A 144,179-nucleotide genomic window follows, 5' to 3' on the forward strand; every position below is an offset into this window, starting at 1 on the left:
GTGGTGGACTGATAAGTAAAGGGACATGGAAATCAATGTACTGAAAATATACAGCTTCCAGGATATTCTTTAAAACAATTTGCAATGCAAAGTGTTAGCAAATAAATATACATCTGCTTTAGTTTTTTTTTTTGTTTTTTTTTTTAAAGATCCAGGTAAGCATGTGGTCAGAGTCATAGGTTTTCCATGGACGGAGTCAGCATAGCTAAGTGGATGATAACATTTGTTCCTTTGGCAGTCAGGGGGTGTTAACAAAAGGTTAGGAATGTGGCTAGGCTATATAGGACAAGGCAAGACTAAACTGTGGTGGGAGGGGTTACATTGTCCCTCTTCTAAAACACAACCTGAAAAATTGTGGTGATTCTGCCCCTGTGTAAAACTGCCACTAGGCACCAAATGCCAACAGGCTATCTCAATGTTTAGTGAAGAGTTGTTTTGTTGTTGAGCTCAAGCGGTGCTGATCTAGGTGTTTGAAAAAAAAAAAAAAAGCTAGAAGCATCTGCTGAGACAGTGTTAACCATTTATGTCCTTTTATTTATATTTTTCCAAATAGGATTTTCATATGAGGACCATTTACCAAAATACAAGTAAAATCTATTCATATAAAATAAATTTACTGTATTTTCAATGTCATCATTCAATAGTCCAAATAATTTTAGTAACCTGAAGGATATTAGATACAGTCATGCGTGACCACCAGTGTCTTGCTGCATAAGATTTTCTGAATAACCTAAGTGGGTCTAGAACAAAGCAGCCGCCACCCACCAAGAATGTAATCAAAGATGCAGTTCTGCAAGTGTCATTGCTCATTAAACGCCTCCCTTTCCCATTTGCTGTACCTTTTCTCTCCTTGTACACTAGTTTCCTGTAGATCTCCCCTGATGTTGTTTGGTTTTCTAACCTTTGTCTTTTACAATGCAATTATCATTTTTTTCCTCTCTCTATATTGTTCTCAATCCCTTTCCTATGCTTTCCCCCCCCCAGAGATTCTAAATGCTGAAGAGGGGAACAAAGAACACTACCGAAAATCAAGCGCTTGTGCTCACAGTAAAATGTCAAGGACAAGGAGATAATAGTTTTATAAGGCAACTGAACATAGGTTGCAGGGAAATTATCTGGTAAAAAAAAAAATGTATAGGTATATTTTAAAAATGGAATTGGATAATCAGTGGAAACATACATTTATCTATGTGATGATGATCTGTCCTTTATCTCACAGTTGGTTAATCTGGGGAAGTGCCTGCAATTACTTACAGGATTCAGTGGGGGTTGTTTTGTATCATGTGCAGGAAAGGAGAGGGGGTGGGGGAGAAAGAAAGGAGGGGAATGTTTATAATGCAGAATTGCCTGGCAGAGGAGAGACTTCAGAAATCCCATGAAGATCAGGCTTAGATCTGCCCTCTAGTGTCTGTTTGTGGTACAACAACTAGGGAACAGCCAAGTTGTCAAGGAAACTGCAAGCTTTTATGTTTATATATCTGAGTACTGGGTAAGGATAAAGGACAGACAAGTGGGCTATAGGCAGACTCAATGGCTTTTTGTTTATCTGCAATCAAAATCTATTTTTCTATGGAAAAAATAACCAGTAAAGGCAAAGTAAGCTGGTGATATGAGGCATTCATTTTTAAAGGGACAGTATACAGTACAGATTTTCATATAACGACATGTAATAGACACTACTATAAAGAAGAATATGCACAGATGCTGATCTAAGAATCCAGTATAAAACCTTTAAAAACTCACTTAGAAGCTCCCAGTTTAGCACAGTTGATGAGGGTACACATTGAAAGGAGCTGGAAAAACAGGAAGAGCAGACCCCCCCCCCAATATGAAAAGAGAGATAAAATAGACAGGAGCCAGCAAGAGTCTGTAAACGAGCATATACTGTACATCTAAACCTTTAGGTCTTGGTTAGGAGTCTGAAAATCGGCACAATGTTATTAATAAATAAGCAAATCTATACATTGTTACAAAAACACTCCCAGATAGGCTATATAAATGGATCCTCTACAAAACATTTACAGCCACTTAATTGTAAATAAAGATATTATCTCTAACATATTTTTTTATTTGGCGGAGTCTGCTTTTCTATTTATAGTTTTCAGCTGTTTTACTGTTTTCATTCCATCTTTGCACCCAGCCCCTGGTCACAGGTTACCCATTTTAATGCAAATCACTGACTCTTTGTCATAAAATTGTGTTCCTATAGGGATTAACACCACCAAATGCACACACACAAACATAGTAACAATATCAGGTCTAACTGGGCTTCCTTCTTATTTAAACTACAATGTACAGTAACTGGTAAATAATAATCATTGAGTCTCTGCTGTTTTTAAAAAAAATAATCTTGAAATGGCCTTTTTACATAAAGGTAAGATAAACTCACTGGTCGTGTTGGACAGATGTGCAAATGCAGCTGTACTCTGCAAGTCACATTGTTTTCTGATTTTTTATTTGATTCTTTTCTTTACTGAGCCAGTTAAGGGAGTGATAGTCATGTGAACTACTGACTCCCTGGCTGTAGGAAGGCTAATTAGGGAAAAAACCTAGCTCTGCTGTGTGTGTATTACGTATATATTCATAAGCAATGAATAAACAAGAAAATCTTTCTCATTTTTAGGGGCTTTAGCTAAACAAACTTGTAATATGTTTAAAATTTTACATACATGTAATTAATGCTTTATTTAGTTGATCCATTTTTGTTTTTGTCTGTACTGGCCCTTTAACCATTAAAGAGGCATGCAACAACAATTTTATTTCATGATTTAGGTAGAACATACCATTTTAAACAACTTTCCAGTTTACTTCTATTATCAAATTTACTTCATTCTCTTGGTATCATTTGTTGAGGGAGCAGCAATGCATTACTGGTTTCTAACTAAACACATGGGTGAGCCAATGACAATCAGTATATATTTATGCAGCCACCAATCAGCAGCTAGAACCTAGGTTATTTGCTGCTCCTGAGCTTTCCTAGATAAACCTTTCAGCAAAGAATAACAAAAGGAAGCAAATTAAATAGAAGTAAATTGGAAAGTTGTTTAAAATGGTATGCTCTGTCTAAATCACAAATGTCTAATTATGAGTTTACTGTCCCTTGAAGACAGTTTTGGAGCAGCTGTTGGCTCTTAAGTGCCCTCCCTAGAAGCCCCCATCTTCTTTGATGCAGGAAAGAATGTATGATTGTAACCATCAGAAAATATTATATATTGTACCATACAAATAACCTGCACTCTGTCTTTATTCCCCTTTAACCCTTAATCTTCCCTCATTCCCCAAACATCTATATTCACCTCTGCGGTGGATCTAGCATAAGGGTTAATATACAATGCAGACTGACAAATTAGAAGGAATATGAAATCCTTTGAGTAGTAATGGCTGCCTATCTGTGGCTTTATCTGTCTCATATTTTTTACTCAGGCATCTGAGTGATAAGCTATTGTGTCTGTGTGCTGTAATGTGGTTCTTTGTGTAAACATTCTGAATGGTTTGTTGTATTGCCGGTACAATGATCCCCCCAAACCCTGGCAGTGCAGCAGTGTGTTGGCAAGCATATTTATGACACAAGACTTGCATTTTAACAGCATCTTTAGGCAGCTTGTTTAGAGTAGTAACGGGGATCTGGTAGTTCAGTAGATAGATGTAGAGCCAAAAGGCTGCCCTTGAAGCAGGAAAAAATGTCCTCTATTCAAAAAGACATGCAGCGTATTTTCAAGCAGGTTCGCTTTAATCTGTCTCATAATTTGACATGTGTTCAAAAAGAAATGCAGGAAAAATACGTGACCATTATTCATGCAAATTGCAAAGAGTTTTCAAGCATCAATTGAAAAAGCACCAATTGAAAAAAACAATTTAAAGCTTTTTTCCACATATTTTTCAGTATTTTTTTCTTTAACTTAAAGGGATATAATTCAGATAGAACATGTGATTTTAAACAACTTTCCAATTGACCTCTATTATCTAATTTGCTTTGTTCTCTTGCTATCCTTTATTTAAAAAATCACTTGGTATTCTCAGGAGCAGTAAAGCACTACTGGGAGCTAGCTGCTGAATGGTAGCTGCACATGTATGCCTCTTGCCATTGGCTTATCTGATGTGTTCAGGTAGCTCACAGTAGTGCATTGCTGCTCCTTCATCAAAAGGACACCAAGAGTACAAAGCTGATTTGGTAATACAAGGAAATTGGAAAGTTCTTTAAAATTCTTTGATCTATTTGAATTATGAAAGAAAAATTTTGGGTTTCATGACCCTTTAAAGCTGAAATATTTAATTGCACAAAACTATAAAATAATGTACTGTATCATGCATATACAAGTACTTTTTCTGCACTGCTGTCTGGCTCTGTTTCCTCGATTGCTTACAATGGTGCTCGCCAACAAGTATATGGCAAAGATTTGCAGTGAGAATAGAAGCATGTATTTATTCTTACTTGCTTTTTGAATAGCATTCCAAGTCAATATGGCTGCCTGAAGCGTTAAATATTGCAGCCACATATTTTCCTGCAACATTTCATGCATTGGTGGAAGAGCTGCTTATGATGCGATTCAGCAGGTTCACTTGATTTTTAATAAGGCCCATGTTAAACATTTCTACAATAAGGTTAAACAATGTCTAACGTTATCTACAGAAGGTACAATCTGCTCTCGTCTACACAGTAGATGTAATACTTTCTTTGAGTCTAATGTAAGGTCTAGAAGTGTAGTATAGAAACATAGATATTGACGGCAGATAAGAGCCATAGGCCCAGCAAGTCTGCCCAATATTACCTAACAGTATAAACGTATATAGTTTGTAGGATAGCCTTATGCTTGTCCCAGGCATTTTTAAAGTCGCCAACAGTGTTTGTCATTACTACCTCTTGAGGAAGTTAGTAATGACAAACACTGTCAGGGACTTTAAAAATGCCTGGGACAAGCATAAGGTTATATTGATGACCTGAGGACTCTATATGTGTAAGTTTTAATGACACTAATTTATATCAGCCACTTAGGGGGTTAGACTGCGCATATCAATTACTTATAATTATTATTTATTTCCTAAGATATGGAGAGTCCACAACGTCATTCAATTACTAGTGGGAATATCACTCTTGGCCAGCAGGAGGAGTCAAAGAGTACCACAGCAAAGCGTCACTCCCCTACCCATAATCCCCAGTCATTCTCTTTGTCTCTGTCAATTGAGGAGGTGAAGTTTGGTGTCTGAAGAAATTAATTCGTTTTCTGGTACTTTTCCCTGCAAGCAAGGATTTGGGTTTAGCTGAGTCCACGTCAATTTCTTCAGTAGAGTAGTGGTGGCTTTTAAGCAGTTAGGAAGTTGTGAGGTAGTCCTTGCTTTGTTTCCTAACACATTGCTGCCCATGGTACAGAAAGCCATTGTTGGTTACTCTGTTCTTTTTTTTTCTACAGGTCTCTGTAAGGAGTATTTGTCCTTTCACGCCTTGTGAGCTGTCTTCCTGCCGGACAGCTAGACTGCAGATAAGTGCTTTTGTCTAGTAGGTCTTGGAGAGTTGCATTTCAGAAGAATATGTCATATGCAGTAGATAGGGACATTTTTAAAATCCTTTATACAGGATTTTCTTTGGCAGTGGGCAGGCACATTATGTATGTTGAGACTAGGGGTTAATCTTCCCTTTATTGGGACATTTTTCTCTTTGGACTAATTTTGTGGAAATACTTTACTAGTATGTGTGTGGCTTAGGATTTATACAGGAATTTATGTATAAACTTAAAATTTTGCAGTTGGTTTTCTTTGCTTAATTAGAACAGGCTAACTGACAAACTGCTTGAGTTTGAGTTTGAAACCAGCTGCAGTGTCTTTTACTTGCTGCGTAGTTTCCTCTCTCTGCTGGTCATGTGACTTCTGTCTGCTGTCGTATATTCGCGGAGTGGAGCGCGTCATTGAATTTCAGTCTCTTCAGTGTTGATCTACTATACAATCGTTTTAGAGACTTCTGGCAGCCAAATTGTGGTATTAAAAACCGCTGCTCCATAACCTGTCCGCCTACTCTGAGCAGGCGGACAGAGTTCGCCACAATTCAACCCGATTGAGTATGATCGGGTTGATTGACACCCCCCTGCTGGCGGCCGATTGATCACAAGAGCTGCTGGTGCAATGCTGAATACGGAGAGCGTATTGCTCTCCACATTCAGCGAGGTCTGTCAGACCTGATCCGCACTGTCGGATCAGGTCCGACAGACCTTTAATAAATAGGCCTCTATGTCTCTCAGGATGATGCTGTTCAGGCAATGCCACAGCTTTCTCCTCAAACGTACCAAGCCTCTATGGCATCACATACAGTGCCCTGCAGTTCCTCTCAGCCTCCTGGAGGAGTTTATTTGCCTGCAGATTTTGCTGCACAGGTATCTTCTGCGGTATCTGTGGCATTAATCTGCTTTTCCTATGCTGGGAAAACGCAAGAGGAAAATTAGACATTCAGATATTAAGGTTTCTGTTCCACCTACTGCTACGAAGGTTGCCCTCCCTCAAAAGTCTGATGAGGAGGATATGCCGTTAGCCTCTGAGGGCGAAATCTCAGATTTGGACAGTACTATTCCTTCATCTGAAAACTTCAGATTTAAGCTTGAACACCTTTGTGTACTGTTAAAGGAGGTATTGGCTACTTTGGACGACTCCGATACTTGTGTCGTTGTCAACCCTAAGAAGTCTAGTAAACTTAATAAATACTATGATTTTCCTTCCTCTGTGGAAGTTTTTCCTGTCCCAGACAACGTGACGGAGATTATTTCACAGGAATGGGAGAAGCCAGGGATTCCTTTCTCCCACGTCTCCCGTATTTAAAAAGATGATTTTTGTTGCTGACTCCATTAAAGATTCTTGGCGCACTGTGCCTAAAGTAGAAGGGACTATTTCTACTCTGGCTAAGATCCCTATATTGGATAGCTGCTCCTTTAAGGATCCCATGGGCAAAAACCTTGATGTATGTTCATCAAGGTCTTCAATGGCAACCTGCACTTTGTATTGCCACAGTAGCAAGTGCGGAATCTTATTGGTGCAACGCCTTGTCTGAATCAATTTTAGAAGAGACTCCATTGGAGGAGATACAAGATAGGATTAAGGCTCTCAAACTAGCCAATTCCTTTATTTCTGATGCTAACATGCAAGTTATTAGACTGGGAGCCAAGATGTCTGGCTTCACTGTCTTAGCCCGCAGGGCATTGTGGCTAAAATCTTGGTTAGCTGATGTTACCTCTAAGTCCAAGCTTCTGACGCTTCCTTACAAGGGGAAGACCTTGTTCGGACCTGGTCTGGCAGAAAAAAATATTGATATTACGGGTGGAAAAGGGTATTTTCTACCGCAAAACAAGAAGAACAGACTCAAAGAAAGTCAAAGTAATTTTCGTTCCTTTCGTAACTTCAAAGGTCAAAAGTCTTCCTCTCCCTCTTCCAATCAGGAGCAGTCCAAGTCTTCTTGGAAGCCCAATCAGTCTTGCAATAAGGGGAAGCAATCAAATAAACTCTAAGCTGAGTCTAAGCATGAAGGGTCAGCCCCCGGTCCAGATCAAGTGGGAGGCAGACTTTCCCTGTTTTGTCAAGCGTGGAGACCAGATGTCCCAGATCCTTGGGATGTGGACATAGTATCTCAGAGTTACAAAATAGAATTTAAAACTTTCCCTCCCAGGGGCAGATTCCACCTCTTAAGATTATCTGCAGACCAGGTAAAAAGAGAGGCATTCTTGAACTGCATTCAGGACCTTTCCTCCCTGGGAGTGATTGTTCCAGTTCCAGTAAGGGAACAGGGTCTAGGATTCTATTCAAATCTGTTTGTGGTTCCCAAAAAAGAGGGAACTATTCAACCCATTTTAGACCTAAAGTGCTTCTACAAGTTTCTCAGGGTACCGTCCTTCAAAATGGAAACCATTCTTTCCATTCTTCCTTTGGTCCAAGAGAGTCAGTTCATGACGACCAAAGACCAGAGGGACTTGTATCTTCATGTTCCCATCCACAGGAATCATTACAAATCCCTGAGATTCGCCTTTCTAGACAAACACTTTCAGTTTGTGGCTCTTCCGTTTGGCCTTGCCACAGCTCCCAGAATTTTCTCAAAGGTTCTGGGGGCTCTCTTGGCAGTGATCAGGACTCGGGGAATTGCAGTGGCGCCATACTTAGACGACATATTGGTTCAGGCGTCATCTTTTCAACAAGCAAACTCTCATACAGAGATCTTGTTGTCTTTTCTACGTTCTCACGGTTGGAAAGTGAATCTGGAAAAGAGTTCCCTTGTTCCAGCTACAAGGGTGGCTTTCTTAGGGACCATAATAGATTCCCTATCTATGAATATTTTTCTACCATCAGTGGCTCAATGTATGGAGGTAATTGGTCTGATGGTCGCTTCCATGGACATCATTCCCTTTGCTCAATTCCATTTGAGAGCTCTGCAATTATGCATGCTCAGATAATGGAACGGAGACCATTCGGATCTGTCTCAGAGGATAGATCTAGACCATTCAACAAGAGACTCTTGGCTTTCTGAGGACCATCTGTCTCAGGGCACATGCTTCCGGAGATCTTCCTGTGTGATTGTGACCACGGACGCGAGCCTGCTAGGCTGGGGAGTAGTCTGGGACTCGTTAAAGGCGCAGGGAGTATGGACTCGGGAGGAGTCTGCTCTCCCCATAAACATATTGGAGTTGAGAGCGATTTACAATGCTCTGATGGCTTGGCCGCAATTGTCTTTTTATCCTAGTTTATCAGGTTTCAGTCAAACAACATCACCTCAGTGGCTTACATCAACCACCAGGGAGGAACTCTGAGTTCTTTAGCCATTATTCTGTGGGCGGAAACTCACAATTGTTGTCTATCTGCCATCCACATTCCTGGAGTGGACAACTGGGAAGCTGATTTCCTGAGCAGACAGACATTTTATCCCGGGAAGTGGGCTCTCCATCCGGAGGCGTTCTCCAGGTTAACCCTCAAATGGGAGGTGCCGGAGTTGGATCTGATGGCGTCTCGGCAGAATGCCAAGCTTCCAACGTACGGTTCAAGGTCAAGAGATCCTCAGGTTGCTCTGATAGATGCTCTGGCGGTTCCTTGGGATTTCGGTCTAGCATACCTGTTTCCTCCATTTGCGCTCCTTCCATGAGTTATTGCTCGTATCAAACAAGAGAGAGCATCGGTAATTCTAAAAGCTCCTGCATGGTCTCGCAGGATCTAGTATGCAGACCTAGTGAAGAAGTCTTCTCAGCCGCCTTGGAGGTTGCCTCTGAGGAAGGACCTTCTAACTCAGGGTCCATTCCTCCATCCAAATATAGTTTCTCTGAAGCTGACTGCTTAAAGATTAAACGCTTAGGCCTAGATTTGGAGTTTGGCGTTAGCCGTGAAAACCAGCGTTAGAGGCTCCTAACGCTGGTTTTAGGCTACCTCCGGTATTTGGAGTCACTCAAAATAGGGTCTAACGCTCACTTTTCAGCCGCGACTTTTCCATACCGCAGATCCCCTTACGTCAATTGCGTATCCTATCTTTTCAATGGGATTTTTCTAACTCCGGTATTTAGAGTCGTGTCTGAAGTGAGCGTTAGACATCTAACGACAAAACTCCAGCCGCAGGAAAAAAGTCAGTAGTTAAGAGCTTTCTGGGCTAACGCCGGTTTATAAAGCTCTTAACTACTGTGCTCTAAAGTACACTAACACCCATAAACTACCTATGTACCCCTAAACCGAGGTCCCCCCACATCGCCGCCACTCGATTAAATTTTTTTAACCCCTAATCTGCCAACCGCCACCTACGTTATACTTATGTACCCCTAATCTGCTGCCCCTAACACCGCCGACCCCTATATTATATTTATTAACCCCTAACCTGCCCCCCACAACGTCGCAGCCAGCTACCTACAATAATTAACCCCTAATCTGCCGACCGCAAAGCGCCGCCACCTACGTTATACTTATGTACCCCTAATCTGCTGCCCCTAACACCGCCGACCCCTATATTATATATATATTAACCCCTAATCTGCCCCCCTCAACGTCGCCTCCACCTGCCTACACTTATTAACCCCTAATCTGCCGAGCGGACCGCACCGCTACTATAATAAAGTTATTAACCCCTAATCCGCCTCACTAACCCTATAATAAATAGTATTAACCCCTAATCTGCCCTCCCTAACATCGCCGACACCTAACTTCAATTATTAACCCCTAATCTGCCGACCGGAGCTCACCGCTATTCTAATAAATGTATTAACCCCTAAAGCTAAGTCTAACCCTAACACTAACACCCCCCTAAATTAAATATAATTTTAATCTAACGAAATTAATTAACTCTTATTAAATAAATTATTCCTATTTAAAGCTAAATACTTACCTGTAAAATAAATCCTAATATAGCTACAATATAAATTATAATTACATTGTAGCTATTTTAGGATTAATATTTATTTTACAGGTAACTTTTTATTTATTTTAACCAGGTACAATAGCTATTTAATAGTTAAGAACTATTTAATAGCTAAAATAGTTAAAATAATTACAAATTTACCTGTAAAATAAATCCTAACCTAAGTTACAATTAAACCTACCACTACACTATCAATAAATTAATTAAATAAAATACCTATAATTATCTACAATTAAACCTAACACTACACTATCAATAAATAAATTAAATACAATACCTACAAATAACTACAATGAAATAAACTATCTAAAGTACAAAAAATAAAAAAGAACTAAGTTACAAAAAATAAAAAAATATTTACAAACATAAGAAAAATATTACAACAATTTTAAACTAATTACACCTACTCTAAGCCCCCTAATAAAATAACAAAGCCCCCCCAAAATAAAAAAATGCCCTACCCTATTCTAAATTACTAAAGTTCAAAGCTCTTTTACCTTACCAGCCCCTTTGCGGGGCATGCCCCAAGAAGTTCAGCTCTTTTGCCTGTAAAAAAAAACATACAATACCCCCCCAACATTACAACCCACCACCCACATACCCCTAATCTAACCCAAACCCCCCTCAAATAAACCTAACACTAAGCCCCTGAAGATCTTCCTACCTTGTCTTCACCCTGCCAGGTTCACCAATCGGTCCAGAAGAGCTCCTCCGATGTCCTGATCCAAGCCCAAGCGGGGGGCTGAAGAGGTCCATGATCCGGCTGAAGTCATCATCCAAGCGGGAGCTGAAGAGGTCCATGATCCGGCTGAAGTCTTCATCCAAGCGGGGCAGAAGAGGTCTTCCGTCCGATTGAAGTCTTCATCCAAGCGGGATCTTCTATGGTCATCCATCCGGAGCGGAGCGGCAGGATCCTGAAGACCTCCCAACGCGGAACATCCATCCTGGCCGACGACTGAACGACGAATGACGGTTCCTTTAAATGACGTCATCCAAGATGGCGTCCCTCGAATTCCGATTGGCTGATAGGATTCTATCAGCCAATCGGAATTAAGGTAGGAATATTCTGATTGGCTGATGGAATCAGCCAATCAGAATCAAGTTCAATCCGATTGGCTGATTGGATCAGCCAATCGGATTGAACTTGATTCTGATTGGCTGATTCAATCAGCCAATCAGAATATTCCTACCTTAATTCCGAATGGCTGATAGAATCCTATCAGCCAATCAGAATTTGAGGGACGCCATCTTGGATGACGTCATTTAAAGGAACCGTCATTCGTCGTTCAGTCGTCGGCCAGGATGGATGTTCCGCGTCGGAGGTCTTCAGGATCCTGCTGCTCCGCTCCGGATGGATGACCATAGAAGATCCCGCTTGGATGAAGACTTCAATCGGATGGAAGACCTCTTCTGCCCCGCTTGGATGAAGACTTCAGCCGGATCATGGACCTCTTCAGCTCCCGCTTGGATGATGACTTCAGCCGGATCATGGACCTCTTCAGCCCCCCGCTTGGGCTTGGATCAGGACATCGGAGGAGCTCTTCTGGACCGATCGGTGAACCTGGCAGGGTGAAGACAAGGTAGGAAGATCTTCAGGGGCTTAGTGTTAGGTTTATTTAAGGGGGGTTTGGGTTAGATTAGGGGTATGTGGGTGGTGGGTTGTAATGTTGGGGGGGTATTGTATGTTTTTTTTTACAGGCAAAAGAGCTGAACTTCTTGGGGCATGCCCCGCAAAGGGCCCTGTTCAGGGCTGGTAAGGTAAAAGAGCTTTGAACTTTAGTAATTTAGAATAGGGTAGGGCATTTTTTTTATTTTGGGGGGCTTTGTTATTTTATTAGGGGGCTTAGAGTAGGTGTAATTAGTTTAAACTTGTAATATTTTTCTTATGTTTGTAAATATTTTTTTATTTTTTGTAACTTAGTTCTTTTTTTATTTTTTGTACTTTAGTTAGTTTATTTAAATGTATTTATTTGTAGGTATTGTATTTAATTAATGTATTGATAGTGTAGTGTTAGGTTTAATTGTAGGTAATTGTAGGTATTTTATTTAATTAATTTAATGATAGTATAGTGTTAGGTTTAATTGTAACTTAGGTTAGGATTTATTTTACAGGTAATTTTGTAATTATTTTAACTAGGTAACTATTAAATAGTTCTTAACTATTTAATAGCTATTGTACCTGGTTAAAATAATTACAAAGTTGCCTGTAAAATAAATATTAATCCTAAAATAGCTACAATGTAATTATAATTTATATTGTAGCTATATTAGGATTTATTTTACAGGTAAGTATTTAGCTTTAAATAGGAATAATTTATTTAATAAGAGTTAATTTATTTCGTTAGAATAAAATTATATTTAATTTAGGGGGGTGTTAGTGTTAGGGTTAGACTTAGCTTTAGGGGTTAATACATTTATTAGAATAGCGGTGAGCTCCGGTCGGCAGATTAGGGGTTAATGTTTGAAGTTAGGTGTCGGCGATGTTAGGGAGGGCAGATTAGGGGTTAATACTATTTATTATAGGGTTAGTGAGGCGGATTAGGGGTTAATAACTTTATAATAATAGCGGTGCGGTTCGGTCGGCAGATTAGGGGTTAATAAGTGTAGGCAGGTGGAGGCGACGTTGTGGGGGGCAGATTAGGGGTTAATAAATATAATATAGGGGTCGGCGGTGTTAGGGGCAGCAGATTAGGGGTACATAAGGATAATGTAAGTAGCGGCGGTTTACGGAGCGGCAGATTAGGGGTTAAAAATAAAATGCAGGTGTCAGCGATAGCGGGGACGGCAGATTAGGGGTTAATAAGTGTAAGGTTAGGGGTGTTTAGACTCGGGGGAAAAGGTTAGGGTGTTAGGTGCAGACTTAGGAGGTGTTTCCGCATAGCAAACAATGGGGCTGCGTTAAGAGCTGAACGCGGCTTTTTTGCAGGTGTTAGGTTTTTTTTCAGCTCAAACAGCCCCATTGTTTTCTATGGGGGAATCGTGCACGAGCACGTTTTTGAGGCTGGCCGCTTGCGTAAGCAACTCTGGTATTGAGAGTTGAAGCTGCGTTAAAAATGCTCTACGCTCCTTTTTTGGAGCCTAACACAGCCATTCTGTGGACTCTCAATACCAGAGTTATTTTTATGGTGCGGCCAGAAAAAAGCCGGCGTTAGCTACGCGGGTCCTTACCGACAAAACTCCAAATCTAGGCCTTAGTTAGTCATTGAGACCATGATCCAGGCTCTCAAGCCTGTCACTCAAAAAAATTACCATAAGGTATGGCGTAAATACCTTTATTGGTGTGAATCTAAGGGCTACTCTTGGAGTAGGGTCAGGATTCCTAGAATTTTGTCTTTTCTCCAGGAAGGTCTGGAGAAAGGGTTGTCAGTCAGTTCTCTGAAAGGTCAGATTTCTGCATTATCTATTTTGTTACACAAGCGTCTGGTGGATGTGCCAGATGTTCCATCTTTCTGTCAGGCCCTGGTCAGAATCAGGCCTGCGTTTAAATCTGTTGCTCCTCCTTGGAGCCTTAATTTTGTTCTTAAAGTTTTGCAGCAGGCTCAGTTTAAACCAATGCATTCCATAGATGTTAAGTTGCTATCTTGGAAGGTTTTGTTTCTTATTGCAATCTCTTCTGCTCAGAGAGTTTCAGAACTCTCGGCTTGGCAGTGATTCACCTTACCTTATCTTTCATGCGTATAAGGCAGTTCTTCATACTAAATTGGGGTTTCTTCCTAAAGTGTTTTCAGATAGAAATATTAATCAGGAAATTGTTGTTCCTTCTCTGTCCCAATCCTTCTTCTCATAAAGAACGTCTGTTGCACAACTTTGATGTTGTGCGTGCTCTAAAATTCTACCTACAGGCGACTAAGGATTTTCGCCAATCTTCTGCCCAGTGTGTTTGTTTCTCAGGAAAGCATAAGGGTCAGAAGGCTACTTCTACTTCTCATTCCCTCTGGTTGAGAAGTATGATTTGTTTGGCTTATGAGACTGCTGGACAGCCACCTGCTGAGAAAATTACAGCTCATTCCACTGTCTCCTCTTGGGCTTTCAAAGATGAAGCTTCTGTGGAACAGCATTGCAAGGCTGTAACTTGGTCCTCTCTGCATACTTTTTCCAAATTTGATACTTTTGCCTCGGCTGACTCCTCTTTTGGAAGAAAGGTTCTTCAACAGTGTTGCCTTCTGTTTAGGTCTGCCTGTTTTGTTCTCTCTCCCTGTTCATTCTGTGTCCTCTAGCTTGGGTATTGGTTCCCACTAGTAATTGAATGACATTGTGGAATCTCCATATCCGGAAATAAATGTATCAGGTAAGCATAAATTTTGTTTTTATTTGTTATACACCATATCTTAGGGGAAAAAAAAACTAAATTTAACCTTACCTGATAAATTTCTTTCTTTTTCTGATATGGAGAGTGCACGACCCCACCCTTTATTAAGACAGTTATTTTTTACTTAACCTCAGGCACCTCTACACCTTTGTGTTATTCTTTTTCCATTTTCCTTCAGTTAAATGAATGGGGATTATGGGTAGGGGAGTGACCCTTAACAGCTTTGCTGTGGTGCTCTTTGCCTCCTCCTGCTGGTCAGGAGTGATATTCCCACTAGTAATTGAAAGACGTTGTGGACTCTCCATATCCGGAAAGAAATTTATCAGGAAAGCATACATTTTGTTTTTATTTGTTTTACACCAACAGATTCTGCAGTGCACAATAAGTAACAACAAGACATGTATGGGACACTAGGACAAAAGTATTACAGGGCCTTGGCTCCCTAGAGAGCAACCAGATATATTATTATTAATTTATTTATTAATAGAATTACTTCCAACCATTTTTTTTATGATTCACAACTATGTATGTATCAAACAGTCTGTATGAAGACACAAGCAACAGAGGGTGCATCCTAGTATAACACTGTGATGTGCTAAACAGATGAATAGAAGAGAATCACTGTACTCACAATTGTGGCAGCACTATTGTGCTGAGTAACACAGACTGGGATCTCTGTGACCCAGCTCACTGCTCCAACGGTTATGTGATCAAGCAGACTCACTCCTCTCAATCAGACTCGTGCTTGTAGTATAAAAATGGTAATTTATTAAAACAAAATATAAAAACTACACTTAAAAATAGGGGGATACAATTGTCCCTAGAGACACTTGCTACTAGTTACTCAGCTTAACTAGCTACCAAAATTGTGAGTACAACAATTTTTCTTCCTTCTATTTGGCTTGAAATACCACATTATTACACAAGGAAGCGCCCTTTTTTGTTTATATTTCCACACAGATTGTGTGTCATCTGAAAAACACAGCCCTGAGAATTTACTACACTCCATTCTCCCAGATGAGAAGATTTGTCTATGGGTTCACTTTGAGATCTTGATTTGATTAAGGACATTGTAACTTCCATCTTTATCAAGCTGGACTTTAAAGTGAAGGTAAACTTACCTGGGTTGCAATCTACAAAAATACTCTTTGTTCAATAATAATAAGACTTTCATTCATCATTTCTTCCCATCTTATCTTGAAATAAAGTTATCGCCGCTATTATTTTATTGTTGACACTAGCCGAATTCAACCCGTTTTTTTTTTTGTTTGTTTTAATATGTGGGTCACTTTTTTAGATACCCAATTGAAACTCTGGCCGTTAGGCGGCCGTCAAGCAACGTCATCCGCATATTTATTTTACTGCTCATGCGCAACAATTTGTCAGGCTTCGATTAGGAGCGCGCTCCTGTGTCGCGCATGTGCATTAGTTTTCAGAGTAAGTACGCATGTACGCCATCACCCCAGTTTGCGCATTGGAGATAGATATTGCCGAGAATCGCATGCGCAGTAGAGTTTGGAATCCGTGATTCGCGTATGCCCTAAAAAAACCTTCATTGTGAATTTGCATTTGAGCTACGTATAGAGCGGGTGGGACCGCTCTATACGTCAACACACACAAATCGCGGAAGTAGCGGATGGGCGGAGTTAATGTGGCAACGGTAGGAAATAATATGTATATTAAAAATGGAGAAATAATAATTAATTGAAAGAAAAAAAATTAGCGATCTTGATAAATTAAGAGTAAAGAATGTATATATGTGTTCAAAAGGGACTAACTTTACCTTCACTTTAATTAATATAATATCTTAAGTAATATTTCACTGTATGTGTATATCTCTATTCCATTGACATCTATTGTGTTAGCACATTTTGCTTTTTACTTTTGGTAGCTCATAATAGGCGCCCCCTAGGGACCTTAGCTATATATTGGCACAGGTTGTTTAGAACTATGTATGTGTGTATGCTAGTTAATCATGGTTGTGTATTTGCTAGTAAGGCTTGTAAAAAGTAAGAGTATAATTACTGTTAAGCTATAGATTTTCACTCTGCATTTCTGGCCATAAAATAACACAGATTAATTTAATGCACTCTGTCCTGCTATTTCTAGTGGTACTTTGTATGTCCTTTCTGTTAAATATTTTTTGTCTTTTCAAGCCACCGTTGTTCTTAAGTATGTCACTCAATGATAACTTACAATTAAGGGTTAATGTATCCAAATTCAATTTGTTAAAGACGCATTTTGTAAATGTGTATATACAACATGTATTGTTAGAATATAACAATTGTGTAGACTAGAGCCTAGGTTCTCAACCTGTGGTATGTGTACCACTGGGGCTACTTGGGGCATTGGCAAGGGGTACTCCAGGGCTTGGCCTTCATTATATTTTTTCCTGATGTAAACATGACATATAAAAGAAATCTGTGTCTCTCATGTCTACCCTTGAGCACTACTAACATGGCAGGGTGTGAGTATTTCCCTGCCTAGGTTTGATAATTGGCCAATCACCGATTCACCTCAAATTGCTAAAACTTTAGATTCTGGCTTGTTAGTGGCATATGAGGGCTGGAGTTGAGCTTCACTGATATGAAAAGAGAAAGTGCATTACTGTGACAAAGTATCACAGACACAAGTGGCAGATAGATGCCACTGCTAAATAGGTAAATTGCATCATATTCAAGAGTGCTGCAGTAAAATAAGGCAGATAAACCGTGTATGAAATAGTTATTACAAATAGAAAGATGGTACCATAAATATTACTTTCTTCATCATGCAGAAAAGAGTTTATTTCCTTCTTTTTTAATGTAAGAAGCACATTAATTGCATATAATTATTAATATCAATGTGTTATATATCTGTGTTTTATGTGTTTTCATTTATTCTCTGTTGTAAAATTGCCAAATAATAACTTCATGCAGTTAGGATGTTCTATGCCATCCTAACAGCGCTGGGCTTTAACGCCGTGAGGATGGCATGAAACGTCCTACCTTAATACAGCATTCCTGCAGCTTCCCTCTTTGAAGAAGTCAAGAATCAGCCTGAGGGTATGCCTAGCAGTGTAGGAAGTCACCCATAATCCAATCCCAGCCTTGAAATCACGTGAATGCATTAATGATCTTGTGATTTCATTTTTACAAATAGCGCTTACATCGGAATTTTGTTCCAATGTTAACACTATTGTACTGACACAACTGGGCTACATATCTGAAAACATAAAAAAATAAAATGTATGCTTACCTGATAAATTTGTCTCTTTTTAGACACGATGAGTCCATGGATTTCATCCTTACTTGTGGGATATTCACCTCCTGGTCAGCAGGAGGAGGCAAAGAGCACCACAGCAGAGCTGCTATATATAGCTCCTCCCTTCCCTCCCACACCAGTCATTCGACCGAAGTTAGGAAGAGAAAGGAAAAGCCAAGGTGCAGAGGTGTCTGAAGTTTACCAAAAATAATAACCTGTCTCAAATAACAGGGCGGGCCGTGGACTCATCGCGTCTAAAAAGAAACAAATTTATCAGGTAAGCATAAATTTTCTTTTCAAAGACATGATGAGTCCACGGATTTGATCCTTACTTGTGGGATACAATACCAAAGCTAGAGTACACGGATGATAAGGGAGGGACAAGACAGGGAACCTAAACGGAAGGCACCACTGTTTGAAGAACCTTTCTCCCAAAAACAGCCTCAGCCGAGGCAAAAGTATCAAATTTGTAAAATTTAGAAAAAGTGTGAAGAGAAGACCAAGTTGCAGCCTTGAAAATCTGTTCTACAGAAGAATCATTTTTGAATGTCCATGAGGAAGCAAAAGCCCTAAGTGGAATGAGCCATAACTCTTTCAGGATGTTCCTGTCGAGCAGTCTCATATGCAAAACGGATGATACTCTTCAACCAAAAAGAAAGAGAGGTAGCCGTAGCTTTCTGACCCTTACGTTTCCCAGAAAAAACAATAAACCAAGAAGATGACTGACGAAAATCCTTAGTCGCTAGTAAATAAAATTTCAAAGCACGGACCACGTCCAAATTGTGCAAAAGACGTTCCTTTGGAGAAGAAGGATTAGAACACAAGGAAAGAACAACAAATTCCTGATTAAAGTTCCTGTCTGAAACAACCTTAGGAAGGAACCCTAGTTTAGTACGTAAAACTACCTTATCCGAATGAAAAATAAGGTAAGGCAAATTATATTGTAATGCCGAAAGCTCAGACACTCTTCGAGCTGAAGAAATGGCAATAAGAAATAAAACCTTCCAAGATAAAAACGTAATATCCAAGGAATGCATAGGGTCAAACAGAGCCCCTTAAAGAACTTTTAAGAACTAAATTCAGACTCCATGGAGGAGCAATTGGTTTAAACACAGGCTTGAGTCGAACCAAAGCCTGACAAAAGGAATGAACATCTGGTATATCCGCCAAACGTTTGTGTAACAAAATAGATAAGGCAGAGATCTGACCCTTTAGGGAACTTGCCGATAAACCCTTCTCCAATCCATCTTCGAGATAGGACAAAAATCTGGGAATCCTAACTCTACTCCATGAGTAGCCCTTGGATTCACACCAATAACGATGTTTACGCCATAACCTATGGTAAATCCTTCTAGTTACAGGTTTACGCGCCTGAATTAAGGTCTCTATGACTGAATCAGAAAAACCCCTGCTTGGATAAGATGAAGTGTTCAATCTCCAAGTAGTCAGCCTCAGAGAAGCTAGATTTGAGTGAAGGAAGGGTCCTTGAATGAGAACATCCTTCCTTAATGGCAGTCTCCAAGGTGGCAGAGATGACACCTCCACCAGATCGGCATACCAAATCCTGCGAGGCCACGCCGGAGCAATGAGAATCACTGATGCCCTCTCCTGTTTGATTCGAGCAATGACTCGAGGAAGAAGCACAAACGGAGGAAATAGGTATGCAAGATTGAAGGACCAAGGAACCACCAGAGCATCTATCAGTTCTGCCTGGAGATCCCTGGACCTCGACCCGTATCTCGGAAGCTTTGCATTCTGATGCAATGCCATGAGATCCAACTCCGGACGACTCCATTTGAGAATCAGGTTGGAGAATATGTCCGGATGGAGTTCCTATTCCCCCTGATAAAAAGTTTGCCTGCTCAGAAAGTCCGCTTCCCAGTTGTCCACACCTGGGATATGAATCGCTGACAGATAACAAGAATGGGCCTCCGCCCACCGGATCAGCCTGGCTACCTCGACCATCGCTAAGGAACTCCTCGTTCCTCCTTGATGATTGATGTAGGCCACTGTCGTTATGTTGTTCGTCTGGAATCTGATGAACTGAGCCGAAGCCAACTGAGGCCAGGCCGGAAGAGCATTGAAGATCGCTCTCAACTCCAGGATGTTTATAGGAAGAACAGACTCCGCCGGAGTCCACACTCCCTGAGCTTTTATAGGACCCCAGACAGCCCTCCATCCTAGAAGGCTGGCATCTGTTGTCACCATCACCCAGGAAGGTCTGCAAAAGCATGTTCCCTGGGATAGATGATCCAGAGACAACCACCATTGAAGATAATCCCTTGTCTCCTGTTCCAGTAGTATTCGAGGAGACAAAACTGTATAATCTTCGATCCATTGCCTGAGCATGCTTAACTGCAGGGATCTGAGATGGAACCGAGCAAATGGGATGACGACCATTGCCGCCACCATCAGTCCGATTACCTCCATGCACTGAGCCGAGGAGTGGACTGAATGGCTAAACAAATATCGATAATCTCTAATTACCTGACATTCTGTCAGAAGAATCTTAATTGATATGTAATCTATAATGATTCCCAAGAAAATTACCCTTGTGCATAGGACTAATGAACTCTTTTCCAAATTTTCCTTCCACCCGTAAGACCACAGGAAGGATAACACCAACTCTGCGTGAAATCTTGTTAGCTGCAAGGATGGCGCCTGGACTAGAAATGTTGTCCGAATAGGACGCCACTGCAATGCCCAGTAACTGAAGCACCGCCAACAGCGTTCCCAGAGCTTTCGTGAAAAGTCTGAAAGCTGAAGAAAGACTGATCCTCTCGGATCAAGGGAAAGATGGAACGAATAGCTGCCATCCTGAAGGACGGTACACCAAGAAAATCTGTTTAGACTCTTGAGATCTAAAAAAAGTGGACTGAAGGTTACCTCTTTTATGGTAAAGCATTCTCAGGTCTAAGATGTCTCTTACGTAGTGTAAGAACGCTTCTCCCTTTGTCTGATCTGCAGATAATCTTGAAAGCAGAAAACTGCCTCTGGGAGGAAAACCCTTGAACTCCATTTTGAAACCCTGGGACACTATTTTCTATTGCCCAGGGATTCTGAACATCTCGAACCCAAGCCTGAGCGAAGACTGAAAGTCTGCCCCCTAAAAGGTCCAACCCCGGATCGGGGGCATGTCCTTCATGCTGTCTTTGATTCAACAGAAGGCTATATGGATCCTTTTTTTTTTTTTTTTTAACTTAAAAGGATATTATTTCCGTCAAGCCAGATTCCAACAAGGTCTTCCCCTTGTAATGAACCCTTAAAGGTTTAGACTTAGGGCATACATCCGTAGAACAAGACTCTAACCATAAGGCTCTGAGAGCTGGAACAAAAAAACCTATGCTCCCATTCCGACAATTTGAAGGGAAGAATTTGAAATAAAGGAATTAGCCAATTTGAAAACCTTTATCCTATCCTGGATTTTCTCCAGGGGAGATTCTGACTTAAAAACATCAGACAACGCATCAAACCAATATGCCGTTGCACTAGTGACGGTAGGAAAGTACATAGCTGGATGCCATCGTAAGCCCTGGTGTACATCCCTTTTCTAATTTTCGTCCATTAACCGCATATGCGGTTTTAAAGCACGATTAAACGCCGCAATTTAAAAACCTTGAGAGTCCGCGGTTTGTTGGAGCAGGGCCTGGGGGGGGGGGAACATCTCGTCACAACGATTGTACAGTGTGAATACAATGGAAGGAGCCGGTCCCGGACCACCAGTAACTGAGTGACATATTCTGGCCTAGCATATAGCTAGGCAGAAGAGCCATGCACACACAGCAGTTAGAAGAGGCGGCACTGCAGGGCATAGAAGAGTGGAGACACGTGGTCAAGGTGGGTTGCTCACTCAAGCAACTGGAAGCTGGAGGCAAGCAAGTAAGAAATTTGCACTACGGGCAGGATAAAGCAGCGATCTTACTGCACTGCCACTGTCTGCAGGGTTATAAAATCTAAAGTATACAAGCTCCGGAAAGAGGGAGGGAGGCTCTGTGGAAGTGAAAGCAGTCTAAATAACAGATGTGGCAATGTCCTGGCATATACTTATACCTGGAGATTTAGCCAATAAATATTTATTTTTATTTTCATACATCTATTAATGCTTTACATACTTACAGTATATATGTAATGTAGGTGTTTAAAAATAAAAACAATTGGGGGCGGAGCTAGCTGTCGACAAGAGCAGACACATGGAGAAAGAGCTCCTGCTATTTTAGTTTTAAAAGTTACCTTTAACTATGGTTTAGCAATTATTTTTGACTGGAGAGGATATTACAACACTAAGGGGAAGATTGAGAACACCATGAGAATGACCTCGAAGAGCTAATATGCTAAATTATTTAGTGTTGGCCTATCACTAGATACTCCTATTCCTTCCGGTTACCCAAGGTTTGGCAGTAATCTGTGTGCTACTGAGGCATTTTACTTTAGTGAACATGGAGGACGGACACACACAGATTCTCAAGCTACTGCTGGACTTGGATCTAAAGATGTCCAAAAGATTTGACAACCTCAAGAGTGTGGTGAGGGATATGCGCATGGCGACCGCCATTTTAACATAGTATATTCGCTAGGGCCGCGGAGCAGCGAAGGGAAGATTCAATAGATATCTACACCCATATCAGGGGAGATGTGTCTGCCCGCATACTAAGAAGTATACCAGCTAGTCTCATACCTCTTGCCACCACTCCAGCCATGGGGGCTACGGCCCGCACCAGGTGGGAGGATGGTCTTTGTACCTAGGCAGCCAGTGTTATAGAAGCTGCTGAGATACCGGAGAAATTCACTACGGGTCCCTTCACTGTGACTAAGTCTGAGCAACGTGTGCGCAACCCTGCAGGCGTCCGCAATCAAGACCGAAGTGTGCCTTACTACAGTCTCCTCAAGTGCACGAGCGGAGATACACTGACAGCTTGGAGAATAGAGGGAGAGCAACACCTCTACGGATTCTCCGCGGGTTTGAAACTTGCCACAGTCAGACTTAAAATTCCACGATCAGGAGTCTCTCTCCAGATACGTTGGTCTATTTTGCGTACTAACCTATTCAGCGATTCCCTCAAGGTCTCATTTCAGGACTGGTGTTGGCTGACACTCCACAAGATCTGACATTCTCTCCTTGGGACTGGGAGGTGGTGTACCCCAAAAGGTTAAAAATCCTCTTGTGTGCTCTGACATCGATACCATTTTTCCATTACACTTTGTACCTTGCAATTAACTGTTAAGTTTTATGTGTGAGTTGCTTGAGGTAGACCGTTGTGATTGTATATTGCTATGTCTCCTTAAATTTTAGAAAGGTATCCCCACTAGAAGCTAGGTTTGTTAACCATACTATTATTTCAATCATCATTTTTCGGCTATCTGTTAACTTAACTTAACCATTTACTCTATACAAATATAGCCAGAAATAAAATCTATAATGGATAAACCAAAGCTCTACAAATGGTTATATAACAGCTTACAAGTATGGTATAAAGCAGCTACATATATTGAGATTACTATTTGCAATCACTTATCAGCTATTACATTTGGGCCTGAGACACCTTATAGTACACATAGGAAGAGTAAAAACAGCTAACAGTTATTATATTTTGCGCTGTAAAAGTTCCTATAATGTTTCTATCTTGTTATAATAGGCGCTGTCTATATTAAAATGTGTGAATTAAGCATTCTAGATTAGCCTAAACTAATACATACGGGGTTGACTGCCGACGGCCGGGGCAGGGGAGTCCCTCAATTTATATTGATATTTTCATAATAATAGGCGTGCAGCTTTCCATCAGAGCTATAGCATCCTACCGTGTTTGGCCTAAGTTTTGCTCACTTTATCATATTTCTGAGGTTATATGTATACAGTTCCATCTTGATTAGTTTACAAGTTTACCTGCCTCACTCTAAAGGCCATAGACATTACTATTTTTTTTTTTATACCTGGGAGGTACATCTTTTCTCAGTAGCTATTTAACTCTTGTTTACTATTGTGTTGAGCTAAGGTACAACTAAGTTTGAACACATGCTCACAAATTTTGTATGCTGATATAAAGACCCGTGTTTCCAGGCGACAGTGCCATTCAGTTATAACATTAGAGGAACTTCACGTAGTATGCTAGTGCCTAGTTTATAGTTAGACAATATATCTCACAGAGGAAACCATTACATATGTATCCCCGTTTTTTTTCCTATGCCAGTGATTTTCAACCACTGTGCTGCGGCACACTAGTGTGCCGTAAAAGATCGTCAGGTGTGCCGCCGTGAATCGGTCCCTTCTTGCTTAAGTGCACTCCTGAAGCGGAACAGAAGCCGGTAGTTGCTGCTACCCTACACACTCATTCGGACACGCAAAGACTCTCTCAACTCCCACAAAGTTCTCCGGAGGGTCGGAGCTCCGCTCCGGAGATTTCACTCACCTCAGCTGCATTACAAAAGTTCCTATCAAGGAGATCTGAGCAAGAGAAGACCCGTTAAGCCAGTGCACATTTGGGTGGCGGCGCATATATTTAAAGGCATCTGCTACGATAGCCACAAGGACAACTGAGATCTAATAAAGATATACAACACTCCGGAGGGTTGGTGCTCCGCTCCGGAGGTCAAACAGCTGCAGTCCTTTTTTCTTCTCCTCTCCCCTGTTGCAGAGGCCTGTTAGTGCCGGGGGTCAACTGCTCACATATCACTGCGACCTACTCTGAGGCCTAGGAGCCTACATTTACTTGTTCCCAAGCTTCCGAACGGGGTAACTGGCCAGGAGGTACGTGTTATTTACCGGAGTCCGGATTGATAGTCGCCTTGAAGAATAAAGGAGAGTGGGCCGAAGTGGTGGGAACGGCCGCCATTTTCTTTCTGTGTCTGCGGAGGTCTTTTGATCAATTGCGGTCTACACACTCTGACAGTGGCAGTTTTACAGATCCACTTACCTCCCCTTCCTGGATTCTCAAGCTCAGGGAAAATTGCCCTGGATATTAATTATATTGTTCCAGCACAGAGAAGTCATCTGCTTTAACTGGGTGAGACCTTTCTGTTTACCATCATATGCATTTTATGCCATTCGTCCTCCTGGCTTAACTTTTGTAATTTTTCAGTTTACTCTCATTATTGCCTGATTGCCAAACCCTGATGCTCTTTTGTGGGCCCCATATTTATACTTATCCTACACTTATTGTGAAACTCTTATACTGGTGCCCCCAAGGTTTAGGGACTTTAACAGTAGGATCACTTGGGCCCCAGTAGTTTCTGCTTTTGGGCTCAATACTTGTGCACTGCTTTACTGCCCTAACGAGCGGAACTTTTACTTGCATGGAACTACTGTACCCCCCTAACAGCCTCAATATGTGGAACTTTTGATTGTTATTATTGTGCCTCTAGCTTTGGCAATACAGTTGTAGTGACTGTCATGCTAATAAAGCTTAATTGAATTGACTAAATTGTTTATATATATATATATATATATAATGCTGTATTAGGCTAAAATGTGTAATTTTGTAAAATTTTGGGATGGTGGTGTGCCGCAGGATTTTTTTAATGTTAAAAAATGTGCCGTGGCAAACAAATGTTGAAAATCACTGCCCTATGCCATATCTAAACTGCCCCTATAATTTATATATCGTTCTCAGCTCATGCTCATGACCGCTAATTAATTGGCCCAAGAGTGGCCTGTCATGTAACTACTACCTGAAACTTATAAAAACTGAGATTTCACTTCAATATAACCCCCCCCGCCCACAGTTGATATTCTAAAATATCAAGCAGTGTTTACCCGCTGATAAACTCTTTCAGATTTCATATAAGTTTATATGTTATTGCTATTGTTAAATTTATTATATGCAACTATTACTATTTCATTTTTAAATGTATTATCTGTCATAGACCCTTGTCTATACGACTAACATACTGTACCCAGGGACGAAACTACAGGGGGTGCAGAGGTCGCAATTGCGACTGGGCCCCCAAGGGTGGGGGCCCAGCTTAACCCCTTAATGACAGAGGACGTACCAGGTACGTCATTGGAAAAACTCCCCTTAATGACAGTTGACGTACCTGGTACGTCCTCTGTTGTTAGAAGTGCTGGAAGCGATCATGCTTACAAGGGATTGTAGTGATGCCTCAATATTGAGGCTTCACTGCAATCCCCTATTTTACCCACCGATGCAGAAAGGGCCACTCTGTGGCCCTCTCTGCCTCAGCGATTGTTCGTTGGTGGGTGGGAGCAGCTTTTAGGAGGAGGGTATGCTCTAAGTTCCTAATCGGTGCAATCCTAATGTATCTATGCTTTGTCGGCGGTTGTGCGGTTGCCGTTGCGGCTGGGGGGGCGGGTGCATGCGTGTGCGCGGGCACGCAAAAATGACCGCAAGTTTAAAAAAAATTAAAATACAGAGACAGATGCAGGGGGATTTCTATTGTTTAGTAAGGGATCTGGGAGGGGGAGGGAAGTAGATTATTTAGGGGGGCCAGCTACACTACAGAAAACAAATGTTTTATATAAAAACGTTAATAAAAACTATTTTTGGGGGCAAATTGGGTACTGGCAGACAGCTGCCAGTACCCAAGATGGCGGCAAATAGGTAGAGGGGGAGGGTTAGAGAGAGGTATGGGGGGTCAGGGAGGTTGTGGGGTAAGGGGGGATCCATCACTGCAGACTATATGAAAAAAATAAAAAATATATATTTTTATTTCAGTACTGGCAGACTTTCTGCTAGTACTTAAGATGGCGGTGACAATTGTGAGGTGGGGGAGGGAAGAGAGCTGTTTGAGGGGGGTCAGGGGGTGGGATGCTGATCTCTACACTAAAGCTATAAATTAAGCCTACAAGCTACCTAATTAACCCCTTAACTGCTGGGCATATTACAAGTGTGGTGCGCAGCAGCATTTAACGGCCTTATTATTATCAAAAAGCAACGCCAAAGCCATATATGTCTGCTATTTCTGAACAAATGGATCCCAGAGAAGCATTTACAACCATGTGTGCCATAATTGCACAAGCTGTTTGAAAATAATTTCAGTGAGAAACCTAAAATTTTGAAAAATTTAAGTTTTTTTTTATTTGATCGTATTTGGCAGTGAAATGGTGGCATGAAATATACCAAAATGGGCCTAGATCAATAATTTGGGTTGTCTACTACACTAAAGCTAAAATTAAACCTAAACGCTCCCTACAAGCTCCCTAATTAACCCTTTCACTGCTGGGCATAATACACGTGTGGTGTGCAGCGGCATTTAGCAGCCTTCTAATTACCAAAAAGCAACTCCAAAGCCATATATGTCTGCTATTTCTGAACAAAGGGGATCCCAGAGAAGTATTTACAACCATTTATGCCATAATTGCACAAGTTGTTTGTAAATAAATGCAGCGAGAAACCTAAAGTTTGTGAAAAAATTTGTGAAAAAGTCAACAATTTTTTTTATTTGATCGCATTTGGCGGTGAAATGGTGGCATGAAATATACTAAAATGGGCCTAGATCAATACTTTGGGATGTCTTCTAAATAAAAATATATACATGTCAAGGGATATTCAGGGATTCCTGAAAGATATCAGTGTTCCAATGTAACTAGCGCTAATTTTGAAAAAAAGTGGTTTAGAAATAGCAAAGTGCTACTTGTATTTTTTGCCCTATAACTTACAAAAAAAAGCAAAGAACATGTAAACATTGGGTATTTCTAAACTTGGGACAAAATTTAGAAACTATTTAGCATGGGTGTTATTTGGTGGTTGTAGATGTGTAACAGATTTTGGGGGTCAAAGTTAGAAAAAGTGTGTTTTTTTCAATTTTTTCCTCATATTTTATATATTTTTTTATAGTAAATTATAAGATGTGATGAAAAAAATAAGTCCATTTAATGGCAAGAAAAACGGTATATAATATGCATGGGTGCAGTAAATGAGTAAGAGGAAAAACATAATTTATGCTTACCTGATAAATTTATTTCTCTTGTAGTGTAGTCAGTCCACGGGTCATCCATTACTTATGGAATATATCTCTTCCTAACAGGAAGCTGCAAGAGGATCACCCAGCAGAGCTGCTACATAGCTCCTCCCCTCACATGTCATATTCAGTCATTCGACCAAAGCAGACGAGAAAGGAGAAACCATAGGGTGCAGTGGTGACTGGAGTTTAATTAAAATTTAGGTCTGCCTTAAAGACAGGGCGGGCCGTGGACTGACTACACTACAAGAGAAATAAATTTATCAGGTAAGCATAAATTATGTTTTCTCTTGTTAATTGTAGTCAGTCCATGGGTCATCCATTACTTATGGAATACCAATACCAAAGCTAAAGTACACGGATGAAGGGAGGGACAAGGCAGGAACATTAAACAGAAGGAACCACTGCCTGAAGTACCTTTCTCCCAAAAATAGCCTCCGAAGAAGCAAAAGTGTCAAATTTGTAAAATTTTGAAAAGGTGTGAAGCGAAGACCAAGTCGCAGCCTTGCAAATCTGTTCAACAGAGGCCTCATTTTTAAAGGCCCAGGTGGAAGCCACAGCTCTAGTAGAATGAGCTGTAATCCTTTCAGGAGGCTGCTGTCCAGCAGTCTAATAGGCTAAACGTATTATGCTACGAAGCCAAAAAGAGAGAGAGGTAGCCAAAGCCTTTTGACCTCTTCTCTGTCCAGAGTAAACGACAAACAGGGAAGAAGTTTGACGAAAATCTTTAGTTGCCTGCAAATAGAACTTCAGGGCACGGACTACGTCCAAATTATGCAAAAGTCGTTCCTTCTTTGAAGAAGGGTTAGGACACAGTGATGGAACAACAATCTCTTGATTGATATTCCTGTTAGTAACTACCTTAGGTAAGAAGCCAGGTTTAGTACGCAGAACTACCTTGTCTGAATGAAAAAATCAGATAAGGAGAATCACAATGTAAGGCAGATAACTCAGAGACTCTTCGAGCCGAGGAAATAGCCATCAAAAACAAAACCTTCCAGGATAACAGCTTGATATCAATGGAATGAAGGGGTTCAAATGGAACGCCTTGAAGAACATTAAGAACTAAGTTTAAGCTCCACGGCGGAGCAACAGTCTTAAACACAGGCTTAATCCTAGTTAAAGCCTGACAAAAAGCCTGAACGTTTGGAACTTCAGCCAGACGTTTGTGTAGAAGAATAGACAGAGCAGAAATCTGTCCCTTTAACGAACTAGCAGATAAGCCCTTTTCTAAACCCTCTTGTAGAAAGGACAATATCTTAGGAATCCTAACCTTACTCCATGAGTAACTCTTGGATTCGCACCAATATAAATATTTATGCCATATCTTATGGTAAATTTTTCTGGTAACAGGCTTCCTAGCCTGTATTAAGGTATCAATAACCGACTCCGAGAAGCCACGCTTTGATAGAATCAAGCGTTCAATCTCCATGCAGTCAGCCTCAGAGAAATTAGATTTGGATGTTTGAAAGGACCCTGAATTAGAAGGTCCTGTCTCAGAGGTAGAGACCACGGTGGACAGGACGACATGTCCACTAGGTCTGCATACCAGGTCCTGCGTGGCCACGCAGGCGCTATCAGAATCACCAAAGCTCTCTCCTGTTTGATCTTGGCAATCAAACGAGGAAGCATCGGGAATGGTGGAAACACATAAGCCATGTTGAAGACCCAAGGGGCTGTCAGAGCATCTATCAGCACCGCTTCCGGGTCCCTGGACCTGGATCCGTAACAAGGAAGCTTGGCGTTCTGGCGAGACGCCATGAGATCCAGATCTGGTTTGCCCCAACGAAGAATCAGTTGAGCAAAGACCTCCGGATGAAGTTCCCACTCCCCCGGATGAAAAGTCTGGCGACTTAGAAAATCCGCCTCCCAGTTCTCTACGCCTGGGATGTAAATCGCTGACAGGTGGCAAGAGTGAGACTCTGCCCAGCGAATTATCTTTGAGACTTCCAACATCGCTAGGGAACTTCTGGTTCCCCCTTGATGGTTGATGTAAGCCATAGTCGTGATGCTGTCCGACTGAAATCTGATGAACCTCAGAGTTGCTAACTGAGGCCAAGCTAGGAGAGCATTGAATATTGCTCTTAATTCCAGAATATTTATTGGGAGGAGTTTCTCCTCCTGAGTCCATAATCCCTGAGTTTTCAGGGAGTTCCAGACTGCGCCCCAGCCTAGAAGGCTGGCGTCTGTTGTTACAATCGTCCAATCTGGCCTGCGAAAGGTCATCCCCTTGGACAGATGTGGCCGAGAGAGCCACCATAGAAGAGAATCTCTGGTCTCTTGATCCAGACTTAGTAGGGGGGACAAATCTGAGTAATCCCCGTTCCACTGACTTAGCATGCACAATTGCAGCGGTCTGAGATGCAGGCGCGCAAATGGTACTATGTCCATTGCCGCTACCATTAAGCCGATTACTTCCATGCACTGAGCTACTGACGGGTGTGGAATGGAATGAAGGACACGGCAAGCATTTAGAAGTTTTGATAACCTGGCCTCTGTCAGGTAAATTTTCATCTCTACAGAATCTATAAGAGTCCCTAGAAAGGGAACTCTTGTAAGTGGTAATAGAGAACTCTTTTCCACGTTCACCTTCCACCCATGCGACCTCAGAAATGCCAGAACTATCTCTGTATGAGACTTGGCAGTTTGAAAACTTGACGCTTGTATCAGAATGTCGTCTAGGTACGGAGTCACCGCTATGCCTCGCGGTCTTAGTACCGCCAGAAGTGAGCCCAGAACTTTTGTAAAGATTCTTGGAGCCGTAGCTAATCCGAAGGGAAGAGCTACAAACTGGTAATGCCTGTCTAGGAAAGCAAATCTTAGGTACCGATAATGATCCTTGTGAATCGGTATGTGAAGGTAGGCATCCTTTAAATCCACTGTGGTCATGTACTGACCCTCTTGGATCATGGGAAGGATGGTTCGAATAGTTTCCATTTTGAATGATGGAACTCTTAGAAATTTGTTTAGGATTTTTAAGTCCAAGATTGGTCTGAAGGTTCCCTCTTTCTTGGGAACCACAAATAGATTTGAATAGAATCCCTGCCCGTGTTCCGTCCGCGGAACTGGGTGGATCACCCCCATTAGTAAAAGGTCTTGTACACAGCGTAGAAACGCCTCTTTCTTTATTTGGTGATAACCTTGAAAGATGAAATCTCCCTCGTGGAGGAGAAGTTTTGAAATCCAGGAGATATCCCTGAGATATGATCTCCAACGCCCAGGGATCCTGGACATCTCTTGCCCAAGCCTGGGCGAAGAGAAAAAGTCTGCCCCCCACTAGATCCGTTTCCGGATAGGGGGCCCTCTCTTCATGCTGTCTTGGGGGCAGCAGCAGGTTTCTTGGCCTGCTTGCTCTTGTTCCAGGACTGGTTAACTTTCCAGCCCTGCCTGTAACGAGCAACAGCTCCTTCCTGTTTTGGAGCGGAGGAAGTTGATGCTGCTCCAGCCTTGAAGTTACGGAAGGCACGAAAATTAGACTGTTTGGCCTTTGATTTGGCCCTTACCTCCCGTAATGTCAGCTATAATTTCTTTCAAGCCGGGCCCGAATAAGGTCTGCCCTTTGAAAGGAATATTAAGCAATTTAGATTTAGAAGTCACGTCAGCTGACCAGGATTTAAGCCATAGCGCTCTGCGCGCTTGGATGGCGAATCCGGAGTTCTTAGCCGTAAGTTTGGTTAAATGTACGACGGCATCAGAAACAAATGCGTTAGCTAGCTTAAGTGCTTTAAGCTTGTTCATAATTTTATCCAATGGAGCTGTGCGAATGGCCTCTTCCAGAGACTCAAACCAGAATGCCGCCGCAGCAGTGACAGGCGCAATGCATGCAAGGGGCTGTAAGATAAAACCTTGTTGAACAAACGTTTTCTTAAGGTAACCCTCTAATTTCTTATCCATTGGATCTGAAAAGGCACAACTATCCTCCACCGGGATAGTGGTACGCTTAGCTAAAGTAGAAACTGCTCCCTCCACCTTAGGGACCGTCTGCCATAAGTCTTGTGTGGTGGCGTCTATAGGAAACATTTTCCTAAATATGGGAGGAGGGGAAAAGGGCACACCAGGTCTATCCCACTCCTTGCTAATAATCTCTGTAAGCCTTTTAGGTATAGGAAACACGTCAGTACACACCGGTAGCGCATAGTATATATCCAACCTACATAATTTTTCTGGAATTGCAACCGTGTCATTCAGAGCCGCTAATACCTCCCCTAGCAATATGCGGAGGTTCTCAAGCTTAAATTTAAAATTAGAAATCTCTGAATCCAGTCTCCCTGGATCAGATCCGTCACCCACAGAATGAAGCTCTCCGTCTTCACGTTCTGCAAACTGTGACGCAGTATCTGACATGGCTCTCACCTCATCCGCGCGCTCTGTCCTTAACCCAGAGCTATCGCGCTTGCCTCTTAATTCTGGCAATTTAGATAATACTTCTGTCATAACAGTAGCCATGTCTTGCAAAGTGATTTGTAAGGGCCTCCCTGATGTACTTGGCGCCACAAAATCACGCACCTCCTGAGCGGGAGGCGAAGGTACTGACACGTGAGGAGAGTTAGTCGGCATAACTTCCCCCTCGTTGTCTGGTGATAATTTCTTTACATGTAAAGATTGACTTTTATTTAAAGTAGCATCAATGCAATTAGTACATAAATTTCTATTGGGCTCCACATTGGCCTTTAAACATAGTTAACAAAGAGATTCATCTGTGTCAGACATGTTTAAACAGACTAGCAATGAGACTAGCAAGCTTGGAAATACTTTTCTAAATAAATTTACAAGCAATATAAAAAACGCTACTGTGCCTTTAAGAAGCACAAAAAGCTGTCACAGTTGAAATAACAATGAACCAAAATAGTTATAGCAACCAATTTTTCACAGTAAATGTATTAAGTTAGCAAAGGATTGCACCCACCAGCAAATGGATGATTAACCCCTTAATACCCAAAAAAACGGATTAACAATTTAATAATTACAGTAATTAATTCTCACAGTCAAAACACACTGTCACAGGTCTGCTGTGACTGATTACCTCCCTCAAAATGAATTTTGAAGACCCCTGAGCTCTCTAGAGACGATCTGGATCATGGAGGATGAAGTAGACAGATTGTGACTGAATTTTTACTGCGCAAAAAAGCGCTAAAATAGGCCCCTCCCACTCATATTACAACAGTGGGGAAGCTCAGAAAACTGTTTCTATGCAGAAAACAAAGATGGCCATGTGGTAAAAATCATGCCCCAATAAGTTTTATCACCAAGTACCTCACAAAAAACGATTAACATGCCAGTAAACGTTTTAAACATACATTTGAAAAGTTATGAATTGTTATTAATAAGCCTGCTACCAGTCGCTTTTACTGCAGTTAAGGCTCATACATTATTTCAGTATTAACAGTATTTTCAGAGTCAATTCCATTCCTTAGAAAAATACATTCAGTGTACACACACTCATCAGCCTAATACCAGTCGCTATCACTGCATTTAAGGCTGAACTTACTTTACATTGGTATCAGCAGTATTTTCTCAGTCAATTCCATTCCTCAGAAAAATAATTACTGCACATACCTCATTTGCAGGGGGGCCCTGCATGCTATTCCCCTTCTCTGAAGTTACCTCACTCCTCAGATGAGAACAGCCAGTGGATCTTAGTTACGTCTGCTAAGATCATAGAAAACGCAGGCAGATTCTTCTTCTAATGCTGCCTGAGAATAAACAGCACACTCCGGTGCCATTTAAAATAACAAACTTTTGATTGTAGAAATAAACTAAGTTAAAAAACACCACAGACCTCTCACAGCGACCTATCTAGTTAGGCTGCAAGAGAATGACTGAATATGACATGTGAGGGGAGGAGCTATGTAGCAGCTCTGCTGGGTGATCCTCTTGCAGCTTCCTGTTAGGAAGAGATATATTCCATAAGTAATGGATAACCCGTGGACTGACTACACTTAACAAGAGAAATTACAGCTAAACACAAACACTGCAGAAATGTAAAAATAGCCATTGTCATTAAGGGTAAGAAAATTGAAAAATGGTCCGGCCATTAAGGGGTTAATTTTTTTTTTTTTTACAATAAACAATGTTGACCTGCCACTGCCTGCACTGATATCATGTGAGTGTGACATGATGCTTCACTAGTGTCTCTGACTACAGAAGTTAGTGTTTCTGTTTTACCCATTGGTGTTTATGTGTGTGTGTGTGTGTGTATGTGACTGTGTGTGTATTTATGCATGTATGTGTGTGTGTATGTATGTGACTGTGTGTGTATTTATGCATGTATGTGTGTGTGTATGTTTGTGGAGCCAGCAAATTACAGACCTTGTTACTACAGCATGGCGGGGCGGGGGGTAAACAGTGTTAGTCTATACAGTACCACTATATACAGTACGGGGGGCTGGACCATATCACAGACTACTGTGGTCACTTTGTAAAGTACTGGGGCGGGTAGGGTCAGGCCAGCCATCTCAACGACAGATTACAGACTGTGTCACTGACTCTATATACAGTACTGGTGGGTTAAACAGTGTCACTATATACATAGGGGGTCAGACCATCTCACAGACTGTGGGCACAGGGTACCTCCTTTTGCAGACATAATCTGATTCACTTTATTTTTCTGTGTTAAATGTAAAAAAAAAAAAAGATATGTATCAAATTTACCTTTGGGGGGGGGGGGGGGGGGCTTCTTAGATTCTTGCACCTGGGCCCTGTGGCTTCTAGTTACGCCTTTGACTGTACCAGTGTTTCCTATATCACAAGGTCCAGTGCTGACCAGCAAATTAGTCGTCCATAGAAGCTTTTAAAACTATAAAATGGAGGATTCAAGAGCTCATAACTTCTGATTCATTTTGTTTTCTAGCTTTATCATTGTAATGTAAATCATGAAAAACTATGCCATTTATGTCATGTGACATTAAATGTATGTTCTCTTTTCTTTTGTTGTCCTTGTGCATAACCTTTCACTTCCACTGAGCCTGTCTCTCCCTCCCTCTCCCCGTAGCTTGTTTAGAAAATTAAGGTGTTTTAGTAATTTTTAAAAAAATTGGGTACAAAATTGTGATTTTCATTTTTGCCCATATCGCCCAGCCCTAATACACACACATGCACACACATATAAACACATGCACACACATATAGATAAACACATGCACACACATAGATACATACACAAATATAACAGTACACAAACACTATTTTTTTTATTACAAAATTCCTCATATGCTTTTTGTAATTGCCCTAAAGCACACACATATAAACACATGCACACACATATAGATAAACACATGCACACACATATAAACACATGCACACACATAGATACATACACAAATATAACAGTACACAAACACTATTTTTTTATTGCAAAATTCCTCATATGCTTTTTGTAATTGCATCTTGCCTGTTCTTGCATTTGCATTTACAGAGACAAACGTGTGACTGGATGTTATCTTCCCCTGCTCACATCATTATCTTGTTTGTTATATTGCAATACAGCATGTTTTTGTAGCTTCATTTGTATTCCTTTCCACATTTTACTATTCAATGCTAATTTACATTCTCTTCTTCCTTTTGTAAGCCATGAAGATACTAAACGTTCTAGTTTGAAAAGCTAATATGGTTCAGTATAAGTTAAAAATAGTATTGATTGATGCAATACTTTGTCTCCAAACATTTTGGAAAAGATAAATTAGGCACAACTACAGCATTTATCTCTCCAGACAATTCTCTCTAATTCACATTTTAATTTATTAATCTAATTCAAGGGTTCTTCGTCTTTTTTTTTTGTTTTGTTACTGAGTAGGTTCCACATTAGCTCTGAAATCCTGGAGATATTTCTGACTTTAGAGGCCTCTTGTGGACGCTTTTAGGGCAGCGGGCCTGCTTGCCACAAGTTAAGAAGTGGCAGTCATCCAACACCAACTATTTAACCTTTCTACCACCTCTGAGGAGGTGGAGTTAAAACACCCAAACTCATTTGCTCAGGCAGCAGTGGACCTACTCAACAGAGGTGCAAAAATGTTTTGTGCCCTCAGAAATAAGCAATAGCAATAACATATATGATGCTGTGTATAATGATTTTAAGGATAGACCTACAGCATGCACTAATAAAATGCTCCTCAGCATTAGGATTGTACACATTCTGCACAAGCCTATGTATAGACTGGATGCTATAGGTAGCCCCCCAGCACTTGGGCACTGGTGCCACTGCTCCTGCTACACTAATGGTAGTTTTGCCTCTGCTCAGGGCGATTAGCAGACCCTGCTGTTGCACAAAAGAGTGGACATACCTCACTTGCTGCCCACTTGCTGCAATCAAAAGACAGACATCTTCTCTAGTTGATAATAATAATAATAATAATTAAAGGTCGTTGACTCGGGGGCAATTTGATGCACAGCATACAACTCTATAACCATCCAACATGTTACACCCCGTAGATACTGCCAACACACACACATTATCACATTACTGGAAAAACATTGTTAAACACTTGCAAAATATGTATTTTAATTTACATGTGATAAAATAATTTGACAGCTGTTTTATAAATGCAGGGTATTTGCTTGTAATCAGTGTAAGGTAATATGTTATACGTTGGGCTAAAACAGCAAACAATATGCTTTAATGTTTGAATCATCAAAACCCTGTATATATACAAAAATATTTTATGGGGGTCATTTGAAGATCCTGGAGCTAAGAAGTAGCCAGTGATTCGGCTATCTCCACCGTAATGCCAACTAGACTAGTAATACAAAAGGTTTAAAGGGACAGTGTACACCTTAGTCTTCTTAAAGACTTACCTTAGATTAAGCTGCAAATAGCTTCCTGCACCCTTTCTATATCATGAACCAGGGGCGGTAAAATAGTTATTTTAAAATAAATATTGCTTCTGGACACTTTTAAATGGCTGCCAAGCCCCGCCCACTTATGACATCACAATCTGGGATACATCTAGGCACTCTGCTGAATAGCATTGACAGTTTGTTGAATCCAACTAGTGAGCTTTCTGTGATTGGACACCATATGCAGCCCAGATTGTGAAGTCATCAGTGGCCGGAGTTTGGCCAGAAACAAAATTCATTTTAAAATAACTTTTTTTGCTAAGCGATAATACTGTGGTTACTGCGGAAGATGTTATATACATTAAGGTCTCTTGTTCACTTTGGTTTGCTAGAAATTCTGTTTTGCTTACATTTTCTTCTTTTTTAAATAAAAATAAACAAAAACTTTTTTTTTACCATTCCTGCTGCATGATATACAAAAGTTTCAGGAGGCTATATGCAGCTTAATCTAAGGTATGACTTTACGATGACTAAGGTGTAGACTGTCCCTTTAAGCAAAAAATTAGACCAATCTGCAGCATTAATGTTCTTTTGGAGACTACTAAATGTAATAAAATGCAAAAATAGCCCTTACAGAATGAACGCCAATAGAGGAGTTCATATCATCTAATGAAAGAAGATCAATCGTCTATAGATCTAGAAACAGAATTAAGAAATAGGAAAAAAAAGTAGAAGATGAAATTTGTCTCTTCCAGAACTCATGGAAAAGACCAAAATTAAGTAAAGGTTAACATCTTACTTAGGTTCTACACTTGATGAAGATAATCATAAACCAAACCTTAAGGAATACATCCTCTGCTACACTCCTGAATCTAGAAGCCATATGAGAGAAAAGGATTGAATACTTCTTCAGAAAGAAGTCTACCTGTACACTATACACAATGCCCTCAAAATATATTCTAGATTAGATGATCCATTTATATAGACCATACAGTTTTTTGTTTTTTTTAAATGGATAGTTTTGCTTATTTTTAAATAACATGTCTCTGATTTGCAGCCTCCGCATCCTAACCAAGCCCCAACGTTTTAGGAGAATACCGACGTATACCTACTCCAGCTTGCTTCTGTTTGTGTAAAGGGTCTTTTAATATGCAAAGGAAAGGGGAGGGGGGGGGGGTGTCTGCTATTTCCCACTTGCAGTGGGTTTTCCAGTAACCTTTTAAACAGAGCTAAACTGGAAGGTTCTAAGTAAGTTTTTAAATGGTTTTATACTGGATTTTTAGATCAGTATCTGTGCATATTATTCTTTATAGTAGTGTCTACTACATGCAGTTATATGAAAATTGGTGTATACTGTCCCTTTAAGATAGCTGCCTTTTTATTTATGGTAATTTAGTCTATTTTTTTTTATATAATTTAAGATATACATCTCTATAACTATAATATTATTCAGGCATTACAACTGATCCTGAATATATCATTTTTTTAGGTATTTTTTTATTTTGTTTATAAAGGGTGCTCTTGTTTTTAAAAAGCTTAAACAAAATAATTCTAGAATATGCTTGTGTTCACACAGGTGAACCAGACTTGCTTGCAGTCTTGGAAACTATAAGTAAGCCCAGATTTATAGATTCAGAGATGTTATGTATATTATAAGGGAGACGTTGTACTCTAGCGCCCTCAAGTGAACATTTACAATGTTATGAAAGAGTTGAGTAAATTAAAGGGACATAAAACCTCAATTTTCCTTCCTAGTTCAAATAGCACATACAATTTTAAATAACTTTCCAATTTACTTCAATTATTTAATTCATTCTCTTGGTATTCTTTGTTGAAAAAGCAGCAATTCACTACTAGGAGCTAGTTAACACATTGGGTGAGCCAATAAGACGAGGCATATATGTGCAGTCACCAATCAGCAACTCCTGAGCCTACCTAGGCAGATAACCAAAGTAAATTGGAAAGTTGTATAAAATTGCATGCTCTATTTGAATCATGTGGGTTTCATGTCCCTTTAAGGAAAACTTGAGGCAAAGGCATTGGCCATATCTGGATTTTCCAGACCCTGTACCCCAACCATTCAGAATCCATCATCAAATCCCTACCCCACACAGAGAGGTCCTGCCTTCTAAAAGGTTTCCGAAGACTTGAAAGTTGGATGTAATCAGATGATTAACCCATTGTCTGCCAATTTGTAGGACATGTTTATATTGTCACTTTATTAAAAAAAAAAAAATCATGCGTATCATAAGAAAAAAATTTTTTATAAAATTTCACTGGCTCGTTTTGAATTACACCTGAGAAAGCACTAAAATCACGTCACTGGGTAACAAAAGAGACTACACATAATTAAACATTTTGGGCCAGATTACAAGTGGACCAGTATTTAAAGCTCCCGCTTGCACACTAAAGGCTGTGACACACTGCAAGCGATGCGGCGCAAGGCGATGCAAAGCAAAGCAGCAAGAAAAGTTTGCAAGCTTCACTTCGCGCTGCACCACCTCGCAGTTTGTCTACACTGTTGTCTGTGCTGTCTGTAGTTTTTCATGTTTACCTCTACAGATTCTGCTAGTCATGGATATCTCTACTGAGTGGTTGAGTCAGGTTAATAAATTTGTGTTTTATGTAATCAAATTACAAATATACATTAAAGGGACAGTATACTATAAAATATGTTTACAATTACTTTTTTTTACCAGCTGCAGAATATAAAATGTATGATATTTTCTTTTTAAGGTTTATTTGTGTATATAAATGACCTGATTTGTGTTTTTGAGGCCACAAACTAATAAAGTTTTGAGCTTGTAGGTATAATTAGATCTCATATCTGTAAGTTAACCAAACACCAATACTTGGAGAGAACAATGGAAAGTTAACATTTTATTACCTTATTTCTTCTGTACCCCACTGGGAGTGTAATTTATTCTGCTGGCTGTGTTTACACAGTTTGGCCTTAAAGGAACATGGCACACAAAAATTTACTTTGGTGATTCGGATAGAGAATACAATTTTAAACAACTTTCCAGTTTACTTCTATTATTTTATTTGCTTCCTTCTCTTGTTATCCTTTGTTGAAAGGTTTATCTTTGCAAGCTCAGGAGCAGCAAAGAACCTAGGTTCTAGCTGCTGATTGGTGGCTGCATATATATAACAATTGTCATTGGCTCACCCATGTGTTCAGTCAGCAACCAGTAGTGCATTGCTGCTCCTTCAACAAATGATACCAAGAGAATGAAGCAAATTTGATAATAGAAGTAAACTGGAAAGTTGTTGAAAATTGTATTCTCTAGCTGAATCATGAAAGAAAATGTTTGGGTTTCATGTCCCTTTAATGCCAAAATCTTTCAGGATAGGTGGGAATGCCACAGGCAAAATAAACTATTTCAAATGCTAATATAAGGGTAATGAAAATACTTGTAAACAATTGAATACACTCCTTACAGAATCCCTGCCTCAGCGAAATACCAGAAGATGGTGGATAAGGCCCATTTACCAACGAAGGGCCCAATCTGATTCAGGAAATGCGATTGAATGATGATGAAAGCCACTACTTGTATTTCAGAATGTGTCAAGAACATTTTGACAAGCTGCTGACATTAGTAGGACCAAGAATTCAGAGACAAGACACAAATTTCCGTCAATCTATCAGTCCTGCTCAAAGGTTGGCAATTACATTAAGATTTTTGGCCACTGGAGAATCATATTCAAGTATCGGTTTGGCATTCCGTTGTGGTAGAACAACAGTTGGACAGATCATTCCAGATACTGCAGCAGCACTGTGGGATGTTTTGTGGCCAGTATACATGCCTGTTCCAAACCAGGAAATGTGGAAGAAAATCTGCTTTGAGTTCTGGGAGAAATGGCAGTTTCCCATGTGTATAGGTATGAATTGTTTATTAAATTTTAATAAATCATGAATTTTAATGTATTCAAAATAATTAATTTATTATTACATTTTTTTAGGGGCAATGGATGGAAAGCATGTGTATATTCAAGCACCACCCAATGCTGGATCCATGTGGTACAACTACAAGGATTCCAACTCCATTGTACTGCTGGCACTTTGTGATGCTAACTACAAATATATCATTGTTGATGTAGGGCAGAGCTTTCCAAACTTTTCGTGTTGGTGACACACTGTTTAGACCTACATCATTTCGTGACACAGTAATTCAGTTGTACCAGCAAACAGGAGGTTAAACTAACTTGCATTTTTAAGCTTCCACTTCATATCCATATATCAAGAGCAGGAGCAGCAATGCACTACTGAGAGCTAGCTGAAAAACCCCCAAAACTTTGACTTCTAACTTCAGCTCAACGTTTAAGCTGCCGCCCTCAGAGCTCTGAGTCCAACTGACTACTGCCCATGCTGCAAACACACTACTGTCCCACTCACTGACTACACATGCAGTCACGAGCAGATTGAGGAGACTACATGTGCAGTCAGGAGACAATGTGCCGCCAAAGGGAATAGATTCAGTTCCCACTGAGCTGCACCAATCGGTTAAGATGATCTGTGACCCACTAGGTATCAATCACGTGTCAACCATGTGATATATGCGTAGCAGGCAGGCGGTATATCGGAAACCCCCCAAAAATGTAAAAAAAAAAAGAAAATAAAAAAAAAATTGTGCTGAAGCAGGGACACACCTACACACTGCCGCCGACACACAGTTTGGAAAGCACTGATGTAGGGGCATACGGAAAACAAAGTGATGGTGGAGTTTTTTCTTAAAGTAGTTTTGGGAAGGCAATTATTGCTGGAAATGCTGATTTGCCTCCTGCATGCAAGATACCGGGGACATCCATTGCTGTTCCACCTGTTATTGTTGCTGACGAAGCATTCCCACTACTCAAAAACCTCATGAGGCCTTTCCCTAAAAAAGAAATTAAAGAAGATCAAATCATCTTCAACAGAAGACTATCAAGAGCTAGGCGGATCTCTAAAAATGTGTTTGGCATCTGTTGTGCAAAATGGAGAGCAATTTTGGATTCATTGTACATGCATCCAGATAATGCAGAAACTGTAGTAAAAAGCATTTGTGCATTGCACAACTACATCAGAGTAGAGGAAGCTGTAATGGAACCGGAGAGAAGAAGGTACTGTCCTCTTGGCTATATGGATATGGAGGAAGCAAATGGAAATATAATATCTGGACGATGGAGGCAAGAAAAGGATGCAGATCGTGTCCATGGATTAAGTAGGCAGGGTGCCAAAAACTATAGTAAAGTAGCAGATCAAACAAGAGAAACTTTTATGAAGTATTTTACATCGAATGAGGGCAAGGAACATTTTGTTGAAATGACACATTTATTGTAAAAAAACGTTTAATTTATTTGTTTAATAAAGTGCATTTAGTTAATGCAAAACAGTTTCAAAACTTGAAATAATTTTTATTATATAAACATAAATGTTTAACTATTAAAAAATCAATTGCCAATAACTATTTTTTTTATTTATGTATGCTAATGACACTGACTCGCATACATAAACAAAAAAAACAAAAAAATAGTTATTGCCAATTGATTTTATTAAAATATATAGATCCTTTTTTTTTTTACAATAATATAACTGTTAAACACGCTCTAGAACCAGTTAGAAACAAGAAATTAAAAGAAAATATACTATACGGGTATAAATATAAAATATATATATATATATATATATATATATATATATATATATATATATATACATACATACTGTAAACTACATTGGCATGTAGTTAATGTAAACTGAATGCAAAAAAAATAACAAAACTTTGAATATTATTTTTAAACAAAATTCAAGTAACATTTGTACACATTCAGAACCGTGCATCAATGTTCTTGTGCATTATCTATTAATTTAATGATTTCAATTTTAACATTATTTTTAATGCACGGATTAATCTTCATAAAATCTGGTAACAGACTTAATAGAAACAGCCTGTCTGCATCCGACTCCATGGTTGATTGATTTGAAGGAACACATTTTCGTTTTCCAGGAACAGCATCTCTTGAAGTTGTAGCAGAATCTGAAAGCACATAAAAATATTTTTGCTGTAAATGCAATATTCTTACACTGATTATACTGCACTGTAACAATCCTAAATTTTAATTTACCACCAACCTGTCATGTCGGAACTCTGTGAAGCTATTTCTGCGCTGTCGGTGACAATTGGATTTAACTCAATATAAGTCTCCAAACTTGGATTTTCCATTATGATGGTTTCAGTCATGTCCTGCACTGTGCCTGATAGCATATAGGTGTCCTCCTGCGTTGATGTCTCTGACTGGGAGGTCTGAGGAGTTTCTCTTGATAGAAACTCACTAAAGTTTCCTGTAGTCCTAAAGAAAAAGATAATATGGTTTTAATACATTTTTCATAAATAATATAATAAACTGAATTTATAATAATTATTAAACTATTTCTAATTATTATATAATAAAATAATTAAACACAGAAATTAAGATTATAACTTTAATACAATGATATAGGAAGTTTTACCTTTTTGGTTTTAAACAAGGATTGAGGAAACTCAGATATTTGCTCACAATCCATGTGGGATCTTCTATTATAACGTCTGCTCCTGATCCACTTTTTTTATAAATTCGGAGGTATTTGTCTCTTATGGACTTCCACTTGGCAGGACAGGAAGCTTCTGCATAACAAAATAAGTAAACAAAAATATGTATTTACTTAATTATGGTAACATTGTTTAAGTTACACTTTTTACAACAAACACTTTTATGACTATTCTATGAAAGATCTCCATACAAACAGGAATACTGTACCTGGGATATTTAAAATTTCGCTGATTTCTTTCCATGCCATTTGCCGGAAGTTCTGATTGCGATATTCTTTTATTCTCATGTCGTAAAGACAAGGTCTTTTGTCAACTTCCAAAACAAACAGAATATCTGCATCCCAACCACACTGTTGCGAAAAGGCCATTTTCTATGAAAAATATTTTTCTATTGAATAAAATAAAGCAGAAAAAACAAATAAAATTTAATAAAGCCACTGAACACTCAAATTAAAAATTGGAAAGGTTTAGGAATACATTGTATATGTATATACCAAATACACAAGCAGGAACTCATGATTAATTATCACATCACCACCCCTTCAACAGCCATCTTACAATTTTTTTTTAAAATGTTAAAATATTTTTTATCTTTATTTGTATTAATAATACACTTTTTAATTGTTTTCAAGAATTTAAATATTTTTAAACTTTAAGTCAATAAAATAAATTAATCACACTTTTATTGAAAGTTCTAAAACACATCCATGTCCACTCACATGAACCCAATTGCGGAAAAATCAAGATCTTTGCGTACATTTTTTTGCAAGAAGCCGATGGTGGGGACATCCTCGATGTTGTGTAAGGGATCTGGGAGGGGGAGGGAGGTAGGATATTGAGGGGGGGCAGCTACACTACAGAAATATATTATTATATTAAGATTAAAAAATGCACACATTTTTGGGGGGCAAACTGGATACTGTCAGAAAGCTGCCAGTACCCAAGATGACGGTAAATATTTAGAGAGGGTTGGGTTTAGAGAGCTGTATGGGGGGGGGGGGTCAGAATCAATTTAAGAAAAGAAAAACAGAATTTATGTTTACCTGATAAATTTCTTTCTCCTACGGTGTATCCGGTCCATGGCTTCATCCTTACTTGTGGGATATTCTCTTCCCCTACAGGAAGTGGCAAAGAGAGCACACAGCAGAGCTGTCCACATAGCTCCCCTCAGGCTCCGCCCCCCCCAGTCATTCGACCGACGGTTAGGAGAAAAAGGAGAACCATAAGGTGCAGTGGTGACTGTAGTTTACAAAAAATAAATTTAAACCTGACCAAAATGCCAGGGCGGGCCGTGGACCGGATACACCGTAGGAGAAAGAAATTTATCAAGTAAACATAAATTCTGTTTTCTCCTACATTGGTGTATCCGGTCCACGGCTTCATCCTTACTTGTGGGAACCAATACCAAAGCTTTAGGACACGGATGAAGGGAGGGAACAAGTCAGGTAACCTAAACGGAAGGCACCACTGCTTGCAAAACCTTTCTCCCAAAAATAGCCTCCGAAGAAGCAAAAGTAATGAATTTGTAAAATTTGGCAAACGTATGCAGTGAAGACCAAGTCGCTGCCTTACAAATCTGTTCAACAGAAGCCTCATTCTTGGAAGCCCATGTGGAAGCCACAGCTCTAGTAGAGTGAGTTGTAATTCGTTCAGGAGGCTGCCTTCCAGCAGTCTCATAAGCCAACCGGATGATGCTTTTCAGCCAGAAAGACAGAGAGGTCGCAGTCGCCTTTTGAATTCTTCTCTTGCCAGAATAGACGACAAACAAGGACGATGTTTGTCTGAAGTCTTTAGTTGCTTTTAGATAAAACTTTAAAGCACGAACCCCATCAAGATGGTGTAACAGACGTTCCTTGTTAGAAACTGGATTAGGACACAGAGAAGGAACAACTATTTCCTGGTTGATATTCTTATTGGAAACCACTTTTGGAAGAAAACCAGGTTTGGTACGTAAAACGACCTTATCTGTATGAAACACCAGATAGGGTAAATTACACTGCAAAGCAGACAATTCAGAAACTCTTCTAGCAGAAGAAATAGATACAAAAAACCCCCAAAACTTTCCAAGATAGTAACTTAATATCTATGGAATGTAGAGGTTCAAACGGAACCCCTTGAAGAACTAAATTTAGACTCCATGGAGGAGCCACAGGTCTGTAGACAGGCTTGATTCTGACTAAAGCCTGTACAAACTCTGAATATCTGGCATGGCTGCCAGACGCTTGTGTAACCAAACAGACAGAGCAGATATCTGTCCCTTAAAAGAACTAGCTGACAGACCTTTCTCCAATCCTTCTTGGAGAAAAGATAGTATCCTTGGAATCCTAATCTTACTCCATGAGTAACCCTTGGATTCGCACCAGCAAAGATATTTCCGCCATATCTTATGGTAAATTTTCCTGGTGACAGGCTTTCTAGCCTGGATCAGAGTATCTATAACTGATTCCGAAACCCCACGTTTAGCTAGAATCAAGCGTTCAATCTCCAAGCAGTCAGTTGCAGAGAAACTAGGTTTGGATGTTCGAATCGAACTTGAATTAGAAGGTCCGGCCTCAAAGGCAGCTTCCATGGTGGAACCGATGACATATTCACCAGGTCTGCATACCAAGTCCTGCGTGGCCACGCAGGAGCTATTAGAATTACCGAAGCCTTCTCCTGCTTGATCCTGGCTACTAGCCGGGGGAGAAGGGGAAACGGTGGAAAGACATAAGCTAGATTGAACGACCAAGGCGCTACTAAGGTATCTACCAATGTCGCCTTGGGATCCCTGGACCCGTAACGTGTAACTTTGAAGTTCTGACGTGACGCCATCAGATCCAGATCTGTAATGCCCCATAGCTGGGTCAGCTGAGCAAAAAAACCTCCGGGTGGAGTTCCCACTCCCCCGGATGGAAAGTCTGAAGACTCAGATAATCCGCTTCCCAGTTGTCCACTCCTGGGATGTGAATTGCTGATAGATGGCAGGAGTGATCCTCTGTCCATTTGATGATCTTGGATACCTCCCTCATCGCCAGGGAACTCTTTGTTCCCCCCTGATGATTGATGTACGCAACAGTCGTCAAGTTGTCCGACTGAAAACTGATGAATTTGGCCTCCGCTAGTTGAGGCCATGCCTGGAGCGCATTGAATATCGCTCTCAATTCCAAAATGTTTATCGGGAGAAGAAATTCTTCCCGAGACCATAGACCCTGAACCTTCAGGGACTTCCAGACCGCGCCCCAGCCTAAGAGGCTGGCGTCGGTCGTGACAATGATCCACTTCGGTCTTCGGAAACTCATTCCCTGAGACAGGTGATCCTGAGACAACCACCAGAGGAGTGAGTCTCTGGTTTGCTGGTCCATCTGAATCTGGGGAGAAAAATCTGCATAATCCCTATTTCATTGTTTGAGCATGCACAGTTGCAATGGTCTTAAATGAATTCGAGCAAAAGGAACCACGTCCATTGCCGCAACCATTAGTCCTGTTACCTCCATGCACTGAGCTATGGAGGGTTGAGGAATGGATTGAAGAACTCGACAAGTGTTCAAAAGTTTTAGTTTCCTGACCTCTGTCAGATAGATTTTCATTTCTACCGAGTCTATTATTGTTCCCAGGAAGGGAACCCTTGTGAACGGGGACAGAGAACTTTTTTCTATGTTCACCTTCCACCCGTGAGACCTTAGAAAGGCTAGAACAATGTCCGTATGAGCCCTTGCTTTGTGAAAAGACGACGCCTGTATTAAATGTCATCTAGTTAAGGTGCTACTGCAATGCCCCTTGGCCTTAGCACCGCTAGAAGGGACCCTAGCACCTTTGTGAAAATTCTCGGAGCAGTGGCCAATCCGAAGGGAAGAGCCCCGAACTGGTAATCCGAATGGTTTCCATTTGGAATGATGGAACTCTGAGTAATTGGTCTAGGATCTTTAAATCCAGAATTGGCCTGAAAGTTCCTTCCTTTTTGGGAACTACAAACAGGTTTGAGTAAAATCCCAGTCCTTGTTCTGCTGTTGGAACTGGGTTTATCACTCCCATTTTTAAAAGGTACTCTACGCAATGTAAGAATGCCTGTCTCTCTATCTGGTCTAAAGATAAGCGAGACAAGTGGAACCTTCCCCTTGGAGGAAGGTCCTTGAATTCTAGAAGATACCCCTGAGAGACAATTTCTAGTGCCCAGGGGTCCGGAACATCTCTTGCCCAGGCCTGAGCAAAGAGAGAAAATCTGCCCCCTACTAGATCCGGTCCCGGATCGGGGGCTACCCCTTCATGCTGTCTTGGTAGCAGCAGCAGGTCTTTTGGCCTGTTTACCCTTGTTCCAGCCTTGCAGTGGTTTCCATGCTGGTTTGGGCTGGGGTGCGTTACCCTCTTGCCTAGTGGCTGTAGAGGTAGAAGCCGGTCCGTTCCTGAAATTGCGAAAGGAACGAAAATTAGACTTATTTTTAACTTTGAAAGGTCTATCCTGTGGAAGGGCATGGCCCTTTCCCCCAGTGATATCTGAAATAATTTCTTTCAACTCTGGCCCGAATAGGGTCTTACCTTGAAAGGAATATTAAACAATTTTGTTTTGGACGACACATCCGCCGACCACGATTTTAGTCAAAGCGCTCTACGCGCCACTATTGCGAAACCAGAATTTTTCGCCGCTAATTTAGCTAACTGAAAAGCGGCATCTGTAATGAAAGAATTAGCCAACTTCAGGGCGTGAATTCTATCCATGACTTCATCCTAAAAAGTCTCCTTCTGGAGCGAGTTTTCTAATTCCTCAAACCAAAAAGCAGCTGCAGTGGTTACAGGAATAATGCAAGAAATTGGTTGAAGAAGAAAACCTTGTTGAACAAAAATTTTCTTAAATAAACCTTCTAATTTTTTATCCATAGGATCTTTGAAAGCGCCACTGTCTTCTATTTGTATAGTTGTGCGCTTAGCTAGCTCTGAAACTGCCCCCTCTACCTTAGGGACCGTCTGCCACGCGTCCCTTCTGGGGTCAACAATGGGGAACATTTTCTTAAATATAGGAGGGGGAACAAAAGGTACACCTGGTTTCTCCCACTCCTTATTCACTATATCCGCCACCCTCTTAGGTATCGGAAACCTATCAGTGTGTACTGGGACCTCTAAGAATTTATCCATTTTACACAATTTTTCTGGGACCACCAAAGGGTCACAATCATCAAGAGTAGTCAGGACCTCCTTAAGTAGAGCGCGGAGGTGTTCTAGCTTAAATTTAAATGCTATGGTATCAGGCTCTGCCTGCTGAGAAACTTTTCCTGTGTCAGAAATTTCTCCCTCAGACAAGCCCTCCCTCACCGCCAAGTCAGATTGATGTGAGGGCACTACAGATAAATTATCCTCTGCGTCTACTTGCTCATTTTCTGTATTTAAAACTGAGCAATCACGCTTCCTAGGAAAGCTGGCAGTTTGGATAAAAATGCTGCGATAGAATTATCCATTACTGCTGCTAACTGTTGCATAGTAATCGCAATTGGTGCGCTAGATGTACTGGGCATCGCCTGCGCAGGCATAGCTGGTGTTGACACAGAAGGAGAGGAAAGCAAGCTATTTTCACTACATTCAGCTAAAGAATCATCTTGGGCTATATTTTTAAGTGTGATTGTACTGTCCTTAAAGGGACAGTTCACCCAAAAACTTTCTCCCCTTTAAATTATTCCCAATGATCCTTTTTACCTGCTAGAGTGTATTAAATTGGTTGCAAGTAGCTCCTTTACTCATATTTCACCATTTGATATAGCTGATTTAGCTTGTGGTTTCCCAACCTATACTGAAAGTTTTGATACTGGCGTATACGCTATTGACAAGCCTAAGTAAACACAGCCAGCAGAAGAGATTACACTCTCAGTTTGATGCAGGATAGTTAAGTAATACAATGATAATTTTCCATTGTTCTCTCTATTTATTGAGCATTGGTGTTCCAGACAAATATAAAATAAGGAAACAAGTCTGTGTACATAAAAGTGATAACATAATGAGATCTGATATTACCTGAAGCTCAACCCATTGTAATAGGCTGTGGTTTCAAATCACAAAACCAGCTACTTCATGTACACAAATAAACCCCAAAATGCAATTTCTCAAATATTTTATACTCTGCAGTTGGTATAACAAGTCATTTAAAATACATTAATGGAAAAACAATTTTACAGTGTACTGTCCCTTTAAGCTGTTTGGACGCTATGGCACACTTCACACATAAATTTAATGGGGGAACCACCTTGGCCTTTGGACATACAGAACATAGGCTATCTGAAGACTCAGACATGTTTAACAGACTTAAACAGAACTATAATGCAATAAAAATTATTTTTGACAAAAACGTTACTGTCTCTTTAAATAATTAAAAAGCACACTTTTTTACTGAAATATCAAAAAACCATGAAATAAACATCTGATTTTAATGAAATTTTCACCACAGAGTCTTAATGCTTTGAAAAGATTAAACACAAATTTTCAGATCAATTATCCCCTTAATGCACACTTTTTTACTGAAACATCAAAAAAAACCATGAAATAAACATCCAATTTTAATGAAATTTTCACCACTGGCAGGCCCATTTATCAAGCTCCGTACGGAGCTTGAAGGGCCGTGTTTCTGGCGAGTCTTCAGACTCGCCAGAAACACAACTTATGAAGCAGCGGTCTAAAGACCGCTGCTCCATAACCCTGTCCGCCTGCTCTGAACAGGCGGACAGGAATCGCCGGACATCAACCCGATCGAATACGATCGGGTTGATTGACAGCTCCCTGCTGGCGGCCGATTGGCCGCGAGTCAGCAGGGGGCGGCGTTGCACCAGCAGCTCTTGTGAGCTGCTGGTGCAATGTTAAATGCGGAGAGCGTATTGCTCTCCGCATTTAGCGAGGTCTTGCGGACCTGATCCGCAGTGTCGGATCAGGTCCGCAAGCCCTTTGATAAATGGGCCTGATAGTCTTAATGCTTTGAAATGATTGCACACAAATTTTCAGATCAATTAACCCCTAATGCCCAAACTGGAGTTAATAACAGTTATTAACCAGTTAACACACTACAGTACTAGCCACAGCTTCTCACTGTAGCCTTTACCTTCATTAGGGATTATTTTAGCAGGAAATAAGCCTCCCTGGAGTCTTTTATGATGCCTCTTGACTCTCCACATGAAGCTGCATGGATTGCCTAGGCAAAAACAACTGCACAATTTAGGCCTAAAAATTAGGCCTCCTCCCTCTTCATTCTAGAGTGGAGGGGCCTTTCTGACTAGATTTAGGTGTCCAAATAAGTGCCAGGCCGAAATTAAACCCCAAAAGTGTTTTAAAGTCTGAAAAAACACCTTATTTATAGTGAAAAACATGCTAAAAAGCAATCGATTTTAAAGCCCACAATAGTGTCAACCAGCAAAGAGCCCTAAATATAAGCCATCATTTTATACAGAGTCTATTAGAAAAAAATGGCTCACCAATCCCAGAGGGAATTTCTGACAGTCTTCTAGCATTACATGGTCTTGTTAGAAAAATGACTGATCATACCTGAAGCAGTTAAGCCTGCAAACTGTTCCCCCCAACTGATGTTCTCTGGTTAACAGTCCTGCGTGGGAACAGCGATGGATTTTAGTTACTGGTGCTAAAATCATATTCCTCTTAGCAGAAATCTTCATCACTTTCTGCTGTAGAGTAAATAGTACAAACCGGCACTATTTTAAAATAACAAACTCTTGATAGAAGAAATAAAAAACTACAACTAACACCACATACTCTTTACCACCCCCGTGGAGATGCTACTTGTTCAGAGCGGCAAAGAGAATGACTGGGGGAGCGGAGCCTGAGGGGAGCTATGTGGACAGCTCTGCTGTGTGCTCTCTTTGCCACTTCCTGTAGGGGAAGAGAATATCCCATAAGTAAGGATGAAGCCGTGGACCGGATACACCAATGTAGGAGAAAAATATTTTATTTTAGTACTGGCAGACGGCGTTGACAATTGTGAGGTGGGGGAGGGAAGAGAGCTGTTTGAGGGGGTCAGGGAGGGTTCAGGGGGTGGGATGTGTCAGGCTGATCTCTACATTAAAGTGAAGGTATATAGTACTAGTTCTAAAGCCTGTGTACACGGGCCAATTGTGTCTCTCTCTCTCTCCGTGTGAAGCTCTATTCTCTGCCGTACCTGATCATCGCGCTTGCTGTTAAACTTGCGGAGGTGCGTGTGCGATCGCGCTGCTGTTAGACTTGCAGAGGTGCGCGTGTGAGGTCGGGTGGGTGCGCGTGCGAAGCTCTATTCTCTGCTGTGCGCTGCTTAAACCATGGAGGTGCGCGTGCAAGGTCAATCTAAGGCCAAGTGTGTTTGTCTCTACTGCGCATGACGGCTTCAGACAAAAACACTTGGCCTTTTATAATATAGGATGATCGCAACTTATTTTTTTTTTTATATATATTATTGTTATAAATACACTTTATATTTACATTCCCGGCCGTTCCTAGCTCCGCCCTCCATGTATTTCCGGATAATTGCCTTTATTACGTACAGAGCGGTCCCACCCGCTCTGTACATACTTCAAATGCGCGTTCCCGATTGCCGGAACAATTGCGCATGCGCACCATTCCCCATACAATCGATTTGCGCCTGCGTGACCCAAAAAATGTTATGCCTAAAGCGCAGGCTTCAATCGTTGCAACATAGTATTCAATGACTAGCTATTCATTCATTACTATGTTGTCAGCGAATTGTGAACGCTGCAAGGGCCCGATCCGATATGCAGCGTCGCCCGCAAATGCCGGCGACGCTGAAATTTGCGCTGGTTTGGTATCCTATATACGATATACCATAGGCAGGTATACCAAACCAGCGCAGTTTGGTATCCAATATACAGCGTAAGGACTTACGTGGTGAAAATGGAGAAATCTTACTCCATTTTCACCTCGCCACAAAAAGCAGCCGTAGTAAGCCTTACGCTGTGTATTGGAACACCTAACGCATGTGCAATGTCTATCTACCTGTCAACCGCGATCCCCCGCCGCCATCCCTAATAAAGTATTTAACCCCTAAACCGCCGCTCCCGGACCCCGCCGCCATCTACATTAACTACCCCCTAATGTGATCCCCCTACACTGTGGCCAACAATATTAAACTACCCCCTAAAGTGAGCCCCTTACACCGCCGCCATCTACCTTACCTACCCACTAAAGTGAGCCCCTTACACCGCCGCCATCTACCTTACCTACCCCCTAATGTGAGCTCCTACCCCGCCGCCATCTAAAATTATTAACCCCTAATTTAATCCCCCTACCCCGCCGCCACCTATATTAAATTAATTAACCCCTAATCTAATCCCCCTACCATGCCGCCAGCTATATTAAATTATTTAACCCCTAAAACACTAAACTATCCCTACCACTAAACCCAAGTCTAACCCTACAAATAGCCCTGAAAAGGGCTTTTTGCGTGGCATTACCCCAAAGTAAACTGCTCTATTGCCAGCCCTTAAAAGGGCTTTTTGCGGGCCATTGCCCTAAAGTAATCAGCTCTTTTACCAGCCCTTAAAAGGGCTTTTGGTGGGGCTTTGTCACAAAGTAAACTGCTCTTTTGCATCTAATCTAAATCCCCCTACACCGAGGCCACCTATAATAAATGTATTACCCCCTAATCTAATCCCCCTACACCGGCCCTACCTATAATAAATGTATTAACCCCTAATTTAATCCCCCTACACCGCTGCCATCTATATTAACTATATTAACTCTAATTATATTAGGGTTAATATAGTTAATATAGTTATTATATTATATATATTAACTATATTAACCCTAATTATATTAGGTTTAATATAGTTAATATCGTTATTATATTATTTATATATTAAGTATAATAACCTTATCTAACTCTAACATCCCTAACTAAACTCTTATTAAAATAAATATAATATTAATATTATTAATGAAAATATTCCTATTTAAATCTAAATACTTACCTATAAAATAAACCCTAAGATAGCTACAATGTAATTTATAATTACATTGTAGCTATTTTAGGGTTTATATTTATTTTACAGGTAACTTGGTATTTATTTTAACTAGGTACAATAGCTATTAAATAGTGAATAACTATTTAATAGCTACCTAGTTAAAATAATTACCAATTTACCTGTAAAATAAATCCTAACCTAAGTTACAAATACACCTACACTATCAATAAATTAAATAAACTACAAATATCTAAACTAAAATACAATAAAATAATCTAAACTAAATTACACAAAAAACAAACACTAATTTACAAAAAATAAAAAAAATATTACAAGATTTTTAAGCTAATTACACCTATTCTAAGCCCCCTAATAAAATAATAAAGCCCCCAAAATTAAAAACTTTCCCTGCCCTATTCTAAATTAAAAAAGTTAGCTCTTTTACCTTACCAGCCCTTAAAAGGGCCTTTTGCGGGGCATGCCCCAAAGAAAACTGCTCTTTTGCCTGAAAAAAACCCCCACAATACCACCCCCCAACATTACAACCCACCTCCCACATACCCCTAATATAACCCAAACCCCCCTTAAATAAACCTAACACTACCCCCCTGAAGATCTCCCTACCTTGTATTCACCCAGCCGAGCAGAACTCTTCATCCGATCCGGGCGATGTCTTCAATCAAGCTGCAGAGAGACTTCTTCCATCCAGCAATGTCTTCAATCAAGCTGCAGAGAGTCTTCTTCTATCCGGCGATGTCTTCAAGCAAGCGGCAGAGTCTTCTTCCATCCGGTGATGTCTTCAAGCAAAGCGGCATCTTCAATCTTCTTTCTTCGCTCCTCCGCCGCGGAGCATCCATCCGGCACGACGACTTCCCGACGAATGAGGTACCTTTAAATGACGTCATCCAAGATGGCGTCTGTTGAATTCCAATTGGCTGATAGGATTCTATCAGCCAATCAGAATTAAGGTAGAAAAATCTGATTGGTTGATTGAATCAGCCAATCAGATTCAAGTTCAATCCGATTGGCTGAACCAATCAGCCAATCGGATTGAACTTGAATCTGATTGGCTGATTCAATCAACCAATCAGATTTTTCTACCATAATTCCGATTGGCTGATAGAATCCTATCAGCCAATCGGAATTCGACGGACGCCATCTTGGATGACGTCATTTAAAGGTACCTCATTCGTCGGGAAGTCGTCGTGCTGGATGGATGCTCCGCGGCGGAGGAGCGAAGAAAGAAGATTGAAGATGCCGCTTTGCTTGAAGACATCACCGGACGGAAGAAGACTCTCTGCAGCTTGATTGAAGACATCGCCCGGATCGGATGAAGAGTTCTGCCCGGCTGGGTGAATACAAGGTAGGGAGATCTTCAGGGGGGTAGTGTTAGGTTTATTTAAGGGGGGTTTGGGTGGGTTTAGAATAGGGGTATGTGGGTTGTAATGTTGGGGGGTGGTATTGTGTTTATCTTTACAGGCAAAAGAGCAGTTTTCTTTGGGGCATGACCGCTAAAGGCCCTTTTAAGGGCTGGTAAGGTAAAAGAGCTTTGAACTTTTTTAATTTAGAATAGGGCAGGGAAATTTTTTTATTTTGGGGGGCTTTATTATTTTATTAGGGGGCTTAGAATAGGTGTAATTAGCTTAAAAATCTTGTAATATTTTTTTTTTTTTGTAATTTAGTGTTTGTTTTTTTGGTAATTTAGTTTAGTTTAATTTATTGTATTTTAGTTTAGATATTTGTAGTTTATTTAATTTATTGATAGTGTAGGTGTATTTGTAACTTAGGTTAGGATTTATTTTACAGGTACATTGGTAATTATTTTAACTAGGTAGCGATTAAATAGTAAATAACTATTTAATAGCTATTGTACCTAGTTAAAATAAATACAAAGTTGCCTGTAAAATAAATATAAACCCTAAAATCCATACAAAAAAACATTGGCGGGTAGATGTCTGCAGGGTAGCTAAGGTAGATGGCGGCAGTTTAGGGGTTAATAACTTTATTAGGTAGCGGCGGGGTCCGGGAGCGGCGGTTTAGGGGTTAAACACTTTATTGGGGATCGCGGACCGCGGTTGACAGGTAGATAGATATTGCGCATGCGTTAGGTGTTCGGAATTGTTTGTGCATGCGCTACATGTGAACGAGCATGGATTGTCAATGACGATTTGTTAGGGAACGCATGCGCAGTTTGATCGCGTTACGTGTGCAAAAAGGGGCTGGACGCCACGGGGTATGGGCTATAATTTGTTAAGGGCAATGTCAATCAAATTAGATACGAGGGACAAGATGGCGGGCGGAGGAAGAAAGTAAGCGAAGTAGGTTTATAAATCCTTCGATTATGGTTTTAGTCTTAATTATTTTATTAGGGGGCTTAGAATAGGTGTAATTAGCTTAAAAATCTTGTACTTTTTTTTTATTTTTTGTAATTTAGTGTTTGTTTTTTTGGTAATTTAGTTTAGTTTAATTTATTGTATTTTAGTTTAGATATTTGTAGTTTATTTAATTTATTGATAGTGTAGGTGTATTCGTAACTTAGGTTAGGATTTATTTTACAGGTACATTGGTAATTATTTTAACTAGGTAGCGATTAAATAGTAAATAACTATTTAATAGCTATTGTACCTAGTTAAAATAAATACAAAGTTGCCTGTAAAATAAATATAAACCCTAAAATCGCTACAATGTAATTTATTAATTACATTGCAGCTATCTTAGGGTTTATTTTATAGATAAGTATTTAGATTTAAATAGGAATATTTTCATTAATAATATTAATATTATATTTATTTTAATAAGAGTTTAGTTAGGGATGTTAGAGTTAGATAGGGTTATTATACTTAATATATATATAATATAATAACTATATTAACCCTAATATAATTAGGGTTAATATAGTTAGTATAGCTGGCGGCGGTGTAGGGGGATTAAATTAGGGGTTAATATTTTTAAAATAGATGGCGGCGGGGTAGCTAAGGTAGATGGCGGCGGGGTAGGTGGGGTAGATGGCGGCGGGGTAGCTAAGGTAGATGGCGGCGGGGTAGCTAAGGTAGATGTCAGCGGGGTAGATGTCGGCGGGGTAGATGGGGTAATGTCGGCGGGGTAGATGTCGGCGGGGTAGCTAAGGTAGATGGCGGCGGTTTAGGGGTTAATAACTTTATTAGGTAGCGGCGGGGTCCGGGAGCGGTGGTTTAGGGGTTAAACACTTTATTGGGGATCGCGGACCGCGGTTGACAGGTAGATAGACATTGCGCATGCGTTAGGTGTTCGGAATTGTTTGCGCATGCGCTACATGTGAACGAGCATGGATTGTCAATGACGATTTGTTAGGGAACGCATGCGCAGTTTGATCGCTTTACGTGTGCAAAAAGGGGCTGGACGCCACGGGGTATGGGCTATAATTCGTTAAGGGCAATGTCAATCAAATTAGATACGAGGGACAAGATGGCGGGCGGAGGAAGAAAGTAAGCGAAGTAGGTTTATAAATCCTTCAATTATGGTTTTAGTCTTAAATTATAAAAAAATTATGAATTAAACTAATGTTTATTTTAGGTAATTAACAAGATGAGGAAGAGTGGTGAACGTGACTTGACATTCACTTTAAAGCTAAAATTTACCCTAGAAGCTGCCTAATTAACTACTTCACTGCTGGGCATAATACAAGTGTGGTGCGCAGCTGCATTTAGCGGCCTTCTAATAACCAAAAAGCAACACCAAAGCCATATATGTCTGCTATTTCTGAACAAAGGGGATCCCAGAGAAGCATTTACAACCATTTGTGCCATAATTGCACAAGCTGTTTGTAAATAATTTCAGTGAGAAACCTAAAATTGTGAAAAATGAAACAATTTTTTTATTTGATCGCATTTGGCGGTGAAATTGTGACATGAAATATACCAAAATAGGCCTAAATAAATACTTTGGGTTGTCTACTAAAAAAAAAAAAAAAATTATGCGAGGGGTTATTCAGGGATTCCTGACAGATATCAGTGTTACAATGTAACTATTGTTAATTTTGAAAAATTTTTTTGGAAATAGCAAAGTGCTACTTGTATTTATTGCCCTATAACTTGCAAAAAAAGCAAAGAACATGTAAACATTGGGTATTTCTAAACTCAGGACAAAATTTAGAAACTATTTAGCATGGGTGTTTTTGATGGTTGTAGATGAGTAAGAGATTTTGGGGGTCAAAATTAGAAAAAGTGTGTTTTTTCCCCTCATATTTTATAAAAAAAATTATAGGAAATTATAAGATACTGTATGTTGAAAAAAATGCTATCTTTAGAAGGTCCATTTAATGGTGAGAAAAACTGTATATAATATGTGTGGGTACAGTAAATGAGGAAAATTACAGATAAACACAAACACCTCAGAAATTTAAAAATAGCCCAAACAGTCAGAAAATGGAAAAGTGCTGTGGTCCTTAAGGGGTTAAAATAAAGTGTTTAAAACATAAAGCAAAAAATAAAAACTTTATAACATTTTTTTGGATGTGCAGGCGAAAATCCACTACAACTTGACCCACAACTACTGCCTGATTTTGTACAATATCCATGTATGGTGTATATTATGCAATAATCAAGCAGTAATATGATTTTTTCTACCAAACAAAGATGTATTCATTTGTTTATCAGCTTGCTTTATTTTATTTGTACTGTGCAAAAATGTTAAAAAATGAGTAAATTTTTGAGTGGTAAAAAAAATCATAATAACATTTTTTAATAATTATTGCACATTAACCTTACATGGGTATTTCACACAAGCATGCTAGCTTGTACCTGCTATATGCAGTACAGGTATCACAGCTGCTTGTACACTACTCTACTCTACTACACTGAGAAATCGCCGGTTTGTGGTGGCCTCCCTCCTTCTCAGCTACCAACACCCAGGCACCAGCCCCTGAAATAATCTAAAAGAGCTGCAAGCCAATAAATTCCTCTCAACAGAAGCTCATTTGTCTGTGGGAATCTGATTGGCTGCCCGCATCCTAACGCACGTGTTTATATGCGTGAGCCGATTGGCTGAAGATGAAATTATTCATCTCTCAGCGCTTGGCTACACAAGTCCACGCCAACTGTCGCCGAAGGAGTCAAGAGCCAAGACACACTGCTCGCGAATGTCCGCGCGTCACCTCTTCCCCTAGCTGCGCGTTGCTTAGCGTGAAGTGTCACGGGTTTAACTCCACTAGAAGCCTTTTTTTTGGTAGCGCTAGTATTACAAGTTGAAAGTAAAGAGTTTTCGCTTCAGCACTAACCTGACGCATGCAAAAAGCAAAACTTTGAATATCAAGAATGCGTTAACGTACCCCCCATGTATGTCAAGGGAGAAAAAAAAAAATAACTGGAAAAAAAGTAATACCCTACTTGCGCGTAAACCCGATTGCATATTATCAAGTGCACTAACCCGACATGAAAATATGAATATTTCACATTACAATGTTATTCACATAGAAGAATATGTTCTATTTATACATATATGCATATCTCTCCCAAGGCAGAACATGCTGTGATCTGAGATGTCATTGCAAAAAATGAAGTACAGTATATCTGCAGAAATAATGGGGCACATACAATAACTGTTAGCTCTTTAGTTTTGCAGCACTACTCTGCATCAGGCTGTTCTGTGCTCTGGCTGAACTGTGTCAGTTTTCCATAACAGTGCAACCAGAGCAAAGCACTTTGGTTTGAAGAGAAAAGTCAAATATGGAGTAGGACTGGCTCTCATGGATTTTGTCAACCCTGCCCCCTTGTCTTTTCTGATCTGCAAAGCTGTTTCTCCAGAATGTAAGACTTTCTTGTGAGCAATGCATCTTTTGTTATTACTACATTTTGCATTATAATAAAACTATTATAAAAAACCTAATTTTTAACCCCTAATCTGCCGACCGCACACCGCCGCCACATACATTATCCCTATGTACCCCTAATCTGCTGTCCCTAACATCGCCGACACATACATAATATTTATTAACCCCTAATCTGACCCCCCAACGTCGCCGCTACCTTACCTACACTTATTAACCCCTAATCTGCCGACCGGACCTCGCCGCCACTATAATAAATGTATTAACCCCTAAACCGCCGCACTCCGGCATCAAAAACCCTATAATAAATAGTATTAACCCCTAATCTGCCCTCCCTAAAATCTTTGACACCTAACTTCAAGTATTAACCCCTAATCTGCCAACCGGACCTCGCCGCAACTCTAATAAATGTATTAACCCCTAAAGCTTAGTCTAACTCTAACACCCCCCTAAGTTAAATATAATTTTTATCTAACGAAATAAATTAAATCTTATTAAATAAATTATTCCTATTTAAAGCTAAATACTTACCTGTAAAATAAATCCTAATATAGCTACAATATAACGAATAAAAAAAACAAACAAAGCCGCCCAAAATAAAAAAATGCCCTACCCTATTCTAAAATAAAAAGTTAACAGCTCTTTTACCTTACCAGCCCTTAAAAGGGCTTTTTGCGCGGCATGCCCCAAAGAATTCAGCTCTTTTGCCTGTAAAAAAAACCCATACAATACCCCCCCCAACATTACAACCCACCACCCACATACCCCTAATCTAACCCACCCAAACCCCCCTTAAAAAACCTAACACTAATCCCCTGAAGATCTCCCTACCTTGTATTCACCCAGCCGGGTATCACCGATCCGTCCAGAAGAGGTCCTCCAGAGGGTCCGAAGTCTTCATCCTATCCGGCCAGAAGAGGTCCTCCAGAGGCTCGGAAGTCTTCATCCAGGTGGCATCTTCTATCTTCTTCCATCCGGAGCGGGTCCATCTTGAAGCAGCCGGCGCGGATCCATCCTCTTCTAACGACGTCCTAAGTCCGAATGAAGGTTCCTTTAAATGACGTCATCCAAGATGGCGTCCCTCAAATTCCGATTGGCTGATAGGATTCTATCAGCCAGTCGGAATTAAGGTAGGAAAAATCTGATTGGCTGATTGAATCAGCCAATCAGGTTCAAGTTCAATCGGATTGGCTGATCCAATCAGCCAATCAGATTGAGCTTGCATTCTATTGGCTGATCGGAACAGCAATAACTGTTCTATGTTAATACTGACCATTACTGTCTGTGTTCCTGCTAGCAATAACTATTCTATGCTAATACTGACCATTACTGTCTGTGTTCCTGCTAGCAATAACTATTCTATGCTAATACTGACCATTACTGTCTGTGTTCCTGCTAGCAATAACTGTTCTATGTTAATACTGACCATTACTGTCTGTGTTCCTGCTAGCAATAACAGTTCTATGCTAATTCTGACCATTACTGTCTGTGTTCCTGCTAGCAATAACTGTTCTATGTTAATACTGACCATTACTGTCTGTGTTCCTGCTAGCAATAACAGTTCTATGCTAATTCTGACCATTACTGTCTGTGTTCCTGCTAGCAATAACAGTTCTATGCTAATTCTGACCATTACTGTCTGTGTTCCTGCTAGCAATAACTGTTCTATGTTAATACTGACCATTACTGTCTGTGTTCCTGCTAGCAATAACAGTTCTATGCTAATTCTGACCATTACTGTCTGTGTTCCTGCTAGCAATAACTGTTCTATGCTAATACTGACCATTACTGTCTGTGTTCCTGCTAGCAATAACTGTTCTATGTTAATACTGACCATTACTGTCTGTGTTCCTGCTAGCAATAACTGTTCTATGTTAATACTGACCATTATTGTCTGTGTTCCTGCTAGCAATAACTGTTCTATGTTAATACTGACCATTACTGTCTGTGTTCCTGCTAGCAATAACTGTTCTATGTTAATACTGACCATTACTGTCTGTGTTCCTGCTGGCAATAACTGTTCTATGCTAATACTGACCATTACTGTCTGTGTTCCTACTAGCAATAACTGTTCTATGTTAATACTGACCATTACTGTCTGTGTTCCTGCTAGCAATAACTGTTCTATGCTAATACTGACCATTACTATCTGTGTTCCTGCTAGCAATAACTGTTCTATGCTAATACTGACCATTATTGTCTGTGTTCCTGCTAGCAATAACTGTTCTGTGTTAATACTGACCATTACTGTCTGTGTTCCTGCTAGCAATAACTGTTCTATGCTATTACTGACCATTACTGTCTGTGTTCCTGCTAGCAATAACTGTTCTGCGTTCCTACTAGCAATAACTGTTCTGTGTTAAAGTGAATGTAAAGTTAACGCTATGAGATAAAGTCAGTCGATAGAAGTTTAAAAAAATGAATGAGACTTTCATTCATGAAATCTTTAGTATATACTTATCTTCAGAGATATTTCGCATAAAACGCTATACGGATAAGAGCTGATCCTTCACCCGCCATATTCAGCAATTGATTGACAGATGACTCATCTGCAATCAACTAATCGAAGTCCCCCCCCCCCCCCTCAGGGGCGTTCAATCCCTTTGCACAAACGTCACGGGGGAAACGATTAGTTGATTGCAGATGAGTCATCTGTCAATCAATTGCTGTATACGGCGACCGGAGGTTCAACTCTTATCTGTTTAGCGCTTCGTGTGAAATATCTCTTAAGATAAGCATTATAATTATCAGGTTCCGCAGCGCTATGAACATAGGTGGTATATAAAAACAATTACAAGGATCAAATGGGTAGAGGGTCTTGCCGAGAGTTGCACTGTTTTAGTCGGCTCTTATGAAGGTGGACTACAAACAGCTGGGCTTATAGGCTTACATGCTATGGCGTTTAAGGGGATAGCAGTGGAGATAGGAAGGTTAGTGTAGGTTGTATGCAACCCTGAACAGTAGAGTTTTTAGGGAGCACTTGAAGCTTTTAAAACTAGGGGAGAGTCTTGTGGAGCGAGGCAGAGAGTTCCATAAGATGGGAGCCAGTCTGGAGAAATCTTGTAAACGGGAATGTGAGGAGGTAACAAGAGAGGAGGAGAGTAGGAGATCATGAGCGGAACGAAGGAGTCGGGAGGGAGAGTATCTGGAGACAAGGTCTGAGATGTAGGGGGAGCAATGCAATTGAGGGCTTTATGTGTCAGAGTGAGAATTTTGTGTTTAATCCTGGAGGCAAGATGAAGCCAGTGAAGGGATTGGCAGAGAGATGCGATAGATGAAGAGCAACGTGTAAGAAAGATGAGCCTGGCAGAGGCATTCATTATGGATTGTAAAGGAGCTAGGTGGCAGCTAGGGAGACCAGAGAGGATGGAGTTGCAGTAGTCGAAGCGGGAAAGAATGAGAGTGGATTAAAATCTTAGTTGTGTCTTGTGTGAGGAAATGTCTGATTTTAGAGATGTTTTTAAGGTGGAAGCAGCAAGCTTTAGCCAAGGACTGCATGTGAGGAGTGAAAGAAAGATCTGAGTCAAATGTGACCCCAAGACATTGGGCATGTGAGGTTGGGGTAACGATGGAGTTATCAACAGTTATAGAGACATGGGGGGGTGGAGATTTTGGAAGAAGGGGGGGAAATAAGGAGCTCAGTTTAGTAAGAGATTTAGCTTGAGGTAGTGAGAGGACATCCAAGATGAGTTATGAGAGAGACAGTTAGTGACACGGGTTAGCAAGGAAGGAGATAGTTCTGGTGCAGAGAGGTAGATTTGGGTATCGTCGCTATACAGATGATAATGAAACCCATGGGACTTTATTAAGGAACCTAATGAGGACGTGTAGATTGAGAAGAGAAGGGGACCGAGGACAGAGCCTTGTGGTACCCCAACAGAAAGAGTTAACGGGGCAGAGGATGCCCCAGAGAAGGCTACACTAAAGGTACGGTTAGACAGATAGGAAGAGAACCAAGAGAGAGCTGTCTCGCAGATGCCGATGGATTGGAGGGTATGGAGCAAAAGAGGGTGGTCGACAGTATCAAAGGCTGCAGACAGATCAAGGAGGATAAGTAGAGAGAAGTGGCCTTTGGATTTTGCTGTAAATAGGTTGTTGGTAACCTTAACAATTGCTGTATCTGTTGAGTGAAGGGGGAAAAATCCAAATTGCAGTGGATCAAGGAGGGAGTTTAGTGTAAGGCAATGGGATAGACGTGCATATACTATCTTTTCAAGAAGCTTTGAGGCAAGAGGGAGTAGGGAAATAGGGGGGTAGTTGGGTGGGGAGGTTGGATCGAGAGGTTTTTTTTGAGGATAGGTGTGACTAATGCATGTTTAAGAGATGTGGGAACTATACCAGTGCTGAGGGAGAGGTTGAAGATGTGTGTGAGTATAGGGGTAAGGGTAGAAGAGAGGGAGGGGAGTAGTTGTGAGGGGATGGGGTCAAGGGGACAGGTAGTGAGGTGAGAGGACAATATAAGGACAGAAACTTCTTCCTCTGTAATAGGGGCAAAATAGCTAAATTTATGGTTATGCGTGTTTCTGTGCTCCTGCTAGCAATAGCTGCCACCAGTGTTAATATTGATCACTGTTGTCCGTTGCTGCTAGCAATAACTGTAATGTGGTAATACTGACCATGCCTGTCTGTGAGCTTTTTCTGTCACCTATTTCTTGCAGGTCAGTACCAGTTATTGCCAAATCTTGACCTGCTATAGAGCTCCGCCCTGCTAAGGTTTCCTCCTAAAGGGACACTAAAGTCAAAATTAAACCCTCATGAGTCAAATAAAGCATTACATTTAAATAAAAATCCAATTTATTCAATTCCCAAATTCTGCAGTCGTTTTACATGCACATTTTCTGAGTCATCAGCTCCTATTGAGCATGTGCAAGAGTTCACAGTTTATACATCTGTGATTGGCTGATGAATGCCCCGATACAGGGGGCAGGGAAATGGAAAGAAACTGAAATGTGTCGTTAAAATCTACTACAGTACTCATTTTGAAATGTACTGTTACTGCATTGTCTTTTTCATTATGCATTTGTTTACTATGTAATTCTACTGATGGTCTGTATACACCCATTTAGTGTTAATATCCTGGATAAATTATCTACATAATTCAGGCAGTTTATCTCATGCTAATCTTCAAATGGATTAGAATATCATTGTAAAGAAAACCAAAACGTACAAACAAATGGAGGATCACTGTTAACTGGCACAAAGGAATATTTCACTCACTGCTCCATTGTGATAAATATATATGGTGGGTTGGCCTAGTTTTAGGCGCTAGCATACCCAACCCAAGTATACAAGTATATACAATTCTGTAAACAACGTAAAAAAATTACAATACGTCAGAAATTATATGTTTAAACGCTATCAAAATACAATGTGTTACATTTTGTAACATGTATTATTAGTAATACAATAATTGTGGCTGTATATAAAAAAACGTTACACAACTCTAAAACACGCATCGTGTATTTCATTCCTGTCGACTTTCAGAAGCACCATTCCAGTAAAACGATCGATTCGAGAATTTCGAGATCGAGCTTCAACATTTTACGTGCGCGCCCTCTTCTACACTACAGACCTGTGCGCCCGAGTGGTGTGGCATGTGATAAGATACGTGCGCGCTGCTGATGTTGCTGGTAGCGCATCATCAGGAAGTGTTCCTGTATTTCTCTAGTCCAGTTTGAACTTTTGCAGATTGCGTGTGAACTAAATATGTGTAGGGGCTGTGTGCAGGAGGAGTATCCTGAGCGGGTGAGAGTGGGGCAAGGTGCGGGATGTGGTCTTTTCATACTGTGGTAAACTCACCACACAGCGGCTATATATAATGATACTGTCACAAAGTATGGCGTCATCAGTTTTAACATGACCTAAGAAAAACTTTAATACCATCGAAAAATTTAACGTTGGTTGCAACTTGCAGGGTCGAAATGATTTAAACTAAGACATACACTATTTGCATTTAACTTTATAATGCGTTGCAATAAAACTATCGCCCTAAGCGCATGTCATGCATTCCTTTTCCTGCAGCAAATAGCAAATCAGCCACTTATACAACAGTGAAATAATTTATAAAACTACAGATCACCTGTATAAAGTGTTGTAGCACATTTTATTACACTAGGTGGTTGCTTACCAAGAGGCAGCTCTTACCACTTCCAGGGATCGTGTCATTTTTGACAGTGTGTGTCTAAAAAATAAAACAATATCTTGCAAGTTGGCCTGTGCTAGTGGTGGGCAGTAGGGGGTGAGCCCAAGGGCAGTGTCTCTACAAAACGTGTGTGTCATCTTGTCACTTGTGTAAGGGTTTGTCAATCACCCAAACAAAGCACTTCTGGAAGCTATCCTTAAATAATCATTTCTTATTTAGCATTTTGATTGCATATAACACTACCTGTCACCATCTTTTAACTTTAAGGGCCAGTCTACTCCAGAATTGTTATTGTTAAAAAAAGATAGATAATCCTGTTATTACTCATTCCCCATATTTACATAACCAACACTGAATTATTAATACAGGTGGCCCTCGGTTTACAACAGTTCAATTTGCACCGTTTCAGAATAACAACCTTTTTTTCAGTCATGTGACTGCTATTGAAAAGCATTGAGAAGTAGTGCATTGATTAAAATAGCCAGTAGGTGAAGCTGTCCGCTTGTGTTGCAGCAAAGATATGCAAGCCAAGCAAGCTGAAATTAATCAGTTTAACCAGACCTGAGCTATCGAGCAGATTTCAAAGGAACAAGATCTTCCTGTCTATAAATCAGTCCAGATTGGAATGCATAGAAAGAACTGTTTGCAGAAAAATGCAAGTAAAGTCTGTGTAATGTGATTATTTTATTAGTTTAATAATGCTGTTTAGCAAATGTTTTTGTTAATTTAACTTAGTTTAATTGTATATTCTGTGTTGTGTGATTATTTTATTAGGTTTATAATGCTGTTTAGCATTTAAAGTCTTCATTTCAAATCTTTAAAAATAATGTATTGGGTCTTACTTATGACAATTTTGAGAGGGGCCTGGAACCTAACTCCCTCACTTCCCATTGACTTACATTATAAACTGGGATTCAATTTACAACGGTTTCGATTTACAACCATTCCTTCTGGAACCTAACCCTGGCGTAAACTGAGGGCTACCTGTACACTTTTTACCTCTGTGATATCTTGTATCTTAGCCTCTGCAGACTGCCCCCTTATTTCAGTTCTTTTGACAGACTTGCATTTTAGCCAGTCAGTGCCTTCTCATAAGTAACTCCACGGCATGAGTTCATATAGATAACATTGTGCTAACACCCTCTAGCTGTTTGAACAACAGTCAAATGCATTCAGATAAGAGGCGGCCTTCATGGGCTTAGAAATTGGCATATGAGCCTACCTAGGTTTAGCTTTCAACTAAGAATACCAAGAGAACAAAGCAAATTTGATGATAAAAGTACATCAGAGAGTTGTTTAAAATTGCACGCCCTATCTGAATCATGAAAGTTTAATTTTGACTAGACAGTCCATTTAAATCTTTTTTGGTTATTACTGGACAGTTTTTGTGACAGTTGTCTGCTTCATTGTGTAGCACCAATTGGCTTGTTTGTAAAACTGGATTGCAAGAAGTGAATTCAACCATTCTTCCTATTGGTTGAATTTGTTTTTAACATTTGGTTTGTCTGCTTCTTTGTTGGTGCTTTGTGCATTAGCAGCCTAGGCCGTTTCCCGTGTATGAGTGCAAGTCATCAAAAGGCCCAACTAGTTGTAAAGCTGTCTCTATCATATGCTATAGGGAAAATAATAGCTGGTGTCAGATAATAAGCAGGAAGTGAGTGGGCTATACAGGGTGCAAGGATAAAGGATACTGTAATCCCACTTATAGGAGCATAACGCTGTAATAAGATACTAATAACACATTAGAGCATTTTTATTGCACTATAGCTTGCCTATAATGTTGTGATTAACCTACACAAAGGGGTTGAACACATTTAAAGTCTGCTCTGGAGCAGAAATACGCTGCACATGGATTTGTGATTGGTGGCACTGGCTACACAAACGTGGTGCTCATGCCTGTGTACCGCTCTTGATTGGCTGCGAATTGGTGCCCATAACACATTAGAGCATCACTTATTGCAGCTTTATGTTCTTCTAAGGTACATGGGAAATTCATACATGATGTGCATCACACAAGGAAATCGCTTGTATTAAAAATAATAAAGGATGTGAATGCAGAGTCACCATTAAACACATTAAAATGCCATAACGGGACATAAAAAACAGTTTTTGTTCTTTAATGTTTCAGATAGAACATACAATTTCAAACAACTTTACAACTTTGTTTATTGTCTTGGTATCCTTTGTTGGCAGAACAGTAATGCACTACTGGAAGCTAGCTGAACACACCGGTAAGGCAATGACAAAAGTCAGAAATATAAGTTAATTAGAAAGTTGTTTAAAATCGCACTCTCTCTCTGAATCATAAAGTTTAATTTTGACTTTAATGTCCCTATAAGGAGCAGGGGACTTATCACAATTATTTTGCACAAATGCAAGAAGTTTTACCCTTTTATATCATGGCGCTGGAGCATGCAAGCTAGGTCTCACAATAGTACTGAGTAAGGGAACCAGACACACAATAATGCAGTATAATAATAAGTGTTATTTTTATAGTGATAAACTATAAATGCATTACTTATCTTCAGGTTTTGAATTAGACATTAATATCAGTGTACAAGAGTAGACAGGCAGAAGAGTGCAGTTACAGTCAGCGTCATCATTCAGTGAGACACACGCAGCAGATTTCACAGGTGCTAATGTCTGAGATTCCTCCTGCCCCCTCTCAGCAACTCTAATAATTAAATTATAGTTTAACAGGCATGTCTGAATGTTATCATATATGTCAAGCATATTATCTCATGTAGCTAAAGTTTAGCAAAATAAGACTATTCTCAAAAAAATATTCTCAGAGCATCGCAATCTCTCTCTTGGAATGTGACATCCCACTCTTTCTAGTTGATAACACTGCTTGAGAACAAAACAGCAGAGTGAAATACCATTTCTTAAAGGCATATTTGTGTTCTCCACAGAATATTCTGCCAGCTTGGTGGCATTATGAAGTAGCTGGATGGGGGCAGAGTAATATTTTTTAATGGAAAAAGAGAAGATGCAGGCACTACTGTGGATAGCTTAAAAACAATGAGTCTTTATTTGAAAAGCCATTAAAAAATTAAACAGCTACAACCGCTGTAAAGACATGAGTAAAGGTACAAAAATCAACAGAGGCAAGGCAGGGTAGAAAAATAGACATAGAAAATTGTCTGACTCAGACAATTTTCTATGTCTATTTTTCTACCCTGCCTTGCCTCTGTCGATTTTTGTACCTTTACTCATGTCTTTACAGCGGTTGTAGCTGTTTAATTTTTTAATGGCTTTTCAAATAAAGACTCATTGTTTTTAAGCTATCCACAGTAGTGCCTGCATCTTCTCTTTTTCCTATACCTACATAGTGGCTGGGTTTCGCCACTGCTACGGCACTCCGTTGGCTCTCTATGGAAGGACTATACTGAAACCGGCGTCACTTCCGGTTGTCTCGCTGAGCCCGCAGACGCTGCCAGGAACGCCGCACCTAAGTGTCTCTCATCTTATAATATTTTTTAATATTATATCATTTTCCGCGATCAAAAGCACAAATGAATGCCACCATTTAACGTAAATGCATTTAATGATAATTTATGCAATACAAATTGAACATTTTTAATATTGGCTAATTTTAACTTAATATTGGTTACAATTTTAGCCGAGTGGTCAGTAAAATCAGCTGGGTGGTGCACCTGCTAAAAAGGTCCTGGGGAGAACACTGTTTATATGTGATAGCTATGCATATATGTACTATACTGTATTAAAAATGTATGCATACTGTGTGTGGATATGTGTGTGTGTGTGTGTGTGTGTGTGTGTGTGTTCCCTCAAAATATATATATATATATATATATATATATATATATATATATATATATATATATATATATATATAATTTCACAGAAGTGAGTACACCCCTCACATTTTTGTAAATATTTTATTATATCTTTTCATGTGACAACACTGAGGAAATTACACTTTACTACAATGTAAAGTAGTGAGTGTACATGCTGTATAACAGTGTAAATTTGCTGTCCCCTCAAAATAACTCAACACACAGCCATTAATGTCTAATCCATTGGCAACAAAAGTGAGTACTAAGTGGAAATATCCAAATTGGGTTCAAAGTGTCTATTTTGTGTGGCCACCATTATTTTCCAGCACTGACTTAACCCTCTTGGGCATGGAGTTCACCAGAGCTTCACAGGTTGCCACTGGAGTCCTCTTCCACTCCTCCATGATGACATCATAGAGCTGGTGGATGTTACAGACCTTGCACTCCCCCACCTTCCGTTTGTAGATGGCCAACAGATGCTCAATAGGGTTTAGGTCTAGAGACATGCTTGGCCAGTTCACCACCTTTTAACCTCAGCTTCTTTAGCAAGGCAGTAGTTGTTTTGGAGGTGTCTTTGGGGTTGTTATCATGTTGGAATACTGCCCTGTAGCACAGTCTTCTGAAGGGAGGGGATCATGCTCTGCCTCAGTATGTCACAGTACATGTTGGCATTTATGGTTCCCTCAATGAACTGTAGCTCCCCAGTGCCGGCAGCACTCATGCAGGCCCAGACCATGACACTCCCACCACCATGCTTGACTGTAGGCAATACACACTTGTCTGTGTACTCCTCACCTGGTTGCGGCCACACACGCTTGTCCCCATCTGAATCAAATAAGTTAATCTTGGTCTCATCGTACCACAGGGCATGGTTCCAGTAATCCATGTCCTTAGTCTGCTTGTCTTCAGCAAACTGTTTGCAGGCTTACTTGTGCATCATCTTTAGAAGAGACTTCCTTCTGGAACGACAGCGATGCAGACCAATTCGATGCAGTGTGCGGCATATGCTCTGACAGGCTTCCCCCCCCCCCCCCACCCCTTCAACCTCTGCAGCAATGCTGGCAGCACTCATATGTCTATTTCCCAAAGACAACCTCTGGATATGACGCTGAGCATGTGCACTCAACTTCTTTGGTCGACCATGGCGTGGCCTGTTCTGAGTGGAACCTGTCCCGTGAAACCACTGTATGGTCTTGCCCACCGTGCTGCAGCTCAGTTTCAGGGTCTTTGCAATCTTCTTATAGCCAAGGCCATCTTTATGTAGAGCAACAATTCTTTTTTTCAGATCCTCAGAGAGTTCTTTGCCATGAGGTGGCATGTTGAATTTCTAGTGACCAGTATGAGAGAGTGTGAGAGTGATAACACCAAATTTAACACACCTGCTCCCCATTCACACCTGAGACCTTGTAACACTAACGAGTCACATGACACCGGGGAGGGAAAATTACTAATAAGGCCCAATTTGGACATTTCCACTTAGGGGTGTACTCACTGGATTAGACATTTAATATAATAGTTGTGTGTTGAGTTGTTTTGAGGGGACAGCAAATTTCAGTGTTATACAGGCTGTACACTCCCTACATTGTAGCAAAGTGTAATTTCTTCAGTGTTCTCACATGAAAAGATATAATAAAATATTTACAAAAATCTGAGGGGTGTACTCACTTTTGTGAGATACTGTATGTGTGTATATTGTATAAAAAGCAAACTGCTCTGCACTCAAATGTTTTAAAACATACAAAGCAATCATGTTGTTAGCACAATTTGTATTGTTTTGCAACCTAGAACACATCCCTCTTGATTATGTTTATCGTTTCCCCTTTGATAGTTGATTTCTGGTTTAATTAAAGGGACACAACCCAAATTTTTTCTTTTGGAATTCAGATAGAGCATGCAACTTTCTAATGTACTCCTATTAGCAAATTGTCTTCATTCTCTTGGTATCTTTATTTGAAATGCAAGAATGTAAGTTTAGATGCCGGCCTATTTTTGGTGAACAACCTGGGTTGTTCTTGCTGATTGGTGGATAAATTCATCCACCAATAAACTAGTGCTTTCCATGGTTCTGAACCAAAAAAATAGCTTAGATGCCTTCTTTTTCAAATAAAAAAAAGCAAGACTACGAAGAAAAATGTATAATTGGAGTAAATTAGAAAGCTGCTTAAAATTGCATGCTCTATCTGAATCACAAAAGAAAAAAATTCATCATTGTGAAATGACCATATGCAATTCTTATTTATGTTGCAGATTAACTTTTTTTAAAATAGGACAGTCTTCTCTAAGCAACACCTTCTGTGTCTTCCGTGTTATCAAATACATTCTGTGTTCACAAAAACATCTAATTAGCAGTCACTGTTAGCTCACTATATTTAAAGGGACAGTCTAGCATAAATTAAACTTTCATTATTCAGATAGGAATTTTTTTTTTTTTTTTTAAATATCTTTATTTTTGCGTGCAACAAACAGATGAAATCAGGTACATTCAACAGTTTACAGGTAAAATATGGTTACAATCAGATGGTGCCTTCCGTCATACATCAGAAGGTGTCCCTGAGCATAGTCATGGTATACAATAACATCCATTTTGCACTTTTTCCATTTAGTCAAAAAAAAAAGGAGAGAAAAAAATAATAATAATAAAAAAACCTCGATAAAACTCTGAACATAAACACTACTAAACTCTTAACTCTCAACTGGTGTGGTTGACTCTCGATCCTCCTCCTTCCTCCCCTCTCCCCCCAGAGCACCTCGGTTTCCCAGTTTACCATTCTCCCCGTAGAGCTGCTTCTAACATGTATTCTGTGTTCTTGAATGGTGTTATGATTATGTGACGTGAGCTGTCTGGTAGTGTGCGGATAAAGGGTCCCCATTTGTGAAAGAAGGACCGGACTCTAGTGGTCATGTCACCCAGTCCATCAACTTGTTCGATAAATAGTTGCTGCAACATTGCCTGTTTTAATTGTGTTACAGTAGGTGGGTTTCTTTTGAGCCAATTTTGAAATATCAGATGTCTCGATATCAGAACTATAATATGTATGAGAGACTTAATGTGTTTTGGTATGTCCACAAAATCAAGGAACACCACATTCTGAAATGTCCAATCCCTACAGGGCACTCTTATTTTTGTCTTTACCCAGTGTGCTGTCATCTTCCAAAATCTGACTAGTCTGGGGCAGCTCCACATCATATGTTCAGTGTCTGCGTCTATCAAATCACATCTAGGGCATTTACTATTCCTATCTGTTTTCCATTTCTGGAACTTTTGAGGGGTGACGTAGCTATCATGCAGCAGCTTAAAGTGTGATTCTCTCACCCCTGCTGAGAGAGTTGCCGACTTGACTTTGTGTATGCTTTTCCCGACTTCCTCCGTCGTTACTGCCACCCCCAGTTTTTCACTCCAAATGGCTGCTATGCCATTTGTGCAAGTAATCCCTGTCGGTCTGTTCATTTTTGTGTATAGTGGTGATATGGATGTGTTGCCATGTTTTGCTAACTCTATACTCTGCCGTATAGCTGCCTGATCTTTATCGCTTCCTTCCCTACATAGTGCATCAAAATAGTGTCTTGCTTGTAAATAGGCATAATGGTGAGTCCTGGGCAAGTCGAATGTTCTCCTTAGTGTCTCAAATGTCTCCATGTGTCCCCTTTCTCCCGACTCTGTTTGACCCACTGTACGTAGTCCCTGACTCCTCCACTGAAAAAAGGCTTTGGTCGATATACCCGCAGGAATTCAGGGTTACCACACCAAGGTAAATATGAGATCAGTCTATGATCGCCCCCCAACTTCTTGCAAAACTGTCTCCAGGCTCTCGCAGGCTGAGCCAGAAGTTCCATGTCTTTCAAATATTTATTTGCTTGTGTCTGTGTCATGTGAGGGACCATCTCCAAAGCCCATGGCTTTGTCAATTCACCCTCTAGTTTGAGATCAGTAAACTTTCCCTGTCCCGTCATCCAGTCAATGACAAATTTACACTGGGCCGCCCAATTATATAACTCAAAGTTAGGCAATGCTAATCCTCCCATCTCCCTCGGGGCGGTGAGTTTGAGGTAACTAATCCTATGCTTCTTGTCATTCCAGATAAATTTGAGCACCCTCCCTTTGATGTGATTCAGATCTGATTTCTTCAGTATTGCCGGTAGTGTTTGGAAAAAGTAAAGCAACTTGGGGAAATATATAATTTTTATAAGTCCCACCCTCCCCGATAGGGATAGCGGAAGCAGGGTCCACCCTTTGATTAAGTTATCTAATTTTTTAAGTAAGGGTCCATAGTTAATGGAGTACCATTTGCGTGGGTCTGCATGTAACGTTACACCTAGGTATTTAAAGTTTCCATCTACTATTTTAAAGTCATAACCTGGAATTTGCCTTTCTCCCCTGGACAATAGCCAGAGTAATTCAGTTTTATCAGTATTAATTTTGTATCCGGAGACCAGACTAAACTCTCCAATCATCTCCATTAGTTTTGGGATATTCTTGTGAGGGTCTTGTACATACAATACCATGTCATCAGCAAACAACGAGACATACAACGTCGACTCTCCTATGCGCATTCCCTGTAGTGTCTGCCTAATCTTTATTGCCAGTGGCTCTATGGCCATGTCAAAGAGGAGCGGGGAGAGGGGACAGCCCTGCCTAGTGCCTCTGTGGAGTGTAAAGGGCCGGGTAGGCGTGCCGTTAACTAAGATAGACGCCTGTGGTCTACTGTAAAGATTCTCAACAGCCTTGACAAACGCGCCCTCTATACCCATTTTGCTCATGGTGGTATAGAGGTGTTCCCACAGGACCTTGTCAAAGGCTTTTTCCGCATCTAAAAATAGCAGGGCTGCCTCTGTGGTTTTTGTCATGCTTGAGTTGTGTTGTGTTATGTTCCAATAATACTGAATAACCGTTTGAACTCTTCTAACATTGAGCACAGAGGATCTCCCTTTAACAAAGCCCGTCTGGTCCCCATGTATCAGTGATGGGAGAATGCTAGCCAGTCTGTTTGCAAGGATTTTTGTCAGGATCTTATAGTCTTGGTTAAGTAGGGAAATGGGACGGTATGACTGCGCCAGGAGGGGGTCTCTACCTTCCTTCGGAATAATGCTAATGTTAGCTTCCGCAAATCTAGGGGAGGGCTGAACTTCGTCTCCAAGTAAACCATTAAACAATCGCATTAGAGTTGGGCTTATATCAGTCCCCATTATCTTATAAAATTCCGCCGGCAGGCCATCAGGCCCTGGAGTTTTTTCTAGTGCTAAGTCTTTAATTGTGGTCAGAATCTCGTTAGAGGTAATGGGACAGTTAAGTTTGTCAAGTTGGGTACGGTCTATCGTCGGCAGTTGTAATTGGTCCCAGAATCTGTCCATGTCACTAGTCTGTACCTTCTGCGTGGAATATAGGTCTTTGTAAAAGTCAGTAAATGCTTTTTGTATATCTTCTTCCTTATTCAAAACTACATCATCCCGTTTAATGGCTAAAATAGGATGTCTGTTGTTCGACAATTTCGTCATTCTAGCCAGCAATTTCCCTGTTTTGTTCCCAAACCTATAGTATCTAGCCTGTGTTTTTGCGTGGACCTTATTAGTTTGTTGAAGTATGTAGTCATCTCTTGTTCGTTTAATTTCTTTATATTTGAGTCTATTAACGGGAGTGGGGTTTCTGAGGTATTTATTTCTAGCATTTAAAATCTGCGCTAACAGGAGCTCTGATTGGGCCTTACTCTTTTTTTTTTTATGTTTGCGGCATAAGCCGAGATGACTCCTCTCAAGACAGCTTTAGCTGTCTCCCAGAACAGTAGAGGATTATCAACATGCGCTTCATTAGTTGCTACATACGCTAGCCACTCTCCCAGGATATGTCTATAAAAGTTGGGGTCTTTACATAAATATGTTGGAAATACCCATCTGTTAGTCTTCCTCTGGGTGGGGCCAACCTGGATCTTAACCCCTATCGGAGCATGATCTGAAATTGTTATTGGGTCTATCTCAACGTTTTCCACTCTGGGGCAAAGCTCTGTAGATATTAAAAAGTAGTCAAGTCTGGCCATAGTATCTTTTCCTAGTGACATGCAGGTGAAGTCTCTTTGCTCTGGGTGTCTGGCTCTCCAGATATCTTGTAGATCCAGAGCCTTTCTGAAAGTGTGAATTACTAAGGATTCTTTTTTGGAGTTTCTAAAGCTTTGGGGGGTGTGTGCCTTCCTATTTGGGTTGTGGAATCTGTCTGCTGGGACTTGGGGAGCAATGTTAAAGTCTCCCCCAATAATGGAGGGCAATGTCGTGAATTGAATTAACTTAGCTTGTAACTCCCTCCAAAAGCATTGCTTCTGTCGTTGTGGTCCATATACCCCTACCAAAGTAAATGACAGTCCCTGGATCTCTAATTGGAGCATTATAAATCTCCCCTCTTGGTCTAATAGTGTCTTTGTGATATTGTAAGATTTTTCCTAAATAACACAGCTACACCCCTGGCTCGTTTGGATTCATATGGGGTGTACACAACCTCCCCCACCCAACCCTGCTTCAATTTTTCGTGTTCTAATTTCGATAAGTGTGTCTCCTCCAGTATTGCTATATCAACTTTTCTTGAGTGTAGGTAGCGCAAGATCGATCTACGCTTTTGCGGGGATGTTACGCCACCCACATTCCAGCTCATAATGTTTAGGTTATGCATTATCCCAATTTGGTTCCGTGAGTGTAATGTCTCCTAAATGGTTACCCGCAAATAAATCTAGTAACTCAATGTGTGTGGAGGATTTGTGGAGTTGTGTTGTAGTCTTACCACCAGATCCCAGATTAGAAACATTTTCCAAAGTCAGAGAGTCCCGGGGAGGGAGGGGGGTACCACACCAGCTAATTAGAGAGAAAAACAACACAGTTAAGCATATTACAAATGAAAAAATTAACAAATAGGGAAGGAAACAAGTCCCCACTAACTTACACATCGTCCTAACTTCTCAGTTTCGAAATCAGTAACTTAATGAGAATTAACTCACTGCTGCACTACACTCTACCTCCTACGTGTGATTAAGTCTGGTATGATATTAGCTCTCTCCCTACCATCTCGACCCACTCCGCCACCTGTGATTGAACAATTGGGGTTAATTCTGTGGGTCTGTCAACCCTCGCTATATAAAGTCAGAAATGTTCTCTCAATCCTAGGCCAACTTATTGTTTGGGGTGTATGTCCCTCTCAGCCCATCCTCAGGGTAGGACTAGTATTATGGGTAGCTATACTTCAGAAAGTAAGTGAGCTACCCCTGGATCAGGGCAGGCCTTTACATATTACAAACCTGACTCTCACAGTAAGGGGGGATAGGCATTCAAACTAACTGGTTAACTATATCTCCTAAGCTTTATTCTTACCCCTTCGGTGAAAACCCTGCAAAGGCAAGTCTTGAGGGATATGTTTGCAGTGTAGGTCAGAACAATGATTCAAAATAACCACATTAAAAGAAAAACATCATTGCTATAATTTTTAACAACCCAAAGATAACCTTTAACTGGAGCAAGATGGGCGTGAGGTAAGTCCACCCCTACACCACCTCTTAGTTGTTGTGGCTCAGGATAGATGGGAGCCCCCACAAGCCAATTGTTCTGAACTCCCCCCCCCCCCCCCCCAGTTCACCTCAATGAGCAGAACACTTTTCCAGTCCCTTGAACTATAGTCACCACTTCCTCAGGTTTCCTTGGCTGTCAATTCTTGTTCAATCCTCAGGAATTTCTGTAGATGTCTAGGATCATCGAAAAACTTAACACCCTGCTGGGTCTGGAGCTTGAGTTTAGCTGGAAACAGTAAGGACACAGAGCGCCCTGCTTCTATCAGCGTTTTACAGTAAGGAGAGAACTCCCTCCTTCTCCTAGAAATCTCTGCGGAGTAGTCCTGGAAGATGAGGATCTTCTTCCCCTCAAACATCAGAGGAGAACATTGACGGTAGGCTCTTAAGATTTGGATTTTGTCTTGAAAATTAAGGTACCGTATCATCACCTGCCGGGGTCCTCTGGCTGTCTTAGGGTCTTGGTTAATGGTACCTATCCTGTGGGCTCTTTCTGCCACACACGGTATGTCCTCAGGTCGTAATTTTAGGAGGGTAGGCAAAAGTTTTTCTGCAAATTCTAGCAAGCCGGTGTTCAGAACAGATTCTGGCAGACCCACAATATGCAGATTGTTCCGCCGTGAGCGGTTTTCAAGATCATCAAGTTTTTCAGTTAGCATCTTATTCTGGGCCTCCAGTGCTGCTACTTTATTAGAGTTTTCGCGTTGTCTTATTTCTCCATCACCCACTCTCGGCTCGATGTGTTGGAGCCTTGAGGAAAATGACTTGAACTCAGACGACAAAGAGTCCATTCCTGTCTGCAATTGCTCTATCTTGGGCAAGAAAAGGGCTGATATTTGGGATACTATAGGATGGGTTTCTGATGCCTCCTCATCTGCTGTTTCTGTCGCCTCAACTTCGGCGGCATGGACTTCCACCACAGCTTTGGCCCTTTTATCTTGATTCTTCTGTCTGCCAGACATCGTGCCAGTGGTCTTTACAAAGCTTGAATAGTACCTCTGCATGCACTATATGTCTGCTCAACTTTAAATGTTCTAATTCCCCAAAAAAAAAAAGAGGTAGGTGGTGAGGTAATAGGTAGTCAGCACCAGGGAGAGAGAAATGGCCCACACAACTATCGTTGCTAGTGTTTTTTTTTTTTTAGTGATAAGTACTGGGGAGGCTTGAATGGCGGAGGGTGCAGCGCAGCATGAGGGATTTATCTCAGTTCTGTAACCTTTCCATCTCCTTCAGTGGTATTTAGAGCTATAGCATAGATTGTCATCTCTAGGTACCTGCTCCCTCAATTAGACCTGCTATGCGTGTTATGGGTCTCTGTGTGTAAATTCTCTCTGAGGTATATGACTCCCACTCTGTTATTGCGCTTTAGTTACAGGCCTACCAGATTGTCATATGCTGCTCCGTTTTCACTGCGGGCCTACTTGCCACGTGGCCAACAACTTATCTCCGAACTGCCCAATTAAAGTTAATTTGTTTTATAGTCTTGTAGTCAGATAGAAAGTGGTATCAAGATGTATAGTTTAGCTTATATGTGTGATATTGATCAGTTCATAGCTCTGTAGTATGTAGGTGGGGTAAACGTACAGACCTCTCTTATGCAGTGGCGCCAAACTGACATCTCCCTCTGGGCTGTATTCGAGTCTCCCCACTTCAGAGTTTCTCTATCTCCTTGGCGATTGTCTCGGTCGCCCGAGGGGCTAAGTGCCTGCTGTTTTCCTAAGAGCAGTGGGGCTTATGCAACTGTAGCGCCGCGGCTTCTCTTACTCCAAAGTGCGCTGTTCCGGTGGGGGAGCCGTTGGTATCAGCTCCTTGCTGCAAAGATATCCAAACAGGTTTGGGTAACTACCTGTTAAGGTTGGCAAGCTTTTTGGGCTAGTTTGACACAGATTTTAAGAAGAAAAACTATCTGTGTTCACTGAGCTCTTTCTCGCTGCGTCCACTTTCTCTGCCCGCCCACCGGAAGTCCTCAGGAATTTTTAATTTTAATCAACTTTCCAATTTACTTTTATCATCAAATTTGCTTTTTTCTCTTGGTATTCTTAGTTTAAACTAAACATAGGTAGACTCATATGCTAATTTCTAAGCCTTTGAGGGCTACCTCTCATCTCATGCTTTTTAAATCTCTTTTCAACACGAGACAGAAAGTACACGTGGGCCATATAGATAACACTGTGTTCAGGCACTTTTAGCACAAAACAATGCTAAATTTAAGACAATAGATAATAAACAGTCATGTGATTAGGGGGTTGGAAGAAGGTTCCTAGATACAAGGTAATCACAGAGGTAAAAAGTATATTAATATAACCATGTTGGTTATGCAAAACAGGGGAATGGGTAATAAAGGGATTATCTATCTTTTAAAAAAATAACAATTCTATGGTAGACTGTCCCTTTAATCCATCTGTGTACCTCTAAAACATGGAATGTTTGTGTGTCCAGCGGGTGATAGTCAAAGATTTAATTGTGTTTCAATAAAAAAAAATCCAGTTTTAATTATTTCAAGGCTCTATCTATAATAATCCAATATGTGTAACTCCATTGTTTTCTGTTTTCAGGGTAACACCTGCTTAGAGACTGGATCATTTTTGCTAAACTACTTAAGCTGTGCTCAGTGCAATAAACGAGATTTTATGCTCATTGGCAACAAAGCAACAGAAGAAGAAGATGGCGAAGAAATCATCACTTATGACCGTAAGCATTTTCTTTATTTGCTAGTTCTTTATGCCTTTGCGGTGCTAGAACTTAGAGTCTCTTGGCAATAAATAAATATAAATTGTAGGTTTTAAGAAGAGGCATGACTAGACTTCACTGGGTGCCTGGGCAAAGGCAGTGGTGAGGTCCTCCTTTTTAACAGCATCCTTTTTGGCTGTTTGCATTCAGCAGAATCTGAGCCAGCAGCCACATAGGATAAAGCCCAACTGCTGTGACTGTGACGCATCCTCCTCTTCTATGCACGTGGAGCCTTCCTGTACAAATATGGTGACAGTTTTTTTTCTGTACAGCAACATTCTATTAGTCATGTTGGAAACCCCACCACTATATTATAAAGGCAAATCCAACACTTTCCTGAAATTATAAACCCGTTATCACAAGGGGCACACAGAGGAGCCAGACATTATGCAAGTAGATGATGCAGGTGGATCTCGGGCCTCACCAGGCCCTCTGTAGTGACATAACTACTGTTTGCAGGGCCAGATGGGCCCCTAGTGGTATGGGCTTGGTCTCGATTGAGACCTGTGAGACCCCTTTAGTTACACACCTGATATTAAGGGAGGTCTTGACAAAGGTTAAGAACTATTATTAGGTGGCCAGCAACAAAGTTGCAGGACAACCTATTGTTATTGTTCGGATTATTATTATTATTATTCTTTTTATTCCGCCAAGCTTTGTATTCAATTGCCCATAACTGCTTAACTGTTTTTGCAAAGCTCTTAAAATCAGGTATGCTGGTACAGCCTATTGCTGTGCTACATCTCATGCAAAATAGAACTCATAGGTCACATGCTCTGGCAGCCATATTGCTTTTTGCGACAAATTTCAACAAACGCTTACAAATCTTTAGCTCTGGAACTGCTTATGTTAAAACTTTGAAACTCGCTGTGCTTAGTGCTACTATGACCTGAAATTGCTATTGCTCAAGAGAAGTGCCTTGGTCACATGATGTGGCAGCCATCTTGCATTTTGTGAAAATATTCAAACATCTTCTTCTCCTAAACCGCTTAGTGCCATGACGCGCAATTCTGCACATATGCTCCTTGCAAGGTCCTCTACTAAGTTTGTTCAAACTGCGATTTTTCCATAATCAACATGGCTGCTGTGAGACATTAACCTTTTTATCTCCATTTAATTGCGTAATTTTGCACTTTATACATTAGTTTTACAATATTTAACAATATTACAGTGTAATAGACACATGATTACACATAGTCATAACCCTTAAAGACAATATTGCAGTTAAAATTTGCATTGCGCAGTCGCCTTCGTGAAATAAAACATTTGCAAATTTTCATGAAACTTCTGCAAATTGTAGAGGTCTATAGTGAGCATTAGTATGTGCAATTTGAAAGCCATACATTGCATAGCTTGGCGGCCATTTTGTTTCGTATGCGTAATTCTTAAAAACTATAAAAATCTTCTTCTCCGAAACTGCTTATGGGACAGACTTGAAATTTTGTTTATAGAGTTATCTTATGACTTACATTCAGATTTGTTCAAGAGAAGTTGATACGTCATGTGGTTTGGCAGCCATTTTGAATTGTTCAAAATTGCTTAACGATATATTTAAATTCATAATAAAACAAAAAACGTTTTATAAAAAATGCTTAATTTTTGCCATGTTTATTGACATCTATAGTGAGTACTATTGTGCATAATATAGAGGCTGTATATCTTACGATCAGGCAGCCATCTTGGTTTACTCGAAAATTTCTAAAGTCTATTTTCTCTGCAAACGCTTATGTAAGAACTGTGAAATTTGCTGTACAGTCTTATATTGTGACCTAGAGTCACAGTTGTTCATGTTGAAGGAATTAGTCACAAGCTGTGGCAGCCATATTGGTTTACGCAAAAAATTTGAAACTGTGTTTTCTTTCCAACCGCTTATGTTAAAACTGTGATATTTGCTGTATAACCATATATTGTCACCTGGAGATACATTTGTTCATGTTGAAAGCATAGGTCATATGGTGTGGCAGCCATTTTAAAAAACGCAAACATTTTGAAAATGTGTTTTTTTTTTCCAAATGCTTATGTTAGAACTGTAAACAATTGTTATATAGCTTTATTTTGTGACATAACTACTTATATGGCATTGCAAAAATAATGCGCTGGCCACCTCTATTGCTGCTTGCAGCTATATTTTAAAAAATTCTAGTTCTGGCTCATAACCTTTGGATTCTTCTGCATACATTCCAATGTAAAATAATTCATTGGCTTCTAAAGTTACATTGGTATTTTAAAAGAGGAGTTACTTGGCTCATTTTAGTGCATAATTTTTAGATTCTAGGGTTTATGTCAGAGCTCAGAGCACCCTGAAAAACACATAGTAGTCAGGTGAGTGTAATTTATATGGAAATTACCTACTACTTATATGGGCATAACATTTGAAAGAAAGTAATCCAGTCTTTTACACAAGGGGTATTCTGTGTGCTGTTTTATCGGGATGGAGCTTTTTTTGAGTGTGAGCATTCAAACAATTCTGTAAGTTCGTCACATACACCTGGTTTTACTCAAATCTGATGTACATTTCACAGAAGTCTGCCGGCTTTTTCAATGGTGACCTCCTTAAAGGGACAGTATACACCAATTTTCATATAACTGCATTTAATTGACACTACTATAAAGAAGAATATGCACTGATACTGATGCACAAATCCTGTATAAAACCTTTTAAAAACATACTTAGAAACTCCCAATTTAGCATTGTTGATTAAGTTAGACCGGGACACCTACTGAAATAGGCTGAGAAAGCAGGAAGAGCAGACACCCCCCTGCATATGAAAAGGCCCATTAGACAAACGGGAGCAGCAGGAGTCTGTAGACCTGGGTCTACATCTGATACTTTGGGGCTTGGTTAGGAGTCTGAAAATCAGCACAATGTTATTTAAAAATAAGCAAAACTATACATTTTTACAAAAACACGCCAGATGGGCTAAATAAATGGACCCTCTACAAAACATTTATGCAAAGAAAAATCTAGGATATACAGGTGAAACTCGAAAAATTAGAATATCGTGCAAAAGTTCATGTATTTCACTAATGCAACTTAAAAGGTGAAACTAATATATGAGATAGACTCATTACATGCAAAGCAAGATAGTTCAAGCCGTGATTTGTCATAATTCTGATGATTATGGCTTACAGCTCATGAAAACCCCAAATCCACAATCTCAGAAAATTAGAATATTGTGAAAAGGTGCAATATTCTAGGCTCAAAGTGTCCCACTCTAATCAGCTAATTAAGCCATAACACCTGCAAAGGGTTCCTGAGCCTTTAAATGGTCTCTGTCTGGTTCAGTAGGAATCACAATCATGGGAAAGACTGCTGACCTGACAGTAGTGCAGAAAACCATCATTGACACCCTCCATAAGGAGGGAAAGCCTCAAAAGGTAATTGCAAAAGAAGTTGGATGTTCCCAAAGTGCTGTATCATAGCACATTAATAGAAAGTTATGTGGAAGGGAAAAGTGTGGAAGAAAAAGGTGCACAAGCAGCAGGGATGACTGCAGCCTGGAGAGGATTGTCAGGAAAAGGCCATTCAAAAGTGTTGGGGACTTTCACAAGAGCCACCACACACAGACTGATCCTAGACATGGACTTAAAATGTCGTATTCCTCTTGTCAAGCCACTCCTGAAGAGCAAACAACGTTATAAGCGTCTTACCTGGGCTAAAGAAAAACAGATTTGATCTGTTGCTCAGTGGTCCAAAGTCCACTTTTCTGATGAGAGCAAATTTTGCATCTCATTTGGAAACCAAGGACCCAGAGTATGGAGGAAGAATGGAGAGGCACACACTGCAAGATGCTTGAAGTCCAGTGTGAAGTTTCCACAGTCTATTGATTTTGGGAGCCATGTCATCTGCTGGTGATGGTTCACTGTGCTTCATTAAGTCGAAGGTCAACGCCGCCATCTACCAGGAGATTTTGGAGCACTTCATGCTTCCTTCCGCAGACGAGCTCTATGGGGATGCTGACTTCATTTTCCAGCAGGAATTGGCACCTGCCCACACTGCCAAAAGCACCAAAACCTGGTTCAATGACTATGGGATTACTGTGCTTGATTGGCCAGCAAAATCGCCTGACCTGAACCCCATAGAGAATCTATGGGGCATTGCCAAGAAAAAGATGAGGGACATGAGACCGAACAATGCAGAAGAGCTGAAGGCCGCTATTGAAGCATCCTGGTCTTCCATAACACCTCAGCAGTGCCACAGGCTGATGGCTTCCATGCCACGCCGCATTGAGGCAGTAATTACTGCAAAAGGGGCCCAAACCAAGTACTGAGTACATACAGTATGCATGCTTATACTTTTCAGAGGTCCGATATTGTTCTACAGGTATGTACAATCCTTGTTTTATTGATTGCATGTAATATTCTAATTTTTTGAGATTGTGGATTTGGGGTTTTCATGAGCTGTAAGCCATAATCATCAAAATTATGACAAATCACGGCTTGAACTATCTTGCTTTGCATGTAATGAGTCTATCTTATATATTTAGTTTCACCTTTTAAGTTGCATTAGTGAAATAAATGAACTTTTACACAATATTCTAATTTTTCGAGTTTCACCTGTAATGTCATTTTAAAGGGATACGAAACCCAATAGTTTTTTTTTTTCATGATTCAGATAGAGCATGCAAATTGTAAGCAACTTTCTAATTTAAATGGGCTGGCTCCTAAGCTTACATTTCTGCTTTTTAAAATAGATACCAAAGAAAAAAAATTGATAATAGGAGTAAATTATTAAAGTGCCAGTAAACCTAGAAAATAATGTTATATAAATCTGCACATAGTGCAGATTTATATAACATTATTTTAGTGCTAGCTTTATGTAACCTAATATTGCCGGGCATTTTTTATTAAAAAAAGAGGGTTTCTTTTACAAGATATGACGAGTCCACGGATTTCATCCTTACTTATGGGATTACGCCTCCTGTTTAGCAGGAAGTGGCAAAGAGCACCACAGCAGAGCTGTGTATATATAGCTCCTCCCCTCCCACTCCAGTCATTCTCTTTGCCTGTGTTAGTGATAGGAAGAGGTAAAGTGAGGTGTTAGTTTAGATTCTTCAATCAAGAAGTTTTTTTGTTTTAAAATGGTGCCAGTAAGTACTATTTTTCTCAGGGAGAAATTGTCCGTCAATAACTTCCCAAGAGGAGTGGAGACATTTTATTTTCTGCCCTGATTGTTTATGATCTTAGCAAAACATTCTCTAAGATCCTGCTGGTTCCCACAGAGCGGTTGAAGGTAGTGTAAAGAAACATCTTCAGTGTGGAGAACCGTGTCATGCTACAAGCAGCATTGAGGTATGTTCAGTCATTTGTTTCTGGGGAGACTTGATGCATCAGAACAGGCTGACATTATTCCCTATCTGGGGAGGGGTAATTAGTAGGCACTATATGTAAAATGGTGGAACTGGAATTCCCTTTTTATATTGATTGCTATGTTTCTATTATGTGAATTCAATATGGGCTAGACGCTGGGAGATGCGGTTGCTGTCTAAGGGCTATCTTGTTATATCTCTATAACTGGCCTGAGAAAAGAACGACTATTATGGCAGCTTTTCATAAGTTACACTTTTTATTGAGGACATATGTTAGAGGGACACATGGCTTTAACACTATTTGGGACCGACATGTTATTTTACTTCCCATGCGGTTTTTAAGACGGCTCGAGTTACGCCCATGGTGGGCGGGGCCTAATTTTGCGCGCTCAGCCGCGCAGTATTTCATCTGAATAGGCAGCAAATTCCTAAGCTCCGGGGGGGCCTAAGTTAATTTTGTAAACGAAGGATCGCTACTTTCGCAGAATCGGTGTACTCTGGGGGCAGGTAGGCGCCGCAGCAGAGCTGTGGCGAGGTGCAGGGGCCTGAATTGTTAAAAAAATTTATATAACTGATAAAAGTGATATAAATTGTATAGCTAATCCAAACAAGCGGTGCAATATTGTTTAGCTATTTTGGATATATAAGGACATTTTTTATTGCTGCAAACGTTGTTTTTTGAGATAACAGAAAAATTGTTGCGCTTTTATTATTTAAAGGCGCAGTACACTTTTTAGGTAAAGTCTTTTTTTGAGTATATGTTTTGACTTCAGAGGTCAATATATCAAGTAGAGAAAGACTATTATTGCTATTGCTAGTCTGTTTAACATGTCTGAACTTCAAGAAAGTACATGTTCTATGTGTTTAGATGCCATTGTGGAACCCCCACTTACTTTTTGTCCCTCGTGTACTGAAAGGGCCTTACATTGTAAAGAGCAGATTTTCTTTAATGCAAATATGTCTAAGGATGATTCTCAGACTGATGAGAATCAGGGTATGCCGCTACTTTCTCCCCAAGCGTCGCAACCTTTAACGCCCACCCAAGCGATGCCGGGTTCTTCAACCATGTCTACTTCATTTACTCTGCAGGATATGGCTGCAGTTATGTCATCTACCCTTACAGAGGTTTTATCTAAGTTGCCTGTGTTACAGGGCAAACGCAGCAGGACAGAAGCCAATTTGAATACTGCGACCTCTGATGCTTTGTTGGCTATTTCCGATGTACCCTCACAGGGATCTTATTTGGGGGTCAGGGAACTTTGTCTGAGGGAGAACTTTCTGATTCGGGAAGTGTGTTACCTCAGACGGACTCGGACGTCATGTCCTTTAGATTTAAGCTTGGACACCTCCGCCTGTTGCTTCGGGAGGTTTTAGCGACTCTGGATGACTGTGACTCTATTGTGGTACCACCAGACAAATTGTGTAAGATGGACAAATACTTAGAGGTGCCTGCTTACTCTGATGTTTTTCCGGTTCCTAAGAGAATCTCGGAAATTATTACACGGGAATGGGAAAGACCGTGTATCCCGTTCTCACCTTCTCCTAATTTTAAGAAAATGTATCCCATATCTGACACTGTTCGGGACTCTTGGCAAACAGTCCATAAGGTGGAGGGACCTATATCTACCCTGGCTAAGCGTACAACTATTCCTATTGAGGACAGTTGTGCTTTCAAAAACCCTATGGATAAGAAATTGGAGGGTCTTCTAAAAAAGTTATTTATTCATCAGGGTTTCCTTTTACAACCGACAGCCTGCATTGTACCAGTTACCACTGCAGCGGCTTTCTGGTTTGACACCTTAGAAGAGTCTCTTAAGACTGAGACTCCTTTAGAGGAAATTCTAGATAGAATTAAGGCTCTTAAGCTGGCTAATTCTTTTATTATGGACACCCCCTTTCAGATTGCCAAGTTGGCAGCTAAGAATGCCGGATTTGCCATTTTAGTGCGTAGAGCGTTATGGTTAAAGTCTTGGTCTGCTGATGTGTCATCTAAGTCAAAGCTTTTGGCTATTCCTTTCAAAGGGAAAACCCTATTCGGGCCTGACTTGAAAGAAATCATCTCTGACATTACGGGAGGTAAGGGTCATCTCCTATCTCAGGATAAAGCAACTAAACTGAGGGGTAAACAAAATAATTTTCGTTCCTTTTGGAACTTCAAAGGAGTCCCCGCTTCTTTTTCCGCTAAACAGGAAGGGAATTTTGCTCAAGCCAAGGCCGTCTGGAGACCCAACCAGGCTTGGAACAAAGGTAAACAAACCAAGAAGCCAACTGCTGCTCCCAAGACAGCATGAAGGGGCGGTCCCCGATCCGGGACCGGATCTAGTAGGGGCAGACTTTCTCTCTTTGCCCAGGCTTGGGTAAGAGATGTTCAGGACCCCTGAACACTGAAAATCGTGTCCCAAGGGTATCAACTGGAATTCAAAAATTCTCTCCCAAGGGGGAGGTTTCTTCTTTCACGATTGTCTGTAGACCAGATAAAAAGAGAGGCGTTCTTACGTTGTGTAAAAGACCTCTCTACTATGGGAGTAATTCGTCCCTTTCCAATACTGGTACAGGGGCAGGGGTTTTACGCAAATCTTTTCGTGGTTCCCAAAAAAGAGGGAACGTTCAGACCCATTTTAGATCTCAAGAGTCTAAACAAGTTTCTCAGAGTCCCATCCTTCAAGATGGAGACTATTCGAACAATTCTATCATTGATCCAGGAGGGTCAATATATGACTACCGTGGACTTGAAGGATGCATACCTTCATATTCCTATCCACAAGGATCATCATCAGTTCCTAAGGTTTGCCTTTCTGGACAAACATTTTCAGTTTGTGGCTCTTCCCTTCGGGTTGGCCACAGCACCCAGGATCTTCACGAAGGTTCTAGGGTCCCTTCTGGCGGTTCTCAGGCCGCGGGGTATTGCAGTGGCGCCTTATCTGGACGATATTCTCATCCAGGCGTCGTCTTACCATCTGACAGTCTCATACAGACATGGTTCTGTCCTTTCTGAGGACTCACGGGTGGAAGGTGAATCTAGAAAAGAGTTCCTTAATTCCTCAGACCAGGGTTCCCTTCCTGAAAAGAAAAGTTAAAGATTCTGAATACATGCCAAGCCCTTCAGTCCAATCCTCAGCCATCAGTGGCTCAGTGCATGGAGGTAATTGGATTGATGGTGGCGGCAATGGACATCATTCTGTTTGCTCGTTTTCATCTCAGACCGCTACAACTGAACATGCTCAGGCAGTGGAATGGAGATTATGCAAATTTGTCTTCTCAGATAGATCTGGATCAGGAGACAAGAGTCTCTCTTCTTTGGTGGTTTTCGCCGGATCATCTGTCCCAAGGGACGTGCTTCCACAGACCCTCATGGGTGATAGTGACAACGGACACCAGCCTACTAGGTTGGGGTGCAGTCTGGAATTCCATGAAGGCTCAGGGTGTGTGGACTTGGTCAGAGTCTCTACTTCCAATCAATATTCTGGAATTGAGAGCAATATTCATTGCGCTTCAAGCTTGGCCTCAGTTGGCTTCGGCCAAATTCATCCGTTTTCAGTCGGACAACATCACGACTGTGGCTTACATCAATCATCAGTGAGGAACAAGAAGTTCCTTAGCGATGACAGAAGTATCCAAGATAATTCGGTGGGCGGAGGCTCACTCTTGTTATCTGTCAGCAATCTACATCCCAGGAGTGGACAACTGGGAAGCGGACTTTTTAAGCAGACAGACGTTTCATCCGGGGGAGTGGGAACTCCATCCGGAGGTCTTTGCCACCCTGATTCTCAGATGGGGCAGACCGTAATTGGATCTGATGGTGTCTCGTCAGAATGCCAAGCGCCCAAGATACGGATCAAGGTCAAGGGATCCTAAGGCCGAACTGATAGATGCCTTGGCAGTGCCTTGGTCGTTCAACCTAGCTTATGTGTTTCCACCGTTTGCTCTCCTTCCCCGGGTGATTTCTCGGATCAAACAGGAGAGGGCTTCAGTAGTTCTAATCGCGCCTACATGGCCTCGCTGGACTTGGTATGCCGATTTCGTGGACATGTCCTCTCTGCCGCCGTGGAAGCTTCCATTGAGGCAGGACCTTCTCATTCAGGGACCGTTCCAACACCCAAATCTAGTTTCTCTGCAACTGACTGCTTGGAGATTGAAGGCTTGATTTTATCTAAGCGGGGGTTCTCTGATTCGGTCATTGATACTTTGATTCAGGCACGTAATCCTGTTACTAGAAAGATCTACCATAATATATGGCGTAAATATCTTTATTGGTGCGAATCCAAGGGCTGCTCATGGAGTAGAGTTAGGATTCCCAGGATTCTGTCTTTTCTCCAAGAAGGATTGGAGAAAGGGTTATCAGCAAGTTCCTTAAAGGGACAAATCTCTGCTTTGTCAATTTTACTACACAAATGTTTGGCAGATGTTCCAGACGTTCAGTCTTATTGTCAGGCTCTAACCAGAATCAAGCCTGTGTTTAGACCAATTGCTCCATCCTGGAGTTTGAATTTAGTTCTTAATTTTCTTCAAGGGGTTCCGTTTGAACCCATGCATTCCATAGATATTAAGTTGTTATCTTGGAAGGTTTTATTTTTGGTTGCTATTTCTTCTGCTCGTAGAGTTTCTGAGCTTTCAGCGTTACAATGTGACTCGCCTTATCTTACCTTCCATTCTGACAAGGTGGTTTTACGTACCAAACCTGGTTTCCTTCCTAAGGTTGTTTCTAATAAGAATATTAATCAGGAAATTGTTGTTCCTTCATTATGTCCTAATCCTTCTTCTAAGAAGGAGCGTCTGTTGCATAACTTGGACGTGGTCCGTGCCCTGAAGTTTTACTTGCAGACGACTAAGGAATTTCGTCAATCATCTTCATTATTTGTGATTTTTTTCTGGAAAGCGTAGGGGTCAGAAAGCTACGGCTACCTCTCTTTCTTTTTGGCTGAAGAGTATCATCCGTCTGGCATATGAGACTGCTGGACAGCAGCCTCCTGACATAATTACGGCTCATTCTACTAGGGCTGTGGCTTCCTCATGGGCATTTAAAAACTATGCTTCTGTTGAACAGATTTGCAAGGCTGCAACTTGGTCGTCTCTTCATACTTTTTCCAAATTTTACAAATTTGATACTTTTGCTTCTTCTGAGGCTGGTTTTGGGAGAAAGGTTCTTCAAGCACTGGGGCCTTCCGTTTAGGTTCCTGTCTTGTCCCTCCCTTTCATCTGTGTCCTATAGCTTTGGTATTGTATCCCATAAGTAAGGATGAAATCCGTGGACTCATCATATCTTGAAAAAGAAAAGGAAATTTATGCTTACCTGATAAATTTCTTTCTTTTACAATATGACGAGTCCACGGCCCACCCTGTCATTTCTAAGACAGGTATTTATTTTTGTTAAACTTCAGTCACCTCTGCACCTTTGGGTTTTCCTTTCTCTTCCTAACTTCGGTCGAATGACTGGAGTGGGAGGGGAGGAACTATATATACTGCTGTGGTGCTCTTTGCCACTTCCTGCTAAACAGGAGGCATAATCCCATAAGTAAGGATGAAATCCGTGGACTCGTCATATCGTAAAAGAAAGAAATAAATTTCCTTTTTTCAGACCTTCACTCTGTGCTCTACTGAGCGGGTTTTCCCTCAGAGCGCATCTGGCCAGCTGTCTAGTCACAGCCCGGCCTGACCACGCCATTACACTCAATGTAGCTCGCTCCCGCTGTCAGACAGAGCAGGAGCAAGCTACGTTGAGTGTAATGGCGCGGTCAGGTTTACTGGCACTTTACTTTTCTAGGTTTACTGGCACTTTTATATTGCTTAAAATTGCATGCTCTATCTGAATCATGAAAGAAAAAATTTGGGTTTCATATCCCTTTAAACAGATGTTCTACTTATAAACATCTCCAAATTCTCAAATTGTTAACATTTGTGTTTTTGGATTTTATTTGAGAGTTCTAGCAGTGCAGTACTATAACAGTTACTTTTAGGTTTAATCACCTGTCAGATGGAGTAAATTAGAACACCAATATATAATCTTGGCCCCCAAACTGAAGGGGTTTTAGTACATTTTTGTCAATGTACGTAAATATTCCACAAATGTGGTAAGGTGAATAATTAGCCTGCGCTATTTGTTTTACCTTCAAATGTATCTTTTAGTTAATTGGCTCTCCTTGTTCAGTACTACAATTTTTATACCTATTTTATGTTACTTCCTTAATTATAGCAAATGGGATAAACAAATATTTAATCTCATGCATGTTCCCAAGCCAGTTCTGAAATGCACATGTGCCATACCTGATTGGCTTACTGACCATGTCTTACTTTGGTGCAGCAATGCATTGTGGTTATGTAATGGAACTTTATTTAAAGGGACAGTCAATTCACGCTCATGAATCAGATAGGGCATGCAATTTTAAATAGCTTTTCAATTTACTTTTTAAATTTGCTTTGTTCTCTTGGTATTCTTTCTTGAAAGCTAAACCTAGGTAAGCGCATAAACTGATTTCTAAGCCCTTGAAGACTGCCTCTTATCTCTGTGCATTTTTACATTTTTCACAATTAGACTCTGCTAATTCATGTGTGCCATTATAGATAACGTGTTCACTTCTGTGGAGTTATTTGAGTCGGCACTGATTGGCTAAAATGCATGTCTGTCAAAAGAACTGAGATAAGGGGACAGTCTGCAGAGGCTTAGATACAAGGAAATCACAGAGGTAAAAAGTATATTACTATAACAGTGTTGGTTGTGCAAAACTGGGGCCTGTTAGGGAGGCCTGAAGTCAGGTTTGAAAACCAGTGCATTAGATGCATACAAAAACAGACATAAAAATATTAGAAAAAGAACAATTGCACTACATTAGTGTAACATGCAACAGAACTAATGAACGGACATTGCAGTCAGTATTTTCTTTTTCATCTTAAAAAGGAAGTTAAAACTATATGGAATTTTGTTGGTGTATTTTAAATGTCATGTTCCTATTCTAAGCAAACCAATGTTTCTGTCATACTTGCAGAGGCATGTCCCTTTCAGCCAGTAAAGCAGTGGTAGTTGTCATTATAAACCAGTGAGGATTAGTTAAACAAATACTGCAGCACTAGTTTCAATTTGAAAACAACAGTTTTTTCAAGGCAAACAATATTTTTTACTTTTATAAAAGCTGCTCTTTCAAATGCATTATAGGATTTTTTGGAGTACAAAATCCCTTTTAATATTTGGGGTTACAAAAACGAATGAAATTTGTCTTTGGGGTTATTTAAATGTAATTTTATTGCAGATTTTCGATTTTTAGAACGAGTAGCCAAAATGCATAGTTATTTTGCCATAATTTAAAAAAATATTGTTGCTTGATTTGTGTTTTCCAGATATGTGTAAAAACTGCCACCATGTTATCGCAAAGCACGAGTATACTTTTAGTGTTGTAGATGACTATCAGGTAAGATGTCTCCTTGTCGATGATTTGTTCTGATATGAGACTTATATTTACATCACAATTAGGGCTGGGCGATATGGGGGGGGGGCGGGAAATCGCGTTATTTTTCATAAAAACCGCAATTGAGATTTAATCGCGATTTTATTAAAAATTACTATAACACCATAATTTTTCAATAATACGTTTATTTAACACTACAGAATCTTACTGTGCATGTTTCTCAATGTCCAATACACTCTTGGAGCATAAAAATAACACTTATAATTAGAGGAAAAATATAAAAATAAAAAAAACTGCTTGTGCACTGCACCACTGTGTACTACTACTGATGACTGATGATCTATCTTCTACACCTGACTCAACTAAATTATACATTAAATAAATATAAATAATAAATATAGTATTTATCATCTATCTATCTAGTAAGTAACTCTATATATCATTCATCCTCTATAATCTATCTACTAGATAGAGCAGTACGCAGTAGATATTATTTATATATATTTTGGTAACATCATGTTGAATATATTATATTTTACAATTCACTTCACAATACATCCTACAAGCAACCCTTAATGAACATTTATAAATAAAATATATTTTATTATTGTGATATGTAATCAAACTCAATGTTATGCGTCACAGAAGTTTAAAAAAAAAGTAAGGCACTTTAAAGTTTTTTTTTACAATATTCACTTTATTGCTCACAACTTTGAGCTGTCCCACCGCCACACCAACCCTTCACCACCGCCACATCACTCTCAGATGACTCCCACACACTCTTCAATCTCTTCCAAAATGGCCGTTTCGTGGCCATTCTCAGGTCCGCCCATGGCCGCACACTGGTCCGCCTCTCAAGCTGAAGATTTAAAAAAAAAAAAAAATGTATTGCGTACTCTCGCGGTTTTAAAACCGCGGCGATTAATCACGGTTTAAAACCGCATCCGCGATTAATCATGCAGCCCTAATCACAATCATCTTGTCTTTCACCTGTTTACATTAAAGGGACAGTTTACCATAGAATTGTTATTGTTTCAAAAGATAGATAATCCCTTTATTACCCATTCCCCAGCTTTGCATAACCAACACAGTTATATTAATATACTTTTTTACCTCTGTGATTACCTTGTATCTAGGAACCTTCTTCCAGCCCCCTGATCACATGACTCTGACTGTTTATTATTTATTGTCTTAAATTTAGCATTGATTTGTGCTAAATCTTAAATAACCCCCTGTGCCTGAACACAGTGTTATCTATATGGCCCACGTGTATTTTCTGTCTCTTTGTGTTGAAAAGAGATTTAAAAAGACTGTGATAAGAGGCAGCCCTCAAAGGCTTAGAAATTAGCATATGAGCCTACCTATGTTTAGTTTAAACTAAGAAAACAAAGAGAAAAAAGCAAATTTGATGATAACGGTAAATTGGAAAGTTGATTAAATTAAAAGTCCTGTCTGAATAATGAAAAACCTTGCTCTGCTGTGTTGCTGTGAAGACTTGGTATGTGTTTAAAACCTGTGCCAGAGGCAAGGCCATTGTGTCTCTGTGGGACATGGTGCATATAAATGTGCTCAAAGCAATTAAAGGGACAGTCTACCCAAACATTTTCTCCCCTTTAATTTTTTCACAATGATCCATTTTTCCTGCTGGAATGTAATTAAATTAAGCTAAAATGAGCTAATATTAAACTTGTTAAATTGTTATTGCACACATTATCATTGCATACATTTATTTTAAATTATGCTAATTTGGATATCAGAAAATGATATAATATGGCACCCATCCGAGATAGATAGATATATACACACACATTGTCATCTTGTTTGCTGCTGTTTTTGTTTTTCAATAGCCAAACTTCACCCACTTTATGGAGGAGGCATTTCCTGTGTGTTACTAGACTAGGCTTGTCACTGTCATTTCGTTACCAAAACATCCATTTATTTTTCTTTGTGCTGTTTTTATCTGATCAACCCTCCTGAAACCAGTTAAGGACTGGGTTAGAATTGTGAAATTTGCAGTGCGGAAAACCCACAATATTCAGACAAATTATTGGAAAATGGGCAAATAAAGTATATTGCATTCTAGTGCTCTCTCCTCTCCTGTAACTCTCTTTTGGCACGTGAATAGAATCCCTGCTCATCTGCAACCTATTCACTGCATTCTAGTGCTCTCTCTCCTCCTGTAACTATCTTTTGGTACGTGAATAGAATCCCTGTTCATCTGCAACCTATTCGCTGCATTCTAGTGCTCTCTCCTCTCCTGTAACTCTCTTTTGGTACGTGAATAGTATCCCTGCTCATCTGCAACCTATTCACTGCATTCTAGTGCTCTCTCCTGCAACTCTCTTTTGGTATGTGTATATGTATATTGAGAAATTGATTTTAGGTTTTAATTTAGTCCTGCATTTATTGTAATGTTATCCCAATGTCTTACTTCTAATGTTTTGTTAATTGACATGTGATGTTCAATCCTTATCAATACTTGCTATTCTTAAATTTATAGCTGATAAATGCCATAGCTCGCACCTCCTCAAAATTTTACTGTCTTGTTTATCTTAACTTATCTCGACCTGACCAGAATCTAACTTTCAATTGGCCTTTTAAATTGTCTTTTGACTTAGCAATTAAGTAATTCAGTGGACCCAGCTTGACTGCCCTGCCTATATATTTAAAGGGACAGTATACTATAAAATTGTTTTTCCCTTATTGTGTTTCTAGTTACTTTTTTTGTACCAGCTGCAGAGTATAAAATGTATGAGATTTGTTTTTAAGGCTGATTTTGTATTTTGAAGCCACAACCTAATAAAATGGGTTGAGCTTGTAGGCATAATCAGATCTCATTACTTTATCACATTATGTACATATACCGGCTTCTTTATCTTATATATGTCCATAAACCAATGACCAATACTTGAACAATGAAAAATTAACATTTTATTACCTTATCTCTTCTATAAACCACTGGGAGTGTAATTTCTTCTACTGGCTGTGATTACATAGCTAGGCCTTGAGGCCAAAATCTTTCAGGATAGGTGGGGATACCACAGGCTAAATAAACTAATTCAAATGCCAATATAAGGTTAATAGAAATACTTGTAAATAGTTTAATACTCTCCAGCAGGTAAAGTGGATCATTGGGAACAAATTAAAGGGGAGAACATTTTTGAGTAAACTGTCTCTTTAACACTAGCTTGGGCTGTGCATTGCACTAGGGGTGCATTGCCTGGGTAGTGTGCATTGTCACAATAGCACATGTTCACATTTTTTAAGTGAACATTTTATAAGTGAGGCATTAAGATAAGAATTATACAAGAATTGGACAAGGGGCAAGACACAAGGCATGTACCCTTTTGTAATTTTGTGTTTTAAGTATCTCATTGTTTCCTTATGTAAGTGCTGCTGTAATTGTTTTTTCTGTGTTTGACTTCCACTTTTGTAAAAATGCTCAATATATTTATATTCCTTTTTGCTACCTCTTGCCTCCTATAACAAACTACTTTACTCAATTACTCCTTCCCCCTCACCACCTGCTCTGTTCATTAGCCCATCTCTCTTAAGGGGACATTATACACATTTTCTTCTTTGCCTAAATGTTTTGTAGATGATCTATTTATATAGCCCATAAAGTTATTGTTGTTTTGAATGTTTAGTTTTGCTTATTTTTTAAATAATATTGCTCTGATTTTGAGACTCCTAACCAAGCCCCAAAGTTTTAGGAGAATGCCAACAGATACCTGCTCCAGCTTGATTTGTGTAAAGGGTCTTTTCATATGCAGGGAAGGGGGGGGGGGGAGTGTCTTTCCAACAACCTTTTTAACAGAGCTTAACTGAGATCTTTTAAGTAATTTTTTTAAACAGTTTTATACTGGATTTTTATATCAGTATATGTGCATCTTATTCTTTATAGTAGTGTCTATTACATGCAGTTATATGAAAATTGGTGTATACTGTCCCTTAAAACGTACCTTACTATTGTACTCATGAACTTTACTTATTCCTAAACACTCTCTCTCCCCCCTGCACCTCATCCCAAAAACAGTCTCATTATTGCAAATCTGCATCTCACCTCATGTCACTCTCCCTCTTGCTCATATTAGCTGCTGGTGACAACTCCCCTAATCTTGGCCCCCAACAACTTCCTAGCCGTGCACATCCATGTGTACCTTTCCACAGGCTCAGAAATCAAAACTCTGGTAACCTCACACACATTCTTGTATCTAAAGCCACTACCCCCTTCACTTGTGCACTCTGGAACTCTCGCTCTGTTTGCACAAGCTCACTTCTATCCGTGACCTTTTTATCTCACACTCCCTCAACCTTCTGCCTCTCAGAAACTTGGCTCTCTCCTTTTAGACACAGCATTCACTGCTGCATTGTCATATGGGGGTCTCCACTTCAGCCATACTCCTAGGTCTGGTAACAGACAAGGAGGTGGTGTAGGTATTTTACTTTCCTCTCATTACACCTTTTCAACAAATACAACCCATCTCTTCCCTCACATTTTCCTCATTCGAAACCCACATGATTCGCCTATTCTCTCCCCTCTCTATACGTGTTGCAGTAATATACCGCCCCCTGGCTCCTCAACTCAGTTTCTAGATCACTTTGCTGCCTGGCTACCTTATTTCCTTTCCTCAGACACCCCTGCCCTCATTCTTGGTGACTTCAACATCCCTCTTGACAATCCCACTGCCTCCTCTGCAAAACAACTCACTTCCTCTTTCGGTCTGTCACAATGGACTGACTCTCCCAGTCACAAAAATTGTCACTCCCTTGATCTGATCTTAAGCTATCGATGCACTATTTCAAACTTCACAAACTCCCCTTTTCCTCTTTCTGACCATCATCTCCTCATTTGCAACATCTCATCCCTCCCTATAATTCTCCCTCCTTCTACCCCTCACACCAAACTTCACAGATGCATTATGTCATTAGATCAGCAACAGCTCGCTAGTTCTCTCGAACCTCTCCTCTCATCTATCTCCTCCTTTTCCTGCCCTGACCAATCTATCTGCCACTATAATTCTACCCTTACATCTGTCCTTGACAATCTGGCCCTTCCTACCATTGTTCGAAAATCACACACTCACCCTCAGCCCTGGCATAATCCTCTGACACGGTACCTACGCAGATGCTCCTGTACTACTGAGAGGCACTGGAGAAAATCTCTGAGTTCAGCTGACTTTCTTCACTTCAACTTCATCTTGAACCCCTACTACTCTGCCCTTAATCTTTATAAGCAACACTACTTCTCTACTCTTATCTCCACTCTTTCTTCAAACCCAAAACCTCTGTTCTCCACTTTCAACACTCTTCTCTGCCCACTCCCACCTCCTAATACAACAATGTTGCCAGCCACTTCAATAACAAAATCGATTCCATCAGAAACTAAATTACCTCTCAGCATGCTTCCGGCCTCTCACCCTCTCAAAAGCTTGCAATTAACCAAAACCCACATAGCCATATATTTAGCTCTTTCGCCCCTGTCACTGAGGAAGAAGTTTCTGCACTTATACTGCACACTCAACTCACTACCTGTCCACTCAACCCCATCCCTTCACAGCTACTCCCCTCCCTCTCTTCTACCCTTACCCCTATACTCGCACACATTTTCAACCTCTCCCTCAGCACTGGTATATTTCCCTCATCTCTAAAACATGCACTGGTCACACCTATTCTCAAAAAACGTCTCAATCCAACTTCCCCATCCAACTACCGCCCTTTTTCCCTACTCCGTCTTGCCTCAAAGGGTTAATAAGGGAGTGTAATGTAACGCCTATCCCATTTTCGTTACATTACACTCCCTTATTAACCCACTGCAATCTGGATTTCGCCCTCCATCACTCCACAGAGACAGCAATCGTTAAGGTTACCAACGACCAGCCTTTGATACTGTTGACCATCCTCTCTTGCTCCAAGCCCTCCAATCCTTCGGCATTTGTGGCACAGCCCTCTCGTGGTTCTCTTCCTACCTGTCTAACCGTAACTTTAGTGTAGCCTTCTCTGGGGCTTCCTCTTCCCCGTTACCACTTTCTGTTGGGGTACCGCAAGGCTCTGTCCTCGGTCCCCTTCTCTTCTCAATCTACACTTCATCATTAGGTTCCCTAATAAAGTCCCACAAGTTCCAATATCATTGGTATGCCGACGACACTCAAATCTACATCTCTGCTCCAGACCTATCTGCTTCCTTGCTAACCCGTGTCACTAACTGTCTTTCTCACATCTCTTCCTGGATGTCCTCTCACTACCTTAAAGGGACAGTATACACCAATTTTCATATAACTACATCTAATGGACATTACTATAAAGAATAAGATGCACAGATACTAATATAAAAATCAAGTATAAAACTGTTTAAATACTTACTTAGAAGCTCTGTTTAACTCTGTTGAAAAGGTAGCTGGAAAGCCCACTGCAAGTGGGAAATAAGACAATTCCCCCTCTCCCTTCTTTTGCATATGAAAAGACCCTTTACACAAACAGGAGCAAGCTGGAGTAGGTATCTGACGGTATTCTCCTAAAACTTTAGGGCTTGGTTAGGAGTCTGAAAATCAGAGCAATGTTATTAAAAAAAATAAGCAAAACTATAAAAAAAAAAATTAAAAAAACAACTTTATGGGCTATATAAATAGATCATCTACAAAACATTCATGCAAAGAAAAATGAGTGTATAATGTCCCTTTAAACTAAATCTCTCCAAAACTGAACTACTTATTTTCCCCCCTTCTTCTAAATTCTCCACCCCCTATCTCTCTAACTGTCGACAACTCCATCATTACCCCTACCCCGCATGCCCAATGTCTTGGGGTCACACTTGACTCAGATCTTTCTTTCACTCCTCACATTCAGGCCTTGGCTAACTCCTACCGCTTCCACCTTAAAAATATTTCTAAAATTAGACATTTCCTTACACAAGACACAACTAAGATTCTAATCCACTCTCTCATCCTTTCCCGCCTTGACTATTGCATCTCTCTGGTCTCCCTAGCTGCCGTCTAGCTCCTTTATAATCCATAATGAATGCCTCTGCCAGGCTCATCTTCCTTATACGTCACTCTTCATCTGCTGCACCTCTCTACCAATCTATTCACTGGCTTCCTTTTCCTCCAGGATTAAACACAAAATTCTGACTCTGACATACAAAGCCCTCAACTGCACAACTCCCCTCTATATCTTCAACCTTGTCTCCAGATACTCTCCCTCCCGTCCCCTTCGCTCTGCTCACAACCTCCTACTCTCGTTACTTCCTTACATTCCCGTTTATAGGACTTCTCTAGACTGACTCCCATCTTGTGGAACCCTAAGCCTCGCTCCACAAGACTCTCCCCTACTTTTGAAAGCTTCAAACACTCCCTAAATACTCTTCTGTTCAAGGATGCATACAACCTACACTAACTTTTCCTTGTACCAGTTCCTATCCTCCATTCCTATCCGCCATGAACCTCCTTAAAATGTAAGCCTAAGAGCCCAACTGCTTGCAGATCACTTTCACAAGAGCTGATTACAACAGTGCGACTCTAGGCAGGGCCCTCTACCCATTTGATCCCAATAATTGCTACCTTGTATACCGCCTATGTTTATAGAGCTGCAGAATCTGTTGGGGCTCTACAAATAACCGATAATAATAATTTTGCAAAGCTTTTTTTTTTTTTTTTCTCGGCACATAATTAAACATTTTATATTACAATCTCAACGTGCTTACAGTCTTTTTAGCTGTAGAAATCATGAGATTTCTAGTTCTCAGAAGTATAAATATACACTGCAGACTTCTCAGGGCTAACTCTACTATATATCAGTGCCTAACTGCAGTTTATCATAATGACTGCTTTGTCTTTACTTCAGTCTCAATTTTCTAATCGAGATAAAGCAAATGGTAGATGGAGTTTGAAATTGCAGCAAACCTGGGGCTCGATCCAATATGCAGCGTCGCCTGCAAAAGCGGTATCACATATACGGCGTAACATACAAGTTAGGCGCGTATATTACACCCGTCGCCTGCAATTTTTACTCCCATAAGCTAACATGGGACCGCGTCGTAAATCGGTATCAGATATCCAGCGCAAGGACTTACGTGGCGAAAATGGAGAAATCTTACTCCATTTTTACCTCGCCATAAAAGGCAGCCGTAGCAAGCCTTGCGCTGAGTATGGGAGCACCGTAACTCCCGAAAATGCCTGCAAAAATAAACTAACACCTAACACATGCGCAATGTCTATCTACCTGTCAACCGCAATCCCCCACCGCAATAACTAATAAAGTCTATTAACCCCTAAATCCGCCAACCCCAACATCGCAAACTACCTATTTAAACTATTAACCCTTAATCCGCTATTAACCCCTAAACCACCATAGCCCACAACGCAATAAACCTAACCCCTAACATAACCCCCCCCAACTTAACACCCCCTAAATGAACCAAAATTACCTAATTTACAAAATACTAAAGTTACTCTTAAATTACAAAAAACTAACACTACTTTAAAAATAAACTAAGTATAAATTAAAGGGGCAGTCTAATCAAAATTATGGAGTAGACTGTCCCTTTAAGCTAGAATTACAGAAAATAATAAAGAAAATTACAAAATTTAAAAAAAATTAAACCTAATCCCTATGAAAATATGAAAATAAAAAAGCCCCCCCCCTAATCTAATAAACTACCAGTAGCCCTTAAAAGGGCATTGCCTCAAGATAATCGTCTCTTTTGCCAAACAAATACACAAAGCCCCCCCCCCCCTAACAGTAAAACTACCCCCCAAAAAAAACTCTATTGCTGCCCACCTTATCTAAATAAAATAAACCCCCCCCCCCCCCCCCAAAAAAAAACCTAAGTCTAACCCCCAAGTGGTCCTCACCTGTCCTGAAGACCGGCGGAGAAGGTCCTGTTCCAGGCAGTGAAGTCTTCTTCCAAGCGGCGACCTCTTCTTTCTTCCAGGAACCAGCCGGCGCAGGACGGTGCTGAAGACCGGCGACTCTGGAACTGAAGACCGGCGACTGCGGAGCCATGGAGTGTGGAGTATCCTCTTCATACGATCTCCGCCATACACTGAATAGGAATTCAAGGTACTCGATTAAAAATTGCGTCCCTTGAATTCCTATTGGCTGATTTGAGCCTTCAAATTCAAATCAGCCAATCGGATGAGAGCTACTAAAATTCTATTGGCTGTTCAAATCAGCCAATAGAATTTCAGTAGCTTTTATCCTATTGGCTGATTTGAACAGCCAATAGGATTTCAGTAGCTCTCATCCGATTGGCTGATTTGAATTTGAAGGCTCAAATCAGCCAATAGGAATTCAAGGGACGCCATTTTTAATCGCGTACCTTGCATTCCTATTCAGTGTACGGCAGAGATCGTATGAAGAGGATCCTCCATGGCTCCGCGGTCATCGGTCTTCAACTCCGCCCTCCGCTTCGCGCCGGCTGGTTCCTGGAAGAAGAAAGAAGAGGTCGCCGCTTGGAAGAAGACTTCACCGCCTGGAACAGGACCTTCTCTGCAGGGTCTTCAGGACAGGTGAGGAGCACTTGAGGGTTAGACTTTTTAAGGGGTTTTAGGGGGGTTTATTTTATTTAGATAGGGTGGGCAGCAATAGAGCTGAATGCCCTTTTTTTAGTGTTAGTTTTTTTTGGGGGGGGGGGTTGGTGGGTGGGGGGGTTTTATTGTTGGGGGGGGGCTTTGTGTATTTGTTTGGCAAAAGAGCTGATTATCTTGGGGCAATGCCCTGCAAAAAGCCCTTTTAAGGGCTACTGGTAGGTTATTAGATTAGGGGGTGTTTTTATTTTGGGGGGGCTTTTTTTATTTTCATAGGGATTAGGTGTAATTTTTTTAAAATTTTGTAATTTTCTTTATTTTCTGTAATCTTATATTTTATTATTTTCTGTAATTCTAGCTTAAAGGGACAGTCTACTCCATAATTTTGATTAGACTGCCCCTTTAATTTATACCTAGTTTATTTTTAAAGTTAGTTTTTTGTAATTTAAGAGTAACTTTAGTATTTTGTAAATTAGGTAATTTTGGTTCATTTAGGGGGTGTTAGGTTAGGGGTTAGGTTAATTGCGTTGTGGGCTATGGCGGTTTAGGGGTTAATACTTTAATAGGTGTATTGCGTTGTGGGCTATGGCGGTTTAGGGGTTAATACTTTAATAGGTGTATTGTGTTGTGGGTTAATGGCGGATTAAGGGTTAATAGTTTTAATAAGTAGTTTGCGATGTTGGTGGATTTAGAGGTTGATAATTTAGTGATTACTTGCGGTGTGGGTTTGATGGCGGATATAGGGGTTAATAGTTTAAATAGGCATATTGTGGGGGGTTGTTGGTCTAGGGATTAATACATTTATTATTAGTAGTGAGAGGGGAGGATTGCGGATATAGGGGGTTTTTTTTAGGCTTATTTTTTTAGGCTTATTTTTGGGAGGCGTGTTAGACTTTTACGGGAGATTTGTTATTTTCTTTACTTTTTATTAGGCGCCGGCAGTTTCTAAAGTGCCGTAAGTCACTGGCGACTCCAGAAATTTGTATTTACGCTTATTTCTGGACATCGTTAGTTTATCCGACTTACGGCACTTAGGAAATGCCGGCGCCGTATATGCAATACCTCGATGTGCAAGGTAAAATTACGGGCGGCGCGGGTTTCTGCGCTTACGCTGAAACCTGCGCTGTATATTGGATCGGGCCCCAGGTGCTATTTTGTTTTTTAAAAGATTTACACTTGGTGTTTAGTTTACCTTTAAATTAAATGAATAGGGGCTAAATTATTAATGATAGTGTACTGCAAATTTGTTTTATTATTTATAATTAAAAATTTTATATTCTAAATCTCAAGATGTTTACTGCCCTTATTTTTTTTTTCCTTAAATTTTTTTGTGCAAAAAACAGGGTTTACTGCCCCTTTAATATGAAACTTGGATATGCAATCTTTAAATATGTTGTTATATGCAAAATAATTACAAAACTAAGGATCTAGAAGTAAAATTGTAGGAGTTCTGGCTCCAGGTCTGCCAAAAATGAATTGCTGCCAATGGTGTGGAGAAAACCATCTTATCCTTGTAGGATAGGAGCACGTAGAGCAGGGTATTTTCCTATTTTAAAATACTAAGCAAAAAAGTGTGTGTTTGTTGTTTTTTTTTTGAAGAAACAATTCTCATTCGGGTTTGAAAAGTTATAGAACTGCATATTGTAGCTAAACATGTAGAATGTATGGCAGTAAGTATCTCATTTTCATTGATGAAAACACACACATTTAAAACTTACTTTAGTAACTCCTGCAGCCCCGACACTAAGACTTTTTTTTAACCTGACGTTTTATCTTTTGTCTAATACAAATCGTGGCATTTTTGGCATGTTTCGATGTAAAAAACAAAACAAGATCTTTTCCACCTGACGTTTGTAACACATGCGCAAAAGATCCTGTTTTTTTGTTGTTGTTTTTTTTACATTGAAACATGCCAAAATGCCACGATTTTGATTGGACAACGGCAAAAACGTCAGGGGAAAAAAAAGTCTTAGTGTCAGGGCTGCCGGAGTAGGCAGTAGCAAAGTAGCGGTTATATATACTGTAAGTTTTAAATTTTGTGTGTTTTCATCAGTTAAACTAATATTTTTAAATTTTACATGGAATGGCAAAAAATAAAGGTTTTGAATTTAGCATCATTTTAATAAAACGTTTAAAAATTGTTTAGCATTTGTTTTAAAATCCTTAGTTAAAACAGCCCACAATGATAGGAAAGTGTACATTGCACATGCCCTTTATTGATGATATTAAGTCAATGTTTTTAGTGTTCTTCTCTCTCAACTCCATACTATGGCCTACTTTCTATTGAGGTGGTAAAGTTTGGAAACTGGTGGTAAATACATTTATCTTTATTAAAGTCTATGGAGAATTTTTATGCTACTACGAGTTTCAAAACTTTACCGCCTCAACGGAAACTAGGCCTCAGCTAAACATGACGTAACACTTCCTGTGTTTGCTTTGTTTCAGGAGTACACCATGCTCTGTATGTTGTGTGGAAGAGCAGAGGATTCAATCAGTGTTCTTCCAGATGACCCAAGACAGATGGCTCCCCTGTTCTAAAGAAGCTGTATTTTACAAATTATTTTTACCTCACGCATAAAGCTAGACCACATCTCACACCTGTTTGATATTGTTTTGCAGATTATATGTCTTGAGGATTTATAATGTACCGCTGGTCATATCAATGTCAAAAAACTTTTTATTGATTAATCATATTTTTTTATTTTTAAAGCAATAATTTTTGAGATGTTAGTCTTTTTGCATTTTTGCTGTGTTAAAGTTAAAATTGAAGAAAGGTCACAATGGAGTACTTATTGCACAATGCTGTATGTTGTTCTTTAATATATATTGATGCTATTAAAGTAATGTTTTAAGAAAAATTTAAGATTCTGACAACAATTTTTGAAGTGACCAGTCGTTTTTTTTTTGTTTTTCACTAAAATATCTCCTTAACCATTATCCATAATATAAAATGCTTCTCAGTGAACACCAACTGAATTAACTCAGTATATATTTTTTTTTTGTAAAATTGAATAGGTGTTTCCAAACTTTATACTACTATCACCAAAAAATGGATTAATATTTCCTTATAAATCAGTATACTGATAGACTAAAGCTGGCCACCTTTCTCACCCCGGTGCTAAATCTTTTGTACTGTAAATTTTTTTCTCCCCTTGTAATGTCTTCTGAATTGTCAATGTTACATAATGAAATGAATGAAATTGTTTATAAATAGCTCCTTTAGCTTTATTTTGTTGTTTGAATTAGCTGTGTTTACCTGTTGATACTGCCATATTTACTCAAAGTTTCAGTACAGCAGTATTGGCTATTGGCTAAAAAGCTATGTAAACAAAAAGAAGCAGCATAAATTATACTCCCAGTGTACATTATGTACTAAAATGTTACTTTCCATCTTAATATGGGAAGAGTCCACAGCTGCATTCCTTACTTGTGGGAAATACTGAACCTGGCCACCAGGAGGAGTCAAAGACACCCCAGCCAAAGGCTTAAATACCTCCCCCACTTCCTCATAACCCCAGTCATTCTTTGCCTTTCGTCACAGGGCAAATTGTCCCCGGTCCTGGACTCTCAATGGAGTTGTGAGGTTCCGTCCCTAAATGGGATGTTTTTATCTTCACCCTTGCTAAACGTACTACTATCCCGCTTGAGGATAGTTCTTCGTTTGAAGAGCCCATGGATAAAAGATGGAAACTCTGTTAAGAAAGATGTTTCAACATACGGGATATTGGTTTCAACCAGCGGCGGTTGTTGCTGCAGTTACTGGAGAAACTACCTTCTGGTGTGACTCCTTATAGGATTTGATCGGGGTGGAGGATCCCCTCGACGTTACTCAGAAAAGATTTACGGCCTTGAGGGTTGTTAATTCTTTTATCTGTACTGCTATTAGGCAGTTTATTCGCTTGAATGCTTTGGCTTTAGCTTTTTCTGTTCAGGCCCGTCGGGCTCTGGCTGAAGTCATGGTCTGCGGATATGACTTCTAAGTCTAGACTTCTTCCCTCCCTTTAAAGGAATGATTTTGTCTGGTCCAGGCCTGGACTCAATTATCTCCACGGTCACAGGGGGCAAGGGTGCCTTCCTACCGCAAGAGTATATGAACTAATCTAAGGGACAATTTTCGTTCTGATAAAGCCCATGTCAGCAGTCCTTCGCTAAGCCAGAGCAAACCAAGAGCTCTTGGAAGCCGGCTGAGTTCGGGAATAAATCCAAACAGAGCAAGAAGCCCGCCGAGTCTACGTCGGCATGAATGGGTGGTCCCCGGTCCTCTTCTGGATCGTGTAGGGGGCAGTATGTTGCTCTTTTCAGTCACTTGGTTCAGGGACATGCAGGATCCATGGGTCCTGGAGGTCATAGCTCAGGGTTACAAGATAGGTTTTAAGTCTCAGCCACCCAAGGGCAGATTCCTTCTGTCTTCCTGACTAGAAAGGAGGGAAACCTTTCTGGGGTGTGTACGGGATCTGTCCTCTAGGGGTTATTGTCCCGGTGCCTATCGCAGTGAGAGGTTTGGGACACTATTCTAACCTTTTCGTGGTCCCTAAGGAGGGAACTTTCCGTCAGATTCTGGACCTAAAGTCCTTAAGCAGGTTTTTAAATGCCCCCTCGTTTAAGATGGAGACCATAAGGTCCATTCTTCCCCTCGTTTGAGAGGGGTAGTTCATGACCACGATAGATTCCTGGACCAGCACTTTCAGTTTATTGCTCTTCCGTTTGGTCTAGCTAAAGAAATTCTTCGGAGAGTGGCCCATTCAGAATATCTCCCTTGTCTTATTCGATCCCATGGATGACAAATAATCTAGAGAGAGTTCTCGTATCAAGTACCAGGGTAGAATTCTTGGGTACTATAATAGTCTCCATAGACATGAGAATATACAGACCAGAGACGTTACAAGCTAGCTTCAAAATGTCTTGCCCTCCAGATCTCCTTAAAGCCATCTGTGGCTCGGTGTATAGAGGTGATTGGTCTCATGCTGTCCAGCTTGGACATAATTTCCTTTGCCAGGTTTCACCTCAGACTGTTGCAACTGTGCATGCTGAACTAGTAGAACAGTGATCATTCGGATCTGTCTCAACAGATTTCTCTGGACAACCAATCAGGATAATCGCTCTCTTGGTGGTTTTGTCCGGATCACTTGTCCTGAGGGACGTCCGTCTCAAGACCACCCTGAGTGATTGTGATATGGTTGCGAATCTGTCAGGATGGGGAGCTGTTTGGGGTGCCAAGAAGGCACAGGGCATCTGGTCTCAGGAGGTAAAGCTCCTGATCTCATTTTGGATCTTCAGGCAATATACAATGCTCTGAAGGCTTGGCCTCTGCTGGGTTCGTCCCAGTTAATCAGATTCCAATCAAACAACATCCTCGTGACTTACATCAACCATCAGGGTGAACGAGAAGCTCCCTAGCTATGAGGGAAGTATCTCGGATTCTGGTGTTTGGGAAGACACACATTTGTTCGCTGTCAGCGATCCACATTCCGGGTGTGGACAACTGGGAAGCGGATTTCCTCAGCAGACAATCCTTTCATCCGGGAGAATGATCTCTCCATCCCGAGTGTTTGCAAAGATTTGAAAGAGGAAGATCTTAAAACGTCTCAATACCAAGCTACCCAGATAGGGGTCGAGGTACCGGGATCCTCAAGCGGAGCTAACAGATGCATTAGCGGTGCCTTGGAGGTTCAATCTAATTTATCCTTTCCGACCGTTACCACTACTTCCTAGTGTAGTGGCTCGAGCCCAGCAGGTGTCAGTGATACTGACTGCTCCGTCTTGGCCGCGAAGGATATGGTTTGCGGATCTAGTGGGGATGTCATCATCTCCTCTGTGGAAGTTACCTTGTCGATGGGATCTGCTGACCAAGGTCTCTTTGTTCATCAATGTCTAGATTCTGAGGCTGACTGCGTGGAGATTGAACGCTTAGTCCTAGCCAAGAGAGGGTTTTCTGAGAGAGTTATTTTTACTCTCATTCAAGCTTGTAAGCTGGTTGCTCGTCTCATCTATCATAAGGTGTGGAGGACCTACTTATTCTGTTCTCCGGGATGAACTGGAGAAGGGCTTTTCTGCAAGTCCCCTGAAGGGACAATTTTCGGCCCTGTCTGTGTTACTGCACAAGAGGTTTGCCGAGCTTCCAGATGTGCAGCCATTTGTTAAGGCTCTGCTGGGATCACACCTGTGTTTAGATCTAAGGCTCCTCCTTGGAGTTTAAATCTTGTCCTTAAGGTTTTGCAACGGGCTCTGTTGGAACCTATGCATGAAGTAGACATTAAATTGTTGTCTTGGAAGGTTTTTGTTCTACTAGCTATTGCTACTGCACGCAGAATCTATGAGATTGCTGCCTTGCAATTCGACCCTCCTTATCTGGTGTTTCATGCTGATAAGGCTGTTCTACGAACCAAGTTAGGTTTTCTTCCTAAGATTGTGTCAATTCGCAACATCAATCAAGAGATTGTGGTTCCTTTCTTATGTCCTAATCCTCCTTCGTCGATGGAACTTTTACAACATATTTCTGGATGTGGCTTGTGCCTTGAAGTTCTATATTCGGGCCACAAAGGAATTTAGACAAACCTCTTTCTCTGTTTGTTCTCTTTTCCGGGAAGCGTAGGGGTCAGAGGGCCTCTTCGACTTCCTTATCTTTTTGTCTGAGGAGTGTCATCTGTTTAGCATAGAAACGGCGGGACATAAAGGGACAGTTCACCCAAAAAATGTCTCCCCTTTAAATTGTTCCCAATGATTCATTTTACCTGCTGGAGTGTTTTAAATTGTTTACAAGTAGCTCCTTTACCCCTATTTTGGCATTTGAAATAGCTAATTTATAAATTTTTATTTTTACTGAGGGAGAAAAATAAACACATATTTTGCTCACATTACATTACATAAAGTTCGCATATAACAGGTTCAGTAGCTAGTTACAGATTGCAGGGTACAATGCTAGAGGAGCAAACCTAAAGCTTCCCTCATTTTTGTCCCAGTCTTCAAACAAAACAGTAGAGGCCACTTTTGGGCCTTAATGAAGCCAACTAAGCTGGGGGGTTTTAAGTAAAGATAGGTCACTTATGGACCTAAACTACTCTCTCATCCTCCTATGCCACAAGGACCACGTGGGTCCAAGAATAAAGTAAAAAGACAAAAGGGTAAAGGGAGGACATAAAGCTATATAAATTCAACATACACTGTGGTGGGGCTCAGAGAGCAAACTAGAGTTCTCCGAGCAGGGCAGAGACTACTTAACTCTGCCAAATAAACAGAGGATAGTAAAGGGTACAGAAGCAGAGGATATTATATAAAGGGGTAACTGTGCCTCAATGTTCCCATATGAGACAAGGTTTAATACAGATACTATTGCTAGGTGTTTATAATCCCGGGAGATCTATTAGACTGCTATAGTCGCTCCAGGGCTTTTAAGGAGAAGAATAGCATTGCAATAGGGGTTTACCCAGGACCTACACCTCTATCTTCAGAAGTTCAACTATAAAGCTGTCTACTACAGTCTTTGGGAAACCAATGCTGCTCTCCTTACCACTATGAGTAAATCTCAATAGCACTCTAGAGCTTTGGCAAGCCCTCTTGTCACTATGTACAGTTACATATCCCCAAAACATTCAAACAGGCTAGTATGCAAATATGAGAACTTACATTCTACTAGGATATGCACCATAAAATACAGGGATAAGCTGTTTTACATGAATCAATTGAATAACCCATGATCCAACCCCCCCCCCCCCCACAAGGTTTTTTTTAGCATATGATAGTAAGGAGACTGTAGTAATTGGTTAGAGTGTCAAGAACTTGAGTTATAAGCATGTCTTCAGAGCCAGTACATATAAAATACAACATCAGACAGCAAAGTCGTCATTAACCTGGATGAAAGATAAGGGGCCCAATGTTATGTCCAGCAATACAGAAGTGTAGCTAATAACATTAAAAAAAAAAGGGAACACAGATAACTAAGCTGCTGCGCAAAAAATCGGTGAAATCAAGTCCACATTGAAATTCAGCACATAGCCCCTCACAGAACTCTCAGAGCTAACCCACTCCGGTTTTCTCTATGGCTGCAGCACATGAGACGTTCAAGCCAACGTTTGTGAGTAGGACCGTTGTACAATTTTGCCCTACAAGTAGTTCAGTGAGGGTGGACCGGGGCAGTAAATCCAGCTGCCATACTGACACATAGGTAGATGTTCCCTGAGATCTTCTCTTACTTACAGGTGTCTGAGACTTCCCCTGATCAAGTCTCATCATGGTCCCATGATAGTCCGGTTGCTGAGCGGACCTTTTTGCAGTTACGGCTCCAGTTACCTCACATAAGAGAAAAATCGCCTCCGTATGTGCACTCCTACTGCGTATCTCAGTCAGATCAATCTGCCGCTCCGCTGCAACTGTTATGTTAGGCAGGACATTCGTTGTAAGGGGGGAGGTTAATTGCATTGCCTCTGGGTACTTGCGGCTCTCAATGAATGAATCAATACGCTGCTCTAATCAGCCGTAGTGATCCCTTAAAAGCTGTACTAGAGTCCCCCACGTCAAATTCTGGGCACGATCCATAGCTGTTAGGCAGGGTAAGGAAACGGTCTACGGCAGAGTGTTATCCGATGGTGTGATAGGAGCTTCCCTTAAGACTCTGTATACGGCCCCTTAACCCAGGTGGCCGGGGGGGGTGGGGGAACGCCAAGTTCATGCGGGTACCCTTCGAGTAGAAAAATAGAGACCTTTAATATAGCTGAAAATAGGTTCCTGCAGCTCGTCCTGAGCTCATACTTCCATTAACAGGAATCCCTGCTGTAGATTCTATCCTTAGAAAGCAAAATTCGGCAGATTCGGTAAATTTTCTGGTGAGCTGCAGATAATGCGTCCTTCCATGTTAACTGCTTGGCCACGCCCCCGAAATAGCTAATTTAGCCTGATGTATCCCAACCTATACTGAAAGTTTCTATACTGGAGTATATTCTATTGAATAGCCTAAGTAAACACAGCCAGCAGAAGAGATTACACTCTCAGCGGGGGGCATGATAGTTAAATAATAAAATGATAATTTTACATTGTTCTTTCTAAGTATTGAGCTTTGGTTTTCCAGACAAATATAAGATAAGGAAGCAAGTCTGTGTACATAAAAGTGATAACAATGAGATCTGATATTACCTGAAGCTCAACCCATTGTAATAGGCTGTGGTTTAAAAGCACAAAACCAGCTACTTCATATACACTAATAAAATTTTATACTCTGCAGCTGGTATAAGAAGTCATTGAAAATACATTCATATAAAAACAATTTTACAGTGTACTGTCCCTTAAGCCTCCTCTGAGGATTATGGCTCATTCTACGAGAGCAGTGGTTCCTCTTGGGCCTTCAAAAATAAGGCCTTTATGGATCAGATTTGTAAGGCGGTTATCTGGTTCTCCTTACATACTTTTTCCAAAATTCTACAAGTTTGATGTTTTTGCTTCTACCGAAGCAGTTTTGCAGGCTGTGGTGCACTCAGATTACGGTCCGCTTCTCTTTTTTTCCCTCCCGTTAGCATTCCGTGTACTCTAGAGCTTGGGTATATGTTTCCCACAAGTAAGGAATGCAGCTGTGAACTCTTCCCATATTAAGATGGAAAACATAAATTATGCTTACCTGATAATTTCATTTCCATCTGTATGGGAAGAGTCCACAGCTCCCGCCCGTGTTCTCCGATGGGCGGCCCTAAATTTGAATTTTTTTCTTCTGGCACCTTTCACCCTGATATTTCTCCTACTGTTCCTTGTTCCCTCAGCAGAATGACTGGGTTTATGAGGAAGTGGGGGAGGTATTTAAGCCTTTGGCTGGGGTGTCTTTGCCTCCTCCTGGTGGCCAGGTTCAGTATTTCCCACAAGTAAGGAATGCAGCTGTTGACTCTTCCCATACAGATGGAAATGAAATTATCAGGTAAGCATAATTTATGTTTTTCAATAGCTCTCTCTAATGATATTTTGTGTATACAGACAGATAAAATGAGCCTTTGTGTATATAGAGGCATTTGTGTCACTGCACCAGATATATCCGTATAATAGTGCAACACACAATGATCTGGATTTGCACGGGTCTTCGTATGTTGCACTATTACACTAATATATCTGTCTAAGAAAAGAGACGAATACTGTGTCCTTATGTGTACAATAGACCAAGGTGGATTAGATTTAAATCAAATGTATTTTAATCATGATTTAAAGGGACACCAAACCCAAAATGATTCTTTAATTCAGATAGAGAATACAATTTTAAACAACATTCCAATTTACTTCTTTTATCTAATTTGCTTCATTTTTTAGATATCCTTTGTTGAAGAAATAGCAATGCACATGGGTGAGACAATCACACGAGGCATCTATGTGCAGCCACCAATTAGCAGATACTGAGCCTATCTATATATGCTTTTCAGTAAAGGATATCAAGAGAATGAAGCAAATTAGAAAATTGTTTAAATTCGCTTGTTCTATCTTAATCATGAAAGAAAAAAAATGGGTTTTATGTTCCTTTAAATTAGGGTTGCATCAATATCATTTTTTTAAGACCGAGTACAAGTACCAATACTTTTTTCAAATACTCACCGATACCAATTACCGATACTTTTTTTTAATGTCATGACAGTTTACCAAGCACAATACAGACTAATGATTTAAGATCGCTTCTTTATAATTATTAACTGTATCTCAAAAGACATTTTGAAATAACAAAACAGTTTTATGTGCTTGTTGTCACAAAGTTCACAAAACATGTTTATAAATAAAAATATTACAATAACATATAGTAATAATAAAACAACAATAAATAACAGCTACAGCAGCTGGGGCTGGAAAGCTACAATTTAAAGGGGTGATTACTGGATGCAATTGGGTTGTAGGGTGCTATATAACTCATCAATCTGACATTTGTACTTAAAGGGACAATCAACACCAGAATTTTTGTTGTTTAAAAAAGGTAGATTATCCCTTTATTACCCATTCCCCAGTTTTGCATAACCAACACAGTTAGAATAATATATGTTCTACCTTTGTAATTACCTTGTATCTATGCCTCTGCAAACTGCCCCCCTTATTTCAGTTCTTTTGACAGATTTGCATTTTAGTCAATCAGTATAGTTATCTATATGAAACACATGAACTAATGCCCTCTAGTGGTCAAAATGCATTCAGATTAGAGGTGGCCTTTAAGGTCTAAGAAATTAGCATATGAACCTCCTAGGTTTAGCTTTCAATTAACCCCTTAACGACACGCGTCGTACAGGGTACGTCTTGCACAAACTGGTCTTTAAAGACCAGCGACGTACCCTGTACGACGTTAGGGGTTTAAAGCGGCTGGAAGCGATCATGATCGCTTCCAGCCACTTTCTGGTTATTGCAGTGATGCCTCGATATCGAGGCATCCTGCAATAACATTTTTCCCCCATCCGATGCAGAGAGAGCCACTCTGTGGCCCTCTCTGCACCGGGCATTGATGGCCGCAATCGTGGGTGGGTGGATGGGCGGCCATCGATGTAGTCCAGAAGAGTGAGGGGGCGGGGCTGTCAGAAGCGCGCGGCGGGCACATGCGAGGGGAGGGAGCGGGTGGGAACCACTACACTACAGAAAAGTTTTGATCAATAAGTAAGAGAAAGGGGGGAAGCAACAAAAAATTATCTAAGGGATCTGGGAGGGGGTGGGGGGTTGGTCTATGGGGGGGGGGAAGCTACACAACAGAAAAAATATATATATATTTTATTCTAAACTGGGTACTGACAGACAGCTGCCAGTACCCAAGATGGCTCCCAGTAAGGTAGAGGGGGAGGGTTAGAGAGCTGTTGGGGGGGGGGGGGGGGATCAGGGAGTTTGGGGGGAATCCTACACAGCAGCATGTGTAAATATGCTATAAAAAATAAAATATACCTTTTATTTTTAGTACTGGCAGACTTTCTGCCAGTACTTAAGATGGCGGGGACAATTGTGTGATGGGGAAGGGAAGAGAGCTGTTTGGGAGGGATCAGGGGGTGTGATGTGTCAGGTGGGAGGCTGATCTCTACACTAAAGCTAAAATTAACCCTGCAAGCTCCATACAAGCTACCCAATTAACCCCTGCACTGCTGGGCATAATACATGTGTGGTGCGCAGCGGCATTTAGCAGCCTTATAATTACCAAAAAACAACGCCAAAGCCATATATAAGGGGATCCCAGAGAAGCATTTACAACCATTTATGCCATACTTGCAAAAGTTGTTTGTAAATAATTTCAGTGAGAAACCTAAAATTGTGAAAAATGTTACTTTTTTTTTTTATTTGATCGCATTTGGCGGTGAAATGGTGGCATGAAATATACCAAGATGGTTCTAGATCAATACTTGGGGTTGTCTACTACACTAAAGCTAAAATTAACCCTAGAAGCTCCCTACATGCTTCCTAATTAACCCCTTCACTGCTGGGCATAATACACGTGTGATGCGCAGTGGCATTTAGCGGCCTTCTAATTACCAAAAGGCAACGCCAAAGCTATATATGTCTGCTATTTCTGAACAAAGGGGATTCCAGAGAAGCATTTACAACCATTTATGCCATAATTGCACAAGTTGTTTGTAAATAATTTCAGTAAGAAACCTAAAGTTTGTGAAAAATTTTGTGAAAAAGTTAACGATTTTTTTATTTGATCGCATTTGGTGGTGAAATGGTGGCATGAAATATACCAAAATGGGCCTTGATCAATACTTTGGGATGTCTTCTAAAAAAAATATATACATGTCAAGGGATATTCAGGGATTCCTGAAAGATATCAGTGTCCCAATAAAACTAGCGCTAATTCTGAAAAAAAGTGGTTTGGAAATAGCAAAGTGCTACTTGTATTTATTGCCCTATAACTTGCAAAAAAAAAAAAAAAAGAACATTTAAACATTGGGTATTTCTAAACTCAGGATAAAATTTAGAAACTATTTAGCATGGGTGTTCTTTGGTGGGTTGTAGATGTGTAACAGATTTTGGGGGTCAAAGTTAGAAAAAGTGTGGGTTTTTTTCCGATTATTTCCTCATATTTCTCCAACATAGGTGTGTCCGGTCCACGGCGTCATCCTTACTTGTGGGATATTCTCTTCCCCAACAGGAAATGGCAAAGAGCCCAGCAAAGCTGGTCACATGATCCCTCCTAGGCTCCGCCTACCCCAGTCATTCTCTTTGCCGTTGTACAGGCAACATCTCCACGGAGATGGCTTAGAGTTTTTTAGTGTTTAACTGTAGTTTTTATTATTCAATCAAGAGTTTGTTATTTTAAAATAGTGCTGGTATGTACTATTTACTCAGAAACAGAAAAGAGATGAAGATTTCTGTTTGTATGAGGAAAATGATTTTAGCACCGTAACTAAAATCCATGGCTGTTCCACACAGGACTGTTGAGAGCAATTAACTTCAGTTGGGGGAACAGTGTGCAGTCTCTTACTGCTTGAGGTATGACACATTCTAACAAGACGATGTAATGCTGGAAGCTGTCATTTTCCCTATGGGATCCGGTAAGCCATGTTTATTAAGATAGTAAATAAGGGCTTCACAAGGGCTTATTAAGACTGTAGACTTTTTCTGGGCTAAATCGATTCATTATTAACACATATTTAGCCTTGAGGAATCATTTATTCTGGGTATTTTGATATGATTATATCGGCAGGCACTGTTTTAGACACCTTATTCTTTAGGGGCTTTCCCTAATCATAGTCAGAGTCTCATTTTCGCGCCGGTATGGCGCACTTGTTTTTGAGGACAGCATGGCATGAAGCTGCATGTGTGTGGAGCTCTGATACATAGAAAAGTCTTTCTGAAGGCATCATTTGGTATCGTATTCCCCTTTGGGCTTGGTTGGGTCTCAGCAAAGCAGATTCCAGGGACTGTAAAGGGGTTAAATATAAAAACGGCTCCGGTTCCGTTATTTTAAGGGTTAAAGCTTCCAAATTTGGTGTGCAATACTTTTAAGGCTTTAAGACACTGTGGTGAAATTTTGGTGAATTTTGAACAATTCCTTCATACTTTTTCGCAATTGCAGTAATAAAGTGTGTTTAGTTTAAAATTTAAAGTGACAGTAACGGTTTTATTTTCAAACGTTTTTTGTGCTTTGTTATCAAGTTTATGCCTGTTTAACATGTCTGAACTTCCAGATAGATTGTGTTCTGACTGTGGGGAAACCAAGGTTCCTTCTCATTTAACTATATGTATTTTATGTCATAAAAATAAATTTAGTAAAAATGATGCCCAAGATGATTCCTCAAGTGAGGGGAGTAAGCATGGTACTGCATCATCCCCTCCTTCGTCTATACCAGTCTTGCCCATACAGGAGGCCCCTAGTACATCTAGTGCGCCAATACTCCTTACTATGCAACATTTAACGGCTGTAATGGATAATTCTATCAAAAACATTTTAGCCAATATGCCCACTTATCAGCGAAAGCGCGACTGCTCTGTTTTAGAAAATTCTGTAGAGCATGAGAACGCTGATGATATGGTTTCTGAAGGGCCCCTACACCAGTCTGAGGGGGCCAGGGAGGTTTTGTCTGAGGGAGAAATTTCAGATTCAGGAAACATTTCTCAACAAGCTGAACCTGATGTGATTACTTTTAAATTTAAGTTGGAACATCTCCGCGCTCTGCTTAAGGAGGTGTTATCCAATTTGGATGATTGTGATTATCTGGTCATTCCAGAACCACTATGTAAAATGGAAAAGTTCTTAGAGGCCCCGGGGCCCCCCGAAGCTTTTCCTATATCCAAGCGGGTGGCGTACATTGTTAGTAAAGAATGGGACAGGCCCGGTATACCTTTAGTACCTCCCCCCATATTTATAAAATTGTTTTCCTATAGTCGACCCCAGAAAGGACTGATGGCAGACAGTCCCCAAGGTCGAGGGGGCGGTTTCTACTCTACACAAGCGCGCCACTATACCCATAGAAGATAGTTGTGCTTTCCAAGATCCTATGGATAAAAAATTAGAAGGTCTGCTAAAGATGTTTGTTCAGCAAGGTTCCCTTCTACAACCAATTGCATGCATTGTCCCTGTCACTGCAGCCGCGTGTTTCTAGTTTGATGAGCTAGGAAAGGCGATTATTAGTAATTCTTCTTCTTATGAGGAGATTATGGACAGAATTCGTGCTCTTAAATTGGCTAATTCTTTCACCCTAGACGCCACCTTGCAATTGGCTAGGTTAGCGGCGAAAAAATTCTGGGTTTGCTATTGTGGCGCAGAGCGCTTTGGTTAAAATCTTGGGCAGCGGATGCGTCTTCCAAGAACAAATTGCTTGACATTCCTTTCAAGGGGAAAACACTCTTTGGCCCTGACTTGAAAGAGATTATCTCTGATATCACTGGGGGCAAGGGCCACGCCCTTCCTCAGGATAGGTCTTTTCAAGACCAAAAATAAACCTAAGTTTCGTCCCTTTCGCAGAAACGGATCAGCCCCAAGGGCTACGTCCTCTAAGCAGGAAGGTAATACTTCTCAAGCCAATCCAGCCTGGAGACCTATGCAAGGCTGGAACAAAGGAAAGCAGGCCAGGAAACCTGCCACTGCTACCAAGACAGCATGAAATGCGGGCCCCCGATCCGGGACCGGATCTGGTGGGGGGCAGACTCTCTCTCTTCGCTCAGGCTTGGGCAAGAGATGTTCTGGATCCTTGGGCGCTAGAAATAGTCTCCCAAGGTTATTCTCTGGAGTTCAAGGGGCTTCCTCCAAGGGGGAGGTTCCACAGGTCTCAGTTGTCTTCAGACCACATAAGAAGACAGGCATTCTTACATTGGGTAGAAGACCTGCTAAAAATGGGAGTGATTCATCCTGTTCCATTAGGAGAACAAGGGATGGGGTTCTACTCCAATCTGTTCATAGTTCCCAAAAAAGAGGGAACGTTCAGACCAATCTTAGATCTCAAGATCTTGAACAAGTTTCTCAAGGTTCCATCGTTCAAGATGGAAACCATTCGAACACTTCTTCCTTCCATCCAGGAAGGTCAATTCATGACCAAGGTGGATTTCAAGGATGCGTATCTACATATTCCTATCCACAAGGAACATCATCGGTTCCTAAGGTTTGCATTCCTGGACAAGCATTTCCAGTTCGTGGCGTTTTCTCCAACATAGGTGTGTCCGGTCCACGGCGTCATCCTTACTTGTGGGATATTCTCTTCCCCAACAGGAAATGGCAAAGAGCCCAGCAAAGCTGGTCACATGATCCCTCCTAGGCTCCGCCTACCCCAGTCATTCTCTTTGCCGTTGTACAGGCAACATCTCCACGGAGATGGCTTAGAGTTTTTTAGTGTTTAACTGTAGTTTTTTATTATTCAATCAAGAGTTTGTTATTTTGAAATAGTGCTGGTATGTACTATTTACTCAGAAACAGAAAAGAGATGAAGATTTCTGTTTGTATGAGGAAAATGATTTTAGCAACCGTAACTAAAATCCATGGCTGTTCCACACAGGACTGTTGAGAGCAATTAACTTCAGTTGGGGGAACAGTGTGCAGTCTCTTGCTGCTTGAGGTATGACACATTCTAACAAGACGATGTAATGCTGGAAGCTGTCATTTTCCCTATGGGATCCGGTAAGCCATGTTTATTACGATCATAAATAAGGGCTTCACAAGGGCTTATTAAGACTGTAGACTGTTTCTGGGCTAAATCGATTCATTATTAACACATATTTAGCCTTGAGGAATCATTTTATCTGGGTATTTTGATATAATAATATCGGCAGGCACTGTATTAGACACCTTATTCCTTAGGGGCTTTCCCAAAGCTTAAGCAGAGCCTCATTTTCGCGCCGGTGTGGCGCACTTGTTTTTGAGAGGCATGGCATGCAGTCGCATGTGAGAGGAGCTCTGATACTTAGAAAAGACTTTCTGAAGGCGTCATTTGGTATCGTATTCCCCTTTGGGCTTGGTTGGGTCTCAGCAAAGCAGATACCAGGGACTGTAAAGGGGTTAAAGCTTAAAACGGCTCCGGTTCCGTTATTTTAAGGGTTAAAGCTTCCAAATTTGGTGTGCAATACTTTTAAGGCTTTAAGACACTGTGGTGAAAATTTGGTGAATTTTGAACAATTCCTTCATGTTTTTTCGCAATTGCAGTAATAAAGTGTGTTCAGTTTAAAATTTAAAGTGACAGTAACGGTTTTATTTTAAAACGTTTTTGTACTTTGTTATCAAGTTTATGCCTGTTTAACATGTCTGAACTACCAGATAGACTGTGTTCTGAATGTGGGGAAGCCAGGATTCCTATTCATTTAAATAAATGTGATTTATGTGATAATGACAATGATGCCCAAGATGATTCCTCAAGTGAGGGGAGTAAGCATGGTACTGCATCATTCCCTCCTTCGTCTACACGAGTCTTGCCCACTCAGGAGGCCCCTAGTACATCTAGCGCGCCAATACTCCTTACTATGCAACAATTAACGGCTGTAATGGATAATTCTGTCAAAAACATTTTAGCCAAAATGAACCCTTGTCAGCGTAAGCGTGGCTGCTCTGTTTTAGATACTGAAGAGCATGACGACGCTGATATTAATATCTCTGAAGGGCCCCTAACCCAGTCTGATGGGGCCAGGGAGGTTTTGTCTGAGGGAGAAATTACTGATTCAGGGAACATTTCTCAACAGGCTGAACCTGATGTGATTGCATTTAAATTTAAGTTGGAACATCTCCGCATTCTGCTTAAGGAGGTATTATCCACTCTGGATGATTGTGAAAAGTTGGTCATCCCAGAGAAACTATGTAAAATGGACAAGTTCCTAGAGGTGCCGGGGCTCCCAGAAGCTTTTCCTATACCCAAGCGGGTGGCGGACATTGTTAATAAAGAATGGGAAAGGCCCGGTATTCCTTTCGTCCCTCCCCCCATATTTAAAAAATTGTTTCCTATGGTCGACCCCAGAAAGGACTTATGGCAGACAGTCCCCAAGGTCGAGGGAGCGGTTTCCACTTTAAACAAACGCACCACTATACCCATAGAGGATAGTTGTGCTTTCAAAGATCCTATGGATAAAAAATTAGAAGGTTTGCTTAAGAAGATGTTTGTTCAGCAGGGTTACCTTCTACAACCAATTTCATGCATTGTCCCTGTCGCTACAGCCGCATGTTTCTGGTTCGATGAGCTGATAAAGACGCTCGATAGTGATTCTCCTCCTTATGAGGAGATTATGGACAGAATCAATGCTCTCAAATTGGCTAATTCTTTCACCCTAGACGCCACTTTGCAATTGGCTAGGTTAGCGGCTAAGAATTCTGGGTTTGCTATTGTGGCGCGCAGAGCGCTTTGGTTGAAATCTTGGTCGGCTGATGCGTCTTCCAAGAACAAGCTACTAAACATTCCTTTCAAGGGGAAAACGCTGTTTGGCCCTGACTTGAAAGAGATTATCTCTGATATCACTGGGGGTAAGGGCCACGCCCTTCCTCAGGATCGGCCTTTCAAGGCAAAAAATAGACCTAATTTTCGTCCCTTTCGTAAAAACGGACCAGCCCCAAGTGCTACGTCCTCTAAGCAAGAGGGTAATACTTCTCAAGCCAAGCCAGCTTGGAGACCAATGCAAGGCTGGAACAAGGGAAAGCAGGCCAAGAAACCTGCCACTGCTACCAAGACAGCATGAAATGTTGGCCCCCGATCCGGGACCGGATCTGGTGGGGGGCAGACTCTCTCTCTTCGCTCAGGCTTGGGCAAGAGATGTTCTGGATCCTTGGGCGCTAGAAATAGTCTCCCAAGGTTATCTTCTGGAATTCAAGGGACTTCCCCCAAGGGGGAGGTTCCACAGGTCTCAGTTGTCTTCAGACCACATAAAAAGACAGGCGTTCTTACATTGTGTAGAAGACCTGTTAAAAATGGGAGTGATTCATCCTGTTCCATTAAGAGAACAAGGGATGGGGTTCTACTCCAATCTGTTCATAGTTCCCAAAAAAGAGGGAACGTTCAGACCAATCTTAGATCTCAAGATCTTAAACAAGTTTCTCAAGGTTCCATCGTTCAAGATGGAAACCATTCGAACTATTCTTCCTTCCATCCAGGAAGGTCAATTCATGACCACGGTGGATTTAAAGGATGCGTATCTACATATTCCTATCCACAAGGAACATCATCGGTTCCTAAGGTTCGCATTCCTGGACAAACATTACCAGTTCGTGGCGCTTCCTTTCGGATTAGCCACTGCTCCAAGGATTTTCACAAAGGTACTAGGGTCCCTTCTAGCTGTGCTACGACCAAGGGGCATTGCGGTAGTACCTTACTTGGACGACATTCTGATTCAAGCGTCGTCCCTTCCTCAAGCAAAGGCTCACACGGACATCGTCCTGGCCTTTCTCAGATCTCACGGTTGGAAAGTGAACGTGGAAAAGAGTTCTCTATCCCCGTCAACAAGGGTTCCCTTCTTGGGAACAATTATAGACTCCTTAGAAATGAGGATTTTTCTGACAGAGGTCAGAAAAACAAAACTTCTAGACTCTTGTCGGATACTTCATTCCGTTCCTCTTCCTTCCATAGCTCAGTGCATGGAAGTGATCGGGTTGATGGTAGCGGCAATGGACATAGTTCCTTTTGCGCGCATTCATCTAAGACCATTACAACTGTGCATGCTCAGTCAGTGGAATGGGGACTATACAGACTTGTCTCCGAAGATACAAGTAAATCAGAGGACCAGAGACTCACTCCGTTGGTGGCTGTCCCTGGACAACCTGTCACAAGGGATGACATTCCGCAGACCAGAGTGGGTCATTGTCACGACCGACGCCAGTCTGATGGGCTGGGGCGCGGTCTGGGGATCCCTGAAAGCTCAGGGTCTTTGGTCTCGGGAAGAATCTCTTCTACCGATAAATATTCTGGAACTGAGAGCGATATTCAATGCTCTCAAGGCTTGGCCTCAGCTAGCGAGGACCAAGTTCATACGGTTTCAATCAGACAACATGACAACTGTTGCGTACATCAACCATCAGGGGGGAACAAGGAGTTCCCTAGCGATGGAAGAAGTGACCAAAATTATTCTATGGGCGGAGTCTCACTCCTGCCACCTGTCTGCTATCCACATCCCAGGAGTGGAAAATTGGGAAGCGGATTTTCTGAGTCGTCAGACATTGCATCCGGGGGAGTGGGAACTCCATCCGGAAATCTTTGCCCAAGTCACTCACCTGTGGGGCATTCCAGACATGGATCTGATGGCCTCTCGTCAGAACTTCAAAGTTCCTTGCTACGGGGCCAGATCCAGGGATCCCAAGGCGGCTCTAGTGGATGCACTAGTAGCACCTTGGACCTTCAAACTAGCTTATGTGTTCCCGCCATTTCCTCTCATCCCCAGGCTGGTAGCCAGGATCAATCAGGAGAGGGCGTCGGTGATCTTGATAGCTCCTGCGTGGCCACGCAGGACTTGGTATGCAGATCTGGTGAATATGTCATCGGCTCCACCTTGGAAGCTACCTTTGAGACGGGACCTTCTTGTTCAGGGTCCGTTCGAACATCCGAATCTGGTTTCACTCCAGCTGACTGCTTGGAGATTGAACGCTTGATTTTATCGAAGCGAGGATTCTCAGATTCTGTTATCGATACTCTTGTTCAGGCCAGAAAGCCTGTAACTAGAAAGATTTACCACAAAATTTGGAAAAAATATATCTGTTGGTGTGAATCTAAAGGATTCCCTTGGGACAAGGTTAAGATTCCTAGGATTCTATCCTTCCTTCAAGAAGGATTGGAAAAAGGATTATCTGCAAGTTCCCTGAAGGGACAGATTTCTGCCTTGTCGGTGTTACTTCACAAAAAGCTGGCAGCTGTGCCAGATGTTCAAGCCTTTGTTCAGGCTCTGGTTAGAATCAAGCCTGTTTACAAACCTTTGACTCCTCCTTGGAGTCTCAATTTAGTTCTTTCAGTTCTTCAGGGGGTTCCGTTTGAACCCTTACATTCCGTTGATATTAAGTTATTATCTTGGAAAGTTTTGTTTTTAGTTGCAATTTCTTCTGCTAGAAGAGTTTCAGAATTATCTGCTCTGCAGTGTTCTCCTCCTTATCTGGTGTTCCATGCAGATAAGGTGGTTTTACGTACTAAACCTGGTTTTCTTCCAAAGGTTGTTTCTAACAAAAACATTAACCAGGAGATTATCGTACCTTCTCTGTGTCCGAAACCAGTTTCAAAGAAGGAACGTTTGTTGCACAATTTGGATGTTGTTCGCGCTCTAAAATTCTATTTAGATGCTACAAAGGATTTTAGACAAACATCTTCCTTGTTTGTTGTTTATTCAGGTAAAAGGAGAGGTCAAAAAGCAACTTCTACCTCTCTCTCTTTTTGGATTAAAAGCATCATCAGATTGGCTTACGAGACTGCCGGACGGCAGCCTCCCGAAAGAATCACAGCTCATTCCACTAGGGCTGTGGCTTCCACATGGGCCTTCAAGAACGAGGCTTCTGTTGATCAGATATGTAGGGCAGCGACTTGGTCTTCACTGCACACTTTTACCAAATTTTACAAGTTTGATACTTTTGCTTCTTCTGAGGCTATTTTTGGGAGAAAGGTTTTGCAAGCCGTGGTGCCTTCCATTTAGGTGACCTGATTTGCTCCCTCCCTTCATCCGTGTCCTAAAGCTTTGGTATTGGTTCCCACAAGTAAGGATGACGCCGTGGACCGGACACACCTATGTTGGAGAAAACAGAATTTATGTTTACCTGATAAATTACTTTCTCCAACGGTGTGTCCGGTCCACGGCCCGCCCTGGTTTTTTAATCAGGTCTGATAATTTATTTTCTTTAACTACAGTCACCACGGTACCATATGGTTTCTCCTATGCAAATATTCCTCCTTAACGTCGGTCGAATGACTGGGGTAGGCGGAGCCTAGGAGGGATCATGTGACCAGCTTTGCTGGGCTCTTTGCCATTTCCTGTTGGGGAAGAGAATATCCCACAAGTAAGGATGACGCCGTGGACCGGACACACCGTTGGAGAAAGTAATTTATCAGGTAAACATAAATTCTGTTTTCTTTCGGATTAGCCACTGCTCCTAGGATTTTCTCATAGGTACTAGGGTCCCTTCTGGCGGTGCTAAGACCAAGGGGCATTGCTGTAGTACCTTACTTGGACGACATTCTGATTCGAGCGTCGTCCCTTCCTCAAGTAAAGGCTCACACGGACATTGTCCTGGCCTTTCTCAGATCTCACGGATGGAAAGTGAACGTGGAAAAGAGTTCTCTATCTCCGTCAACGAGGGTTCCCTTCTTGGGAACTATAATAGACTCCTTAGAAATGAGGATTTTTCTGACAGAAGCCAGAAAAACAAAACTTCTAGACTCTTGTCGGATACTTCATTCCGTTCCTCTTCCTTCCATAGCGCAGTGCATGGAAGAGATAGGTTTGATGGTAGCGGCAATGGACATAGTTCCTTTTGTGCGCATTCATCTAAGACCATTACAACTGTTCATGCTCAGTCAGTGGAATGGGGACTATTCAGACTTGTCTCCGAAGATACAAGTAAATCAGAGGACCAGAGACTCATTCCGTTGGTGGCTGTCCCTGGACAACCTGTCACAAGGGATGACCTTCCGCAGACCAGAGTGGGTCATTGTCACGACCGACGCCAGTCTGATGGGCTGGGGCGCGGTCTGGGGATCCCTGAAAGCTCAGGGTCTTTGGTCTCGGGTAGAATCTCTTCTACCGATAAATATTCTGGATCTGAGAGCGATATTCAATGCTCTCAAAGCTTGGCCTCAGCTAGCGAGGGCCAAGTTCATACATCAACCATCAGGGGGGAACAAGGAGTTCCCTAGCGATGGAAGAAGTGACCAAAATCATTCTATGGGCGGAGTCTCACTCCTGCCACCTGTCTGCTATCCACATCCCAGGAGTGGAAAATTGGGAAGCGGATTTTCTGAGTCGTCAGACATTGCATCCGGGGGAGTGGGAACTCCATCCGGAAATCTTTGCCCAAGTCACTCAACCGTGGGGCATTCCAGACATGGATCTGATGGCCTCTCGTCAGAACTTCAGAGTTCCTTACTACGGGTACAGATCCAGGGATCCCAAGGCGGCTCTAGTGGATGCACTAGTAGCACCTTGGACCTTCAAACTAGCTTATGTGTTCCCGCCGTTTCCTCTCATCCCCAGGCTGGTAGCCAGGATCAATCAGGAGAGGGCGTCGGTGATTTTGATAGCTCCTGCGTGGCCACGCAGGACTTGGTATGCAGATCTGGTGAATATGTCATCGGCTCCACCATGGAAGCTACCTTTGAGACGAGACCTTCTTGTTCTAGGTCCGTTCGACCCACTCCAGCTGACTGCTTGGAGATTGAACGCTTGATCTTATCAAAGCGAGGGTTCTCAGATTCTGTTATTAATACTCTTGTTCAGGCCTGAAAGCCTGTAACCAGAAAATTTACCACATAATTTGGTATATCTGTTGGTGTGAATCTGCAGGATTCCCTTGGGACAAGGTTAAGATTCCTAAGAGTCTATCCTTCCTTCGAGAAGGATTGGAAAAAGGATTATCTGCAAGTTCCTTGATGGGACAGATTTCTGCCTTGTCTGTGTTACTTCACAAAAAGCTGGCAGCTGTGCCAGATGTTCTAGCCTTTGTTCAGGCTCTGGTTAGAATCAAGCCTGTTTACAAAATTTTGACTCCTCCTTGGAGTCTCAACCTAGTTCTTTCAGTTCTTCAGGGGGTTCCGTTTGAACCCTTACATTCCGTTGATATTAAGTTATTATCTTGGAAAGTTTTGTTTTTGGTTGCAATTTTCTTCTGCTAGAAGAGTTTCAGAATTATCTGCTCTGCAGTGTTCTTCTCCTTATCTGGTGTTCCATGCAGATAAGGTGGTTTTGCGTACTAAACCTGGTTTTCTTCCAAAAGTTGTTTCTAACAAAAACATTAACCAGGAGATAGTTGTGCCTTCTTTGTGTCCTAATCCAGTTTCAAAGAAGGAACGTTTGTTGCACAACTTGGATGTAGTTCGTGCTCTCAAATTTTACTTAGCAGCTACTAAGGATTTCAGACAAACTTTGTCTTTGTTTGTTGTTTATTCTGGTAAACGGAGAGGTCAAAAAGCAACTTCTACCTCTCTCTCCTTCTGGATTAAAAGCATTATCCGATTGGCTTATGAGACTGCCGGACGGCAGCCTCCTGAAAGAATCACAGCTCACTCCACTAGGGCTGTGGCTTCCACATGGGCCTTCAAGAACGAGGCTTCTGTTGATCAGATATGTAAGGCAGCGACTTGGTCTTCACTGCACACTTTTTCTAAATTTTACAAATTTGATACTTTTGCTTCTTCTGAGGCTATTTTTGGGAGAAAGGTTTTGCAAGCCGTGGTGCCTTCCATTTAGGTGACCTGATTTGCTCCCTCCCTTCATCCGTGTCCTAAAGCTTTGGTATTGGTTCCCACAAGTAAGGATGACGCCGTGGACCGGACACACCTATGTTGGAGAAAACAGAATTTATGTTTACCTGATAAATTACTTTCTCCAACGGTGTGTCCGGTCCACGGCCCGCCCTGGTTTTTTTAATCAGGTCTGATAATTTATTTTCTTTAACTACAGTCACCACGGTAACATATGGTTTCTCCTATGCAAATATTCCTCCTTAACGTCGGTCGAATGACTGGGGTAGGCGGAGCCTAGGAGGGATCATGTGACCAGCTTTGCTGGGCTCTTTGCCATTTCCTGTTGGGGAAGAGAATATCCCACAAGTAAGGATGACGCCGTGGACCGGACACACCGTTGGAGAAAGTAATTTATCAGGTAAACATAAATTCTGTTTTTTTTTTTTTATAGTAAATTATACGATGAAAATAATGGTATCTTTAGAAAGTCCATTTAATGGCGAGAAAAACGGTATAAAATATGTGTGGGTACAGTAAATGAGTAAGAGGAAAATTACAGCTAAACACAAACACCACAGAAATGTAAAAATAGCCCTGGTCCTTAAAGTGACAGTCTACACCAACATTTTTTTTATTTAAAAAGATAGATAATCCCTTTATTACCCATTCCCTGTTTTTGCATAACCAACACAGTTATATTAATATACTTTTTACCTCTGTGATTAACTTGTATCTAAGCCTTTGCAGACAACCTCCTTATCTAAGTGCCTTTGACAGACATGCAGTGTAGTCAATCAGAGAAGACTCCCAAATAACTTCACGGGAGTGAGCACAATGTTATCTATATGACACATGTGAACTAGCACAGTCTAACTGTGAAAAACTTTCAAAATGCTCTGAGCTAGGAGGCGGTTTTCAACTGTTTAGAAATCAGTTTGAGCCTAGCTAGGTTTAGCTTTTCAAAAACACCACTATGGGAACAAAGCAAATTTGATGATAAAATTATATTGGAAACTTGTTTAAAATTGCATGCCCTATCTGAATCATGAAAGTTTAGTTTTGACTAGACTGTCCCTTTAAGGGAAAAAAATTGAAAAATGGCCTTGTCCTTAAGGGGTTAAGAATACCAATAGAACAAAGCAAAATTGGTGATAAAAGTAAATTGGAAAGTTGTTTAAAACTACATGCCCTATTTAAATCATGAAAGTTTTTTTGGACTTGACTGTCCCTTTAATACAAAGTAATATAGTTTAATTCTGAAAAAAATATTGGGGAAGGAGTATCCCAGTAATCCCCTTTGAGAAAAATTGGGCATTTGCATTCTACTGACTCAACAGAAAATAGGGCTGGTCTTCATATTGTTCCAGGGCTGCTTTTTATTCCCAGTCCAGGATGTTCCCCAGAGTACAGTATGTTTTGAGCATAATTGTGCAAGATGAGAACTAGCAGTATAACAGGCAATCCAGCAATTAGAATAATTTTTTAAAAGTTAGTGGCAAGTCCTTATTAAGGAACAGAAGCATCTCTGCATGTTCAGCTATAAGTCTGTTTCTGCTATCAGTAAGGACGTTTGATGCTAAGCTGAACAGTGTTTCACTTTTCACACTACTGCATGGGTCAGAAAGATATTTTTTGGGCCATTAAATCTCAGTTTATTAACTGCCCAGTACTTCAGGGGTTTGTCTGAATGAGGTACAGGGATCTATCCCAGGTAGGCTTCCAGCTGTAATGTAGCAGCTTTTGGAGCACTGCTCTGACGTTCAATAATAAAAATAACAGAGATTTGTATTGGCAGAACACAAGTGAACAATTTTTAGTTAAGTCTCTACTCCAGCTTAAAATTAAATGGGAACATGCAGTTTGAAAAACACCACAAGATGGTGTATGGGTAGGAATTGGAGGCATCGGTTTCAGTATCTGTGCATTTGCATGAGTACAAGTACTCATGCAAATACTTGGTATCGGCACCGATACTAGTATCGGTGCAACCCTACTTTAAATCACTAATCAGTAAGTTTCGATTTAAAAGGACAGTCTAGTCCAAAATAAACTTTCATGATTCAGATAGGGCATGTTATTCTAAACAACGTAATTCTTAGTTGAAAGCTAAACCTAGGAGGCTCATATGCTAATTTCTTAGACCTTGAAGGCTGCCTCTTTTCTGAATGCATTTTGACAGTTTTCCACCACTAGAGGGCATTAGTTCATGTGTGTCATATAGATAATATTGTGCTCATGCACATGGAGTTACCTAAGAGCCAGCACTGATTGGCAAAAATGCAAGTCTGTCAAAATAACTGAAATAAGGGGGCAGTCTGCAGAGGCATAGATACAAGGTGATTACAGAGGTAAAACGTGTATTATAACTGTGTTGGTTATGCAAAACTGGGTAATAGGTAATAAAGGAATTATCTATCTTTTTAAACAATAAACACCCTGGTGTAGATTGTCCCTTTAAATCAGGATTTTCTACATAAAGGTTTCATTTTTAGAATAATACTTTTTCATATTATTTTTTTCAGTTATATCAGAAAATGACCGATTTAGTTAAATCCCATTAGAAATACATAGATTTTTTATGACATTATAAGTAGGGAAGCTATCTCCAGTTTATTAGGTTAATCATTCATATTTGATCAACTTTTCAGCTTTATTTTATTGGAAGGAGAAAATAATCATTACTGTAAAGAGACATTATAGTCCAAATTTAAATGCACATAGATGAATTACATATTTGAATAGAAACATATTTGCAATATACATGTATTGGCAAAAATGCGCCTAGTAAAACTGTTTTGGTATTAACATTTTTCTCTGCAAGTGCATGTGAGGCTTAGCTAGATATTCTCAGTGCAACAGCATTTAAAATACAGCAGCTGCTCAGAGCACCAGTGGGGCTTGTATCATGGCAGCAATTAACAAATCAAATCATTACCAGACTGTACAATCACCTTAGGCTCTCTGAGCAAGTACTGTGTTTAAAATGCTGGTGCACCGTGCATACTTAAATACTCTTTTGAAACGGCTATAGCTTTTATTAGAAGCATTTTTTCCTTTTAAAAGTGAAATACATTCATGTAGATTCCAACTTTGGCTGAAATGTCCCTTTAATTATAACAATTTAAATAGTTTTAGATAACTAAAGAAAAATAATACTATAATGATAACAATTACCTTCAATTGTTTATTTAAATCTATATAAATCCATTATAGGTTTCACTTTCATTTTTACTGCTTGCCCTTTCCCCCCTCACACTTCCTTATGCAGATCTATTCCATTCAAAACAATCTTCTATATATTGAGCTTTTTAAAACTTAGGGGTTTATTCTGTGTACATATAATTGCAAAAAAACAGTGGGATGTAATGGACAGTAAAGTCAAAATTAAACTTTCTTGATTCAGATAGAACAACTTTCCAATGTACTTCTATTATCTCATTTGCTTCATTCTCTTATCCTTAGTTGAAAGGCATACATTGGTAGACTCATGAGCAGCAAAGCACTACTGGGAGCTAGCTGCTGATTGGTGGCTTCACATAAATGCCTCTTGTCACTGGCTTACCCAATGTTTTAAGCTAGCTCCCAGTAGTGTATTGCTGCTCCTCCAACAAAGGAGAGAATGAATACATTTGATAATTGAAGTAGACTGGAAAGTTGTTTAAAATTGTATGCTAATACAAGTAACAAAAAGGGTTCATGCCCCTGTATTTATTAGCTTTGTATTTTTATTTTAGAACACTTTTGCCATGTTATTTCTGCAGACACAAATTCACAATTGTAAGAACTACAATGGGCAAGATTTTGCGAGCAACGCCCGTTTTTACGCTGTTTTGGTATCACATATACTGAAGGCAATGAAGAAGGTAGCACCCTTCATTGCCTTCACTATTACCATTGGACCTTGGAGGGGGTCCCTGAGGGTATGAGCACCTACTCCTTGGAAACTTGAAAATTTACTGGTGATTGCCTTGGTGTGCTGATCTGAACTGTGCTTTATCTTGGTATCACATATACGGCGTTGCATATAAATGCGGCGCGTATATTTCACCCGTCACCCGCAATTTTTACTCCCATAAGCTAACATAAAACCGCGTCACCAATCGGTACTCCATTTTCACCTCGCCAAACATAGGCAGGCGCAGCAAACCTTACGCTGAAAATTTGAGCACCGTGACTGCCTGAAAATATTAACTAACGCATGCGCAATATATATCTACCTGTCAACCGCTAACCCCCACTGCAATAACTATTAAAATATATTAACTCCTAATCCGCCATTAACCCACATCGCAATAAACCTAATAAATGTATTAACTCCTAATCCGCCATTAACCCACATCGCAATAAACCTAATAAAACTATTAACCCCTAATCCGCCATTAACCCACAACGCAATAAACCTAATAAAACTATTAACCCCTAATCCGCCAAAACCACACAACAATCCTAATAAATCTATTAACTCCTAATCCGCCAAACCCCCACAACGCAAATAACTAAATTACTAAACCCCCTAACCTAACACCCTCTAAATTAACCCCAATTACCTAAATTAAAAAATACTAAGTTACAATTAAAATAAAAAAGCTAACATTACTTAAAAATAAAAAAACCTAAGATTAAATTAATCTAAGATTGCAAAAAATAAAAAAGTCTAACATTACATAAAATAATAAACCAAATGATCAAAAATAAAAAAATTAAACCTAATCCCTATGAAAATAAAAAAAGCCCCCCCCCCCCAAAATAAAGAACACCCCCTATACTAATACTAAACTACCAAAAGCCCTTAAAAGGGCCTTTTGTAGGGCATTGCCCTAAGTTAAACAGCTCTTTTACCTTAAAAAAAATACTAAGTCCCCCCTCTAAAAGTAACCCTCCCCCCAACCACCAAACCCCCCAAAATAAAAAAAACTAACACTAAAAAATCCTAAACTACCCGTTGCCCCTAAAGGGGCATTTGTACGGGCATAATTTATGTAACAACTTACCTGATAAATTAATTTCTTTCATATTGGCAAGAGTCCATGAGCTAGTGACGTATGGGATATACAATCCTACCAGGAGGGGCAAAGTTTCCCAAACCTCAAAATGCCTATAAATACACCCCTCACCACACCCACAATTCAGTTTAACGAAACTAGTACGAAAGTAGTGGGGTGAAAAAAGAGTAAAAAGCATCAAAAAAAGGAACTGGAAATATAATTGTGCTTTATACAAAAAAACATAACCACCATAAAAAGGGTGGGTCTCATGGACTCTTGCCAATATGAAAGAAATGAATTTATCAGGTAAGTTCTTACATAAATTATGTTTTCTTTCATGTAATTGGCAAGAGTCTATAAGCTAGTGACGTATGGGAGGATAATTCAGTATGTTGTCGGTAATTTTGAAATTTCATCAACTTTATGAGAAGTTTTAAAAGACCTTTTATGTTTATTAGAAGGCGAAATAGCAGACAAAGCCTTCTGAATCGCATCAGCAATAAAATCTTTTATATTTACAGGGATATCATGTACATTAGATGTTGAAAGAACAACAGGCATTGTACTAGTACTGATACATTCTCTGCATGTAAAAGTTTATCATGACAACTGTTACATACTACAGCTGGAGATATAATCTCCGCTAACTTACAACAGATACACTTAGCTTTGGTAGAACTGTTATCAGGCAGCAGGGTTTCAACAGTTTTTTCTGAGACAGGATCAGATTGAGACATCTTGCAAATGTAAGAGAAAAAAACAACATATAAAGCAAAATGATCAATTTCCTTATATGGCAGTTTCAGGAATGGGAAAAAAATGCAAACAGCATAGCCCTCTGAGCATAGAAAAAGGCAAGAGGCATATAGGAAGTGGGGTTTAAATAACAAAATTATTTGGCACCAAGTATGACGCACAACGCAAAATGATTTTTTTTGGCGCTAACAACATCCGGAAATGACGCAACTCACGTCATGGCAGACGCAACTTTGTGCAAGGAAACCTGACGTCAACTAAGACGCCGGAAATTACGAATTTGCGTCACCGAACGTACCTTCGTGCCAAAAAAATTCTCGCACCAAGAATAACGCAATAAATATCAGCATTTTGCGACCTTGCGAGCCTAATTTTGCCCGCGAAATTTAATGAAAAAACAGTCAATTTGAAGAAAAGACTATACCCCATGTAAGAAAAAATAACTTCCTAAATATGTTTCACAATTTTGAAACTGATAGTCTGCAAAAGGAAATATACATTAACCTGACTCATGGCAAATATAAAGTACAATATATATATTTAAAACTTTATATTAATACAAGTGCCAAACCATAGCTGAGAGTGTCTTAAGTAATGAAAACATACTTACCGAAAGACACCCATCCACATATAGCAGATAGCCAAACCAGTACTGAAACAGTATCAGTAGAGGTAATGGAATATGAGAGTATATCGTCGATCTGAAAAGATCGACGATAACAGAGACCATATGAAAAGATTTCCCATGAGGAAAACCATTGAATCAATAGGTGATACTCCCTTCACATCCCTCTGACAAACACTGTACTCTGAGAGGAATCGAGTTTCAAAATGCCGAGAAGCACATATCACAGAAGAAAATCAAGCACAAACTTACTTCACCACCTCCATAGGGAGGCAAAGTTTGTAAAACTGAATTGTGGGTGTGGTGAGGGGTGTATTTATAGGCATTTTGAGTTTTGGGAAACTTTGCCCCTTCTGGTAGGATTGTATATCCCATACGTCACTAGCTCATGGACTCTTGCCAATTACATGAAAGAAAGGGCATTCAGCTCTTTTACTGCCCTTAAAATGGCATTCAGCTCTTTTAAGAGTGCCCAATAAATCCCTAATCTAAAAAAATAAATTAATTAAAAAAAAGCCTAAGTCTAAACCCCAAATAGGTACTCACCGTTCCTGAAGTCCGGCGGAGAAGGTCCTGTTCCAGGCGGTGAAGTCTTCTTCCAAGCGGCCAACATCTTCTTTCTAGCGGGGACCTCCTCCTCCATCTAGGACCAAGCCGACGCGGATCAGAGATGAGCGCGGAGCCAAGAAGCATGGAGAATTCTCTTTGTACGATCGCCGCTGTACACTGAATTCAAGGTACACGTTTAAATATCGCGTCCCTTGCATTGCTATTGGCTTATTTGATTCTTCAAATTTAAACCAGCCAATAGGATGAGAGCTACTGAAATCCTATTGGCTGTTCAAATCCTCCACGCTCCATGGCTCCGCGGATACCGGTCCTGCTCCATGCTCATCTCCACTCTGCGCCGGCTTGGTCCTGGATGAAGAAGGGAGAGATCCCCGCTTGGAATATGATGTCGGCCGCTTGGAAGAAGACTTCACCGCCTGGAACAGGACCTTCTCCGCCGAACCTCAGGAACAGTGAGTACCTATTTGGGGGTTAGATTTAGGCTTTTGTTTTTGTTTTAAGATTAGGGATTTTTTGGGCACTCTTAAAAGAGCTGAATGCACTTTTAAGGGCAGTAAAAGAGCTGAATTCCCTTTTAAGGGCAATGCCCATACAAATGGGCAATGGGTAGTTTAGGATTTTTTAGTGTTAGTTTTTTTTATTTTGGGGGGTTCTTTACTGTTAGAGGGGGACTTAGTATTTTTTAAAGTAAAAGAGCTGTTTAATTTAGGGCAATGCCCTACAAAAGGCCCTTTAAAGGGCTATTGGTAGTTTAGTATTAGATTGGGGGTGTTTTTATTTTTTTGGGGGAGGGCTTTTTTATTTTCATAGGGATTAGGTTTAATTTTTTTGTTTTTGATATTTTGGTTTATTATTTTATGTAATGTTAGATTTTTTTTTTTTTTAATCTTAGCGTTTTTATTTTAAGTGTAATTTAGTATTTTTTAATTTAGGTAATTGGGGTTAATTTAGGGGGTGTTAGGTTAGGGGGCTTAGTAATTTAATTAGTTATTTGCTTTGTGGGGGTTTGGCGGATTAGGGGTTAATAGATTTATTTGGATTATTGCAATGTGGGTTAATGGTGGATTAGGGGTTAATACATTTATTAGGTAGATTGCGATGTGGGTGAATGACCGATTTGCGGTTAATACATTTATTAGGTAGTTTGCAATGTTGGGGTTGGCGGATTTAGGGGTTAATACATTTATTATTAGTTCCGATATTGGGGTGATTTTTCTTAGGCGCCGGCAGTTTCTAAAGTGCCGTAAGTCACTGGCGACTCCAGAAATTTATTTACCCACATTTCTGGACATCACTAGTTTATCCGACTTACGGCACTTTATGAACTGCTGGCGCCGTATATGTGATTCCCCGATGTGCGAGGGGAAATTACGAGCAACGCGGGTTTCAGCAGTTACGCTGAAGCCTGCGCCACATATGTAATCTCGCCCTATAAAGGCAAGAATATGTGATAATATCTTCTAGATAGAGAAATGTCCAAAATAATCTTATCGAAACCTCTGGGAGAGCATAAAATTGTGAATTTATTAATTTTTTTTTAAAAAACCAATTCAGGATAAATAACCTTTGGACTATAATGTAACTTTAATAGCATTATTTTATTTTATAAAATCCGATTTTTAAATAAAAAAAATAAATAATCTTATTTAAATAAAAAAAAGAATAATTTTTTTTAAAGATCCAATTAACCCCTCAAACTCTGAAATAATTTGTGTATGAAGGCAAAGATTAACATCAAACATATTCAAATTAAATATACCTGAATTTCACTGCTACAAAATATCAGATGATTAACTGAACTGTATGATACAAGTTGTCCTGTTGTGTGCTGCATTTTCATTAACCCCGTTGATGCGCATGATGAGCCCTTTTTGTCATGCAGGGGGATCACCATTAAAACGTGGTTCCGTTGGTGGCCTAGTGGGCAGCACTCAGAGGCTTCATGGGAGTGCCAGTAATGTCACAAAGGGGCTGAGCCAGGAAGCTCAGTGTTGCTGCTACGGAGTTGAATGTAGGATTTTCTTCGAACCGCTCGATCTCAGCTCCCATAGCAGCTACAAACCTCCAAGACCCCTCATTTGAAAGAGAATGGTGACCTTGGAGCAGTTAAACATAGTGGATGTTTTAAAAAATAAAGCACATGGGAATTTGCTTGGGAATGGGATATTCTATACATAAAAATGTCTAGCATGTCAAAGGACTCCCAATAAAGTTAATTTCTTCTACAAGATACGACAAGTCCACAGACTTCATCCTTACTTGTTGGATATTATCCTCCTGCTAACAGGAAGTGGCAAAGAGCACCACAGCAGAGCTGTATATATAGCTCCTCCCATCCCTCCACCCCCAGTCATTCTCTTTGCCTGTGTTTAGTACTAGGAAGAGGTAAAGTGAGGTGTTAGTTTTAGTTTCTTCAATCAAGAACTTTTTTATTTTAAATGGTACCGGTGAGTACTATTTTCCTCAGGGAGGATATAGAAGAAGAATTCTGCCCTGAGGTTGATGATCTTAGCGGATGTAACTAAGATCCATGTTGGTTCCCACAGAGCTTCTGAAGGTAGTACAAGAGAAATCTTCAGTGTGGAGAACAGTTTCATGCTACAAGCAGCATTGAGGTATGTTCAGTCCTTTATTTCTGAGGAGACTTAGTGTATCAGAACTGGCTGACATTTTTTCCCTGCAAGGGAAGGGGTAAGCAGTAGACCTGTTGAAACAGAGGGTATTACTGAAAAACCTGTGTGTATTATTTATTAACATAGTACTGGGCTTATTGCAGCATATATGAGAGACACTGGGAGAGGCAGCTTTACGGTTTTGTTTTTATTTGTAGATAACAAACAATTATATGGCTGTTTTATGAGGTTGTGTTTTGGGGACCACATGGCTTATGGCTAAACCGCTTCCCATGCGGTTGTACAGGCTGAGGTGAACGTCGTCCATGATGGGCGGGGCCTATTTTCGCGCGCTCAGATGCGCAGTTACTCTGGCTAAGAAGGCAGCAGGCATTAGCTCCGGATGGGCCTAAACTGATGTCCTGTTAACCGGATCGTTATCGAGTCTTTTTGCAGTACCCTGGGGGCAGGTAGGCGCCACAGCGAGGTGCAGGGGTCGTTTTTTGAAATCAAATACATTTTTTGCAATAAAAAAACTTTTAGAGGTTAATTTTACCCTTTGCTCTTAGGGTGCAATAATTTTTGGCACTATTGTATATGTGTAGCTAATTAGATAGCGTTATTTAACGTTTTTAGACAGTTTGGAAAAAAATTGTGCGCTTTTTTATCCCTTAAAGGCGCAGTACACGTTTTTCAAAAAATTGTTTAATTCAATAAATAAAGTGTTTAACGACTATTGTGGTTATTTCTAGTCGGTTCAACATGTCTGACATTGAGGAAACTCATTGCTCTATGTGTTTGGAAGCCATTGTGGAACCCCCTCTTACATTGTGTACCTCTTGTACTGAAAGGGGCCTTACATTGTAAAAAGCATATTTTAGGTAAAGAAAGTGTGCCTAAGGAGGATTCTCAGTCTGAAGAGAATCAGGATATGCCATCCAATTCTCCCCAAGTGTCACAACCTTTAACGCCCACACAAGCGACGCCAAGTACCTCTAGTGCGTCTAATTCTTTTACTCTGCAGGAGATGGCTGCAGTTATGTCAACTACCCTTACAGAGGTATTATCTAAATTACCAGTGTTGCAGGGTAAACGCAGTAGGTCAGGTATTAATGTGAATACTGAATCCTCTGATGCTTTATTGGCTATTTCCGATGTACCCTCACAGTGCTCTGAGTTGGGGGTCAGGGAATTGCTATCTGAGGGAGAACTTTCAGACTCAGGAAATGTGTTACCTCTGACAGATTCGAACGTGATGTCCTTTAACTTTAAGCTTGAACACCTCCGCCTGTTACTTCGGGAGGGTTTAGCGACTCTGGATGATTGTGATACTATTGTGATACCACCAGAGAAATTGTGTAAGATGGACAAATATCTAGAGGTGCCTACTTACACTGATGTTTTTCCAGTTCCTAAAAGAATTTCGGAAATTGTAAAAAAGGAATGGGATAGACCAGGTATACCGTTCTCTCCCCCTCCTAATTTTAAGAAAATGTTTCCCATATCAGACACCATTCGGGATTCTTGGCAAACGGTCCCTAAGGTGGAGGGAGCTATTTCTACCCTGGCTAAGCGTACAACTATACCTATTGAGGACAGTTGTGCTTTCAAAGACCCTATGGATAAAAAGTTAGAGGGTCTTCTAAAGAAATTATTTATTCATCAGGGTTTTCTTTTACAACCTACGGCTTGCATTGTTCCATTGATACTTTGATACAGGCTCGAAAGCCTGTCACTAGAAAAATATATCATAAGATATGGTGTAAATATCTTTATTGGTGTGAATCCAAGGGTTACTCATGGAGTAAAGTTAGGATTCCCAGGATTCTGTCCTTTCTCCAAGAAGGATTGGAGAAAGGGTTATCAGCAAGTTCTTTAAAGGGACAAATTGCAGCTTTGTCACTTTTGCTTCTTAAACGTTTGGCAGATGTGCCAGATGTTCAGTCTTTTTGTCTGGCTCTATCTAGAATTAAGCCTTTATTTAGACCAATTACTCCTCCCTGGAGTTTGAATTTAGTTCTTCGAGTTCTTCGAGGGGTTCCGTTTGAAAATATGAATTCCATAGATATTAAATTGTTATCTTGGAAAGTTCTGTTTTTAGTTGCTATTTCTTCTGCTCGAAGAGTTTCTGAGCTTTCAGCGTTACAATGTGATTCGCCTTATTTTATATTTCTCTTGTTAAGTGTATCCAGTCCATGGATCATCCATTACTTGTGGGATATTCTCCTTCCCAACAGGAAGTTGCAAGAGGATCACCCACAGCAGAGCTGCTATATAGCTCCTCCCCTCACTGCCATATCCAGTCATTCTCTTGCAACTCTCAACTAAGATGGAGGTCGTAAGAGGACTGTGGTGTTTTATACTTAGTTTATTTCTTCAATCAAAAGTTTGTTATTTTTAAATGGTACCGGAGTGTACTGTTTATCTCAGGCAGTATTTAGAAGAAGAATCTGCCTGCGTTTTCTATGATCTTAGCAGAAGTAACTAAGATCCTTTGCTGTTCTCACATATTCTGAGGAGTGAGGTAACTTCAGAGGGGGAATAGCATGCAGGTTTTCCTGTAATAAGGTATGTGCAGTTAAAATATTTTTCTAGGGATGGAATTTGCTAGAAAATGCTGCTGATACCGAAGTAATGTAAGTAAAGCCTTAAATGCAGTGATAGCGACTGGTATCAGGCTTATTAATAGAGATACATACTCTTATAAAAGTGTATTTTAAAACGTTTGCTGGCATGTTTAATCGTTTTTTACATATGTTTGGTGATAAAACTTTTTGGGGCCTAGTTTTTTCCACATGGCTGGCTTGAATTTTGCCTAGAAACAGTTCCCTGAGGCTTCCCACTGTTGTAATATGAGTGGGAGGGACCTATTTTAGCGTTTTTTTGCACAGCAAAAATTACAGACACAGACATCCAGCTTCTTCCTGCATGATCCAGGACTTCTCTGAAGGGCTCAAAAGGCTTCAAAAGTCGTATTGAGGGAGGTAAAAAGCCACAGTAGAGCTGTGGCAGTTGTTGTGACTGTTTAAAAAACGTTTTTGTCATTTGTTATTCCGTTTTTGGTATTAAGGGGTTAATCATCCATTTGCAAGTGGGTGCAATGCTCTGCTAACTTATTAAATACACTGTAAAAATTTCGTTAGTGTAACTGCATTTTTTCACTGTTATTTCAAAATTTGGGAAAATTTGTGTTTCTTAAAGGCGCAGTAACGTTTTTTATATTGCTTGTTAACTTGTTTTAAAGTGTTTTCCAAGCTTGCTAGTCTCATTGCTAGTCTGTTTAAACATGTCTGACACAGAGGAACCTACTTGTTCATTATGTTTGAAAGCCATGGTGGAGCCCCATAGGAGAATGTGTACTAAATGTATTGATTTCACCTTAAACAGTAAAGATCAGTCTTTATCTATAAAAGAATTATCACCAGAGGGTTCTGTCGAGGGGGAAGTTATGCCGACTAACTCTCCCCACGTGTCAGACCCTTCGCCTCCCGCTCAGGGGACGCACGCTAATATGGCGCCAATTACATCAGGGACGCCCATAGCAATTACCTTGCAGGACATGGCTGCAATCATGAATAATACCCTGTCAGAGGTATTATCTAGATTGCCTGAATTAAGAGGCAAGCGCGATAGCTCTGGGGTTAGGAGAGATACAGAGCGCGCAAATGCTGTTAGAGCCATGTCTGATACTGCGTCACAGTATGCAGAACATGAGGACGGAGAGCTTCGGTCTGTGGGTGACATCTCTGACTCGGGGAAACCTGATTCAGAGATTTCTAATTTTAAATTTAAGCTTGAGAACCTCTGTGTATTGCTTGGGGAGGTATTAGCTGCTCTGAATGACTGTAACACAGTTGCAATTCCAGAGAAATTGTGTAGGCTGGATAGATACTATGCGGTGCCGGTGTGTACTGACGTTTTTCCTATACCTAAAAGGCTTACAGAAATTATTAGCAAGGAGTGGGATAGACCCGGTGTGCCCTTTTCCCCACCTCCTATATTTAGAATTTTTTTTCCAATAGACGCCACTACACGGGACTTATGGCAGACGGTCCCTAAGGTGGAGGGAGCAGTTTCTACTTTAGCAAAGCGTACCACTATCCCGGTTGAGGACAGTTGTGCTTTTTCAGATCCAATGGATAAAAAATTGGAGGGTTACCTTAAGAAAATGTTTATTCAACAAGGTTTTATTTTACAGCCCCTTGCATGCATTGCGCCTGTCACTGCTGCGGCGGCATTCTGGTTTGAGGCCCTGGAAGAGGCCATCCAGACAGCTCCATTGAATGAAATTATTGACAAGCTTAGAACGCTTAAGCTAGCTAACTCATTTGTTTCTGATGCCATTGTTCATTTGACTAAACTAACGGCTAAGAATTCCGGATTCGCCATCCAGGCGCGTAGGGCGCTATGGCTTAAATCCTGGTCAGCTGACGTGACTTCAAAGTCTAAATTACTCAACATTCCTTTCAAGGGGCAGACCTTATTCGGGCCTGGCTTGAAGGAAATTATTGCTGACATTACTGGAGGCAAGGGTCATACCCTTCCTCAGGACAGGGCCAAATCAAAGGCCAAACAGTCTAATTTTCGTGCCTTTCGAAATTTCAAGGCAGGAGCAGCATCAATTTCCTCCGCTTCAAAACAAGAGGGAACTGTTGCTCATTCCAGACAGGCCTGGAAACCTAACCAGTCCTGGAACAAGGGCAAGCAGGCCAGAAAGCCTGCTGCTGCCCCCAAGACAGCATGAAGGAACGGCCCCCTATCCGGAAACTGATCTAGTAGGGGGCAGACTTTCTCTCTTCGCCCAGGCGTGGGCAAGAGATGTTCAGGATCCCTGGGCGTTGGAGATCATATCTCAGGGATATCTTCTGGACTTCAAAGCTTCTCCTCCACAAGGGAGATTTAATCTTTCAAGGTTATCAGCAAACCAGATAAAGAAAGAGGCATTCCTAAGCTGTGTGCAAGACCTCCTAGTAATGGGAGTGATCCATCCAGTTCCGCGGATGGAACAAGGACAGGGATTTTATTCAAATCTGTTTGTGGTTCCCAAGAAAGAGGGAACCTTCAGACCAATCTTGGATCTAAAGATCTTAAACAAATTCCTCAGAGTTCCATCATTCAAAATGGAAACTATTCGGACCATCCTACCCATGATCCAAGAGGGTCAGTACATGACCACAGTGGACTTAAAGGATGCCTACCTTCACATACCGATTCACAAAGATCATCATCGGTTCCTAAGGTTTGCCTTTCTAGACAGGCATTACCGATTTGTAGCTCTTCCCTTCGGGTTGGCCACTGCCCCGAGAATTTTTACAAAGGTTCTGGGCTCACTTCTGGCGGTTCTAAGACCGCGAGGCATAGCGGTGGCTCCGTATCTAGACGACATCCTGATACAGGCGTCAAGCTTTCAAATTGCCAAGTCTCATACAGAGATACTTCTGGCATTTCTGAGGTCGCATGGGTGGAAAGTGAACGTGGAAAAGAGTTCTCTATCACCACTCACAAGAGTCTCCTTCCTAGGGACTCTTATAGATTCTGTAGAGATGAAAATTTACTTGACGGAGTCCAGGTTATCAAAACTTCTAAATGCTTGCCGTGTCCTTCATTCCATTCCACGCCCGTCAGTGGCTCAGTGCATGGAAGTAATCGGCTTAATGGTAGCGGCAATGGACATAGTGCCATTTGCGCGCCTGCATCTCAGACCGCTGCAATTATGCATGCTAAGTCAGTGGAATGGGGATTACTCAGATTTGTCCCCTCTACTAAATCTGGATCAAGAGACCAGAGATTCTCTTCTCTGGTGGCTTTCTCGGGTCCATCTGTCCAAGGGTATGACCTTTCGCAGGCCCGATTGGACGATTGTAACAACAGATGCCAGCCTTCTAGGTTGGGGCGCAGTCTGGAACTCCCTGAAGGCTCAGGGATCGTGGACTCAGGAGGAGAAACTCCTCCCAATAAATATTCTGGAGTTAAGAGCAATATTCAATGCTCTTCTAGCTTGGCCTCAGTTAGCAACACTGAGGTTCATCAGATTTCAGTCGGACAACATCACGACTGTGGCTTACATCAACCATCAAGGGGGAACCAGGAGTTCCCTAGCGATGTTAGAAGTCTCAAAGATAATTCGCTGGGCAGAGTCTCACTCTTGCCACCTGTCAGCGATCCACATCCCAGGCGTAGAGAACTGGGAGGCGGATTTTCTAAGTCGTCAGACTTTTCATCCGGGGGAGTGGGAACTCCATCCGGAGGTGTTTGCTTAACTGGTCCATCGTTGCGGCAAACCAGAACTGGATCTCATGGCGTCTCGCCAGAACGCCAAGCTTCCTTGTTACGGATCCAGGTCCAGGGACCCGGGAGCAACGCTGATAGATGTTCTAGCAGCTCCTTGGTTCTTCAACCTGGCCTATGTGTTTCCACCGTTTCCTCTGCTCCCTCGACTGATTGCCAAAATCAAACAGGAGGGAGCATCGGTGATTCTGATAGCGCCTGCGTGGCCACGCAGGACCTGGTATGCAGACCTAGTGGACATGTCATCTCTTCCACCATGGACTCTGCCTCTGAGGCAGGACCTTCTAATACAAGGTCCTTTCAATCATCCAAATCTAATTTCTCTGAGACTGACTGCATGGAGATTGAACGCTTGATTCTATCAAGGCGTGGCTTCTCCGAGTCAGTCATTGATACCTTAATACAGGCTCGGAAGCCTGTCACCAGGAAAATCTACCATAAGATATGGCGTAAATATCTTTATTGGTGTGAATCCAAGAGTTACTCATGGAGTAAGGTTAGGATTCCTAGGATATTGTCCTTTCTCCAAGAGGGTTTGGACAAAGGCTTATCAGCTAGTTCTTTAAAAGGACAGATCTCTGCTCTGTCTATTCTTTTGCACAAGCGTCTGGCAGAAGTTCCAGACATCCAGGCATTTTGTCAGGCTTTGGTTAGGATTAAGCCTGTGTTTAAAACTGTTGCTCCCCCGTGGAGCTTAAACTTGGTTCTTAAAGTTCTTCAGGGAGTTTGAACCCCTTCATTCCATTGATATTAAACTTTTATCTTGGAAAGTTCTGTTTTTGATGGCTAATTCCTCGGCTCGAAGAGTCTCTGAGTTATCTGCCTTACATTGTGATTCTCCTTATCTGATTTTTCATTCAGACAAGGTAGTTCTGCGTACCAAACCTGGGTTTTTACGTAAGGTGGTTTCTAACAGGAATATCAATCAAGAGATTGTTGTTCCATCATTGTGTCCTAATCCTTCTTCAAAGAAGGAACATATTTTGCATAATCTGGACGTAGTCCGTGCCTTGAAGTTTTACTTACAGGCTACTAAAGATTTTCGTCAAACATCTGCCCTGTTTGTCGTTTACTCTGGACAGAGGAGAGGTCAAAAAGCTTCGGCAACCTCTCTCTCCTTTTGGCTTCGGAGCATAATACGCTTAGCCTATGAGACTGCTGGACAGCAGCCCCCTGAAAGGATTACAGCTCATTCTACTAGAGCTGTGGCTTCCACCTGGGCCTTTAAAAATGAGGCCTCTGTTGAACAGATTTGCAAGGCTGCGACTTGGTCTTCGCTTCACACCTTTTCAAAATTTTACAAATTTTACACTTTTGCTTCTTCGGAGGCTGTTTTTGGGAGAAAGGTTCTACAGGCAGTGGTTCCTTCCGTTTAAGTTCCTGCCTTGTCCCTCCCATCATCCGTGTACTTTAGCTTTGGTATTGGTATCCCACAAGTAATGGATGATCCGTGGACTGGATACACTTAACAAGAGAAAACATAATTTATGCTTACCTGATAAATTTATTTCTCTTGTAGTGTATCCAGTCCACGGCCCGCCCTGTCCTTTTAAGGCAGGTCTAAATTTTAATTAAACTACAGTCACCACTGCACCCTATGGTTTCTCCTTTCTCGTCTTGTTTCGGTCGAATGACTGGATATGGCAGTGAGGGGAGGAGCTATATAGCAGCTCTGCTGTGGGTGATCCTCTTGCAACTTCCTGTTGGGAAGGAGAATATCCCACAAGTAATAGATGATCCGTGGACTGGATACACTACAAGAGAAATAAATTTATCAGGTAAGCATAAATTATGTTTTCATTCTGATAAGGTGGTTTTACGTACCAAACCTGGATTTCTTCCTAAGGTTGTTTCAAATAAGAATATTGATCAGGAAATTGTTGTTCCTTCCTTGTGTCCTAATCCTTCTTCTAAGAAGGAGTGTCTGTTACATAACCTGGACGTGGTCCGTGCCTTGAAGTTTTACTTACAGGCGACTAAGGATTTCCGTCAATCATCTTCATTATTCATTGTTTATTCTGGAAAGCGTAGGGGTCAGAAAGCTACGGCTACCTCTCTTTCTTTTTGGCTGAGGAGTATCATCTGCCTGGCATATGAGACTGCTGGACAGCAGCCTCCTGAAAGAATTACGGCTCATTCTACTAGGGCTGTGGCTTCCACATGGGTCTTTAAAAACTATGCTTCTGTTGAACAGATTTGTAAGGCTGCGACTTGGTCATCCCTTCATACTTTTTCCAAATTTTCTAAATTTGATACTTTTGCTTCTTCTGAGGCTGTTTTGGGGAGAAAAGTTCTTCAAGCAGTGGTGCCTTCCGTTTAGGTCTCTGTCTTGTCCCTCCCTTTCATCCGTGTCCTGTAGCTTTGGTATTGTATCCCACAAGTAAGGATGAAATCCGTGGACTCGTCGTATCTTGTAGAATAAAAGGAAATTTATGCTTACCTGATAAATTGATTTCTTCTACGATACGACGAGTACACGGCCCCCCTGTCATTTTAAGACAGATTATATTTTATTTTTACAACTTCAGTCACCTCTGCACCTTTTAGCTTTTCCTTTCTCTTCCTAAACCTTCGGTCGAATGACTGGGGGTGGAGGGAAGGGAGGAGCTATATATACAGCTCTGCTGTGGTGCTCTTTGCCACTTCCTGTTAGCAGGAGGATAATATCCCACAAGTAAGGATGAAATCCGTGGACTCGTCGTATCGTAGAAGAAATCAATTTATCAGGTAAGCATAAATTTCCTTTTTCTAGTAGACAAGTCCATCTATTACA

General features: G+C 40.7%; 2 protein-coding genes across 2 annotated transcripts; one reads left to right on the forward strand and one right to left on the reverse strand.

Annotated features, from left to right (window-relative positions):
• Positions 1 to 42,288: 42,288 nt before the first annotated feature.
• On the reverse strand, positions 42,289 to 64,429 carry LOC128645000 (uncharacterized). The gene is made up of 5 exons (XM_053697711.1): positions 64,322 to 64,429; positions 43,371 to 43,550; positions 43,084 to 43,237; positions 42,706 to 42,923; positions 42,289 to 42,610 (listed from the first exon to the last, which is right to left on the reverse strand). Exons 2-5 carry the CDS (start codon positions 43,528 to 43,530, stop codon positions 42,414 to 42,416), a joined length of 729 nt encoding a protein of 242 aa, XP_053553686.1. The 5' UTR covers positions 43,531 to 43,550; positions 64,322 to 64,429; the 3' UTR covers positions 42,289 to 42,413.
• Positions 64,430 to 64,497: 68 nt separating this feature from the next.
• LOC128645001 (protein Churchill) lies at positions 64,498 to 104,174 on the forward strand. Its single transcript, XM_053697712.1, has 4 exons — positions 64,498 to 64,624; positions 78,912 to 79,047; positions 91,725 to 91,795; positions 103,762 to 104,174. Exons 1-4 carry the CDS (start codon positions 64,586 to 64,588, stop codon positions 103,852 to 103,854), a joined length of 339 nt encoding a protein of 112 aa, XP_053553687.1. The 5' UTR covers positions 64,498 to 64,585; the 3' UTR covers positions 103,855 to 104,174.
• The last annotated feature ends 40,005 nt before the right edge of the window (positions 104,175 to 144,179 follow it).

This window comes from Bombina bombina, chromosome 1 (genome assembly GCF_027579735.1).
Source record: "Bombina bombina isolate aBomBom1 chromosome 1, aBomBom1.pri, whole genome shotgun sequence".
NCBI classification, from domain to species: Eukaryota; Metazoa; Chordata; class Amphibia; order Anura; family Bombinatoridae; genus Bombina; species Bombina bombina.

What these genes read in the sequence shown, in the direction of transcription:
- LOC128645001 (XM_053697712.1), top strand. Translation starts at nt 64,586, where the DNA reads ATGTGTAGGGGCTGTGTGCAGGAGGAGTATCCTGAGCGG. An exon ending in AGGAGGAGTATCCTGAGCGG is followed by an intron (nt 64,625 to 78,911) that starts GTGAGAGTGGGG and finishes TTCTGTTTTCAG; the next exon opens with GGTAACACCTGCTTAGAGAC. An exon ending in AGAAATCATCACTTATGACC is followed by an intron (nt 79,048 to 91,724) that starts GTAAGCATTTTC and finishes TGTGTTTTCCAG; the next exon opens with ATATGTGTAAAAACTGCCAC.
- LOC128645000 (XM_053697711.1), bottom strand. Translation starts at nt 43,530, where the DNA reads ATGGCCTTTTCGCAACAGTGTGGTTGGGATGCAGATATTCTGTTTGTT. An exon ending in CCTTGTTTAAAACCAAAAAG is followed by an intron (nt 42,924 to 43,083) that starts GTAAAACTTCCT and finishes CTTTTTCTTTAG; the next exon opens with GACTACAGGAAACTTTAGTG. An exon ending in ACAGAGTTCCGACATGACAG is followed by an intron (nt 42,611 to 42,705) that starts GTTGGTGGTAAA and finishes ATGTGCTTTCAG; the next exon opens with ATTCTGCTACAACTTCAAGA.